Genomic DNA, 144,179 nt, shown 5'->3' with positions numbered 1-144,179 from the left:
GTATTAGGATTCTCCAGAGAAACAGGAGATGGACTGATGAGGGGGGGAATTTGTTACAAAGGTTGAGACCCACTATGTGCTGTCTGCAGGTTGGTGAACCAGGGAAGCTGCTAGCACATGCCTTAGTCCAAGTCCTAAAGATGAAGAACCAGGGCCATGGGAGAACTTCTCAGTCTAAGACTCTTTAAGACCTAAGAATCTAGCGTTGTAATGTCCAAGGGCAGGAGAAGATGGGCATTACAGCTACAGGAGAAAGAGAGCAAGTATGTACTTGCATGCCAGCTCCCAAGCACGTATTCACCTTTGCTTTTTTGTTAAGCCATTTGAACGTTGCCTGCTCTATTGTATGAGGGGGCATCTGTTTTACTCAACTCACTGATCAAGATGCCAGTCTTCCAGAAACACCCATCATAGACATACTCAGAATTAATGGTTTGTCAGTTGTCTGTGTGTTCCTGAATCTAGTCTGACTGACACCTAAAACTAACCATCATATCCTCAGATTTGAGTGACATTTACTATTGGTATCATGACTGCTGCAGTGGTAGGTACCAGAGATGGACCTAGGAAACTGCTCCTCAAAATTGTACTTGGAAGAGGACAAGGCTAAAAAGTCGTTTTTGAAATCAGGGCAATGGGATAGTAGTACATTCTGGTATATGGTGTCACCACAACTATAACTGTTACTGTGTATTAGCATGGAGTGAAGTGCAGTTGGAGTGCAAGACGTTGGTGGCCCAAATGGCTATGGCACATCATCATTGCGGGGTTGTTTGCAGAAACCTCACAATAGTTCTGGAGAATGGTATGTAGGGAATGGGAACCAACCAACCAACCAACCAACCAAACAAGCAAACAAACAAACAAAAACCTATGAACATAGAAGTAGGAGATGCAGTGCTGGAGAGCCTCCAAGGCATCTTTGAACTGGTCTTTTATCTGTGGTCATAGGGAAGTTCTGGGACAAGCTCAGGTTTGGTTGTAAGGGTTGGTTATAGTGTCACAGCACCAGTTAATGTTCAGTCCCCAAGACACCAGGTCTCTTGAATTAAAATAAGGGCAATGGTTGGGAAAGGAGACCAGGGATATCTGGGCTGGGAAATTTAAACCTCAGGATTTTCGTATATCCTTATTGTTTGCAGAGGCAGGCCCCTATAACCAGAATTAAATCTCAGCAATTCCCTGTTAGAGTTATGGGTTCTTTCTTCTCCAAGAGGATTGCCTATTCTGAAGGAATTTTAATACCTCTCCAGTCTATATTTGAAGAACCTTGAGGGTTTGTGGGAGTAGCTCCTAGATCAGGGGAGGTCCTAAATGGCCTTATATTTAGTGACCAGTTAAAGGTTGTTTGCTTCCCATTATGCTGACCTTGGACTTAATTTCCCCTCATATTCTATTTTGAAAAATTTTCATATCTGTGGGAAAGTCAAATGAATAATACAAGGCACACTCATATCCTTCACTTTTTATTTTGCAGTATTCTTTTTTACTGAACTGAAAGTAAATGTAGATATATACATATGTATGTGTACACATATACTGAGCTGTTTTTACTTACAACACTCTGACAAAACATCATTTCTTTCCAACACCGTTTCTCCAACTCTCTTGACACCATCTGGGTGTCCTATAATTAAATTCTTACACTGTCTTTTTGGAGTTACTGTCAGATCCCACAAGTTAATGGCTCATTTCCACCAGACTGCCCCCATTTCAGATTTCAGTTGTAAGTCCTAGGTTGTCACTGATACTTCTGACCAACTTCTGACCAAAATTCAGGGGGTTCTCATAACTACTTGGGTTTGTTATTTCACTGAAGTGATTCAGAACTCAGAAAAGTGCTAAATTTACTATTACTGGTTTATTATAAAAGATATAATTGGTAACAGCCAAATGGAAGAGATATGGAGTATCCTTCTGTGGGAGTGCCATCCTCCCAACACTAATGTATTCACCAATTTAGGTCTCTGAAACCCTGTTGTGTAGGGCATTTCTGTAGAGGTTTTATTACGTGCGTATGATTGGTTAAGTCAGTGACCATTGGTGATTAATGCAATCCCCAGTCCCTCTCCTATCTCAAGAGGTTGAGTGATGAAGTTGAAAGTTCCAAGCTTCTAATCAAGGTTTTTGTAGGAACCAGCTCCCATTCTGAAGCTATCTGGGGTACCTGCCTTATCAAATGAAAGATGTTTCTACGACTGAGGAAATAGGGAGTTAAGAGCTGTGTGCCAGGAACCAAGAACGAAGACCAAATATCTTTCTATTATACCACACATCTTTACACACACAAATACATATACACAGTCATGCACTGTATAACAGTGTTTTGTTCAATGATGGACTAGATGTGTGATGGTGATCCCACAGGTTATGTTGCTTACTGATATTATAGCTTAGTTTAAGCATACTATGTTGTTTGCACAGTCAAAATAGTCTAATGACAGATTTCTCAGACCATATCCCTGTCCAGTGGTACATAGTTGTACATACATGTATTCAGTTTTTTGGATGAACCATTTAAAAATAAACTGCACACATTAGTTCATTCTAAGTACTTAAGTACTTGTACACGTCTTAGTAATAAATCTGTTGACATTCTGTGATGGAAAATATTTTCCAAAAAAAAAAAAAAAAAAACATTAAAAGAGTGATACTATTATTTTACATTTTGCCACTTTCTTCAGTAGAACAACTGTATGATACATTGTTTGGGCTGAAATACGTGAAGAAAACCTGGATTCGCAGAGATATGTAGTTGAAAAAAAGGACTTAACCTCAGGTAATTGTGAATACCAGTCTCAAAACTTGACAAAAGAGTTTCTTAAAATTTGTTGCAATATGCAATATTCACTTGGAAGCTTGAATTTCACCATTGGCAACAAATGCTGTCACTTTTTTTCCTTGAAGTGACATGCTTAGTTGGTCCATTTTTGAGACATGTCTTCCATATCTTCAAGTCTGAATAACTACAGCTTGTCAATCATTCTTGCAATTAAGAGCGATGTTTCATGGAAAAAGCAACTAGTTCATTTTGCAATTCAACTGATTGTACCAGTGCTTTTCTTTGAGATAGCTAATGGACTTCAGTGTGCATTTCCCAAGAGTAAAATCATCTGTCTTGCCTAACTTCAATATTATCTTAACCCAGAAAAATTAATTCAAATATTTTTCTAATATTCAATGTATATTTGTTTTACCAGTTACCAAAAATATTTTTTTTCCAGATACAGTGTCAGATCAATGTTCATGCATTTCAACTGGTGATTGGTCTCTTCTCAAACTACTATAATTCTGTTATAGTTTGCATATGATTTGAGAGTAGGCCCCAAAGGTTCATGTGCTGGAAGCCTGGTTCCAGTGTGGCAGTATTGGAAGGTAGTGGAACTTTTATGCAATAGGGCCTACTGGGAGATAATTAGATGACTGTGGATTCACCCTTGGAAGAGACTAATGTAGTTTTTGTAGTACCTCAGATAGTTCTCAGGGGAGTGAGTTGTTACAAAGTGAGGCTACCCCTTAAAATCACCCCCTTTTCTGTAAGAAACTGTTTCCCTTTTATTTTACTCTGCCATTTTGTGATACAGTTAAGTGGTCCTTCACCAGAGGCCCCACAAATGGGGCTGCCCTGGGCTAAATGAACCTCTTTTTTCCTTTTAATGTACCCAGCCTCAGGTTGGTTGTTATAGCAGGAACCATACTAAGACAAATTCCCTACAATTTTTGTTTGCCATGACTTTGCTTAGAGTTAGTTTTCTTGTAGTATATCTTATTTTCTGAATTTGTTCCTTATATCTCAATTCAGGTTAAAAGTCTTACAAGAATACTACACAGGTGAGGTACTGGACTTCCTATTGCATCACACTGAAAGTTAGGTTGCTTCACTATTGGTCATGTGACATTTGATCACTGGGTAAGTTAAGGTAGCAGTTGCTCTCTGCGTTTTAAAGATGTCTTCCCTTTCCTCTCTTTTGTATTTAATTCTTTGAAAAGCATGTATGTTTTGGGGGCCAAATGTAGAAGGGGAGGCATGGTTCCATTGCCTTGGCAGTGGAGATTACCTTTGATCACCTAGGGTTTCTCATGCCAGTGAACCTCCAGGTGAAGAAGGAGGTTGTTATACCATCAGAGTTGGTTGATCTTTATCGTCTGAAGGAAATTGGACTGTTGTTACATGGTGGTGGCAAGGAAAATGATGGAACAAAGCATTTATTGGGTACCTCTTTTACTCCTTTAACCAGTTATCTTGAATAAAAAACTACAACAACCCATAAATAGAAGACCTCCAAAGATTCAGCTACTGTGAAATGAAATGCTAGACTCCTCTGCTGGTCTGGCTGAGGTGCTAGGAGAGGTTAAGGCATACATGGGTGGATGGGTGGTGGGCAAAGACAGCTATGATGTCATACAAACCACAGACGTTGGGACATCATAAAAGTGTTTTATGTCATCTAGTTGTTTCTTTTGTCTCCCTGCATTTTCTTGGAAATAAGTTATGTGGATAACAGGTGTTGTTTTAGGTTTCGGGTAGGAATGTTTAAATTGGTATTATCTTGTAATGGAATGATAGCTGGGGGAACTTTGTTCCTACCCTGTGTCCAGGACTCAATCTTCCTACCAGGTGAATGGCAGAGAGAGAATGCTGAAGGCAAAAAGGCTTGAATGGTGCCATATATATGCTTGTGTGTATATACGTATTCCATACATCCTCTAGCCCAGATCCACTCTTACCCTGTTCTCTGCCTCGGAGGCTGACGTGCATGGATGACATCATGGAGCCGTGCTGTCTAGTTTCTGTTGGATTTGTTGCATGGTGAATGGAGGGCTTGGTGGTCTACTGTGCTTCAAGATGACTTCCCGTATGTCACTTTTGTTTTCATTTCTGTAACTGCTGAGGGATGGTAATAGTTCCTTTGTATTGGCTCAGTGTTACCCTTTGGCTCTCTTAAACCTTCACCCACATCTTTGTAAATAAGCTGCCTTAATAAATGTTACTTGTTGAATTGGCCAAATTTGAGTGTGCCTTTTCAAACTGGGAACTTGACAAACTGGACAAATAAGATTGACAGATTATGCAACAGGAGTAAAACTCTTACCTGATCCTCTAGATTGAAGTCAAAGGAAGACAGGTGAGTGTACCTTCAAACCTATTTATATTTGGCCTTGCAAAGGATTTCGCTTAGTTATTTTGATGCTTTTGATTCTCCTTGCCTTACAAAGCAACTAAGAGCAGTGAGTAGTGACTAGGAAAACTGATAAAATCACCTCAGCCTCCTAATTCACTGGGATTACAGGTGTGAGCCACTGTGCCCAGCCAGCTGATAACATTAACTAGCAAATTAACCCAAGAAGAGTTCTTGAAAGATTTATCCACCAATTCAGTAGGCAAACTCTTCTCTATTCCAAGTCTACAAAATCTCTTTGTATTATCTTAGTACTGAAGAGAATCAAGGCCTTCAGGAGGAACGTGATGTTATTGGCAATAACTACAGCAACTGCTTCTTCCTATGTATTGGTGAACACCAGTGGCTGCCGTTCTACTGTGTTCTTTACAGGGCAGACATTCCTAGCACATTCAGCCTGCAAATGTGGTTGCCAGTTGACCCAAGCAAAACAAGGTGAAAGTTAGGGAGAAGTGAGTTTCTGAGTGCTTGGATTTTAACAAGCTTGAGGAATGCCCAGAATAGACATAGACGAGTAGGAAATCAGATTCCCAATAATGAGTGGCAGGCCTGAAAACAGTATTTTTCACATGAAATGATGTCAACCTTGACCAGAGACAGGTTTCATTCTTGTCTGCCTCACTGATGCAAAAGCCTTCACAGGGTAAGAATGTGTTGAAAACTCTCGGCAGTTTTTAAAAGTATTGGTGACAAGGAGATCTTTGATTTTACTCTTGAACAAGGAGACTGGAGCAGTGGATTTCTCTGGTGAACATTCATGTAGTGAGCAGCAATGGCAGGGCTCCCCAGCATTGAATTCTTATACCTATGAATGGAAAGCTTTGACATCTTTCATTTGTTTTTTTAAATAAAAGAGTATCCTATGAGTGGCTTCTGAGGAACAGTAGGAAGGATCTTGGACTATCTATCAGTATTGTGGGAGAGAGTTTTTCTGATGGCTGTGGATCTCATATTCATGAGACCTACATGCAAGACTTCTGACCTCTTGAAGTTTGGTTTATCAAAAGATTTCAGCAAGTTACTTTTCAGAATTCTTTCTGCCATTCCCACCCTCCTGATTCTGGGAGATGTGGGCAATGAAAAAATTTATAAACTTCTTTAATAACTTGGCCTGTATGTAATTGACTATTGTCACTACTATTGAACAAGAGGATCTCACATAGTTTTGATGACAATAGTTGTAACATCTTCAGTGTATGGGCATACTTCATTTGGAAAGCTTCTTAACAATTGGCAAAATATCAATACATGAAAACAATTTATGAAAATACTTATCTTCATTTGTATAAGTTAACTTCAGTATTTACAAAGCTTCCTTTTAAGACAATTTGCCTTCTCTGTGGACTTGATAGGGGGTCTGTAATTCTGCCAGTCTACACTGGAAAAGTTTGTGGCATCTGGAGTGTGGTACTACTTAAATGGAATATGCCATTCCAAGGATGATGCAAAAAGCTGGGGAGATCTTTGGGCACCACCTAGTGGCTATTTAGGGAATGTAAGGGCCACTACTTCTGTTCAGATTATCTGAGGTGAAATAATTATTTCCAATCAGTTATGGACCAGTACTTTGTTGTGAAATACAACAAAAATTGTTAGAAAAATTATATAGAAACAAATACACACAAAATGCAAGTTTAATTTTAATATTAGATTCAGTAAAGAATAATTTAGTTAATAAAACAGGAATAAGAAAAACATAAGTAATAAGATAGCTATGCACTATTCATTGTAAGTATAAATAAAACTAAACAAAGTTAGATTATAATGACTACTTTCCCATATTAAATGCCTAAATGTAATTTTGAACACAAATGTTAATGTTTAGTTTTTAATGTCATACATGAACTTGGTTCTTGTTTATAAGGATTTATCTAATGTCAGTCAAATTGACAGTGTTGCTCACAGGGGATAATGTGTAACTAAACTTTCTACTTTTTAAGAATAACATATATAATTGAGGAAATTGGCAAGATAGTTAATAGAAGGAGAAAATACTTTAAATCCATCTCAGAAAACTCAGGATATTAATTTTTCTTTTATGCAGAATAAAGCAAGTGAGGCTACATATTCCAAAATTTATCTTCAATCTTCATAAGTAGCCAATTCAAACAATTTGTTGTTATAGTTAAATTCTCTTTTGATGAAAGAAATTAATTCCAGATTCATTATCATCTTTTGATGAAAAATAACATTACAACATTCTACCTAGTTTCTTGGGTGCTGGCGATTATTGCTAAATTATGTTAAAAGTTATTTCAGTCTGTATAAATTCGTCTTTCCGAATTATAGCTTTTGTTTTTGTCCTTAGATCTTATTTTCCATTTCCATGTTTTTACATGTTACATAAAGGTATCAAAATATTGAAAACACTGAAGCTATCAGAAAGCTGTAAATATGGTTGTTCAATTCACATCCTTAAAAAGTAAAAAATGACTTTTTGAACTTCATTCAGACATTTGCAACAGAACTTTCTTCGGTAACCATAGCATCTCAGTAGGCAATAGCAGTTTATGATCAGATTCTACATTATTACATAATAGAGTATTATCTTCAAAGATTAGTTTTTATGTCACTCAGTTTTTCCAATATCAGTAAATATACTATTAAGATCATCTTAAAAAAAAGATTATCTGACTTTGTTTTGGTGCTGAGGATTGAACCCAGGGCCTTGTGCTTGCAAGGCAAGCACTCTGCCAACTGAGCTATATTCCCAGCAAAACCCCCCCCCCCCTTTTTTAATAGACTTTCTCAACGATGGAAGCATTGCATTGCATTGGTTTATCAGGTGAAATTCAAAAGGTAAAGGGTAGGTCTGGGGTTGTGGCTCAGTGGTAGAGTGCTTGTCTGGCACGTGTGAGGCACTGGAATCGATTCTCAACACCACATAGAAAGAATAAAATAAAGATCTATCAATATCTAAAAAAATAAAAAATGAGAAAAAGCTAAAGGGTAAAAAGCATAGAGGGCTAAAGGCTTAGAAATATGTGTGTGTGTGTGTGTGTGTATGTATATATAATGATAAAGCAAAGTGATAAAATGTTAAAAGTTGGTGAATCTGAGGAAAGGGTATGTGGAAATTCCTGGTATTCTTGCAATTCCTCTTTTAATTGAAGTAATTTCAAACTTAAAAAATAGTAAAATACCTGATTTTTATTAATAAGATAAAAATAAATGAAAATACATAATACGAATGACTTAACTAATTTAATTGTAGTGTAGAACCATAAATTTAAAAAAATCAATTTGAATAACAAGATTATTCTAAAAATAACTAGTTATAAAAAGAAATGCTTGGGCTGGGTTGTGGGTCAGTGGTAGAGCACTCGCCCCACATGAGTGAGGCACTGGGTTTGATCTTCAGCACCACATAAATAAATAAAGGCACTGTGTCCATCTACAACTAAAAATTTTAAAAAAGAAATGCCTATATTTTCTAAGATTTATATATGCTTTTAGGTTATAGTTGACAAAAACGTACACAATGCTACACATTGTAACTGCTGATCCTAACTAGTACGCAGTCCACCAGGTGAGGGTGACAACGCCTGAACTGGCAGGTACCTTTGGAAGAGATCCCATACTTGGATAGTGTGTCAGTGTCAAATAACTAAGTGCTTCTCAGCACCCTCTCTCAGTTTCAGTACTTGATTCACTTTGGGTCAATAACCACATTCATCTACACTGGTGTGAGTGACAGCCTGTCATTTTCCAAGAGTCTTTTCTGAATTGGGGACTTGATATTGGAGCACAGCAGTGTCAGAGTTAAGAAAAACTGGTTAATGCGTGAGACTAGAGACGAAAGTGTTGCCTGAATGTTTTAGAATTTTTTATTTTACAAATCCAGTTGACAATTTTTTTTCTGTTTTCATCATGATAATAACTACAACATCAAAAGCAGGAAATTAACATTGATAAAATTATTTTTGTTTTTAAGATTTCACAGTTGTCCCATGAAGGTCCCCTTTTTTGTCCAGGATCCAGTTCGGAATCACACTTTGCATTTTTTTTTTTTTTTTTTTTTTTCATTTCTTTTCTCCTCTGAATTGAAGCACTTAACTAAATCTTTCTCGACCTTGACATTTTTGGAACATGCCAAGTACTTATTTTGTAGACTGTCTCTCAATTTAGGTTGTCTGATGTATGCTGACAATTAAATTCAGGTTATGTATATTTGGCAAGAATATCTGAGAAGCTTCTTAGTACACCTTATAAAGAGGTACATGATATATATTTTTTTGTCCTATTATTGGTAGCAACTGTGAGGATTTGATTAAGGTGGTTTTCTGTTAGATTTTTCCAGTAAATTTTCAAGAAGAAAGGAGGAAATATGATGTGTGACAGGGAGCATACTTTGGAAGGATCAAGGAGACCCTCACCCTGCCTTTTGCATGAGGACAAAAACCCCCAGAGTCTCCAGCAGCTCAGGAGTCTGAGGTAGGAGGATCACAAGTTCAAAGCCAGCCTCAGCAGCTCAGCAGGCCCTAAGCAACTTAGAGAGACCCTGTCTCAAAGTAAAAAATAAAAGGGATCTGGGGATGTGGCTCAGTGGTTAAGTGCCCCTGGGATCAATCCCTGGCACAAGACACAAAAAGGAAACCCCAGCATCAATAAAGAAGGCTGCAGGATCAGGGTAATCCAGGGAACGCCAAGTCATTAAAGCAGGAAAATGGAGGTAAGTAAAAAATACCAGGAAATTGCTTCTGACAGAATCTGATTAAAGAGGGCACAATGGAAGATTAGGTGAGATTAGGGGGTGTCTAAAGTAGCATTGGGGGTGGTGATAAGAAGACCGGGATTATTATAGATGTCCTGGAGGCTTGACACTGGTGACTGAGGTGGAAAGGATTATAAGGTTTGATGAGATTAGGCTGATGGTCTCTTGGCTTTACTCCTTAGAGTGTGGTGTGGGAAGCAGCATGTATCTTACCTGAGAGCTCATTAGGATTGAGAATTGAGGCCCCACCTCAGATTTTCTGAAGCAGACTACAATTTTAACAAGATTTTCAGGTAGCAAGCATCTTAAAGTTTGAAAAGCATTGGACTTAGAGAACTAAGCAAGCAGTTTAAGACACAGCTGTGCCACTGGCACATCACAAATGTCAACAGCTCACGCTTCAGTCTTGTAAGCATAGCCCTAGTGAGTCAAGGCCAACAGAAGTGGTGGCTTTCTGGTTCTGTGTCCGATGCTGAGAGAGGTAGTGGTTCCCTATGTAGTTCTATTGTATAGTATGGTTTGACTTTCATTCCTGGAAGCTCAGTCTAGAATCTTCCATTAACCTTCATAATGATTCCACAAGCTCTCTAGAGGGTCTATAGACCCACTAACAGATCTCTACTGAACCAATGGGCTAGATTCTATTGTCTGCAACTAAGAACTTTGACCATATATTCCTCTCTTGGAGTGGGTAAGTCACAGCAGTACTCGTGGATTAAAGTGCCAGTGACCTAGGATGTGCCTTGGGTCACTGATGCTCTCCTAACAGGACCACAGATAGTGATTTAGAGAGATGGCATCTAGCAAATTCATGGACTCTACTGCTGAACTGACCTCACTACTACAGCTGTCCCCAACATGACTTTCTGAAGAATCGATACTGTTTATTCTGCATGGTAAGGTCTTTTATAGCAAGTGAATTGTGGACAAAATGATTCATTATTATTTCCAATAGGTAAAGAATTCATTACAGAATCAATATATGTATATGCCAAGAATTTTAAAAAATTATGGAAATTCTAATAAGAAGATCATTAAAAACTTGGATGAAATTGGTTAGGAATTGGGAGAGGTCTATTGTGCTATTCGCTAGAAATGGACACCCCCTGCTCCCATCTACTGCCCGCAGAAAAATCAGTATTCACACTGGTAACTGCATAGTTTTTGCCTGTTTTTTTTTTTTTTTTTTTAAGGATTTGTAAATAGAATAATACGACATGCATTCTCTTGCTTTGTACTTTGTAATTTCACATAGCATTTTCTGTGTGAGATTCATCCATGAAGTTGTATTTAATTATAGTTTGCTTATTTTTATTGCTTTATTATTCTCTGGTGCCATTTCTCTGTATATTGCTTATGTTTAATTTAGCAAACAATTCTTTCCAAACCTATTTCCTCCTATATAGTGTGGGTAAATTCTCCTTGACATTTTTACCACTTTGTTTAGGATCCATTTGTCTCACTCACTTTGAATGACAGTTTGATGACTGCGTATTGCTTTACCTTCATTTTTCTGTACACCAGCAATATATGTTCTTTGTGGAGAAGAGGGTATGATATGCAGGGGTCATTTCTTGTGGGACCATGTACAGCCATTGGTGAGGGACTTGAGCTTTTATTATTTTCCAAGCTATCAAAATGTCCTGCTAGGACTCACTCCACCTAGTCATTGGTGTGTCTCATCCTGATGAGCTTATGCCTGTTTCTCCAACTTTACCCAGTGCCCTGGAGGAACCTGGTTAACAGTTCTGCCCTGGTCAGACTGGAATTGGGGAGTGTGCTGTTGAGAGATTTTGCTTAAACATTTTCCATCTGAGTTTCTGTTCTTTTATTACCACTACTGAATATTGGATATTAAAAACAATTAAACTGGATGCAGTGGTGCACACCTGTAATCCCAGCACCTGGGAGGCCAGTGCAGGAGGACCACAATCTCAGGGCCAGCCTCAACAAGTTAGCCATAAGCAACTTAGTGAGATCCTGGCTCAAAATTTAAAAAGAGCTGCAGGTGTAGCTCAATGGTAAAGTGTCCCTGGGTTCAATCCCCAGTACAAAACCAAACCAAACCAAACCAAAACAAACCCAAAACACAAAGTTTTATTTCTGAGGTATTAGAGAAAGGATATTCTGTGGTCTTGCTTTCCCCTGTTATCTTGCATTTAACAGCTTTTGTTTTTAGCTGCTATAGATGCAAGTGAAATGAGTTCATAGCATAAACAAAATTGTGGAAACTTATTTTAATCCAAGATCTAAGATACTCATTATTTTGCCAGAAGGTGGAAGCAAAGACTTTGGGTAAAAAGAACAAGTATCCTCACTCAGTGAAAACCAAACCAAACCAATTGAAAACCAGAAGATAAGAACAAACTGGGAAAACAATGAAATGCTACCTATTTATTTAATATGTGACTTTTATCCATAAGATTTATAAAGTCCTGATTTTTAACTCATTATTTTAAAATCACTGTAAAATAAATGCAACTCTGATCTCTTAAGTATGATAAAATGTTTACTAAAAAATTCCTTGAGTCAAGGGCTATTTATCAAATTAAATTTCTAACAAATTATCCCTAGTACCCTCAAGAGGTCAGAAATTGATGGTAAATTGAAAAATTCAGTATTCTATAAATTTTCTCAGTGATATGCATTCAACACAGGAAAGTGCTGAGAAAGGATAAGATCTAAGAGTTGAGAAGTTCTCCACTGGGACTACCATGATTAATTTAAGAAATATTGGAGTAAAGCGAGGAGGAGGAGAACCTAAGCAAATGTTTTATTTTCTTGGTCCTCTTTTCTGTCCTGTTCAGATCATCAGCATCCCTTCACCTCCTCTTCTGCCGTTGCCCACCTAATGCACCCTCCTGTTTAATCATTCATTCTTTACTCTTTTTTGAGCCTACTGTATGCCAGGCACTGTTCTAGATGCTGGGAAAGCAGTGTCCAAGACAAAGAAGGACGCTGCTTCGATGAAGCTTACGTTCTAGTGCAGTGCTGCCCAAAAGAACTTTCTGAGATGATAGGAGTAAATTTCCATCCAGTAGAACTTTCTGAGATGATGATGATTGTACTGTGCTGTCCAGTACAGTAGTCATCAGCCACATGTGGCTACTGAACACTTGAAATGTGGCAAGTGGCCTTTGCATTGGACAGATCAATTCTAGTGGGTGAGAGATGCCACAAGCTAGTAAACAAATGCACGGGGGAATTTTGGAAAATGATATGTGGTAACAAAAAATTGAACTGGATAATGTGATAGTAACATGGGGAGGAGGGCAGTATTAGTTCCAGTGTCAAGGAGGGGCTTCATCCAAAGAACAGAGATGACACCAAACGACGGAGACCAGTCATGGGATGCAGTGGGGAGAACAGCATCGTAGGCAGGGAGGACAGCTGGGCAAAGGACTGGATGTGAGAATAAGCTTGTTTTTGAGGGACAGAAAGAAAGGCAGTGTGATTAGAATATGATAAGGAGAATTGAGAGTGTGAGTGCCTTATAGGCTATGATGAGAAACTGGAATAAGATGTGAAGTATTATGAAGGCTCTAAACTTGACGTATTCCTGTTCCATAAAATTACCCTTCGAAAGTGAACAATCCCAGTGGTTTTCAATAGATGTTCATGCAACCATCTCCTCTCTCTAATCTGCTCCCTTCCTCACCTCGACAATTCATGCTCCTGTCCACGCCACTTAATTCCTTCAAGCACAGCCAAGACCAAGAGTGATTCCCTGCTGCTGTTCCTAAGTTTTTGGCAAATTGCAATGATTTATAACCAAGTCTTGTGCTTGCTCTTTCAAGTCCACAGGCCCATTCTCTGCTCATAGGAGGCCAAGGAAAAAGGAAGGCTCAAATATTCATACCAAACCCATTTCTTTTTCAAATTCTGCCTGCTTCCACCCACTTGAGGAGGGTGTCTGAGGCATCCGTGGTTGATCAATCAAAGGAACAGGCCTTTGCTGAGTGTGGCCACACTTTCGTCTTCAGGCCTAGGGATTGTGACGAGAGGTGGATGGAGGTGTGGGGGCGAAGAGCAGACAAGGGATGTGTCCTCACACCTTCCCACTCCACTCTTCTTAGTCACTTTGTCCTGTACATCTTTTCCTGATGCAGCAAGAACAAGCTGAAATCTACTTAGAAAACCTATTACAGCCTACTTGTTTTCAAAAGGAAAATAATAAAATGAAAAGATGAGAATCAAATAAATAAAAATGTTGATGTATTGTCCTCCTCCACATGTCTTGGGGAGTGAAAGATACAGGATGGGAGGAAGTGTGTTCATAGATACAGTATTTCCCAATAAAGACTGAAATTCAGCCCTGCTCTTGTTGGACTGGAGGCTTCTTTTAGCATTAAAATTCCACAATTCTATTTCCACAGAACAAAATTCCACAAACTCTGGCAACAGAGCTTCAGTTTCCAGTGTAGAGTCAGGACATTCATGGAAATCCTCAGAAAACAAGCTGTAATTTATGGCACACATTTGAGCGTGTTTGAAGGCCAGCTTCCTTCCTGATGCAGGGATGTGTGCTGTAAGGAGAACCAAGTATTAAAGGGTGCTTCTCTGTGCCCTTGAACTCATTAAATGTGAGTTCTTTCTCTCTTTCTCTTGTGCTGGGGATGGAACCCAGGACACCAGGAATGTGAACCCTCAGGCCAGCACTTGGGATGTCCTGAGGGAAGGATGAAAACTGCTGAAGACGAAGCTCGAGGCTGCACATTCTTGGCTCACAGTTGCAGGAACTCCTTGAATTCTGGAGGTGGAGATGTGGCTCTCAGGTCACAGTGTGGATTGCCCACTGGCCGGCACAGAAGCTGAATTTCAACTCAGCGCGTCACATGGACAGTTCTGTCTTTCAGAACACTGACACTACGTAGAATGCCTTGAATTCAATCAGATGACCTCAGTGTATGTCCCTTGTATTCACATTCAGAAATGTTCCACGTTTTCACGAGAGGATAACTTACTTTCCTTGGGTAGTGTTGCCTTCTTCATAAGACTGTGTGAAGTCTTATGAAGACTGTGACCTAAGTATAGGATTTGGAGTCAATAGTGGATTTGAGTCTTGAGTCTGACGCTTATTAGTAGTGGGACCTTTGTCAAGTTGCTTGACTTTTCAGAACCTCAGTTTTCACATCTGTAGATTGGATGAGATTAGTGATAATATTATTGGGAGGATAAGTAAAATGAATGTTTTATCATCTATGAGCATATGTAGTAGATGCCATATAAGGGATTATTCTTGCTCTTCTTCAGTGAGCCTAAGACAATACAGATGTTGCTTGATTTATAGTGGAGTTGCATCCTAATAAACCCATTATAAGTTGAAAATAGAAGTCAGCTGAAAATTCATTTAATACACCTAACCTACCTTAGCCTAGCTGACCTTAAACATACTTGGAACACTATCACTAGCCTACTCTAATTATCTAATTATCTAATACAGATTATCTAATACAAAGACTGTTTTGTAATAAAATGTGAACTTTGTCATGTATCTTACCAAAACTGTACTGAAAATGAAAACCAAAATGGTCGTATGGGTACTTGAATAATTTTTTTCTACTAAATGCATATCACCTTTGCACTGTTATAAGGATGAAAAATCGTAAGTTGAACAATTGCAAGGTGGGGATCATACTATAAGACAAGCAAATAATCCAACTAACTCGTGTGATGTAACCATCCATATTCTTGTGTTCATAGGCTTATCCTCCAAGGCCTCATTGGTTGTAATTTGTTTTATAATCACCCAGAAGAATTTGAGAGAAGAGGTTTTGAACTTATTTTGGGAGCAGAAGGGGAAGAGCTTTTATTCCAAGCATTTTGATAGAAGCACAAGCACTACCCATTTGAGTTGGGCTGTAAATCAATCTGCCTTCAATCCTTTCTTCTCTCTAGGCAACTGCTCTTTGCCTTTGGGTCTGTGCTGTCCGCTGCTAATGCTCCTGGAGGGCCACTGCCTTCCACTGAAGTTCTAATTAGACCCTGGGTTCTCTCAGGAAATTCCCAAGATCAAGTCATCCTCACTTCATACAGAGGTCTTTGTCTCTTTTTCTTAAAGGCCTCCTCTGCTTTCTACTCTTGTCCATAGAATACATATTGTACCGTTCAGCTGACAAGCAAAGAGGGGCCAGTACATTGTCTCCCAGGATCCTCTGCTTTCCACCAGGTGTTCTCCATAGTCTCAGGTGATTCGAGCGCAAGATGGCACACATGTAGAGAAGAAAGTCTCTGAAGATCGTCACTTTTGTTTCCTCTTAAATGTCAGCGTATAAATGACTTCCTAGTAATTTTCTGTGTACTGGTCATTGTAGGTAAAACAGAGGACTTTGAATTGTTTGTTCTGATGGACTTCTCTGCTCAGTAAGAGAAGGAACTCATAGTGCAGAGAAGCTCACCAAAGAGCACCTAAAATCAAGAAACCTGTTCTGATTGAGGAAAATAATAGTAGACCAGCATTTGCGTGTAGTTAACAAAATCTTTCAATCTTACATTCTCTTTTAGTAGAGACCCAGAACTGTCCAACTTTATGCTGTTGTTTCACATTTAAATTTTAAAATTTGATAATTAAGTAAATGATTGAGAATTCTGTTTTGTCGTTGCTCTAGCCATGTTTCAGGTGCTCAATAGCCACCTGCCACTAGTGGCTATGGTATCAGACAGTGCAACCCTGTAATTTGGGATGGGCATTATTATACTCATTTGGTGAACTAATCCAAGTATTGATGTAGGTAAGAGGTCACAGATTCAGGGGTTCAGTAGGCAAAGAGAATGAGTGGTGTGGGGTGGGGCTATGAGTGGTATGTTTAGTCTGGTCAGATTGAAGAGGTTATGCCTTGTCTTAACAAGGAGCTGTTCCTTGGCTATCACCAATTGTTGCCATTTGGAATGGAGGCCCAAAGGTGCCATATCTTCCCTTTTCTTAAAATTTTTTACTTTAATAATGAATTTTTAAAATATCAATATTATGTAAATAAAAAAACAATAACCAAAAAACAAAAAACACCTAACTACATTGGAGGCCTGGTGTAGCCCATGATTCACTGAATTTTGCAGATGGATCAAATCATTGCATCTAAAACAACCTCTTTGGAACCAGCTTTCATGGACAAAGGGAATTATAGGAACGTCTGCTATAGGAGGCCCAAACCTGGATCTGAATTTCCAGAAATCAGCAAACTAAGTAAAAGAGATTGTGATAAGGGAAAAAAATAAAACAATAGAATGAAACAAAACAAAAATTTTGTTTTAAAGAAGTCAAGAAGTTTCCAATCTATGCACAGGATGTAAGAGGCACTCAAATATGAAAGAGCTCTAATTAGTGGCAATAATTTCCCACAAAGACCTTACCTCTTACCATGTCAGTTTTCATAATTGTGCTGTACCTCATCCACAGGTTAGGAAGAGGAAAAATCATTTCTCTACTCCAGGGCACAGTTGTGAGTTGATCCCCAAATTTTCATTGCAAGATCTCAAAAATCATAGCACAGGAAAATATCTTGAAACAACACATACATTTCAATGAAGGAGTAAACCAGGGGAAAATGACTTGGTTACAAGAGATATTAGTTATCTTAATGAACATTCATTCCACTGTTAAGTGATGGAAGTTATTATACATCCAATTCAGTTCATTGTTCTGCCTGATGAGTTAGAAACTGCTTTCAAATGATCAGAGTAAGAGCATTGTACAGAAAATATGTTTTACTAATTTGACACTGCAAAAATTGCTATTTTGTAAAGTTCAAGTCACACAATACTCCTGTGTTATATTGTATACATGTGTTTTTGGTTTGGACACTTCACGAAGAAATGGTCTATTGCATTTGTATTTCAGATTCCTGAATTAGGTCTTAGTTAGGACTCAGATATTCTGCTGATTGTCTTAAAATTGCTGTTTTATAATTTTTTTGACATGATGCCAGGAATGTTGGGGGAAAAAAAAGAACCCAGATTGAGAAACTTGAGGCAAACTGAGGCAAATATGAGCAAACTTCATCCACATGAGAAAGGAACTTGGAGTTTTCACCAGATATTTCAACATTGTGGGTTTCTGTTGTGTTAAATTTCATTGCCTAAGCCAACATTTATTGAGTGACCATTGCATACCCTCTATTAATTACCCGTGGGGTTATAGAGATAAATCCAATACTCTCATTCTTAACCCTAGCAAATTTGAAATTCAGAAATATAGCCATTAGTGTTTTCTTCTAAAGTGAAATACAATTTGACAAATAATGCCTGAAGACCCAGTGTGTTCCATTTAACATGCTAAATATTTGAGCGTCACCATAGGCTTCAAACTGGAATATGTAGCTTATTGAGTAATACTGTAAAATACCACCAAGGTGTTTACAGACACAAGAATTAAATTTTTTCTCAGAATGCTGATGTTTCTTGGAAAAGGAAATTCTGTTAAACCACAAAGATGCTATCATCTTTCTGTCATGGAGTCCGCGCGCCTGGAGCCTTGGAGCATGCATTTTACTTTGTTCAAACCATCACCTAGCTGGTAGCGATGAAGAACTTGATGAAGAATTCAGTAGCCCTTGAATACATTAAGTTTTAATGGGCGCCTCGGTACAGGGCAAGATTGCCCCAGAAGCCAGAACATTTGCTTACTATTATTTCACATATTTGATCATTTTATTTAGGAAACAGTATGTGTTGTAAGTAATTATTTCCCATCCCCAATTTTATAAAAAACAATAACCAGATCCTTTGAGGTTAATGCTAGAAAGGGTTTCCTGAGGGTGGGGTGGGGAAGGAGCAGCTGGACCTGTAGACCTAACATCTGTCCCACGACGACGTTTGCTTCCTGTGCTCCAGTACACAGTTGTTAATCTCTCTCACTCACATGTATCCCCACCACCACCTCCACCCTGAGCGGAGGCAGGGGTGGGAGTGGGGAATCCCTCTTCCCTTTTAGCAAAGCTGGCCAAAGAGGGAAGCAGGGGGCCCTTCTACGCATGCCCTACGACATGGCTGAGACAAGGTTATGTCAGGAGCTTTTCTGAAAGGTACCAAATGACAAAGGACAAAGAATTACTGATTGCAACAGGGAGAACAGTAAGTCTTTCCTGCTTATAGTCACTGGAGGGAGCAGCCCCACTCCCTAGCTTTTGCACTGTTAAAGACACCTAAAACTTTCAAGGTCTAATCCAAGAGGGAATGCCTAAACTCCTTTGGTTATATCCTATATTCTCCCTAACTCGGTACATCCCTTTTCAGAGGACTTGGCCAAGGAAGCAGAATTCCATTGTGATAACAATGTCAGAATGCCCCCAACATTTAGTGACAGGGTGGCCCTTTTCCTGGGAGTTGTCACCCCACGGTTCCCATGGCTGTGGCTAAAGAGTAAGCCACCTTTTGTCTCCCTAGTGCTCAGGATTTGGCACCATGATGTGCTTGGCATCCTTTGTGGAATGCATTGTTCACATGTCACCCATTCCATCTGGGCCCTGGATAATCATCCCTTAAACTTTGGTCTGTTTACTTTTTTTTTATTTTTTAATTATTATTATTTAGCTTTTAATTTTTTACAGACTGCATTTTGATTCATTGTACACAAATGGGGTCCATCATTTCGTTTCTATGGTTGTGCACAATGTAGATTCATACCATTTGTGCAATCATACACGTACATAGGGCAGTGATGTCTGTCTCATTCCACCATTTTTCATACCCCCCCTCCCTCTCATTTTCTTCTACATATTCTAAAGTTCCCCCATTATTCTCTCATTCCCCACCCCCATCCCCATTATATATCATCCTCCACTTATCGGGGAAAACATTCGGCCTTTGGTTTTTTTGGGCTTGGAATACAGTAGTCTTTCCTCCAAATGAAGGATAGCAAATGCCCCCAATAGAGACAAAGAAATGAGACCAAATAATTATATCAGACCTTGCTTTGCTAGTCTGTTTTTCATAATTACTAAACAATCTCAGACAACACAAAGATCCATCCTAAATCCATATAGGCTCACCCTAGTTATAAGCAATAATCAGAGCACTATAATTTTACATTTATGCTTAAATACTTATGAATGTCCAATTTTTGTGACATTTAAAAATACTGTTTCTTCACATGCATTTTTATTTACCAAATAAAAGGGAAATCATGGCAGTAAACATCAAGATTTTATTTTCCTAAATCAGTTGAAGCTATAATTCTTAGTATCTTACTATCACTCTTGAAAGCAGATCCCTAGTCTCAGATCTGCAGAGCTGATGCGTGTCCAACCCAGCTCCTGACTCTCAGTGCACAGGATCCTCTTTGGACATACCCTTGAAGAACTGAGGTCCACTTCCTAAGAGAGAAAAGTATAGAAACTGAGAATACTGTGATTTCATCATTTCCAGATGCAGAAAAGCCAGAAGACAGGCTGAGTTCTCAGGTGGTCTCTGAAAGTGTTCGGCATCCATGGCTATAATCTTGGGTGTTTGGGCATGATGACTATTATGAGAAAACCCTCAATCTCTTGATGTCCTAGAATTAAAAAAAGCTGCTCCATCGTTCATTTATACCCTGGGATTTGAAAGCCACCCGTTTGTATAACAGCATACCAGATGGGTCCTAAGGGATGGAAAAGAGGCACCTGATGCTCCCCTTGCTTTCCAAGGGTTTACAGTCAGGACCTGCACTGGGCTGGGGAGCCTGCAGCAGGTGGTTTAGCTCAGTGGCCTGGGGAGAAGGGTGGCTGTGTAATTTAGAGCAGTTTGGAATAAGGTGTGGTTGTATGTCCTAGGATGTGAGCCAATAGGCAATTTATAGATGTATGAAGTAGGATGTGAAGGGAAAAAAATGCTGTGCAGACCTCTAAGCTCAGCAGATTATCAGAAGGAAAATTGCTGTATTGAGATTACTCAGTAAAAAGAAGAATCAGGAACCCAGGCTTCTTGATCAAATGGCTTGTTTGCAGAGGTTAGGTAGGGGAGAAGAAGGTGGGAAGAAAAGCATGGCTATGCTCTCCGTGAAAATGCAGAATAGTCTAGAAGACAGTTGGAAATGACTGGAAAGGGAAAAACCTCAAGGTGAATGCCATCAGAATGAGCTGACAAATATAGGAAGACTAATAGGGGGCCCAGTGAAGCTAGATCCTCTGCCGAAAGCCTAAGACTGTGCCATTAGGAAATTAATTTTTATTGCCTAGAACACAGTATAATGCTTACAGATCTCTGCCATCTCCCTTCTGCTATTAATTTATTCCATCTCTCTTGACCACCCATGGAAAATGTCCTCCCTTAACATTCCTTTGAGTCTTAAAGGCTTAGCTACTTTTTGTTTTATTTGGAAGGTGGCAGTGTCCAATGCAGTCAGTAGATGTCACTGTCTAATAGTCAAGGTGTCCACTCAACAAGCCTTTGGGGTCAGACGCTTCAGGTTGCCTTTGATGGATTAACTCCCTATTTGGTTGGCTCTGTAAGGCCTGAAATGTGTGCATAGTATTTACTTAAGACAGTACGTAGCCTTCTCTCCATTTCAGATGTGACGTTAGAGAGGTGGTTTGCCCATCGTCTATGATCGCTGGCTTCCACCGATCTCCAGCTGCAGCACATTGCCTCATGCACTGAGAAGTCGCAGTTGCCCTTCAAGGCTGATTCAATGGCATTCAATGGTATCTAACCCTGGCCCATTGCCCTCTGGACTTGGATCTTTAAGTTATGGCCAAAATCTTCGTTCCGAAGATGGAGACGGGATCAGGTACCACATGGTCCCGAGTGCAGGAGCCAGTCTGAATGTGTCCTGTCACTTGATAGCAGACAGACACTCCTCATCAGCTACTCAGGACTCCAGGCGCCAGGAAGTAAGTTGAGGTCAGGGAGTTTGTTTTATCTACTGATTTGGAAAAATATTTAGCCTCCCTGGAACAGGGATGCGCATTCCGTGAGCCTGAAGCCATGAAATTTGGCAAGTCCCATATCAGATGCCTAAAACTGTTATACAACTCAGTCTAATTTAGATTGTAAGGCTGCCAGAGGGAACTCAGTCTCTTCCTTGTTCCAAAAGTCCCTTCTGTCTGACAGTTCTTGGGGGGCCCAGCAATCAATATTGATCAATAATGATCATCATAATAATGATATCCATTGCCCAGATTTGATCCATAGCTCAAGATGCATCACTCTGGATAATTGGAAGTTAGAATTTGGCCCAGAGAGATATGTGAGTGACTTGTGCAATAATTTGGCTGTCCTACAAATTAAAGACAAAGGTACCTGACACCGGGAAAGGGAAAACATCTCCCATGTGAATGTTTCTTGCACAGTTGGCTCTGGTTACCAGAAAATGAAAACCACTTTTTTAATAATTTTTCTCCAAACAGGTCATTGCCTAGTTCAGATGATTTTATTCAAATTTGTTTTAAAAAGCTCCAATTTTGCCTTTTATGTTTATATGCTATATGTGAATATTTAAAGCACTTGAAACTCTCTTTTTTGGGAAAATAACAAAATGGAAAAGCACATTGAAAATCCGTGTGTCTAGCACTTACTTTCACACGGTCAACGATAATCACGTGCATGCATATGTGTGCAGTGCTGTTGAAAGAGCATGTATCTTAGACCTGAGGATATGACTCAGTGGCAAAGCACTTGCCTGGCATGCATGAAGCCCTGGGTTCAATCCCCAGTATCACAAAAAAGAAAAAGAAACAATGAAAGAGCATCCATCTTAGATTCAAACAGGTCTGGACTCAACTTGTGACCCAGAAAATTCTTCAGTTTTCTTATCCAGGTGTTCCATTTGTCACACCAAAGTGAATTCTAAGGAACACGACTTTTGCAGAATAGAAAAAAAATGTCACGGGAACAAAAGGGAACCGCAGTGCTAAGTTGAATGGAATTCAACTGGCTTTGTAATTGTAGGATCACTTAGAGCCTTTAATATCTTAAAACAATGTGCCTCTCAAAGAGGAGCAATACATCAATGAATAGCTAAGTGCTATCGAAATTTACCCAGCTATGGAAGCTTTTTTCATAAAGCATCTCATGGAATTTAGGAATATAGGGAAACAATGACTACGTTCCTCAGAACTCTTGAAATTGAAAGTAATAGAGATCAAACACTAGATTAGGCAAGGAGTGGAAGCCATGTGCTCTAGCAACCAAATCAAAAGCAGGACAAAGGTGGAGATAGCTTCATGGACAACTGGAGTAGCTTATAATCATTAATATTTATTGTGAGATGACCACATGCCAGGCACTGTTCAACATGCTTCACATGCACTAATTTGTTCAGTCCCCACAACAGTTCCATGACCTAAGTACTATTATTATCGTCTCTTTACAAAAGAGGAAAATCAGGTTCAGAGACGTTTGCCAGAGTTGCCAAGGCAGTGACTCTGCACCCACATTCGGAACTACTTGTTTTTCCAGGGACTTACATGCTGTCAAAGTTCATTTTCTCTGTGTGACTCTTGTGTCCTTGGGTCTATTTCGTTCTCTTCATTCAGCTTTCCCCAGGAGATCGAGAGATCTGCCTTCCACCTCTCAGCTTGCCTCCTTTTCTCCTTCCCAGCATTCCTCCTCCAATTTCTATTAAAAATGTTCTGGAGAAGGGCTGTTATTAGCCCCTAACTTGAGCTCCTGTGCCCAATTTTGGGTCAATCACTAGGGTGGAGGGGCGGATGAGTATTCTAACCAGCTCAGCTCACATACCTATCACTCTTGTGGCGGGGAGAGTAGAGAACCATGATTAGCAACATTCACCATTTCGAAGATCATAGAGGGTGATAGGGAGGAGTTCTCTGAAAGAAAGGTGTGTTTTACAGAAGAAGAAGCCCAAGGCGCTGATATTCCAAACTGGCTTACCTTTGGATCTTAGAATCCAATGGGATATGTATGCAGAGCTGCCAGCATGGTTCTGGTCACTGGGGTAGGGTTACTCTTCTATTTAGGTTGAGTAGAGAAAGACCTTCCTTTTAATGTAGGGATGCTAAACTGTGCAGGCAGAAGAACTAGCTAGGAAGGTTGCTTTGTACATAACAAGTCTGAAAGCTACAATAAGGCCTGACTGACTGATAGGTCAAGGTCTAGGTCTAAAAGGTCAGGCCAAGCTGGAAGATAGACAAAAGTTCAGGGAAAGAGGCAGCAAAATCGAAATTTATCATAGAGCACAGACATGTTCATGAAACAGGCCAGAGGTCAACATCCAGAGGTCCAGTCTGGGTGAGAGGGCCTTGGCAGGCAGGTCAACCCAGAGCAAGGTCCACCCAGGCTGGAGGGCAGGATCCCAGCCAGGTGGAGGTCAGGGAACAGCTCTCAGAAGTAGAACAGGAAGACAGAACAATGCTTCAGTTTCCAAAATAAGGAGGCAAGTGTGTATAAAGTGGGACCCAGTTGACTATTGAGACAAGCAATGCCAAGAGTATTTCCTCCAATCCCTGGCAGGGAAAAGAACCCAAACACTTCAACTAACCATACGCGTTATCTAAAGGTCCTGTTGACTACTTGCAGGAATAGGTTGCCATGTCACAAGTTCAGTGAACAACTGTGATGCTGATGACTTTAGTTTTGATGGGCAGTCTGTGTCAGATCTGTCATTCCCTGGCACTTCCTGTTAGCCAGCTCTGTTCTCTGGATAAGTTCAGTGGTGCTCCTCTTCTGTGATAATCCAGGAGGCAAATCCTGGTTGGTGTTAATATCTATTGTTGTTATAACCACTACAAACTCAGTGGTTGAAAACAGCACCACTTTATTATCTCAGTTTTAAAAGTCAGAAGTTAAAAATGGGTCTCACTGGACTGACATGAAGGCTGTGTTTCTTTTGGATGCCCTTTTCTCTTCCTCTCCAGCTTCTAGAGGTGTCTAGAAGGGACTTGTGACCCCTTTCTCTATCTTTAAAGATAGCTGCGTAGCATTTTTCAATTTCTCTCTGACTGACCTTTTGCCTCCATCTTATAGGGTTTCTTATGATTGTGTTGGACCCCTCACCCCTCATAATCCAGAATAATTGCCTCATCTCAAGACCTTTAATCGTCCCCATGAAATCTCTTCAGCTGTGTGAAATATTTATGGGTTTCAAGAATTAACATATGGGACTGGGGATATAGCTCAGTTGGTAGAGTGCTTGCCTCACAAGCGCTTGGCCCTGGGTTCAATCCCCAGCACTGCCCCAAAAAAACCAAAAAACAAAAAAAGGAATTAGCATATGGAAATCTGTGTGTGTGGGCTTATTAATCAACCTGTCACAGTTGTCACGTTTGACTTTGAGCCTCCAAACAACTTTGGTGTTTGACATATGCACACAAAATTTCTATAATGCTTGCATTGGTCTGTTCCAGATCTTATAAGCACCTGCCTAGGTACTGCCAGGATGGGAGCTACGTGCCTGAGATTGTTGGCTCTCCCTTTGGAGGAGGATGAGGCTGAAGGTGTGTGCTGTCTCTCAAGTGAGGTGGGCTTTGTAAGAGTGCTGCAAATGGTAGAGGCCTAGTTACCCAGAGACCTTCTCAACCAGTGCTTTTTTCTTCATGAAGACAAGAATTTCCTAGCCAGCTCTGGGCACTAGGAATAGCTGTCTAAATCTGTTATACTTAGGCAGACTTTATGGAAAAAAATGGACTGATAGGTCTTGCTGGAAAAACTCTCTTACCTGTGCTCTGGGAAGAATGCATCAAAGGATTCCTCACAATCTTGTTTGTAATGGTGAAAAACCACAATTAAACTTCCTGTTAGTAGGACAGACAAAAAACTATTGATATATCCCACAATAATTACCATAAATGAATTATGAGTGCATATGTTGACATAGAAAATATTAAAAATATAATGTTTAGTGAAAAAAATCCAAGTTATAAATCTATATCATTTGTGGATATGTATGCAGAAAAAATGTATAAAAATGTGCCTGGGATAGAAATATTCCAGTTGCAAAATGGTGGGTTCCCCTGGACAGGAGGGACAGAATGGGATTAGAGAAGCCATACAAAGGACAGCAGCCCCATTGGTAAATCTAGTTCTAGTTCTTTAACAAAAAAAAAACTGAAATGGATATAGTAACATATATAATATATATTTGTTATAGGTAAGTGGTGGACACCACACGTTTATTTTATCATTCCCTATACTCTTTTTTTAAAATATATATATTTAGTTGTTGATGGACTTTTATTTTACTTATTTATATGCGGTGCCAAGAACTGAACCCAGTGCCCCAGCCCTATCATTCCCTATATTCTTGTGAATAGTTTGAAATATTTAAAAATAAATCCCTAAGTTAACTAAAATGTCTGAACATAAGACTCACTATAATTATTTTAGCTACTTTTAAAAACAACCTTTTTTTTTTTTTAATATATGCTATATGGTTTGAATTGGGAATGTTTCCTAAAGGTCCATGTGTTAAAGCCTTGCTTCTTGGCTTGACACTATTGTAAGGTGTTGGAAACTTTTAAGAGGTGGTACCTAGGGGGAGGTCTTAGGTTATTGGGGGTGTGCTTTTGAAAGGGACTGTGGGCCTCTGGCCCTTCCTCTTTGTCTTTTTGCTCCCCGGCCGCCATGAGGTGAGGGCTTTCTCTGCCATGAGCTTCTGGCATGATGTACTTTTTTTGCCACGGGCCCCAAAGCAATAGGACAACCAACCATGCACTAAAACCTCTGAAACTATTAGCCAAAATAAACCTTTTCTCTCTCTAATCTGATTATCTCAAGTATTTATTACAGCAGTAGAAAGCTAACACTTTAATAATATAATGTTAAAAAGATTGCATACTAAGCCAATTAATGATTTATAATTTTTCAACACTGTCCCCTGTCTTAAAAACTGATCTAACATCTAAACTTCAGGCCCTTCAATTATTATATAATTAGTAGGTTAATAATTTTCCTACTTTACTTCTTAAAATAGCATGCTCATTGAGATTGTATTTTCTTATTTTCCTTTTGTGCAAAATTCTACTTGATAAGGTAATGGGGATTTTATACCAATACTAATTCTCACTAAAAATCTCTGTAGCATGACAATTACAGCATGAAACTTGCTTTATTAGGGTAAAGTCAGTGTTTCAGAATCTGACTCCCCCCAACAGGACTTATGAAATAGACATTAATTTTCTCTGTGGAACTGAATAGAAAGATATGCTAGTGAAAAACCTTTTAATACATACAGAATTATCTCTGCTATGATAATATTGAATAGTGAATAGGACTTTATCCAAAAATAAGAGAATTCAAATTCACCATTTCAACTGTTCTGCCTTATATAAAATGTTACAGGAAAATTTAAAGTAACTGCCATTTAGAAATTTAATCCAACCTTCCTTCCTTTTCTAGCCCACCAGTACTCTGTACACTCACTCTACAAGTATCATGTTGTGTTATTTCTCTAGTTTTCCAAAATTGCAAGGATGAGGTTCTGAACATCTTGCAGGGTAGGAGAATTTATAGTTGAAAAACAAGACTTTATGGAACCAAGAGAGTAGAGTCAGAAGTGAACATATGAAAGTCTCATACAATTGTTTTCACTACATTAGAACAATAAAGATAATACATTTGGGGCTGCTATTGGGTCATAGATGTATGCTGTGTGCAAAATTTGAAAGTGACCTCTTTATCTGGATGGACACAGCCCCCTTTGGACAGGCACCCTAATGCAGGTCATAACTTGCTCTGCCATACATGCCTTCAAGAGGGTTATCTGTAGTGTTGAAAACATTTTAATTCACATATAATAATTGTACATATTTATGGGATGCAGTGTGATATTTTGATACATGTATACAATATGTAATGAATCAAATCAAGGTAATTAGTATAGCCATCACTTAAAATACTTATATTGCTTGTGCTGGAAATGTTCAAAGTTCTTCAAGTTATTTTGAAATGTACCATAAATTATTGTTAACTACACTCACCTCACTGTATTATAAAATACTGAAATTACCCTTTCTGTGATTTTGTATTGATAACCAATTTCTTTCTATAGTTCTTTCCCCATTCCCAGTCTCCAGTAGCCATTATTCTACTCTCTACTTCTATGACATTAACTTATTCAGCATCCACAAATGAGTAAGAATGTGTGGTATTTGTCTTTCTTTGCCTGGCTTATTTCACTTAACATAATGTCCCCCAGGCTTATCTATGTGGTTGCAAATGACAGAATTTCATTCTTTTTCATGGCAGAATAACATCCCATTGTATATATATCTCCCACATTTTTAAAATTCATCCATTGATGGATACCTATGTTGCTTTTATACCTTGGCTATTGTGAATAAACATGGAAGTAGAGATATCTCTATAAATTATGTACTGATGTCCTTTCCTTTGTATATATACCTAGTAATAGGATTGCTGGATCATATGGTGGTTCTATTTTTAGGTTTTTGAGGAACCTCCATACTGTTTTCCATAATGGCTGTACTAATTTACATTCCCACCAACAATGTGTAAAAGTTACCCCCTTTCAGCATCTTTGCCAATGCTTGTTATTTTTTGTCTTTTTGGTAGTAGTGCTTCTGACTGTTCCATAGAATTTTACACATCTTAAAGTAGTAGTGCAGGCACAATACAATTTAAATGTGCAACCCCTTGCTTGATAGACACTTCTTGGACTTTCCTCTGCACTCATGAAAAAATGTGTGCAAATTTGTTTGGTTTTGATAAGGAAGCATGTCTAGTAAGAGACATTTTTCTTTCTCTGTGTCTGTGTGCCCAGCCAAATGGTCTGTGAGTCAGGAATGCTGACAGTCATTTCTCACACTCACCTGTGGTTCCAAATACGATGCCCTTGACAGAGTGGGGGAGGGGTGGTGGAAGCAGGCATCTGCTCAGAGCAGTAATCCAGAGAGTGCTCCAACTGCAAAAGAATACAGGTGTCAATGTAAGTTTGTTCTGTAGATGACATTCTTAAGTAGAGATCAAATAACCTGAATGCTGAGTTATGTCTCCCAAAGATTTTTGCAAGTCTTTTGTTAAATCTTTGTCTTACCCATCAAAAGTCCCAGGTAGCTGGGATTCTGAAACCAAGTGAAGAATGGCATAAGAAACTTTCTTGGAAATAACTTATTTTATTATTTAATAAGCCTGCTGGTAATTGACAAGGATTAGCAAATACTGAAAGAAAAGACATATTAGAAGAACTGGAAATGTTTTGTTTAATTTTTCTCAAATCATTGATTCTTTACAACCAGCAGAATTGAACTAGTGCTTTGAGGTGAAATACATACATAATTGCAAACAGAAAGCTTCAAGGACGGTACAAGAAATGCCCCCCAACCAGGTTCCTCTTTCTTCCTTTGTATTTATAAGTCTACATGTATGCTTTGTGGGGAATGACTTCGAAATTACGTAAATATCCTTACTTCATTAAACTTGTAATTCATTGACTGTTTTACCAATGTGAGTAGGACCCGTGTCTTTGGGTTGTAATCTAATGCTACAATTACTTATTTCCATAGTCAAATTGTCCCCATTTAGGTTGGTTTCTGCATCCATTTGACGTGTCACCTCATTCTTTGAGAATTTCTTGCTTTCTGGCATAAGAGGCTCCCAGCTCATTTTTTTACTTTCCCTAGCCTAGTCCTGGAATCAGCTATTTTTTAAGGAACCATGATTCCTCCTTTTTTTTTTTTTTTAAATTAAACTTTTGGAGATAATTGTAGATTTGCCTTCAGTTGTAAGAAATAATAGATCCTGAATTACCAGTTGCCCCTAATAATAACATTTTGCAAAATTACAGTACAACATCACAACCAGAATATTGATGCTGCCACAGTCAAGGTCCAGAACATTCATCACCACAAGATGCTTTTTGTTGTCCTTTTATAATTATGCCATCCTTGTCTCCCTCCCTCATCTTCACCCGAGCCTGGTTCCTTTGGTGGAGAATGGTATTTAGAATTCAAAATCTGGATATTAGGTGTGTTCATTGCTATTGAGTGTGGCTTTTCTCAATATATATGTGTATGTATGCATATGTGTACAAATACACATTTCCATTTATATGTATCTCCATAGGTACCTGCTGAAAACTGACTTTACACCAATCTCTCCAATTCCATCAGGTTCATTCATTCCTTTCCACTGTACCTCTTCTGCATGATAAAACTGATTCCTATTTTCTCTTTCTGTTTGTTTTTGGTAACAGGGATTGAACCCAGGGGTGCATAAGCACTGAGCCACATCCCACCCCTTTTATTTTTTATTTTGAGACAGGGTCTCACTAGGTTGCTTAAAGCCTTGCTAAGTTGTTGAGGCTGGCTTTGAACTTGCAATCCTCCTGCCTCAGCCTCCCGAGTCACTGGAATTACAGGTGTGCACCACCCTGCCTGGCTTCCTAGTATCTCTATTTAGTCCCGTGATCAACCCCTCTGCATGTAACTGGTTTGCCATCCCTTCCTCTGCACAGATGCCCTCCTTACTCCCAGAGTGCTGACACCTTGCTGGACTGTCCCTCCACAAAGACATCCTTCCCCTCTTGCCCCAACACCCCACAGAGCACCTCCTCTTGGAGGACACCCTCCTGTTTATGCTAGGCATCTGCCCCATGTGTGAGCGCTGTGTTCCTGTTGAGTCCTGACATGCTACTCTGGTCCATCACAGCTCTGTTCCCATCTGGTGCAGACACCTCCCTTGTTCCTTTTCATCTGGTAGCTTTAGGACTAAATAGGTCAAGAAGGAAAGAAAAAGGAAAGGGAAGAAGAAAAGTTATACATTTTTTTTTACAGACTGCATTTTGTATATATACTTTTTGATAACAATAACAACAGCAAAACCCTATCCCTCATAAATTAGTGTAGCGCAATTAAAAAAGAAAAGATTGAAGACATGCTAATGTGTTGGCCTACCAGGGCATCTTGGTGTCACTGCTCAGCTCTGGCTGTCAGACCGTGTTATGTATAACCTAGTTCCTTCCTTCTGTATAATCTTGGAGTGCATTTCTAAGGAAGTAGGCTTCTCTCAGCTTCCTTTAGTTTCTTAGGCTTCATTGCAGAAATGCCCAATAATTTACCTTCGTTTTCTATTTTTAACTCTCACGCCCCCTTCCCCCTGCTTCCCGTCTTCCTTTTCTAAATATGCCTATGAGGAATGACTTAGGTTTACTGGCACTGAAATTCTCAGGCTTGCCAAAGAGATGTATAGCAGTAAAGTTTTGCTGCTAGAATTTGTTTATCAGGAACTTGTGACAGACTTTCTCTATGTGTTTATTCCTGAGTCCAGAGTTTTTTCCCCCGTAATCATTTTTGTTTTTTCAGACTTGTCACTGTACCTGGCTTGTAATTAGCAATCCATGAATGCTGTAACAAGTGACCTTGACCCATATTGTTCCACATAATGACTGAACACTCAGGGAGCTGAAACTGGATAGCAAGATGTATTTTCCAGGCTCCTGACTTTTAGTTTATAGACTGCCCCTTTGTGCTGGGGAACTAGCCATCATAGGTCTTTAGTGATGAAATGTGGAACAAAGACCCTCTGGAATGGAGAGGTGTGAGCTTGGTGACTTAACCGTTCTGTACACGGGGGGCCATTACTGAGGGCAGAACTGCCTTGTACCAGGTTTTCATAGGTCCAGATCCAGGCCAGTCTGTTCTGTATGTCATTGCCCTGGACACTAGAGCCATGGATATCCTTGCTCCCAGATCAGGAGCAAGGAGCCTGAGAGTGTGGAAACACATGCAGGGCACAATCTTTTCCTTTCTTATGCTGGAGGAGAGACTGTGCCAAAGAACTTTCCTCAAAGCGAAGGAATCTGGATGAGATTATGGTAGATCCCACGTGGAGTTATTAAAGATTGAATAACCCATTTAGCAAACATACTGATAGAGAATTGTGTTCTGATATCTTTTGGGGCTAAGAAGGATACAGCAGTTCTGAGGATGGAGGGCGGAGTTTCCCCTGTAAGGAGCACACAGTCCATCCACCAGCCATCCTGGAAAGAGGGCTGCACTGAGGAGGTTGGGGCACACCAGGTGAATCTAGGGGCAGAGCTTCCTCCTGAACCTGGGACCTCAGGTCGCTCAAGTTTGGATGCTGACAAATGGAAATGTTCAGGAAATGGTGCTGGTGGTAGTAGGTACACGAGGTCATGTGACCTAAAGGCAGATGGGAAGGGACCCAGGTAAGGGACAGTGTTTTAATGTGCTCTCTGCTGTACTTCTTTTCCATGATTCCAGAAACAAACATACAACTTAAGTTTTCTTCTGGTCACCTACATTGGGGAAAAAAAAAATCCCCTGGAGCTTTGGGTAGATGACATCATCTGTGACATGGGAAAGATAGGACAGATGAGCCAGGGTTGCTGTGAATTGAGCAGGATAGTCCAGCTCAAGGCACCTGTGACTGTGCTTGTTGAATGTGTTTACTTTTCCTGGTAAGCTATTTGTTGGAACTGTGTCTAAGGAAGCGTCTAAGTCACTCCTAGACTTGTCTTAAGCATTCCATTCCAATCGAACAAAGCCAACTCTTTACTCCATGATTTTTTATTTTGATTCACTCATGCATGTGCCTTCTTGCTGGTTGACAGCATTGAATGACCTGGTTCATGCAAAATATTTGTCAAGAAGCAATGACATAAAATAAATCATGAACCATCAAAGTGGAAAGAACTTCAGAGGTGATCTAATTTGGTTTCTGTAGGGTTATGTTTTTCCACGAGGAAATTCTTTGTTGAATGGGACTGTTTTCTCCAATCGCAGGGTATTTCTGATTTCCTTAGTTTTTGTGATGCCCACATATTTCCAGATACTCCTAGGATGGGAGAAAATATTACTCTTGTTAAGAACCACTGACACCTTCCTTGTCACCTTAAGACAGGTAGGCCTAAGAAGTAGTGTTAGTTAGCTTTGCATCACCGTGACCAAAATACCTGACAAGAACAACTTTTGTCAGGGAGGTAACTGGGGATTGAATTCAGGGACGCTTGACCCTATTTGGTATTTTATTCAGAGACACTGTCTCACTGAGTAGCTTAGTGCCTTGCTTTGACTGAGGCTGGCTTTGAACTTGGTTCAGCCTCCTAAACTGCTGGAATTCCAGGGGTGCACCTCTGCACCCAGCCTGAGAAGAATAACTCTGAGGGGGACGAGCTTATTTTAGATTACAGTTTCAGAGGTCTCAGTCCTGGGATGACTGATTTCGTTGTTCTGGGCCTGAGGTGAGGCAGACATTATGGAGGAAGGGCATAGTGGAGTAAAGCTACTCAGCTCATGGCACCTAGGAAACAGGAAGAGCGAGGAAGGAGGGGCTGAGGAGAAGATAAACCCCTCTGGGGCACACCTCCAGTGACCTGCTTCCTCCAGCTAGGTCCCACCTCGCTATGGTTCATTCGACTATCAGTAGATTGATCCCCTGATGATGTCATAGCCCTCATGATATGATCATTGTCTGAAAGGCCACCTCTGAACCTTGCTCCACTGGGGACAATGCTTTCAACATGTGAGCTTTGTGGGGGAGGACATTCTAGATCCAAACCACAACAGAGGTCATATGACTTGACAAAATTACAGAACAAATTAGAGAGCTCGAAAACAAACTGAGGCTTGCAACTCCTACAGGTAAATCTTATTCTATTTGCCTGGGTTTGGAAGCTGACTTTCAGAGTGATTAAGGGGGCTGTGTTTAGGATCACAGAGTGAATAAATGGCAAAGCCTATATTCAGCCCTAGACCTGGCTGGCTTCAAAGCCCACCCATTCTACTCCGTCACATGGTGCTCATAAACTAGATCATATCCACTTAGGAAATGAAGACCATAAGATGCTTGACACTTGCTGCAGATGCTTCTTCCATATGCAACTTAACACTAACGGAGAATTTATCTATAGGTTTTTCTACTGCTTTAAAAAATTTTTTTTCATATAAGAGACTGTAAAAGGTGCCATTTAAAAGTGATAGACGATGCAGAAAGTTAAAAATTTTTTTTGCTATAATCCAACTATTAACTCATTTCAAATTATGCAAACAATTAAACATGCCCAACCCTACATTCTTTCAGTATGACCAACTTCATCGTGGGAGTTTTCACACAGAGATATAAAATGTTGACAGAACATTTTACTCTAACTATATGACTATGAAAGGCAAATTCTTTGAATTTCTGACTGTAAAGTTAAGGCTTATATTTTGTTTCAAATGAAATTACGCATTAGGAAGAGTTTTCTGTGAGGCCACTCCTCATAACCCAAGTATCTTAACTAGTTCTGTTAATCCACCTAATCAGAATCACTTTGGCATTTGGAACCAGTGCATGTAAGACTGCTTTTTCTTTTTCTTTTTTGGTACTGGGGGTTGAACTCAGGAGTCCTCTACCACTGAGCTTCATCCCCAGGGCTTTAATTTTTTTTTTTTTTTTATTTGAGATAGGCTTTCACTAAGTTGCCCAGGCTGGTCTCAAACTTATAATCCTCCTGCCTCAACCTCCCAAGTCACAGGGATTACAGGCATGTGTCACCATGCCTAGCCAAGACTGCTTTTCCTTAAATGAATAATGTGAGTGCTCTTTGTTCATGTTTCCAAGACACTTGAAAATAAAGCATAATTATCAATTAAAAAGACTGATTTTATAAGTGGAATATTTCTCATTGTTGTAGTAAAAATGGGCATGCGGATAGTCTATAACATGCTGATGTGAAAATTTTGAGGTTATTTTATAAAAGTAAATGCAAAATTTAAGCATTTTAATAGAATTCTAATCTATATTTTACACATTGTGTTAGTCAACTTTTTGTTGTTTTGACCAAAGTACTTGACAAGAACAACTAGAGAAGAAAGATTTATTTTGGCTCATGGTTTCAGAGGTCTCAGTCCATGGTTGGCCAGCTCCATTGCATGAACCTTATGGTGGCCAAGCATCAGGGAGGCAAGCTGCTCAGCTCATGGAAGCTGGGAAGCAGAGAGGCAGGAAAAGGCCAGGAACAGATATAGTCCCAAAGCCATGTCCCCAGTGACCTGCTTCCTCCAGCCACAGCAGCCTACCTACAGGTACCCTCCAGTAGTACTTTTAAATTATTAATCCACCAAATGGATTAATCCTCTGATGAGGTAAGAGCTCTCATAATCCAACCTGTTCTCCTCTGAACATTGCTGTACTGCCTGGCACATGAGATTTTGGGGGCACATTCCAGATCTAAACCATAACACATACGAAAGCATTTCTTTTCAACTGTCAGTTCTGTGTCCTTTTTTCTGTAATTCTTAATGTAACTCTGATATGTAGTTTATAATAATTTTTAGAATTCATTTAGGAGGTCAGCGCATGTAAAATTTGCTCATGTTGAGTTCATCTGTTTAAATAAAACAAAACATTGCTTAGCCTTACTGGAACAGAAATATTTCAAATCAAGAACAATTCTCAGAAGAATAACTAGATAATTATTACCTGCCAATTTTATTGTTTATATGTATGTATTGCTTAACATAGCCAGAGGGACAGTCTGAATCTCAACCTGTACCCATGAACACTATTCATACTTTTTGAAAAAATATCATTTGACAGTGAAGCAACATCCATTCATGTGCATAGATATTGGTGTGAAAAAAACCATATATGAATGTACTCATAGAAATGGGAAGTTTCACCTACTTACTAGAGATGATCAAAAAGTTGTCAGGTGTTTTTCCTCTTTAGATGACGGTATGCAGAAAACCAAGGCATAAGAACGGTTGGAATGCCTATGGAAAATTTACACCAAATACATATCTAAGAATTTGCAGCAGTGAATGATTCTGATAGCCTTCAAAGTGTTCCTCAGAGGGGGCCACACATCTATTCTATGGATAACACTATTGCTCTAAACCACGGTCTCCAACTGAGGGTCACCATCCCTGGGGCTCCAGGGATATATTATTGGATAATCATGAGTCCGCCTTAAGAAGATTTGAATTTTGCATTTGTTTCTAAAATAGTCTCAAAACTTTTAACATCAGCATTTTATGGATCACCTAATAATTCAAAACTGAGACCTGCCAAGAATTTTATGTCCTTGTTTGCACTTATATTTCCAATTCAACTTGAAATAACACAGCTCTAACTGTCATGGGCTAATAAGAAAAAAGCAGAGATATTTTCACATAGAGTAAAGGCCAAGTAATGACCTGACCCTGCTGTCCCAAGGTTCCCAGTGGATTGAAGGGATAAAGTGGTGGGACAATTGAGTCATCACAACGCATGAAACAGCATAGTGGTGCTGAACTCCAGAGTACTTGTAACATAGCAGGCATACTATATTCACATCGGGAGCAGCAGATCAGTTTCAGGAAAATATCATCTGTCAAGTTAAACTTATGTAAGTAATTTGGACTTATATTGTTTTTGTCATTTTGTTTGAATTGCATTTTAAAATTTATTGTGGCTTTAAATTTTATAAGTGCTATAAATCCAAGATTTTTATTCCTAATTTTATGCTTGTACATACTTAAGTAACATCACAGTCAAAAATAATTTAAGACAACACTAGATGGTTTGTGAGAGCTTTTCTTTTAACAAAATTTATTTAGTTTTAAATTCAAAATGATCCTTTTGTAAAATAGTGCTCTCAAAATTTTGGACCTTCTCTCTAGGAATTATCTCTATAGTATATTCCTTTGAATATTTTCAATAGTATAAATCTTGCTCCTCTGATGGTGGATGTGTTAAAGGCACTGCAGCAGAAGTCTTGTATTTGCCCTACCTGAGTCCGTGAAACCTTCTCTAGGTTATCTGCCCCTTCATTTTCCTTTCTGGAATTCGGTCTCGGTGGAACTGTCAATCACAGTGTCCCATCCCCCTCACCCCCTATTCCCTGGCCAAGGGCTGGACAGTGGATCCAAACGATGGCAGCCAGACTCTCCCTGGAAATAGAGGCTCTAAGCAGAGTGACACAAGAACTGAACATAGTTGAAACTGATTCATCCCAATGGTGGAGGCTGAAAGAACGTGTCCATTAGTGTTTACTGCTGCATTCTCTGATTTTGCCTGAATTCTGTCATTTTCAAGACTTGCTGATCAGCTACTGCTTTAGTTCCATGGCTGCCCTTTATCTTTCAACAAATCCTTAATTTATCCAGAGGTTGTTTCTGTTACATGCCACCTTAATGGCGTCATTAATAGGAGAGGTTTGGCAAACGGGTTAATTGATGATACTTGGAATTTATTTGGGTCAACAAAATAATGTGGGAATAAAGCCATAAGAATTAAAAAATACATGGAGCCCTCATTGAAACTCATTATCTAGCTAAATTCTATAAACACTGTTGAAAGAAACTATGGAGGCTATGGCTTTAGAATCAAATAGAGTTAATTCTCTTATTTATCAACTGAGTATATCCTTGAGTGTGTGTTACTTCAATCCTTTAAGCCTCATCTTCCTCATAATTTCCTCATAACACTGAGGAATATAGCTATAGTCAGCTGCCATATTGGTGGGTTCCATGTCTTTGGATTCAACAACCTCAAATAAAAGATGTTTGGAAAAAAGACTGCATCTCTACTAAACATGTACAGACTTTTTTTCTTGTCATCATTCTCTAATCAATACAATTACTTTATAGCATTTACATTGTAATGAGTAGTCTAGAAATGCTTTAAAATATATAGGCAGATAGTGAAGTATGTTAGTCAGTTTTCTACCACTATAAAAAATACCTGAGATAATCAACTTATAAAGAGAGAAGGTTTATTTTAGCTCACAGTTTTGGAGGTTTTAGTTTATAATCAGCTGGCCCCTTTGCTTTGGGGCCTTTGAAGAGTCAGTCACTCATTGCAGGGTTGTGTGGCAGGGCAAAACTGCTTGCCTCCTGAATGGGAAATGAAAGAGGAAAAGAGGAAGAGACCAGGGCTCCAGAATCCTCTTCATGGGCATGCCTCCGTGACCCAGAGACCTCCTGGCTAGGCCCACCTCTTACAGTTTCCATCATCTTCCAATAGCTCTCAGCTGGACAATAACCTTTAATGCATTGGATCTGGGGGGACAGTCAAGATCCAGACCACAACTGTGGGTTATATATAAATACTATGTCGCTTTATGTAAGAGAATGAACATCTGTGGATTTTGGAATCCTAGGGAGGTCCTAGAACCAATTTTCCAAGGATCCTGAGGGACAACTGTTAAATTCCACATGGTATTGTTAAAAAGATTAAACGAGATACAGTATATAAGACATATAACAAACATTCAAAAATATAAAGTATCATTGTTATTATAATTTTATGTGGCAGTCATTGAACTGTATGCTGGGGATACAAAAGTAATGAGCAAAGAAAAATTTTTTTTTTTTAAACTGGGGATTGAAGCCAGAAGCTCTTCACCACTGAGCTACATTCTCTTCTCTTTTTTACTTTCTGTCTTAAGACAGGGTCTCACTAAGTTGTCCAGGCTGGCCTTGAACTTGCAATACTTGTGCCTTTGCCTCCCAAATCACTGGGTGGGGGGAAACATTGATTTTTGGGGGGGGGGGGCGCGGGGGAGAAGTACATTGACATTCTGCTTCAGATGGAAAGCAAGACTCATAAGGAAGTAGGAAGAAAAGAGACATTCCTGGTAGCAAAGCAGGGAGAAGGAGAGTATTTGGAAGCCAAGGGTTGAGATTTTAAAGTGACAAGTTATGTAATGTGATCCTTTTAATTGACTTCACCATATGGTATTCAGTAAAGACTACCAAAAAATTTAACAAGTAATTATTAAAATTGGATTTAAAAAATGAAAATCAATAGAGACTGAGTTTCTGCATCCTGGTTTCCACGGGGCTGAAAATTCACCCTGTGTAAAATGAAAGGAACAGTTATCATCTGTGGTATAATTATGGTGTTCTCTACAAGATTACAGAACTGAGGGTTGTCACACAGTTATCATTGATATTAGTTCACGATAGCTCAGAAAACGGCCTCCTGAAGCAGGATCTTGGGATTGGGTTGTATGTATGTTTGTGAAGTACAGAGATTGCTCCCCTGGCCATAGGGGAGAATGCCATGTGGGTAATTCATGGCATGCGGTGGCATCACACTTACTCAAATAATCACTGGGAGGTTTAAGATGTGAAATGCAGGTGGTGGGCAAGATGTTGGGAGATCAAGTGGCTGTGGGACTTAGTCACTATAGCGATAGTAGTGTTTGTAAAGGTTGTGGAGTCATCTGGCTTTTGCTGATGACCCTAAATGGTGCAAGAGAAGGGTAAAGCTATGAATGCAGAAGGACAATACACATGGGCAACCAGAAAGCCTTCGGGACAGCTTTGGCACCAAAGGAGTTTGCCATCTCCATTGTTTGTCATTGCAGGATTGGTACAGCTGAGGGGTCAAGAATGAAGCATTACAGCACCAAGTAAATGCTTAAACCTGCTAGAATACTTATCCTAGGGCAAGGGAACTGGGCAGTGGGGCTTAAGTGAGTCATCTGTCAGACATAAAGAAGGCTGAGAACCTGGGCTGTAAATTCCCAGTAGCTCTCTTGCCAGCAGAGGAGCAAACCCTCTTCTGCTAGAAACCTTTTAAATAAGATTACCTGGCAATTGCCTCCCTCCTGATGGTACCACTCATCACCTCTATGCCAATATCAAGAGTAAAGACCCACAGAACCCAGATGAAGAGGTACAAAGCCTGGTCTGAAGAGAGATCTTACACACAGTTAGAAGATGTCACTGAGCAGCATTGGGACAAGTCTGGAGAGCATACGTGAGAGTGATCTCTCAAGGTAGTAGACCAAAAAGGACTTTTAGAGTTTTTGGGCTCCGGATTTCTTAACATAGGAGCACTCACACAGGATTCTGGATTTAATGTGTTGACTTTAGTTCCCAGGAGTTGAATTAGGAGTGTGCTAGATTGGCCAATCAAAACCTGTACTCAGTCATAATTTGCCAAATTGTATTTTCCGAGGTGTTTGTAATATATATCTCATCCCACTGCTTCACCCAGGGCTAAATCAGTTCTCCTACTCCATCATAATATAGTTTGGATATTGGATATTTGAAATTCTGATCATTGTGATATTCTGTAGTTGATGAAATTATGTGCCTTAGCTAGAACATGGGTGCTCATGGAAAAAAAAAAAAAAAAAAAAAAAAAAAAGAAACACCAAGAGAGTTTAGGGGTTTGTCATCTTGAGTAGCTAGAGTCTGGTGCTCTGAATATTTGGGATTGTGAGAGAAATGGGGTCGTAACTTTCCTGGTTTATAATGAGGCATAAAACTTGGTGAGTCTGTTTGGATTTTGAAGAAGAAACTATCTTCGGGCAAAGGAACTCCAATACAATGAAAATAAACAATATTTTTGCTTTCTCATTTTAATAAAATAATGCATGCTTATTAGAGAAACATTGTGTGCCATTAATTAGATGTTATTTAATTTTATTGTATTTTCCCCGATTTCCATCTGAAACCCCATTCTCATTATGCACCTAACACCACTCATCTGTTGACTGTTTTGAGGGATTTTGAATTCCTTGTATTCTCTTTTGATATAGCAATCTCATTTTGTATCCCCAAACACTCTAATGTTATGTTGGGACCTTCACCACTGTTTGTAACATTTTTATACTTCTTTGAATTTTGTACAATATTTGGATTGATATTAACCGACATTATTTTATTTCTCTACCAAGACATGCTAATGAAATAACAGCAGAACTTATAAATTATCTGCCACTCTCTCTCAGACACACAAATAGTTGGCATATTTGTAGGAATTATTAAAGAGCTGAATTCAAAATAATGTTAAAAGTCAATAAACGTATGTGAAAGGTTAAAAAAATAATACAAATAAGGAGGAAGAAGAAAATAAATTATTTATGAGCCTGTATAATTATGGAATCTATCTTGTTTTTCTTTTTTTAAGCAATCAAAGTTCTTTGTTGAAAATATCTTCTCTCCCTTTTTAAAAAAGTATTTTATTGTGGTAAAAACATTTAATATGACATCTGTACTCTTAAAATTTTAAGGGTATAGTACTATCTTCTCTTTCTTTCTTAAAAAATATTTTATTGTGGTAAAAATACTTGGATCTACTCTCTAAAAACTTTAAGAGTATAATACATTATTGTAGAGGACACAATGTTGTACAGCAGATCTCTGGCACTTACTTATCTTAACTGAAAATTTTATGCCTATTGACTAGCAACTCACAATTTCCCCCTTTTCCCTTCATTTATTTATTTATGGTACCAGGATGTGGAGAAAGGTGACTTGGACCATAGTCTCTCACTGTTGAGATGGTCAACTTCTCAGAGGAGTGGACCTGTGTCAAAAAGGTGAGTGTGCATCAGTGGGGAGGGGAGTAGAATACCCACCTGTCCTTACAATGATGTAAAACTTCCTAAACTTGATTAGTTATATTCCTATGACTTAGGTGATTTGTCCAGTAACACATCCACCAGTGTCTAGCAATGTCCAGGGAAGAACTACATGCAAAATCTACAGATTGTACAAATTTCCTCTTTGGGTTTTTCACGAGTTGATGAACATCAAGTAGTAATCGTACTATGAAATTTTCTTTTTTGCTAACCCTGCCTTAAAAGAACTTATATGATACTTGTATTAATGGCGCCTTCTATTTTTGTACTTTATGGTTCTTTGACATTTTGAGGAGCTTGTTGCCTGGGGCGAGGCAGCTCCTTCTTGGGCTAGCTAATTGCAGGGGACAGCAAATGAGTCCCCTGTGGGTACACCTTTCATACAGACCAATCTAAAACCTGTATTCCCAACTTCCTTTATCTAATTCTGTCTTAAATCACCCCAAGGTCAGAGAGTAGGCAAGGAGAGACCACCCCTACAGCCCAGGCCAATGTGAAATTATTCCAACTGCTCAGTTCTAAGCTTAAACTTGCTTATCCTGCCATGCCCATTCCTTCCCAATGGAATCACCATAAAATTTTGGGCCAGGCTTTCTGTTGTGCTGTTTTTGCTGGTCTTGGTGCTTCCCCAAGGTGACCTTGCATGGTGTGGTGTGTCTCCTTCTCTTGGGAAATGTAAGAAAATGCCTTTTTTCAAATGCATTTATTTTTGAATTTATCACCATACCATTACCTGAGTGAAGCATATCCTGGGGACACCCTTCTTCTTTCCCTAACCATAAAAGTTCAAAAGCTGCCTGGGGTACCATTTCTAAGCCAGTTTGCATCAAGCTCTTCCAGTGCATAGCAACACCCATGCAGGGCTCATGTGCATGTGAGGTTTAGAACAGCCCCAGCCCCGTGGTTCTGGTACTGTGTGGACAAAGGTTTCCTCCATAATATAGAATGCCATTTGGTTATCACAGTCTATTTTTATTTTTCTTAGTTTTTAACTGACTCTGCATAATTTTTCCTTGTTCAAAAGAAGAAAGCAATGTGTTGTTTTGCTTTATCATCTTCGAATATCTGCATGAATTAAGAGGCTTTCTGAATTTTATATGGTGAAAATATGTCTGTAGTCACCCAAATGTAAAACTTTGCACAATGTGAGTCTTTCCCCAAGCTCAGTAACTGGATGCATAAAAGATGTGTCAACTAAAGCCTCCATTTGATCTCCATAGCTCTGGCAGCTTAAAAATAACTCCTACAGGGAAAGAGAAGAGCATCTGCTCACAGTGAGACTGCAAATCATAGGAACTTCTAAGAAAACCAGTGATTCACCAGGGAAGGATAAATCAAACAGAAATAGAACCCAAGTGACTAAGTATTAAAAAATATTTTCCTAAAAAACATTTTTAGTAGGTTAAAAAAAATGACCTGCTTGGTAAAATGCTGAATTTAGTAGATTCAGTCAACACTATCATAGAGTTATATCTCTACATACTTCAAAAACTTCTGAAAGTTCTTAATAACATAATATTATTTATTTATTTGGTACTGGGGATTGAACAGGAGAGCTTAACCACTGAGTCACATCCCAAATCCTTTTAAAATATATTGTTAGAGACAAGGTCTTGCTGAATTGATAAGTACCTCACTAAGTGGCTGAGACGGGCTTTGAACTTAAGATCCTCCTGCCTCAGTCTCCCAAGCTGCTGGGATTACAGATGTACACACTGCACCTGGCAATAACATAATGTTTGATTAAACAGTAAGATGCATTATAAACAGGAATGATAGATTCATGATTCCTTGGACTTAGCTCATTTTGATTTCATCTGAAATGAAAGGATTGAACAGACTGAATTTTTTTAACTCTAAACTATTAACAATGTATTTGGGATTCTTTCTGTAAGTATTTTCAGGCCCAATTTTAGGTTTTCAAATGGAAAATCCCATTGATTGAGATTCCTCCTCCTCTTCCTCCTTTTTTACAGTACTGGGTAATCAAATTCAGGGCCTTGTGCATACTAGGCAAGTGTTTGATCACTGAACTGTCCCCCCATCCCTGAGACCTTTCTTCTTAATTTATTATCAGTACTTAACAGTTTTAATATAGGTTGAAATGGAGCACCAGGCACTTCATTTTATAATAGAAAATGAAAAATATAAATGGCTAAAATGGAGAAGCTCCTTGGCCATGATTTTTTAAAACAAAGAGGGTAGGTGGTATTTGCACAGTAATGGAGTAGGGTGTCCATCATTTTGGTAGATGGATAAAGGCTTAGTTTCTCTCCAGTATGGAAGTTACAGTTGATGTGGGTAAGTTCAGCTCTACGTCTGGCTGAACCCAAATCCTTTGTTCTGTCTGTAGAATATTTCTTAGGAATATGCACTTAGAGATGAATAACTGGGTTAAAAATCCCAGCTCTGCCACATACTAATGTGTGATCACAGACAAATTACTCAGTTTTTTTGTGATATTCAGGTTTGAACCCAGGGTCTCACACATACTCAAGGGCTTTACCACTGAGCTACATCCCCAGCTTTTTCAATGCTGAATTGCCCAGGCTGGCCTTGAACTAGTGATCCTCCTGCCTCAGCCTCTTGAGTAGCTGGGATTACAGGTGTGTAACCACCATGCCTGGAACATTATTCAATTTAATGAAGGCTCAGTTTCATCATCTCTAAATTGGAGCTGATCATAATTTTTATTTAGAGAGTTATTGTGAAGATTAAATGAGATAAGGCATACAGAGTATTCAACAGGGTCTTGTACTTAGTAAGCAAGTGCCTAAGAGGTAGTAGAGGACTTGGGAGGAGGGTATAGCTCTTGCCTAGCATGTGTGAGGTCCTTGGTTAGATCCCAAGCATGAGAAGCAGTAGGTGCTCTTATTATACTAATTGCTTTCTTGGATCCCAGTTCTGTGCCCTGGTGATCTTGTAGGATTAGGAAAATTAAAGAAAAAATAAGATATGATTAATAAATAATATAAAGCTATTTGGATGAAAAACAGAGTAGCCAGTATAAGAGAAATATAAAACATTTGGCAGATATAGAAAGAAGGACACAGTGGAGTTTATAAAGGTAGAGAAACTAACTGAAGAAATGACAGATTAGAAAGATGAAAATAAACAAGTCAATATCAAATTGGGAAATAATATAATGTTTTACTTGCTTGAACCTTTAATACCACAAACATTTTCTTAAGCACAGGGCCAAGACAGAGATTGTCATTTTGATGGTACGAGCAGATGACAGTCAATTATCCTTTTCATGATGACAATGATTCTTTGCTTGGGCAAACTTTAGTCAGGCTCCTGAAGTGTCTCCCAGGTGCCCATCTGTGCACTTCCTTGTAAAATCCAATTTTAGCAGATCCCAGCTAAGTCAGTAACTCCTCTTGATATCTGGTCAACCTCATCTGATTTAGTTCCTTATCCTCCACACCCAGGTGATGTCTGATCACCGTGGCCTGTTTTCAGCAAGAATCCTGTTAGGTCAGTTTAACCAGAGTCTCCCATGATGTTTCTTCTTAAGTAATTTTCCATTCAATGACACACATTCTGTTTTTAGGCCATACATTCCCACTTGCCCATGCTGTATTCAGAGTTGAGCCCAATTTCTCTCACTCTGCAAAATACCATAGCAGAGGTCCCTGTACCTACTGCAATGATCTTGAAAGGAGTTTACCTTTCTGGGCTGATACCAGTATTACTGAATAGTATTCTTTGACAGTGACCCTGGAGAAAATAATTAAGTGGATGCAAAACCATTAATTAGTTTTTTGAAGCAGACATTTGTCTTTGTGTGTGTGTGTGTGTGTGTGTGTGTGTGTGTGCTATTTTTCATAATAGCACCCCAGCTTATGTGGCAAGTACCCCCACAGTGCAGTCTTGATGGGAGATAGCACCCACTTCCCATCTTAGAAGATGAATGGGATATTTTTCTCTCCTTCAACCTGCACCTGCAGCCTTAGACAGGCTACAACTTGGACTCTGACAACTAGACACATCTCTCAGACTTCGCTTTTCTGCAAGGGATACAGTAACATGACAAGGTGGGACTTTGTCAAGCCTGCCTTTCTGAGTGATTTGGGGAAGTCTATTTCTCAGGCCTGACTGTGAACGCTTATTCCCCCCAATTTTTCTTTCTGTTTTTTTTTTTGGAGGAACTAGTTTAGTCCCCTTGTCCCTAAAACAGACCCAGAGAAATAATTTGAATGTAAGTAGTTTATATGGGAGGCTAGGAGGCTGAAGAACTGAGATAGGGAAGAGAAGGTCGTTAATGAAGTGTGTAAACACAGCTCTCACTGGGGGCTACTGAAATTAATCCTGAAGAAAGAAACTGTGGGGACATAGGTCTTGGAGTTATTTCACCCATGGAGGGCAGGCACTGGGGTGTTTATGTACTGACCGTTGTCAGTATTAGACTGAAGGCTGTTTCTGGGGTGGCCCATCATCTGGTCCTTCTGGCTGCCATTAGCACAGACAGAGCAGCTTTCTCCTGCTTTGAAGAACCCCCCCAGGCAGAGAAGCAGGTGCTGGCACTTGACCCTGGGCTGGAGCATACAGAGGTGCATGGCTCATGCCTCAGGACCTGTTGGGCCTGAACTTGTGTATACCTCTTCCACTGGATCCAGGCTTTTGCTGGGCGTATTTGACTTTATGTTAAGGGGTTAGATAAAACTCAATGATGGACAGACAGTTCATGGTCCATGACCATGTCTGGTTCATGATCAGAAGGACTCCATCTGGGTCCAGCAGCAAGCCAACGGTGATGTTTCTCACAAGGGGCGTATTTACTTGCTTTGCCATCTGTTGTGATTATTCTGATAAAGACTTTCATAGGCTGTAAATAGTATCCCTATCTTCCAAAGATATCTCAAGAGTCTCTTGAGTCAGAATGACAAGTAACCAACTGTTTACACTTCAGCGTGGACTTGTTGGAGAGCTTGCTTTGACCTTGGTGCCCAATCAGAGCTAGCAATCTTGCAGTTCACCTCCTCAGTGTAGCAAACCCAAAGGTGGTGTACCATGCCCTCACAATTCAGCGTCTCAGTGAGTGGAATGTCTCTTTCTTAGGGATACGGAGTGCAAGAAGCATAAATTTGTCCTTTAGAGTAGATATGTGTATACACATACATATGTATTAGCGAATGTGTACATATATATTGAGAGAGACGTTTATGTATTTGTGTATATATGTATATATATGTGTGTTTATGTATGTGTGTGTGTGTGTTTATGGACTCTGTCTGTCAATTTCACCTAAACATATTTAAAATGGATGAACGATATTGGGCATTTTACGTTTCCAGGTATCCTTAGCATGTCATAAAGTACTTGTTTGGTTTGATGACTTAGACCATTTGTAGGACTTGGTATTTTTTCATTCCAATCAGGTAGGGCTATAGCAACTCAGCTTTTACATTTTATGCTATGAACCAAATCACCCATAAAAAACGCATCCAAGTTTCATGTGGGTCAGACCACTATGATCACGAAGATGATTCTCGTCCATGGTGGCAGCCATGCAAGGAAGGGAAGGCAAGAGGGTGCCTGGCATATAAAATGCAAGGAGGCCCTCACCACCAGGGAAAAGTGCCAAGCCAGTCTCTCGCACAACCCAGGGAGGGACCATCTCCTTGCACTTGTGTCCTGGGTTCCTTGCTTGCCTCACCCTGGTCCTGGTCCCGTACAATAGTATCAAGCGTTTCTAATTCACCCCTGAGTGTTAATTCCTGCGTCTTGGCCTCCAACATTTCTTGGATTATTCAAGCTGCTGCATTGCAATCAGAGAGATTGTTCCAATATCAGCCTGTGCTGCCCAAATCCTCCCTGCAGGACACAGGCATTTATTCTGCTATTTGTTAGAAGTGTTGGTGGCTGAGTTGCTCTCCAAGAATTGCACTTAGCTCAAGATAGCCACCTCACCAAAATCACGCCCCTCCCTGGGAAGCTATAAGGGTCTACACACCTTGCTTTAGAGTTGGACATTCTGGATCCAGAGCTTCTGGTGGGAATTACACTGCAGGTCGACCCTTCCCTCTGCCTAATCTTTCTCCCTTTGCTCCTTGACAGGTGTTGATCACTAGAACATTCAGCAATAAACTTTCTCTATACAAGTCTCCTCTCAAAATTTTTTTTTTGCCTTAGAACACTATTTATTTATTTTTTATTGTAAACAAATGGGATACATGTTGTTTCTCTATTTGTACATGGAGTCAAAGCATACCATTTGTGTAATCATAAATTTACATAGGGTAATGTTGTTTGATTCCTCTCAAATTTTGTTTCCTGGTTATCAAATCTGAGCCTACTGATGCCAGCTGCGGTATGAGGAAGCAGAGTATATGAGATTTTGGAGAATGGTACCTGTCTGCTCACTGACATTATGGACAGCATCCTTTCCTCTGCCTATTTATTGAGTGGGTTATTTATTTTTCTGGTGTTAAGTTTTTTGAGTTCTTTGTATATCCTGAAAATTGATGCCTTATCCGAGGTATTGGTGGTGAAGATTTTCTCCCATTCTGTAGACTCTCTTCACATTCTTGATTGTTTCCTTTGCTGTGAAGAAGCTTTCCAGTTTGATACATTCCATTTTTTGATTCTTGATTTTCCTTCTTGTGTTTCAGGAGTCTTCTAGAGGAATTCACTTCCCAAGGAACTGAAGAAACACTTCAAAAAAGAAGAAATATGAATGGTCAAAAAATATATGAAAAAATGTTCAACATCTCTAGCAATTAGAGAAATGCAAATTAAAACTACACTGAGATTCCATTTCACTCCAGTCATAATGGCAGTTATAAAGAATACAAGTAACAATAAATGTTGGCAAGGATGTGGGGAGAAAGATACCCTCATTTGTTGCTGGTGGGACTGCAAATTGGTTCGACCACTATGGAAAGAATTATGGAGATTCCTTAGAAAACTTGGAATGGAACCATTTTGACCTAGTTATCCCACTCCTCGGTCTATACCCAAAGGACTTAAAAATAGACTACTACAGTGATGCAGTTACATCCATGTTTATAGCAGCTCAACTCACAATAGCCAAGCTATGGAATCAAACTAGGTGTCCTTCAATGGATGAATGGATGAAGAAAATGTGATAAACACACACACACACACACACACACGCACACACACACACACACTGAAATTATGGCATTGTTGGTAAATGGGTGGAACTGGAGAATATAATGTTAAGTGAAATAAGCCAAACCTCAAAAACCAAAGGCCAAATATTTTCTCAGATTTGGGGATGCTAATCCAAAACAAGGGAGGTTGATGAAGGGAATAATATAAATCCATTGGACTAGACAAAAGGGAACCAAAGGGAAGGTAGTGGGGAGGGGAATAGCAAAGACACTAGAGTTAGTTGGTCATAACTTTCCTAACCTGTATTTGTATACATGACCAGGGTAACTTCACTTCATGTACAACCACAAGAGTGGAAATTTAAATAGAATAAGTTATACTCTATGTATGTATATTCTGCCAAAATACATTCTATTGTCATGTGTAACTAAAAATAAAAATTAAAAAAAGAATAACAGAATGATAATTTTAAAAAAGGACAGCATCCCTGATGGCAGGTGGAACACTGAGAGCCCCTGCCATGCAGGCGTGGTACCTTCCACCCAGCTTTCTCTGCTGGTGTGTGGAAGGGAATGCAGAGGTGGGGCAATACAACAGGTAGGGGAGAAAGGTGGTGGAAGTAGTAATTATGAGAACTGCGGAATTAAATGGCTATTATGGGGGTAATTAATGCAATGGAGTAAGACAATGACAAGTCAGAAGGTATTAATCACTAATTAAAGGCTAAGTGAGAGAGAGAGAGAGGGCCACTTTGACAGCATATAAAGAAACTTCTGAAGCTTAAGGGCAAAAAAAAAACCTGAGGATCAAGCCTAGCTCCTCCTCCTCCTCCTCCTCCTCCTCATCATCATCATCATCATCATAGAAGTAGCTCCAGGGGTGGTTGAATGCTCAACATTAGAAAATCTGTGACACCAAGGTCAAGGCCCTGATTGGGAAAGATTGTCATACTCTAATATGGGATGGTGACATCTGGCTCAGTGCATTAGAAAATCTTGACTCCCCAGGTCTCTCTGAACCTTTTGAGTCTGCAGAAAAGGCACAATACTTCCTGTCAAAGGACTGTGCTGCCCTCTTCCTTGAAAATAATACAGAAGCCTCTGTCATGCAGGACAATGTGAAACCCCTCAGGATTTAAACCCATCTAATATTCTGGCTACAGGACCAATAACTAGAGTTAAATCACAATACAACTCATCTGTGGAGATGCTGGACCTGCTAACGAAAGATAGGAGGAACTGCAAGATCTCACCAACATGGACTAGCAGCATCTGGTAGAACATATACATAAATAGGTCATGGGATACTGAGTGAAGGGAAGTTATAATGAAGGAAAGAATATCAACATGGACTCCCATTTCTCCATGATACAGGACTTAACTCCTTTGGCAATCACTCTGGGAAACCATGACTTGGAAATTTGAAGAAAGTGAAGGTTTACACAAGTAAAGTTGAAATTCAAGGACTGATATGCAAACAGTGGGAAAATGAATCAAAAGGCTCAAAGCAGAGTGAGCTAGAATACACATACAACCCAAGGTCAGAAGACCCACCAGCTGACTGTGTTCTAAGGAAGGGTCTTGAGGACAGTCCATTTATCAATGTGGTAAAGAACACTCTGGTGAAAGGGCACCAATTCAATGAAATTCTCATTGCTGGCTGTCCCTGTAGACTAGACCTGATGATAGGAGATGGTAATAGAGAGCTGGACTTGCTGATAACACAGAGATGTGAGGATTGCAAAATAATAAAGAACAGTGGTGGTACGTAACCATCAGAAAACAATGAAACTATAAAATCAGAGTGTTGTGGGGGCAGGGTGACATGGGTCTGAACTGTTGAGAAAGCTAAAAAATTGGTTAATAGAAGATGTACTACTTAAGAACAAGATAGATGGGCAGGCAATAAGGGTTTTGTTTAATTTATGCAATTCAGAGAAATAAAGGATAGATGATAAAACCAGAATGCAGTCAGCCCAATAAAAAGCCATGATCTCTTGGTAGGTTTCCAGGTCAGATTCAAGACACAGATCCAATGAATTAAGGAGAAACCATGTGTCCAGGAGGAAGGACCTGCAACACCATGGAAAGTGTTCATGGCCACACTTCTCCTAACCCTTCCCCAGAGAGACGTATGGCTATTTAGTCAGTTAAGTAGTCACTGGGGAAAAGGGAATACCCAAACATTTGAAGGACCACTGGACAAGTTGGCATTGGAATCTTGGAACCCAGTGCATTTTTGTGGATCATTGTTATCGAGGGGACAAAAGGGAGGTCAGGTAATAAACGGAGTCACAGTGGGTTTTCCGGGTCCATAGATCCACCAGTGGTAATTTCCCTGGCCCTTGTGTTGGTATATAGCAGAATCTCCACATTGACTCCTTGACCTGAAGGATAAGAAAGCACAGTGGGAAAGTCTGGAAATTTATCTCCTGCCCACTGCAACATCAAAACTGTATTATATCCTCATAGAAAATAGTACAGATTAACATTCTAAAGGATGTAGGTGTAGTGGTCCCCACAATGGTCCCATTTAAGTCACAAATTTGGCCACTTTAAAAACCCGAAGGATTACAGACGACCAAAACTTAATCTGGCCATATCTCAAAATGCTGTTGCTATGCCAAATGTGGAAATCTTTGCTAGTGCAGATGAACAAGACCTTAAGTGCATTAACTGTAGTCAATGACCGGATGAATGTGTCTTTTCAATTCCTACCAAGATGGAGAATCAGAAACAGTTTCTATTTACCAAAGATGGACAACATTATATTCTTACCTTGAGCCACTTCTCTTTCCACATAAAGTGCATGACCTGGTTATGGTCCAAAGTTCTGCTCATTGTGAATATTCTCTTTACTGTTGTGTTTTAGGATCATCCCCAAACAGACCACAGCAGAGCAGGGTCCATTTCCAATTTTATGTACCTCTCCATTAGCTGGTTATAAGAGGCTTTATCACATATAGCTGTAGGTCCTGGATAAAGGAGAGGGAATGGTAAATTCACTTAGAATGTGTTCTTCTGCATTGTACCAATTGATTTTTGCCACCTCAACTCGGTTTAATCTTGGTACCATAGTTTAAAAGTGGAGCAAACTATTAGAACAACTCAGAACTTCTTGAGTTATCACATTGAATCCAGACACCCGGGGAAGGTGAGGATACATCTGTCAGTCAGAGTTCAACTAGAGAAACAGAATGAGAAGAAGTTATATATGAAGAGATTTATTGTGTGCAATTGGCTTACATGGTTGGGGAGGTTGGCAAAGTAAGTCCAGAATTCATAGGACCAGTCATCAGAAATGGCAGACTGGAATTCTTGGGTAGGAACCTTAGTTGCTAAACAAGTAGAATTTCTTCTTCCTCAGTAAAGCCTCAGTTCTTTAAAACCTTTTGACTGACAAACCTATCCATATAATTTAGCATTATATAATCTAGGATAATCTCCCTTCCTTAAAGAAAATACTTAAAGTAAGGGAGATTTGATTATGGATTTTAATCACATCAGAAAATACCTGCACAGCAGCACTTAGATAGGTGTTTGATTGAATAACTGGGGAATTATGGCACAGAGAAGTTGACACATAAAGCTGACCATTACAAGGAAATGTGGTATGTATACCCAGTGAAATACTATTCAACCATAAAAAGGATGAAATCCTGTCATTTGTGGCAATATGGATAGAATTGGAGGATATTATGTTAAGTGAAATAAGTAGGAACAGAAAGACAGATACTGTAATGTTCTCACTCAGATGCAGAACTTCAAAAAACTTGATCTCCTCAAGTGGAGAGTAGAGTAGTGATCAGCAGAGGGGAGTGGACAGAGAGAAGTTGGATAAGAGGTAGGAGGAATAGGTTCTAGTGTTCTGTAGCACAATAGGTTGACTAGAGTGTACAATGGTCATTTTAAACCTTAAAATATCTAACAAAAGAGGAGTTTGAAGCTTCCCAACACAAAGAAATGCTAATTACCCATATGTAGTCATTATATGTTGTATATGTGTGTGAAATTATTGCACCATGCCCCACAATATGTACAATTATTACATCAGTTTAAAATTTGACCATCACTTTACCCATAACATTAAATTCAACCCTACTTAAAAATGAAATTTAGATATTTTACTTGATCAAAAATTCTCAGAATGTAGTCTCATACATTTCTGCTAATGTGAATTACTAAAATATTCTAATTCTTTTGTATTTAAGTCATCTTCTTCAAAACTTGGCTTTTTCATTGAGCCTTTGGGAAACAGGATTAGACTCCAAATGTGGGGAGAAGGGCTCGATCAAGGAAGCTTGGTGGTGTGGAGGGCTTGCAGAGACCAAGTACTCTCACATGTTCTGCTTCCTACTCTCAGAATGCCACTCCCTACTCGTCTGTTCCTCAACTTTCATGTAAGAGACCTAAAAAAGCATTACATTCGACTGAGGTTGCCAGTCAGGAAATGGCAGGACCAAACTGTGTTTGCTTTCAGCCTGACTTTGCCCTGTAACTGGAAGAATTGAGTCCCTAGGTTTCAGTTTGTCTTGAGTTAAGCAGACAAGTGTTTGAGCTTGTTTTGCTGCTTCCAAAACAGAATATAAAACAGTTGAGAAATTCAGAGACGTAGGAGTGGGGTAACAGCATTGGGTATCTCTTTAAAAACAGAATGACAGGAGGACGCAAGTGGAAGCTAAGCTTGGTCAAGTGACCTTTCTAAAATAGGGTGCTTCACATCTAAAAAAGGGGCAGATGTCTACCTAGGGAGGAAAGGGTTAAGTTCAAGGATAGTGTGATGGTGGAAGATGAAATGAGACTCGGAAGAGGTGAGGGACAGGAGTTGGGTGATGCTCAGGGAACAGGTAGCTGATTAGGAGTGGAATGAAGTTGTGGTCAAGGATGAGGTGAGGGTCAGGAATGGGGTGAGATCAAGGTTAGGAAAAGGGTTAGAAAGGGGATAGAAATTGTGTAATGGTGATGAATAAAGTTACGGTCAGGGAAGAGGCTCATTATTATATCAATGGCATCCTATCTTTCTATATGCCAAAGTTTCAAGGCATCTAAATATTTTTTGTTAAGTTATGAAACATTCTGACTTGGAGGGTAGGTTAGATATAAAATGTTGATGTTTGTCACCTGTTTCACCCCCTTCTGTGTTCTGCATTTATCACAGTGCGTGAGAAACTCCCAGACTCCCTCGCTGCTCGAATACGGGAGGCATCTCTTGACAGAGTGGCGAACAGAAGTGAGGAACACCATTGCCCCATGGCAGATGGTGGGCTCTGGCAGGCAGGAATCTTCCAAGGAGCCACACTCATGTTCTATAGTTCAGTCACCCTCTGTTATGGTTTAGATATGAGGTGTCCCCCAAAAGCTCATGTGTGAGACAAAGCAAGAACGTTTAGAGGTGAAATGATTGGGTTATGAGAACTTTAACCTAATCAGTACATTAATCCTCTGATAGGGGTTAACTGGGTGGTACTCATAGGCAGATAGGTAGGGTGTGGCTGGAGTCAGTGGGTAATGGGGGAGTGTCTTTTGGGTACATATTTTGTGAGGTGAGCTCTGTCTGTGCTTTCTGGTGGCATGTCCTGAACTGCTTTCCTTCACCACACTCTTCAGCCATGATGTTCTGTCACATCTTGAACCCAGAGCAGTGGAGCTGGTCATCTGTGAACTGAGACCTCTGAAACCATTAGCTTCAAAATAAACTTTCCTCCTCTAAAATTGTTCTTGTCAGGTCTTTTAGTCACAGCAGCAAAAAAAAAAAAAAAAAAAAAAAAAAAAAAAAAAACAAACAAGCAAACAAGCAAACAAACAAAAAAACCTGAAACACCATCTTTGGAGCAAAGGGCAGTGGAGTCAGAAGTTGTGGCAACAGTTTCTAGCCTTGACATTGCACTAAGGTGGTATATCTTTCTGGAAAAACCTAACCGAGATCTCCAGTTCTGCTCGTCCGGACTCCAATAATTTTTTTTCTTAGTTGGAGAGTAGTTTAAAATAGTACAATCACCCTATAACTTACATTTATTTTCTTAAAATGATGTATACCTACAATTATAATTAGGTAAATTTAGTGCAGATCAAGAAATATAACTAACATCAAATCTATTCTCCAGGGTTGGTATAATACCATCTTTAGAAATTTGACTTTCCTGTCCACCTGTTATAATTTTCTGGACCAGAAACATATTCCAACTCCTGGCACAGTGCCTGGTGCAAAACAGGGCTCCATATAGAGCACTGAACAAAAAATTATTGGTGGAAGTAACAGGCAGAAGTTTTATACCAAGAGAACCTGTTAAAGTGAACTTTAAGAAAAATAAAAGTTGTTTTAAAAAGTTTGGGAGGTATGTAGAGGGACTTAAATACACGAATACAAAGCAACTTCCAGTAGTTTTTTAAGCATCTAAATCTCTGTGTTAAGGCCCTCTCTGTTTCAAATACCTATGGTGTTTCCATTTCCTTCAGTAATACCTGACTGATATGGAGGAAAGTTAATCGGAAGGAAGGAAAAGTAGAAAGGAAGACATTAAGTTTGATGACTTCCAATTTGCAAAGTGTGATTATACCCTAAGAGGACTAATTCTGGATATTGCAACAACAGGAGCTTGCTGATGGGAGAACTCTGATATCTGCTTGGGTGGAATGTGGGAAATTCCACAAATATTATTTTCCATTTAGGATAGGGCTGATGAGAAAGTTGACTTTGGAAACTGTAGAACTTTAGGCTCGATTTTCACATTGGGATGGGGGTTGGGAACTTGGAAAAGAATTAGAGATCAATTTGTAAATTCTTTCATGGAAACTGGATAAACATGGCCTGACTCTATAACAGAGCAATCATGTCAGGATGCTGTAAGGACCGACAGGGAGGAAAGTTAATGTCGAGTTCATGCTACCGTCCTTATTCCAGAAGAATATTTTATCTTGTTTCTTTTTGTTCTTTCTTGATAGTTTACTTCTAATTGACCCTAAGCCTAAAGACTCCATAGGAAGAGGCAATGGGATGATTTAAACTTGATTTGCAGGACTAGAGTCTATATTTGTTTTTCATGTGTTGTAATTATATGGTTAAAATTACCAGTTCTCAGCTATATCCTTTCCACACTTGGTCCCCTTCCCCAAGAAAACTTCATCGTCTTCTTTTTTTTTTTTTTTTTTTGGACTGGGGATTGAAACCAGGAGTACTTAACCACTGAGCGACATCCCCAGAGGTTTTTTTTTTTTTTTTAATTTTTGACTTTTATTTTGAGACAGAGTCTTGCTGAGTTGCATAGGGCCTCACTAAGTTGCTAAAGCTGACTTCAAACTTGGCAGTCTTCCTGCCCCAACCTCCTACTTGCACCACCATACCTGGCTCCCAGGAAAACTTCTTCTAACTTGTTCAGTTCTTCATAATTTAGAATTAGGTGAATGATCATCGGAAGGCATCCTCAGGTGAACATTAGAAGCTATCAGCTTTCCTATCTGTGGGGGCTTTGCCAGTGTTTATCTTCAGTTTGTCTGATGGTTGATGTCAGGAGAAATCTACGTTGTCTAATATTCTGCTAACAGAATATCATTCAACCTTCCTTTGAGAGCAATGGGCACAAAATCAGGCAAAGGGAAACATATTCATATTCTCTTTTGAATTTAGTTCAGGTGGAAGTTTGCTAAGTTAAAGTAGCATAGTTGTTTCTAAATTCTGTGACACATTAGTTTTATTATATTGTATCCTTGCTCAAAAGTCCTCAGGCTCTCTCAAGGTTTCAGGAGAAACACTCAAGCCCTAAAATGTCACTAAATGCTTTCTCTATTCTCCTCTCATCCTACCTCTCCAAAAAAACTTCCTTCAACTCTCCGTCATCAACCCTGGCTCCCAGTGAGTTCCATTCCTCTGGGTCTGCCCAGCATGCTACACTCTGATGGAAAGCTCATGCTATGCCAAACCCATATATGAAATATATATTCCTTGTCATTTCATTTCTCTCCAAGTGTTTTCCATCTTTTAAAGAATGGCTCAAGGTCTATCTATCTGATGGCTCTCCAGGGTCTGTAAAGAGAATGTACTTTTCTTAGTGGATCAGAAAGTCTAATGTTCGTCTAACAATGTGTTCAAGTGGAAAAGGGAAACTCCTTTGTGTTCCTAATTATGTTCCCTTGAGTGTCTTCTCATTTTGTTATTATCACCACCAGCACCACCACCATGTTGACCCCCTGGGTGAGCCATACTCAATCTGTGTATAGGCAAAATCCTCTCTCCTTGTATTTGCTGGGCACAATGAAGCAATGACAGACCTTCAAAAGACTTTTCTTTATAACAGAAGAGCACAGAAGAAAAATAAATACCAGGTTTCAAGAAGCCACAAATAGCTCAATTTACCTAATACAATAAATCAATCTATCTTGATGTATTAGGATTAGGTTCAGATGCATTGGGCCAACATTCAAAGAATAGCATAAAATATATGAGTTTACTCACTCTTGTAAAAGAAGCCTGCAGGTCCATTATCAGGCATTCAGACCCTGATTTTTCTACGCCAGTACCCTTAGTATGAGGGCTCCATTCTCAGGGCCACTTCAGAACCTAATAGGAATGCTAGCGTTCCAGCCATCATGTACACATTCCAGGCAGGGAGAAGAGAAAGGGCCAAAGGCCTCCCATGTGCTCTCCTTTAAAGAGCCTTCTTGGGCTGAGTGTGATGGTGCACTCTTGCCTATAATCCTAGCAACTTGGGAGGCTGAAGCAGGAGGATCACAAGTTCAAAGCATTCTCAGCAAGTTAGCAAGGCCCGAAGAGACTTAGAGAGAACCTGTTTCAAAATCAAAAATGAAAAGGACTGGGATGCTGCTCAGTGGTTAAGCACCCCTGGGTTTAATTCCAGTGCCAAAAAGAAAAAAGTCTTCTCAGAACTTTCCCCAACATCTCCTTTTTCCATTTGATTAGCCATACTTTCAGTTTCAAGGGAGGCTAGGTAGTATAATTTTTAAGCAGGGAAGATTGTTGCCTTGAATAAAATAGGGTTCCATTAGTGCAGACAAAGGTGAGAGTGGACAATGGATGGGCAGCTAACCATCCCTGCCACAGATCAATTACATGGCTCAGGAGCCCTGTTCAGTAGATGTCTCAGCTCCACAAACCTGGCTCAAGCACAAAGCCCATCACTGCATTTTGCCTGTGTGCTGAGCATCGCTCCAGTCTTCATGTGGAGGTGTCATCTTAAGGGCCCATTACCTTGGTGCTTGCTCCTTATGTTATGGTTGGCTTAAGCTAGAACAGCCAGGTGTTTTCTGGGCTGGTCATACTTGATATCGGTTCTTGGCTTAGTAGTCATACCTCTTCTTAGGTGATTTTTAGTGAAACTCTCAATTTCAGGGTAAGAAGCTCTGGAATGGTCGTCTAGCATGTTGTTTCATGGTCTCCGGTGAATCACATTCTTGATTCTCAGCCCCTTTGCAGCACCTTCCTACAATGATGCCATGTGGTATGCTGTGGTCAGTGGGACATCAGCAAGTGTTATGTCAGAGGCCTGAGAAGTACTTATGCATTGGGACTTGCCTTCCTGGAATGCTGCCACCACTCTGTGAAAACCCAGTTATCCTGCTGGAAAAGATGCAAGGCCAAGAACAGATGTTCTGATTGATGTCCCTTGCTAACCTCCAGACATGTGACTGAGGCTCTCTCTCTCTTCTTTTCTTCTTTTTTTTGTGATGCTGGGGATTGAACCCAGGCACTTGGGCTTGCAAAGGCAAGCACTCTACCAACTGAGCTATATCCCAAGTCCCATGACTGAGACTATCTTGGATCAACTTGCCCCAAATAAACTGCTTATGGCTGTAGCCACATAAGCAATCTCAGGCATAATACCGGAAGAACCACCCAGTTGAACTTAGCTACAGAATCACAGGTAAATAAATGGTTGCTGTTTTAAGACATTAAGTTTTGGGGTGGCTTGTTATGCAGAAGTAGAAAACTGAGGCATCTTGCTCAGAGAAGTTGTGACTTGGGTTAGGTTGTGCGTTGATTGTACTCCTAACTACAAGGTGGTAGTTTTAAGCATACACAGGTGGCCTTCTGTGCCTCCCTCCTGTGGGTTCCACATTTGTGGATTCAACCAACTACTGATCAAAAGCCTTCAGGAAAAAATTGCATCTGTACTGAACATGTACAGATATTTTTCCTGTCATTATTTCCTAAACAATACATAATAAGGGCTATTTACATGTCACTTATATTTTTGTGTATTATAAGTTATCTAGAGATGATTCAAAATATATGGATATGTGTAAGTGATATGCAAATCCATCAGTTTATATGAAAGATGTGAACATCCATGGATTTTGATATCCATAAGGAGTCCTGGAACCATTTCTCCATGGATACCAAAGGATGACTTATTTTCCAATTAGCTCTGTTTTTGGTCATTCATCATCCATTTCTCCCTGTTTTGGCAACAACAATGGGATTTTACTTAGGGCAATCAATTATTAAGTAATCACATGCAATTCTTTCGTCCACAGTGTTTGAACAGAAAGAAGTAAATGACCTGGTTAAGATCAATTAGAGGTCAATTTCAGGCCTTGTGTTCAAACTCTTTTCATCGAGAAAAACAGAGTCTGAAGCTAGGAAGGATCTCAGGAAACCGATTCAACTCTTCTCTTTGGTAATATAGACACACTCCAACAGGCATTAGAAACGTATTGATATAAAGTAACTCTATTCTTCTGTAGCTGCCACCACCCCCATGGTGAATTAGCATCTGTATATCAGACAAAACATTCGCCTTTGGTTAAAAACAAAACAAAACAAAACAAAACAAAACATTAAATCTGCACTAAAGAAAACCCTCCTATAGAGCTGGTGGAAGTGCAGGCTGATGCTGCCATTCTGCAGAGTAATCTGAGCATACTAAGTAAAATAAAAATGCATATATCATTGAACCAGAAACTTGAACCTCAGGGAAATGCTCATGTGAGTCCATAAGGGAACACAGATGAAGATCTTCATGAAGGCAGTTTCCGGTAACAGAGAATTAACACAGGGTTCAAAATCTTGGAGAATGGATAAGTAAAATATAGTAGAATATTAGGCAACATGCAGAAGTCATGAGATAAATATTACACTTAGTATGTGTGCAGACCTATCCACGTTTCTCTGAGAAAATAAAAAAAAAATACAGAACAATTTCTCCATTGGAATAACACATGCATGCACAAAGAACACTTTTTCAAGAATGTGAATTTATCTGTGGCTTATATTAATCACATTAAAAAAGATCCTAAGTAAAAGGCATGTGAAGAGAGAAAAGAAAGGGAGAAATCAAATAAGACAAGAACCTATGGGGTGATGATGAATGTGCTTAGGATTAAGGATATGGTTAATTTAAAAAATTGTACCTCAGGTTCAAAAAGAACCCAAAGGGATTCACTAGAACACTGAATGATTTGCAATTTGAGATAATTTATACATTTATATACACTTGAATATGAGAACTCATTCACGTAGGAGGTTGTTTCCAGGTCAGACCTAAAGGCAATCAAGTCTGCAAAGCAGCAGGGTTCAGGTTCAAATAGTCCTCACTATTTCTCCAGGCAGATGGCGAAGGGAAAAAGAACAAAAGGGCTGAAAGGAGAATATATTTTTAGGTCAGATAAAAAGCAAAGAAGAACATGAAATGTTAAGGAGTTACCAAAAATCAAACCAGAACAATGTCAACTTGATGAGACAATTTTCTCCCTTAATATGAGGGTGAAAGTTGATGTCTCAACATGATTACCAAAAATATGAGAGGGCAAATGACAAGAATTTTCCTGATGTTTTCCTCATGGCATTCTATTCTATTTTAGTCTCATGCATCAGCTATCCAAGATTTAATGCCAAGTGGAATGTACTTGCTGGAAAGAAATAAAAAACTGTATCTCACAACTTTGCACATGGTGGTAACAGAAAATTTCCTTCTCACCTTTAATTCCTGTTCAAAGGATATAAAAGATAATGCACTGATGTTTTTTAGAATGTGTGTACTGCATTTTTATCATTAGCAAGAAAATAAGAATTAAATGTGAATGATGAGGCACTGGTAAAAAAAAAAAATCAATGTGCTAAGATCACTTAAAATTGGTATTTAGGCAGGGCACAGTGGTGCACACCTGTAATCCCAGTGATTTGGGAGGCCAAGGCAGGAGGATCACAAGTTCGAAGCCAGCCTCCCCAACTTAGCAAAACCCTATGCAAAATAAAAAATTTTAAAAAGGGGCTGGGGATATGGCTTAGTGGTTAAAGATGGGATGTAATTCAGTGGTTCAGTGCCTTTGGATTCAATCCCTGGTATCTCTCTCTCTCTCTCTCTCTCTCTCTCTCTCTCTCTCACACACACACACACACACACAAAGGCAGCAATAACAAAAAATCCATAAAAAAATGAGTATTTGACCTCTTACATTGTTTACATAATCAGAAATCCAATGATCATATCTGAATGTTCTGGAAATTTTGATTTTAAAACTTCATATACATGAATTTATATATAAGAGCTAATTTCTCTGAATTATCCTTTTTCCTTTTATTGCTTCATTATTTCTCTTCTAAATTGTGTTTCATAATAATCTTTGTATTCTGTGGATACATCATTGGTAAAATAAAAATCTAAGCATCTACATATTGTTCTTGAAGGAGGGAATACAGGACTAAAGAAAAAAAAGTTCAGTCTTTATGGAGTCTATATTTTAATGATTTAATGGTGATTTAATTTAGAGTGTAAAATGTTCAATATTATGATATAAGACCAGACAAATAATTTTATGAGATGTTTTTGAAATTTGGCATATTATTGTCTTGATAATGTTGCTCTTGAACTTAGCACATTTGACATTATAACTTGTCTGGCTATTACACAGGTTTAAATATAACATATCTTCACACAAAAGAATAAATGTCTGATATAATAGGGTAAAGCTATAGAACACCGTAGGCCTCAACACATTGTAGGTGTTTAAAAAAGTTTGAATTGAACAAGAGCATTAAGGTCTGGGTCAAACATTTTTAAATTAATTTTTTTATTTGTTCTAATTGGTTGTACATGGCAGTAGAATGCATTTATACATTTTGATAAATCATACATAAATGGAGTGTAATCTCTCATTTTTCTGACTATACATATTGCAGGATCACATCGGTCACGCAGTCATACATGTACATGATATAATGATGTCTGTTTCACTGTACTAGTATTCCTACCCCACACCCCGTCCCCTCCCTTCACTCCCCTCTACCTAATGTAAAGCAACTCTATTCTTTCCTGTTCCCCCCACGTATCAGAGAAAACATTTGGCCTTTGGTTTTTGGGGTTTGGCTTATGTCACTTAGCATGTATTCTCTAGCTCCATCCATTTACCAACAAATGCCATAATTTCATTCTTTGAAGCTGAGTTGTATAGCCTGTGTATTTAGTACATTATGATACATTCTGTTGCTCCCTCATTTATGATTACATCCATGATTTGGAAATTAGATCCATTCTTCCTAATTTAATCCTCTTTGTGCTTCCTGATCCCTCCCCATCCTCAAAGTCCTGTGCCTTGCATGGCCTCTCCTGTTACCCATTTCATTTTCATTATTCCCTAATTGACCCTTGTCTCTCCTTATTCTCTTCAGTCCTCTCAGCCTGAATTTCTAGAGGAGCCTAATCACTTTTATGGGGAGGTTCAGGGTGGCAAGCATCAACTCCTGCTCTCTTTGCCCAGATATAGAGAAGAAAGAATATCGAGCAGACTCTTGCCACAAGCTTACCAGGAAATAGCTGAGACTGGGAATCCAGGGCCAATACCAAAGTGATTGCCAGAAGGGTTTCCCCAGGGAGGCCACTGTTAGCAAACAAATGTTATAAAATAAGGTCTGTTGTAATCAAGTTACACATAAACCATATTTTTTAGAGTTTTGAATTCATTTACTTATTTTTATTTTTATATATTTATTTTTGGTACCAGGTCTTGAATCCAGCGGTGCTTAACCACTGAGCCACATCCTCAACCTTTTTAATATTTTATTTAGAGACGGGGTCTCTCTAAGTTGCTTAGGCCTTGCTAAGTTGCTGAGGCTGACTTTGAACTTACGATCCTTCTGCCTCAGCCTCTGGAGCTGCTGGGATTATAGGCATGGATCACTGCACCTGGCCCTTGAATTCATTCATTTATTCATTCATTCCATAAACACTAATCGCTAATTACTTGGTGTAATATATATTTTTTTAAATGAGCATTGAAGGGAATGTTATTACAAGGGCTGCTGTTTATTAATTTCCTACTGTATACTAAGCATTTAGCTCCTGTTTTTTCTCTACCCTTCTTCTATTACACAAGGACAATACCTCCATTTAAAAAGTGTGTGAATAGAGGAAACTGAAAGTCAAATAGGTCAGACGATAATCTAGGAACTTATTTGTGAGGCTTCTGAATATATGCTTTTTCCATACTGCAAAACCCGGGAGACTATTTCAACCCAGAGAGACCTCCTTGTTAAATGGAAACACAATTCAGTGTGATCATGAACCAGGAATGTTATGGAAACTCAGATGGGAGAGCAGAACATTTCTGAGGCTTGGGTCCACTACTAAAGGCTTAGGAGGAAAGTAAATTCTAAGAGAGTAGGACCCAATAACTGTTCTTGTTGCCCTAAGTGAAGTTTTTCCAAATTCCATTTTATATATTTATGTGCCTTCTAAAATGCCTTTTGGAAGAACACCGTGTATAACTAAAGAAACCAATTTAATGTAGTCAATATTGCTACCCATGAAGTTCAAGTACAGACACTTTGGAGGTAATGTAATGTTTTGTTTTGTAATATAATAATCTACACAAAATAAATTTTCTATAAGTTAGTGATACCAGGTAGCTTGCATTTCTTATGCCAATACTGAGGTCAAATCACAGGTGAGCAAAACATTTTTCACAAATCTTCCTAGTTCCACTTTGTCTCAGAACATCTTCAAGTAAATGGAAAAAAAGATTGCAGTTGATGGACTAAATGGATAGTAATACAGAAAGTGGGTTTTCAAAAGAAGCCTTCTTAAGTCCACATTTAACTGCAGTTTCGGATGAAATCGAATCATAAATTTAAGTAGAAAAAACAATTGTTATTCTTTTAGTGATGGCAAAAAAGACTAGATTTGTATAATACAAGAAAAGGAGTCAATTAACAGAGTTCCTACGAGGAAAGCTGAAACTCAGAGGCAGTTTTGATTTGATTTTTTCAAGTCTGTTGAGTTTTCTCCCACTTCTTAAACAGATAGTTTCCTCTGAAACATCAACTCTATGTTAAAAATGAAGATCTCGACAGTCATTAAATTACAGAAATGCTCTTATGTGTCATGTTCTTTCATCTTTTCTGCCTCTAGGGGGAAGTGTGTTTTCAACAATTCTGTCCCCAGAAGGTATTTTCTTGTAGGCTGCCTATAGGCTTTAGGAGTGCTCTTGAGTGTGACTTCAGAGCTGGCTGGACAAAGGAAGAGTCCCCTTGAAAATCTGAACAGGCCATTTTAAAGGTTGCAGCCAGGATTTTGAGGGAGCAGGGTTATAGAGATTGTTACAAATGGTAGAGAAAACTTCATTACAGTAGCATTTCTACTACATTAAGTAGAATCCAGCTAGGTTCCCTATAGAGGTACTGTCTTTCTGGAGAGTAGCGGAATAATATATGGACACGAATTTCAATTCATAGAGCTGGAAATTAAACAGTTGAATACTTTATAGAACTCTTACCTCCTTATTTTAGTGGCTTAAAGTAAAAAAAAAAACATGTTTTTTGGATATTGATGAAAACATATCTAAAAAGTCTTAATTTTTATAATATCACATTTAGGACTATCATTGTCTTTAGACTTTCAATAGGCTAATTTTGAGCCCAAGGGATGAGTTATTTCTATTTTTTCACCCCTTCTTTCTTGTTTTACTTTAGTTTTATGATAGTATTACAAATTCTTATAAAATGGTATTATTTTCAGTTTTACAGGGCCCTATAGCTTGAAAATAGCAATCTATAAGATTAAAAAAATTGATACAAATTAATGTTATTAAAGTGGGAGTTAGCTTTGTCTCTAACCCTCTTTTGTACATGGTATAATAGGATTATTTCTAATCCAATCTCATTGAAAGATGTTCTCAAGGGACAAAGAGGTATTTATATGCATGATTTATACACTTTCAACTAGGGAACTGGAGATGTCAGGCTGAGTGACTTCTTGCAGAACTCCATGATATATACACAAACTCTCAGCTGGCTGCTAAAAAAATCTTTTTGATGGGGGAAAAAAACCCCCAAGTCTATACCATTAAAATTCATGTGCGTATATTACTTGGTGAGGTTTTCAATAATCGTGTGCCTGTTTGTATTTGAAGAACTTTTTTTGAAATCCAAATTTCTGTTCATTGGAATTTTTAAGGGGTGTTTGGAATATGTGCAAAAGCAGGACCACCAGCTTTTTTGGTTGGACCGTCTAGTTTGTGGGAGTTCTTCCCTTCCAAAACTTCCATCTGTGGGAAAGGTTGAGCTACAAGCTGGCGGTTGAGAGCGCCTATCTAAAGGCCGCGGGAAGGCTAAGGTGCTCACACTAACGTAATCGCACTGCCCTGCGGCTGACCTTCGGGCCAGGCTGGCCAGCGCCTGGGATAAGAGAGGCGTTCATGCCGGTCGCCACTGAAACCCCAGACTCTCTGAGTAAGCCCACATCACACATTGCAGAATCATATCGCCCTTGGCCGGTGTCCCCCAGACACTGGGCATACCGGGGAGTAATCAGAAACCTCGGTCCTTTACGTCTCCTGGCAACCAGTTGAAATCCATTAAGACCCTTGGAATTCTGGATTTAGCTGTTGTCCTGTTGTCTTTCTTTTTTGAAATAACTACGATCCTATAAGTAAACGTCGGTCAGGAAGGATTTAATTGCTGTGAAGCGCTAAATCTGTTTCCAGTGTGAGTGGATTAGCCTGTTCGTGGAATTAAATTGTACGTAGATGCCTCTTTTGCTACTGGTTAGCAGCTCTAACTAAATTAGTTCTCGCAGGAGTTAGACGCTCCTACTTTGGGATTTAGGCATCAGGGTGCATAATCTGAAATCTAAATGACTGAGAGGCTGAAACGTTACCCATAATTACATTTATGATGCCAGAAAGAGCGATAAGGAATGTCGTTAACGGTGAAGAGAACTGATGCCAAAACTTGCCACATCTCCGGAAACCTCAATTTGCCTTTTCACGGTCACAAATGAGAGCAAGGGCCTCAATGTTTAGGGAAAAAAAAAAAAAAAAAGCAAAAGCAGCGCCTGGGACCTGGCACCGGGGTTAAGATGCAAGTTTCTGCCGAAAGAGGGCGTACGTTTAAAAGACTAATAGAATTTGTGGACAGGGACGCCCAGTCAAATGAAAGGACATTTTAAAACATTTTCAATTTATTTTAATTTGCGGGACTTCAGAGTTAGAATTCTCTCGTGCAATGGAGCGCACGAGTTCACAGTGCAAATGATTTCGGTGTGTTACAGCGTACAGAGGGTCCTTTCTGACCTGCCTGGCTGCGCGGCGAACTCCCTCCTGCGCTCCTCTGGCGATGGACTTCTACACAGTTGTTTCCACCGCGTCTCTACTACTGTTGTACTGTACTGAATAGACTGGGTCTGAGAAGCAGGACCCTCTTGGCATCGCCAATCTGGAGCACAGCGCCCGGCGCGCCCGGGAGGAGAAGCGGATGGATCTCTGGGAGTTCGGTCTGGTGGGGCGCGTTCGTCCGAACTCGGGATCTTCCAGGAAGCCGTTCGGGGAGACGGTCCCTTTATTTAGTTACCTGGTTTAGCAGAGTCTGGAGGACGTCTTGGCGATGCATTTCAAGCTTTGTGCCACTTCCAGGAGCCGAACCGTTCTCTCGCTTTCGCGAGCAACAAGTTTCACTTTCCTGCTCTCAGTGCGTCGGCGGAGGGTCTTTGTGAGGGTACACGGTGACCCTGGCACCGCTACGACTCCCAGGGTGAACCCGCGCGGCTCTGAGGGAGGGGGCCGGCGGAGTCCGGGAAGGAAAGGTGAGGGTAATGCCCGGGTCAGCTGGGTATATTGGCTTCAATGAGCCTTTTGCCCTGGGATCTTGCTTCTTGTTCCCTGACCTTTCGCCGGGGAACCAGGAAGATCAGGTGCCTACCCGAGTAGGTTCACCGGGAAAGAATGTGCCCTGATCATTAAAGAGGTGAGAGCAAACGGGACCTACGGATTTTTGCACGAGACTATCAATTTCGAGAACCACTCCCTTTCCCCAATCCTGTTTTTTTTTTTTTTTTTTGCACTGTGTGTGTATGTGTGTGTGTGTGTGTGTGTGTGTGTGTGCGCGCGCGCGCGCGCATTTCTTTACTTTCAAACACATTTCCTTTTTTAAAGCCTGGAGCTGGAGAGAGCGTGGCCAGGGAGAGGCGGGGATCGTAGAGGCGCGCGGATCCGTAGGGGCTCCCGCCGGTGCAGACGTGGGCGGTTGCGGCTTTAAAGAACAGGCAGGCATAGGGCCGGCCGGGACTGAGGGCTAGGGGAAGGGGAGCGGCGGGCGGGGAGGGGGCGCGGGGAGGAGCCCTGATGTAAGAATGTTAATGAGAGGCTCCCCCCAGCCCAGCCCCCACCTTTCCCCACCCCCACTCACTCCACCCGCTGGAAATACAAGTCCGGCCTCGACACGCCATGTGTGGTAACACGCTCCGCCGCTGCCACGCTATTTAAACGCGGGCTATGGATCCAGGAACCGGCGCGAATCAATGAGATCAAACGCGAAGGAGATGCACCGTCAATTACAAGCACTTGGACAAGTCTAACTTTTTTTTTCTTTTACAAATACGCTTTCAAAAGCAACCTTAGCAACGCCCAAATAAGAAGCCACCTCTAAGCAAATAGCATATGTATAAAGGGAGGGCGAATATATATATTTATAATAAGTATATATGTATATTACAGACGCACAGGTTTACACTCGGTGAACTTTTTTCTTTCTTCCTTTTTTTTTTTTTTTTTAAACTAGTGACATTGCAGAGAAGGACTGTTCCTATCTTTTGGCGCGTTAGCGAAGGGGGTATTCTGTTTTCTTAGATCGCCCAAGGGGGCGCAGGGACCTCGGAAAGAAGAGTGGGGAAGAAAGAGGAAGGGTGGGTGGGGGGCAGAAGGCGAGTCGGCGGCGAAGGCGACCGCTTTCTTGCGGCACGATGCCGTCTTTGCTGGTGCTCACTTTCTCCGCGTGCATCCTGCTCGGCTGGGCGTTGCTGGCTGGCGGCACGGGTGGCGGCGGGGGCACGGGCCCAGGCAGCGGGCGCCGGGAAAGAGAGGCGCTGCCGCCTCAGAAGATCGAGGTGCTGGTGCTGTTGCCCCATGACGACTCGTACTTGTTCTCACTGGCTCGGGTGCGGCCAGCCATCGAGTATGCCCTGCGCAGCGTGGAGGGCAACGGGACCGGGAGACGGCTTCTGCCGCCCGGCACTAGCTTCCAGGTGGCCTACGAGGACTCGGACTGCGGTAACCGTGCACTCTTCAGTTTGGTGGACCGCGTGGCGGCTGCACGAGGCGCCAAGCCCGACCTCATCCTGGGGCCTGTGTGCGAGTACGCTGCAGCGCCGGTGGCTCGACTTGCGTCGCACTGGGATCTGCCCATGTTGTCGGCCGGAGCACTGGCCGCGGGCTTCCAACACAAGGAAACTGAGTACTCGCACCTCACGCGTGTGGCGCCTGCCTACTCCAAGATGGGCGAGATGATGCTAGCCTTGTTCCGCCACCACCACTGGAGCCGCGCTGCGCTGGTCTACAGCGACGACAAACTGGAACGGAACTGTTACTTTACCCTCGAGGGGGTTCACGAGGTTTTCCAGGAGGAGGGTTTGCATACGTCCGCCTACAATTTCGACGAGACCAAAGATTTGGACCTGGACGACATCGTGCGCTACATCCAGGCCAGTGAGCGAGGTGAGCAGGAGCGCGTCCCGGACCCCTGGTCCTAACCCATCCTCTCTCCTCGGCTCTCCTTACACACCGGTCCTGTCCTCTGCAGATCTCACTGTTCCCTGCGGCGTTGAGGATCCCGGGAGGGTGCGTGCGGGGATTCTTCAGGTGTGAGCTGTCTGACAGCGACCTTTGAGGGTCGCCCATCGCTGTGTACCTAGAGGGTCCTGGGGAGTTGGAGGGGTCTGGGCAAGAAAAAGCCATCTTCTGCGGGTCCAGGTTTAACAGGTGCTGTCAAATCACCTGGGGGTTTTTCTTGCCCGCTCCCTCTTTGCTAGCGCAGGGTTGGCGATTAGAGTCGCACAACCAGTGCCCTGCTCCAGGGCTTGAAGCATGCCAAGACCGAAAGAAGTTGTTACCCTGTCCATTGCTGTTGTGCGCTCCCACTTAGTGGCAGCGTCTTAGGACTCTGTGCAGCTGCGCGCCCCCACTTGGCTCACGCCCGGGCCTCTCGGTTTCCCTAGCTGCTCTTACCCAGACCCCAGGCTTCTTTTAAAGGCTCATTGTATCGCTCTCTCATTCCTTCCATGACCCCTCTAGTTCCTTATAAACAAGCTTCTGTGGTTTCCACCCAAAATGCCTCGTAGTGTTTGGACTCGGGCGACACTCATATTCCCTGGCGCGTTCGGCATCACAGTGTAAAGCGCCCAGAACTAGACTTTGCGGGAGCTCTGGAAAAATGGCCATCGAATCTTCTTTTCACCTGACCCGCCCCGGGCCAAATTTTCTCCTCGGGTCTCTGTGGGGTTTGGAATAATACCCAAACAGGACAAAGAGCTCAAGACTGGGAATGGTGGCTATGGCTGCAGGGAGTAGGTGGTCGAGGAAAGGTAATCGCGGAAGCCCCCCTTGTCGCTCATTTTACTGCAGGTAGACTGCGCGGAGGCGGGGTGAGATCCCAGCACAGCGCAGTTTCCTCCTCGGTAGTGTAGGGTTGGTGTGAACTGCACTCCGGGAATCCCGCCTCTGATTTCCTTCAGTGCGCACGCGCTTGGAGTGCCAGTGGTGAAACCCCAGCAAAACTCTCCGCAACCTCTGTGCCACGGGGTGAGACTCAAAGTTGGGCTATGCGCGGGGTTTGACTACAGCTTGGTACGGACGGGAACCTGGGCTTTGGCCGTTGGGGCCAGCACAACCTGAGGCTGGGAACCTCAGGAGCAGGTGAGAGTGGGCAGAGAGGCTATTGAGGTGGCGCTGTAACCACCCCGCTTCCCAAGTTGGCCTCGGACTCGAGTGACACAACCTTTAGAACGAAGGGGCAGGAGGTGTTGACAGTAGGCTGCCTGGCATGTTTTGAGCATTCGAACTCCAGGCCGTCTGCGCCGAATCCCTGCCAGCTAAGCAGGCGGGGTGCCGGCTCTGCTGATTATGAAAAAGGGCATTTGTGCTCAACGGCTGTGAACTCGCCACGCTTGGCCTGGGATTTCACATGTTTCTCTCGCCCTTGTAGTCCCCGGGTTACTGCAGTCTCCTTGCAGACCTCGAGCTACTCTAGACCTCGGAACCTGCTTCTTCAGCTCTCAGCTTTCCAGGGCCAGGAGCTAGAAGTTGGAGACTTAGGGCTGGTTGGGCTTGGGAGGTGTGTCCCTCTATGGGCGAGATCCGCGGTTTGCAAGCACGTGTGTGCTGCCTTTGCTGCTTTGGTTCCAGTGGGCAGTCAGACTTCAGCGCACGTGGCCTCGGGTACCAGGGAGAGGGGATCTGTTTGCTCAAGGGAGGGCAGATCTCAGCCAAGGGGCCTCTCAGTCTCGCAATGGTTGCTGAGGCCATGGCACAGGGAGGGCAGTAGTCTCCTGGTGGGCCTGGGATGTTGGTGGCCTCAGGCTTCAGAGGATTTGGGCTGCATTCTGCTGCTACTGCTATATAGATATCTCTGTGTGATTTATATATATATCTATATATATATACACACACACATATACATATATACATTACATGTAATTACATATATAATTTGTGTATGTAATATTTATGTATGTAATATATATACATATATTTATATATTTCAAAGTCTCATAGATATTACCAAGTCTCTGTGCTGTTTTTTCTTCCCGATTTTAATTAGTGATGAAAGTTGACTGGGCTCACGTTTATATTTCACAGGTGATAAAGTTAGGATTTTATGATTCTTACTTTAAAACGTATTTCCAACAGGAACATGAAAAATATTCAGAAGTATGAAATAAAAGTTTCTTTTCTAAACCATTTTCTCTACCTTCCAAATTCCTTACTCTCAGGAGAGAAAGTTGCTTGATAACAAAGCTCTCCCAGGGGATCTTCCACAAACACATCAGTTATTACTTCACCATCAACAGTTAATATGTTAAATAGGGGTTCGATATATGGTTTCAGTGGAGTCTGTAGCTCAGCCACTCACTGGCTGGTGAACTCTACTATCGAACTGCTATTGAACTCTGTACCTTGGGCCCTTCAGGTAAAGTTGGGGTAGAGGGAGTGCCCCCATCTTTGGGAAGATGGAGGAACTAACCCATGAAATATGCTGAAACAGTGCCAGACCCATAGTCAGGGTTCAACATATGTGTGGTTTTTATTATAATGGTATTACTTTATATATATGATGATAAGCACCCTTACTGAGAAGGGGTGGTCATGCCTTGGGAAAGAACCCTGGGCTGAGAATCTGGTGTCTTAACTTACCAGCTTGGGGATCTGTGCAAAATACAGAACTTTTTTGTGCCTGAGCATCCTCCCCTGTGGTACAGAGACTCTGGTGAGAATCAGTCCTCTTCAAATTGATGATCAGTGGTTCTGATTTGTGCATAAGCTATTTTAAAAAATAATGATCTTTATTTAAAATGGAATTCACTTGTGCGCATGACCACTACCCTGCTATTCCACACTTAATGATAAATTTATTTTTAAAAGACAGACTGAGGATTGACTAGTTTTTTCAAGCAATGAAAGCCAGTCATTTTTTTTTTTTTTTTATATACCTTAGAAGTGTACAAATGTAACTGACAGTATTTCCGCCTTTGGAAATTCCTTATTAAGCATTATAAAGTAGAGTGTGCTTTAGAGAGTTCCTTTTCTCTCTTTTGCAGAGAATGTTTTTAGCACTTGTTTTTGTACTATATTGAGTTTATATTTAAAACCAAATTATGAATATTTGAATCTCTTAAATGGCAAAAACCGACAATGGTAATATCCCAAATAATAATACGACTAAATTTTTATTTGGCTATGGGCTGAACTGTAGAAAAACTAAAATACTTCAGATATTCTTTCATCTTAGGGATTTACTACATGTAAGTCAATAATTTTAAACAATTTTTCCTTTCATGTCTTCAGTTCATGCCACCAACATACACGTACCTGAGCATATTTAAAAAAAAATAATGATCTTTATTTAAAATGGACTCACTTATGCATATGACCATTGCCCTTAATAGTCCACACTTAATGATAGATTTATCTTTAAAAAGACAGAATTAAATAATTTTTCAGTCAATAAAAGCCAGTAATTGTTTTGTTTATACCCCTTATAAAATGCAGAACTAGAAGTATTGTACATATGAGATTTTTAAAAAATTTTAGTTACTAGTATGTCATCAAACTGGGCCTACATAATAACTATAGAGATAATAGTAATTAATCAGTACAGGAATTATTTATTTTTAGTAGTCCGGGGTAAATGATTGAGCAGTAAATGATTAAGTGGTTGATCAGCAGAATTTTTAAATAACACACTATGAGTGTAAAACAACTGACACAAAATAACATGGGAAAAAAGAAGCACTGTAGCCTGCAATGTAGAAATTCCAGACCTTTGGAGCAGATAGAGCTTTGTGAACAACAAAAAAGAAACTGTAATCTCAGTTTTGCAAATGATATCCATTAAGTGTAGGAAATAGCCAGAGAAACCTTTGTTGAAAAAAAAAACTTTAATTTACCAAAATTAAATGTATAGTTATATAATTTAAAGTCAGAAAATTACACAAATCTTATTAGGAAAACTTTTATTGTCTTGTACTCCCCATTTCTAACTTTCCAGAGGCAACCATTTTTAGCTCTTTTAACTGCTCTGTAGATATTTGTCTTTATATCTCTAAATAACATGTTACTTCTGATTTTTTCAGTTTTCGGCCTTATCTCTTGGTATCCCCATGGAGATGAACATTGAGATCTCTTTGACTGTCTGTTAACCACATACACACTTTCTTTCTAACATGGACCTGTCAAAATTTTGTTTAGCTCAGTATTCAGTATCAATATTATTATTCTCTTTTAAATACTAGGATGCAGTCTACTAGGATGACATTTCCTTTCTTGCCCCACTTTCTGGCTTAGGGTAAAAATTAACAAAACAAAACAAAACCCTTTTTAGTTTGTTTTTTAAAGTTTCCTACGGCCTTAAAACTAAATCATCTTATAATTCTGTTTTAGCGAGGTTGTGGTTGAAGTATACTGCACAGTCCTCATTCTGGGTTGTTCCTTTAATATCTTCCTTGGTCTCTGGTCACTACCGTCTCTGAGCTAGGTCCTTGTGTGTGCTCCTCCTTTTGCTTTAGCCCTTGTTTTGGGGACGTATGTCCTCCAGGAGCTTTCTGAGAAAGAATGAATGAGAACTGAATTTTGAGAACTTTCATGAATGGAAATTTCTTCATCCTGCCCTTAAACATAATTATAGAATTCTAGGTTGGAAATCATTTTCTCCCAACATTTGACAGCATCATCCCATTGTCTTCTAAGCCCTGATGTTACTGTTAGGAAGTTTGAACTGATTCAGATTCTGAATTTTTCCCCCTACTGAAAAGTTTTACAATCTTCTCTTTGCTCCCAGTGTTTTAACATTTCATTATAATGTGCATTAGTGCCAGAATTTTGCCTATTACCCTTGGGTCACTTCTTTCCAGAAACTCAGGTCTTTTAATTCTTGGAAAATTTCTTAAAGTATTTCTTTTATGAGTGTTTATTTGTGTTTGTGTGTGTGTGTGTGTGTATTGTGTTGTGTGTGTGTGTATTATGTATATACTGAGCCATATCCCCCGTCCTCCTTTGATGATTTTTATCCCACTGCTTTTCTCTTTCTAGATTTTTTTCCCCCCTTATTTGGATTGACCTTTATTTTTCTGATTTTTTTCCTATTTACCACCTGGTTTATTTTTTAATTTTTTATTTCTCATGCTTGGAGGGTTTTTAATTTTTATTTTTGCATTTCTTCCAAAATTACCGTTGAGTTTTGGTTTTTCATTTGTGCTTTTACATTTTCAGCTCACAGGATGTGGTACACTTTGTTTTGCCTCCATGCAGCGACATCTCTCTTTCCATTCTAAATTTAGACTGAAAAGGAACATAGGTGCAGAAGTCAGATGGAGAATATGAAAATACCTTGTTCAGTATTGCTGAAATGGATCGGAGAACACCGATTTAGATCTGATGCCAAAAGGGCCTGCTTACTATCACTTCCTCCCCAAATTAGGCAGAGATATCCACCAAATCACAGTGCCTTGCAGCTTCAAGTCCCTCTCCAGGAGCAGGCCTCTTAACCCTGTGACAGAAGTAGCCCATAAAGTGTGCTCTCTGTAAGTAGACACATCTCAAAGGGGACGAAAGAGGACAGAGCCTGGAATGCTCAGTGTCTTCTTTCAGACTCACCAAGCAGACAGTCTCTCCTTTTCCTCTTGCTGGGAAACGTTACTGTTGCGGGTAGGTAGTATATATATCTGGAGTACTCCAGACACTTCTCATACTTCCCTGCATACTTTCCAAGTCTGTTTATGTCTCTTGTTATTATGCTGCTTATTATTTAATTTAATTAGTTATTGTATAAACTGATGAAACATGAATAGGAAAACTATTTCAATGAAAACTTTAAAACCTTTTGATAGACTGTATAAAGACAAGTTGCTAAAAATACTTGCTGTTCACTTAGGCATGACTAAGACAACTGAAAGAAGATTGGAGGACATCCTAAAAATTTGGGATTCTGCACTCTGAACTGCTTTGGTAGTGTCATTAAGTACGTGCTTCAGCTTGCACTGAACTCGATGATAATGTGCATGCTGGGTTTAGTTTATTCAAGACCGTGCCCTGCCCGTGAACTTGGGAATTAGGGGTTCCTTTTGAGAGTAAATCACATAGTTAAACACAAAATGGTAAGATTGAAAGTAAAGTCTGCATAGTTAGAAAAATGCTGTGCTATAACTCTTTTGCTCAGACTAAGTGGGTACTAGCATTTGAAGAAAGAATGTACCCTGCAGATGGCTTGGAGTGCCCATGACCTGGGGAAGCCTGTGCTCTTGCCCTGAGGTATAACCTCTTCAGTCATAGTGGTGTTGTCAGTGGCTGGTGCCTTTGGATGCCTGAATCCTTCAAAGGACCTCCTTGATTCTGATTCCATCCTCACTAGCATCCTGTTGCTCGTTATTTGGCTGCCCAGTTGGCATGCTCAGGGCATGTTGATACACATGTATTCATGACCAGTCTGGTCTCCATGAAACTTAAATAATCTGCAGCTTAGATGATCTATAAATATCTGATGTAGGTTATTGGAAATCTGCCCCTAAGCAATGACTTTACTCTTTATGTACTGGCAAAATCAGGTTTTGCACATAGGAACTGAGAAATAGACCCTAGACTACAAGCAGTTGATTAACGAATGGTCAGGGCTGCCTGGTAGGCAGGCAGGCAGACAGAGCTTTCTGGTTCCTTTTTGGAGGCGCTTACTCCTAGAATCCACATTCTTCAAACTCGTCCTTACCCCCTAGCTAACTATTTTGTGGAATATCTTGACTGTTTTTTTACTTTTTTAATTGAAGGGGCAAGATTTGAATGAGAGCTAAAACAAAGGTCTGTTATAATGAATGATTAAGAGTTTCTTTGGGAGCTTCTTCACTGAGATCTCATGATATCTGTTTATCCCAAATGTAAATAACTATATTTTCAAGCACAAGGAATACCTGCTCCCATAGTTATAGGTCTTTAGCAGTTTTGCACTGTTTTAAAAATTTGTTCTCTAAAGCTTTCATCCTGTTCATGGAGCCCCTTTGTAATGCGAAATGTCAGAGCCAAGACCTAGCACTCTTGAGTTAATTTGTGCAGTAAACGAAATATCAGCAAGATCCCAACCCTCCATGCAGGTTGCCAAAGCTGCTCAGGCACAGCCTGCACTTTAAACCTTTCAGCACCCACGCTTTTACAAAGAACATACACACCCTGGAGATCTGGCATGCATCATGATAATGCGGTTTACAGCCCCCAGGTCTCTGTGGGTCTCTCCTCCACACAGGGTGTATTCAGCAAATACATGGTCATGGAGTTTGGGGGCCATCAGTAGTGACCAGACTGGACAACAGCCAAGTCCTCACTTTACTTCTGCTGGTGAAACTCTTAGGTGTGAGGCAACAATCATCTGGAGCTGCTTAAAGACTCTCAAATCCCATAGTGTGGATATAAACTGAGAAGACACGGAAAGGGAACGTGGGATCTTGGTAACTATTTCCTCTGTGTGTTGAGACGTCCTGAGAATAATGTTTTAAAATGCAGACAGCAGCATGCCTCTCTTCTGATCTGAGTTTGCAGGGAAAATGCATTGAGTTTTTAAGGAAAATGCATTTACCATGGTCTTGAGTATGAAGAGCAGTTGGTACCCTTTCTTATCATATAATGGGAACATCTAGTGATTAATGTATTATTTAGGCAAAAAAACCCTTTCATTTGGAGATATTAGAATGGAACCCAGGGCCTTTCACACACTTGGCAAGCATCTGCCATTGAGCTACTTCCCCAACCTGATGATTTTTTCTTTCCTTCTAAACATTTCAGGGTGTGTTTCCTAAGAACAAAGATGTTTGCTTAAATAACCACAGTAGAGTCGTGAAAAGTGATAATGCAGCTGTATTATCTAGATTACAGACATTAGTCATATTTCACCTTCTGTTTTAACAATGCCCTTTACAGCAACACACACACACACACACACACACACACACACACACACACACACACGGTCCAGTATCCTGTATTGCATTCAGTTTTCTAAGTCTCTTTCAATCTAGAATGTATCCTCAGCCTATATTTGTTTTTCATGAAATTGACCATTTTAAAGAGCCCAGGCCAGTTATTCTACAGACTGACCCCACCTGGATTTGTGGCTGCTTCCTCCTGACTAGGTGTAGGTTGCCCACTGGACTTGTTCTGTCAGGGGGCTGGTGAGCCTTCTTTCCCTCAGTTGAGGAGGTTGGCTCACTTGTTTATGGTGGTATCTGCTAGGTCCCCCTTAATAGTTACTATGTTTTAAATTTTTAAATACAACTTTATTTTATAGGAAGACTAGACAACATTAAAGATTATTTCCAAATCTTTGATTTAGAAAAATTTTCACTTATTCATTAATAAAAGTTTCTCAAGTATTTTTTATAGAAGCTGGCCATGCATAAATTAATAAATTTAATATTATATTAAATATTATAATGAATTTTTCTTTACAGTGTTAGCATCAAAGAGATAAATATTAAGTGAAATAGTTTAAATGATTTATTGTTCTTCGAATTTGCAGGTACAAGTAATAAGAAAATATTAAAGAACTATTCCTCCTCATATTTTCTTTCAGTGATTTTGTTAATTTCCATAAAGTTACTATTTTCCCCTTTGTAATTATAGTAGTCTCCCCCTTATCTGTCGTTTTGTGGTCTGAAGTTTCAGTTACCTGCTTTGAATTGTGGTCTGAAAGTATTAAATGAAAAATTCCAAAAATAAATGATTCATGTATTTTAAACACCTTTGTTATAGCATATTGTTATAATTGTTCTATTTCATTATTAATTATTGTTGTTAGTCTCTTACTCTGCCTACTTTACAAATTAAGCTCTATCATGGGTCCTTGTTTATAGGAAGAAACATGGTATGTATAGGGTTTGGGATTATCTACAGTTTCAGGCATCCAGTGGGTCCTTGGAACATTTCTCCCGCAGAGAAGAGGGACTACTGTAGAAAGTAATTTACATGAGGAGATACTTCAGGACTATTTAACTGCTGTGTCCCATGCCCAGTATCCCAAGTTGGTTTTGGTGTGCTTACTGTCTGCTGTGTTGGGTGTCTCACGAGTGTTGTTTGTTCTTCTCCCCAGTGGTGATCATGTGTGCAAGCGGCGACACCATCCGGAGTATCATGCTGGCGGCACACAGACATGGCATGACCAGTGGAGACTATGCCTTCTTCAACATTGAACTCTTCAACAGTTCTTCCTACGGTAACTCTCCTTCCAGCTTCCCCCGCCCACTGATGCCAAGGTGTCAAAGAGGGTTTGGAAGGAGAAATCAAAAATTTGAGTTATGTCCATAGATGTGATTTCTGTAAAATGAGATTTTAAACACTTCTATAGCATATCATGATTTCTCAAGCTTTTCTTCTTCAAGAACTCAACAAGAGCAAAAATACACTATGTACCTGTGGTGCCAAGGCACTTGTCTGGGGGTCAGCATAGCTCACTCTCAAACTCCAAATGATTATAAATGCAGGCCCCAAAGATCCCTTGCTCAGTACTTTTCCAATTGCAGGTTGCTGTCATAATCAATGATAGACTATCAGAATAATTTTAGTGAAATCTGGGTAGAAATTTAAACTTATTGAATGCACTGGAACATAACGTAATAGAATAGAACAAGGTGTATCACACAGCATATGTATTGCTTCCCCAAAATTTTTATTTTAAGAAAGTAAGTGCATGTGTTTATATTTATTCACAGTGCACATATGCTTATATAGGTCACAATGGGAAATAAAATAACAATTACTGTACATTGAGGTAAAAATGTGAAAGCCACTGCTCCAAGACCGTCTTCCTTCCAAGTTTCTACACCTTAATGTAGAATTTTGGGAGCCATTAGCATAGAGAATTGAAAACATTTAACTCCTTACAATGGGTCTGGGCAGTTCCCAGGGTCCCTGTGATGAAGGCTGTTTAGGAAGATCACCATGATCACGGATGAATTTACCTGAGATATGGTTAGGGCTCTCTCTTAGATATGAGGGCTGTAGAGTATTTTCTCAAGCCCTAACACTGGCTGCTCAAAGCTGAGACGTTCTAGGGGAACAATAAGTGTGCAGACCACACATGGCATGTCTACACTGAGCGTCACTTCTGGATTCTTGCTGATGATATGCAGTTAGACAGGATCTAAATCTTAAAACATATTCGTTGTTTTCTGCCTTGGTATCTGTCCTGGCTTACTTAAGCAGTAGATCGTTGTGTATACTTAGAGACTATAACACATTTCTCATGGGGATAAAGAAAAGGCGACAAAACAAAAGTAGACACTGTTTTCAGTCACAGATAAAACAGGAGATTTGAGGCTTGCAGGATCAATATGCTATGTTGCCCTCATGGCTGCCAGAATGATCTTTTTCTTTCTCCTTTACACAAATGGAGTGTTGCTTTCACTTCTTGGCCTAACATTAGAATGTCATTACATTATTGTTTGCAGCTTTGATACAGTGGTTGAAACTGGTGAAAATGAAAATCGTTTATTCTAAGTTTTGCAAGGTGGAAACTGCAAATATAGAATTTAGAGGCAATGCATATTAATGCATATGGGTGCACATTATAAATGAGCAAGTGCATTTATAACGCACATTCACATTCATTGTGCATTTAGTACTTAAGGCAAACTTTGTGCTGGAGTTCCTTCCAACCACAGATACGACTGTATTGTTTTCCCCTGCTAAGTAATACATAAATATTGTTGAAAATTTGGAAAATGTAGAAAAAACACAGGGAAAAAGACAAGTTATAATTATCCCACCCTGATGAAAGTCCATTGTAATTTTTAGAAGTAAGTACACCCTACTTTATAAACACACACACATAAACATGTACATTTATTTTACAAAATATTTTTCAATACAATGATCATATCATTTACAGTAAGGCTACATAGTATTTTATAATATTGACAAGATTTATTTAATGTCTCTTATTTTTCAATATTTATGTTGTTTCCAGCTTTTTGCTGTTAAGAATGGTGCCACATTAAGTAACTTTGTGTGCACACATGCATTCATTCACAAATTTATACACTATATTTTCTGTAAGATAAATTTCTAGAAGAAGAATTGCTGACTCAAAGGTTATGTGCATTTAAGTTTTAACAAGTATTGCTCAGTTGCCCTATGAAGAGGTTTACCAAGTTACACTTTTGCATAAGGAAGTATGAGATTATCTGTTTTTCTATATGCTTGACAACTTTGTATAATCTTTCAAATTATTTTATTTATTTGAATTTCCTTCTATATTCTTAAGCAAAGTTATGCAGTTTTATTTTTTAATGTAAAAAAATTAATTTTAATTTTTTGAGGGGCACTCAACCACTGACCACATCCCCAGCCCTATTTTGTATTTCATATAGAGACGGGATCTCACTGAGTTGCTTAGCGCCTCACTTTTGCTGAGGCTGACTTTGAACTCCGAGCTTCTCCTGCCTCAGTCTCTGGAGCCACTGGGAATATAGGTGTGTGCCATTGTGCTCAGCTTAAATTTTAATAATATAAAATCAGTCACTTTAATGTGAACAGTTTTGTGACTCTTACTACATTGACAATGTGGTTAACCACTACCTTTTAAATTTATATTTTAAAAAATATGCAAATCATAATTGTCATATGTTTATGGAGTACAGTGCAATGTTTTGATTATGTGTACAATGTGGAGTCACTAAATCAAATGAATTAAATATTTTTCACCGTCATTTATGGTATTTTTATGGTGATAATTTCAAAACTTACTCAGTTATTTTGGAACATGTTTCCCTTCTGTAACACTTTTGTTGAGTTTATTCTCAGGTATCATATGGTTTTGGTTATTATCATCATGATCTTTTCGATTATATTTTGTACTGTAGTTATATAGAAAAGCCTATGAAAAAAGTCTTTTGATTGGAGATTTGAGACCATTTGCATACTATGTTATTATAGAGAGATGTTTATTTCCCTGTCATTTTGATTTTTTTCTTTTGGTCCTGTTTCTCATTTGCTTACTTTTCAAGTAAGATTTGTTTATTTGTGAGCTCTGGGGTTTGTTTTCTTTTGTGTGTAGTGTTTCTTTAAGTATTTTCTGTAGTGGCATCTTAGTAGTCATGAATTCTTCTAATTTCTGCTTAACGTAGAAGCTTTTGATTTCTCCTTTGGTTATGAAGGTAGCATTAAATATTGTGATCTTCATTACAATTATTTTCTTTCAGGCTTTGGAACACATCACTTCAAGCCTTCCTGGATTTCAGAGTTTGTGCTTAGAAATTGGAAGTAATTCTTTGATTAGCTTTGCCTCTAAATGTGACCTAATGGTTTTTCTCTTGAGTTTTTAAAAATTCTATCTTTGTTCTATATATTAGACATTTTAATTATATAATGTGTCATGGAGAGTTTCTTTTCTGATATTGTCTATTTGGAGTTCTGAATTTCTCATGTATCTGGAAGTACATCTCATTCTCAAAGTCTGGAAAATTTTCTGTTATTATTTCTCTGAAGAGGATTGTTCTTGCCATTAGTCTTTATCTCACAGAACTCTTCAATTCCAGTGATTCTTCAATTTTGTCTCATTGTTGTCCCAGAGTTCTTGCATATTCTGGTCATGGTTACTATTATGATTCAGATATTAGGTGTCCCCCAAAAGCTCATGTGTGAGATGATGCAAGAACATTCAGAAGAGAAATGATTGGATCATGAGAGCTTGACTCAATCAGTGAGTTTATCCCCCAGTGGGGACTAACTGAGTGATAACTGAAGGTGGGGTGTGGCTGAGCTGGCAGGTTGTTGGGGGTGTGCCATTGGGGTATATATTTTGTATCTAAGCAGGTGGAGTCTCTCTTCTTCCTGATGGTCGTGTGTTGAGCCACTTTCCTGCACCACACCCTTCTGCTGTGATGGTCAGCTTCATCTTGAGCCCCAAGGAATGGAGCCAGCTGTCCATGAACTGAGACCTCTGAAACCATGAGCCCCCAAATAAACTTTTCCTCTTCTTTGTTGTTCTTGTCAGTTTTTTTTTTTTTTTTTTTGTCACAGCAGTAAAAAGAGCTGACTAAAACAGTAGTTTTTCTTTTCTTTGATACTGTTTGGATATTCAAGGTTCGCCACTTTGTCTTCCAGCTCTGAAATTTCTGTCTGCAGCATGGTCTGCTCTATTAGAGAGATTTTTGACTGGACATTTTATTTGATTTGTTGTGTTTTTCATTTCCAAGATTTCTCTTTGATTCTTTTTCAATATGTCTGTCTCCTTATTGAATTTCTCATTCATTCCTTAACTCATTCTTTTTCTGTGTTCTCTTGGAATTCATTTTTATAATGAATTGTTTTTATAATGATTCTTTTGAATTCTTATTTCATCCACTTCAATATCTTTGGAGTCATTTGCTAGTGAATTATGAACTTTAGGAGGACTTACCTTGTTTTTTCATATTTCTTGCATTCCTGTGTTTGGTTTTGCGCATCTCTTGGATGTATTTCTCTTCCATTCTTATGTGTTGACCTTTTTAAGGTACAGCCTTCTCTTGCCAAATGTCTTAGAGTGGTCTAAAATGAGACCCCTTTTAGTCATGGTATCCACAGCCTTTGTGTTAATTCTATTTTTGCTGTAGGAGTTGATGTCAGTTAGTGTGATCTGTGGGTGTCTCCTGGCCTTTCCCACTTGGGACATGGTCATTAGTTGGGGTTTCTGTCTCTTCTATTCTATTCTTGTTATTAAAAGTATTGCTGAAGTTTGAGTGTGGTTAATCTGTGTGTGGAGCAAGGTACACTATCTGTTGGCTGGATTTAGCTCAGCAGCAAAATCTCTTCCCTGGGAATTTGTGGTGTCCTAGTAGATTCCCAGAACCTCACAGAAAAAGGGAGAACAAACAATAGTAATAATAAAGCAAGTAGTATACAGTACTAAAATAAATACCTGGTGCCTACTATGACACCTAAACACATTAACATAAAAGTAGGGGTGGTGGGGTCAGCAATGGCCAACAGCATAAACAAGAAACAATAGTTGTGAATTAGATCTTGAATTAAAGTAAACAGCAGTTATCAACTATGCAATCCACAGTATAATGACTGCAACAACTTGAACGGTGGGAGTGGGAGTTATATAAGCCAAATAATTATAAAAAGATGGTAAAATATAGTTCTTTAAGAGAAAGAAAACAGGAAGGTAAAAGAAAGTTCAGAATGTTCAAAATGCAAGCAGAGAGAAAGCAGAAAAGATTTATCAAGAAGGAGAAGAAAAATAAATTAAAAAAATAACAAAGTAAAAGGAGAGAGAAAAGGACAAGAGAATTTGGCTGTTAGAGGGAGAAGTAAGGAAAGAAAGAGAAACAAGAGAAATGATCAAAACCAAAAGAAAACCAAAATAGGCAAGTAGAAAACCCTAACCCTTGAAAGATAAAAATAGTAATCATAAAAAATGCTAAAAATGAGAAAAAAGAAAGACATATATGTATTTGCATCCATGAACCAGTCAGCACATCAAGAAAACACATACACACACACGCACACACACACACTCACAGAAAGGGAAAAAAAGATTCTTAATGAAAAATGAAAGAATTATCTCTACTGAGGTGGTCAAAGCTATTGATAAGGATGGGTGGTTACTACTTATGAACAGAGAATATGAACATGCAAATGTGCATGCACACAGGGGCTGAGGGTTATGAACCCCTTCCTCTTTTTGTGATGCTCACTGAGCTGCCAGGTGGAATGGCCTAAAACTGAAGCTGGTTGAAGTAGATTTCAACGTCCTTTCTTACAGTACAAGGTTGGGAAAGAATTCTGGGGAATCTGTCAGTAGGAGCTTTGTCTGGACACATCAGGTCTGTGTACTCCATGGGTGAGGCTGCTGTAAGAGGGGAGTCTCATGACTGGGACCTAGCTCTCATCAGGCCGTAGGGACTTTGTTGGGTGGTATGTTAGATAAACAAGCCCCTAGGGCTGGGAAGATACGGATCTCTGCTGGGGTCTGGATCTCAGGAACCTCTCAAAAATCATACTCCTGAATCAGGGTAGCCAGACCTCCTATGCGTGTCTCATGTACTCTGCTGCCCATGGATACTGCCTTCCCAGCCTACCTGCCTAAGTGTAAAATGCCTATCTATTCAATGTCCTGACTTGCTGGGACAGCTGACAATATTTGTTATAATCTCCTGTTGTGGGAACCACACCAAGCGTCAGTGTGGACTTTTCAAGATGGCGCCCTGATTCTGCTCTCCACTTGCCAGTTGCAAAACAGCTGGTTTGCTGTGAGGACTCTGGATCAATTAAATTCAACTGCTCTTCTGTTCTAAAAGTTTTCCTGTGCCATATTTTATCTATTGTGTTTCTCCATATTATCCCCCTCCTCTGTGGTTAACTGGCACTACTGTGCTGCTGCTGCAGTCCGCTTGGCTCCCGCGTACTCTTTCTTTGTTCAATGCACCCAAGTTTCTGAGATGCTAAGATACTTGGCCTGTCCAACTTTGAATTTTGGTGAATTCCCTCTTCCACTCACATTGTTCAGAAGCAGTACTCCTACTGCTTGGATCCCAAACCACAGAGCAATGAAAAATGCAACTTTCCTCTAATCTGCCATCTTGAATCACCTCTTGATTGTAGGAATTTTAAAATTTCCCCCATAATTTCTTCAGTGATCCACTGTTCATTTGATGGTATGTTGTTCATTCTCCATGAGTTTGTATAACTTCTGTAGTTCTTCTTGCTGTTGGTTTCTAGTTTCAATCCACTGTGATCTGATAAGATGCAAAAATTATTTCAGTTTTTTGAATTTGTTATGATTTACATTGTGGCCTAATTTTTGATCTATTTTGAAAAAAGTTCCATGTGCTGATAAAAAGGACATGTATTCTGCAGCTGTCATATGGAATATTCTGTAGATGTCTATTGAATTCATTTGATATATAGTGTAATTCAACTCTAATATTTCTTTGTTGATTTTTTGGCTTGGATGATTAATCTACTAGTGAGAGGGTATTGAAGTCACCTACTATTATTATATTGTGACCTATCTCTCTATCTCTAGCAGTGTCTGTTTTATACAATTTGTGTTCTGATCTTTAGTGCATATATATTTATAATCATTATATTTTCTTATTGAATCATGCCCTTAATTAATATGTAATTACTTGCTTTGTCTCTTCCAATTGATTTTGGCTTAAAGTCTGTTTTGAGTATTGCTACTTCTGCTTGCTTTTGAGTTCCATTTGCTTGGAATGCCATTTTTTTATACACTTTTTAAAAAATACACTTTCAGTCCGCTTATGCCTTTGCAGGACGGGTGAGTTTCTTGCAGGTAGCATATTTTTGTGTCTTGTTTTTTTTTTTAATCCATTTACCCAAACTATATCTTTTAATTGAAGAATTAAGATGGTTTACATTCAGGGTTATTCATGAAAGGTTTGTAGTTGTTCTTTTTTAAATTAATTTTTAAGTTTATTCTGATTTGTAAATGACAGTAGAATGCATTTATACATTTTGATAAATCATACATAAATGGAGTGTAATCTCTCATTTTTCTGATTATACATATTCACATCAGTCATGCAGTCATATACGTACATGAGGTAATAGTGTCTGTTTCACTCTACTATCATTCCTACTCCCATACCCCTTCCCTTCCCTTCACTCCCCTCTATCTAATATAAAGTAACTCTGTTCTTCCCTATTCTCCCACCCCTTATGGTGAATTAGCATCCAAATAGCAGAGAAAACATTCGGCTTTTGGTTTTTTGGGTTTGGCTTATTTTTCTAAGCATGATATTCTCTAACTCCATGCATTTACCAACAAATACCATAATTTCATTCTTTAAAGCTGAGTAATATTCCGTATATGTTGATTTTAAGTCCTTTGGGTATAAACCAAGGAGTGGGATAACTGGGTCTAATGGTGGTTCCATTCCAAGTTTTCTGAGGAATCTCCGTACTGTTTTCTATAATGATTGCACATTTTGCAGTCCCACCAGCAATGTATGAGTGTTCCTTTTCCCCCACATCCTCACCAACATTTATTGTTGCTTGTACTCTTGATAATTGCCATTCTGATTGAAGTAAGATGAAATCTTAGAGTAGTTTTGATTTGCATTTCTCTAATTTCTAGAGAAGATGAATATTTTTTTCATATATTTGCTTATTGATTGTATATCTTCTTCTGTGAAGTGTCTGTTCAGTTCCATAGCCCATTTATCAATTGGGTTATTTGTTTTTTGGTATTAAGTTTTTTGAGTTCTTTATATATTCTACAGATTAATGCTTTATGTGAGGTGCATGTGGTGAAGATTTTCTACCAATCTGTAGACTCTTCACGTTATTGATTGTTTCTTTTGCTGAGAGGAAGCTTTTTAGTTTGAGTTGATCCCATTTATTGATTCTTGTTTAACTTCTTGCGCTTTAGTCGTCTTGTTAAGGAAGTCAGATCCTAGCTCCACATGGTGAAGAATTAGACCTACTTTTTTGTCTAGTCGTTGCCGGATCTCTGTTCTAGTGCCTAAGTTTTTGATCCACTGTGAGTTGAGTTTCATGCAGGGTAAGAGATAAAAGGTTTAGTTTCATTTTGTTATATGTGGCTTTCCATTTTTCCCAGCACCATTTGTTGAATAGGTTATCTTTTCTCTGTGAATGTTTTTGGCACCTTTGTCTAGAATGAGATATCTGTGTTTATGTGGGTTTGTCCATGTCTTCTATTCAGTACCATTGGTCTACATGTCTATTTTTGTGCCAGTACCATGCTGGTTTTGTTACTATAGCTCTGTAGTATAATTTGAGGTCTCATATTGTGATGCCTCCTGCTTCACTTTTCTTGCTAAGAATTGCTTTGGCATTCTGATCTTTTATTTTTCCAAATGCATTTCATGATTGCTTTTTCTAGTTCTATGAAGAATGTCATTGGGATTTTAATAGAAATTGCATTAAATTTGTATAATGCTTTTGGAAGTATAGCCATTTTGACAATATTAATTCTTCTTATCCAGGAGCATGGGAGGTCTTTCCATCGTCTAAGGTCTTCCTCAATTTCTTTTTTTAGTGTTCTATAGTTTTAATTGTAGAGGTCTTTCACCTCTTTTGTTAGATTGATTCCCAAGTGTTTTTTTTTTTTTTTTGAGGCAATTGTGAATGGAGTAGTGTTCTTTATTTATCTTTCAGTGAATTCATTACTGATGTATAGGAATGCATTTGATTTATGGGTATTGATTTTATATCCTGCTACTTTGCTGAATTCATTTATTAGTTCTAGAATTTTTGGGGGGGAAATTTTTTGAATTACTTAAATATAGAACCATATCATCAGCAAATTGTGATAGTTTGAGTTCTTCTTACCTATTTGTTTATGTTAATTTCTTTCTTTTGCCTAATTGCTCTAGCTAGAGTTTCAAGGATAGTGTTGAATAAAAGTGGTGAAAGAAGGCATCCTTGTCTTGTTCTAGTTTTAGAGGGAATTCTTTCGATTTTTTCTCCATTTAGAATTATGTTGGCCTTGGGGTTTAGCGTATATGGCTTTTATGATGTTGAGGTATGTTCCTAGTATCCCTAGTTTTTCTAGTGTATTGAACATGAAGGGGTGCTGTATTTTGTCAAGTGCTTTTTCTGCATCTATTGAGATGATCATGTGATTCTTATTTTTAAGTCTATTGATATGATAAATTACATTTATTGATTTCTGTATGTTGAACCAACCCTGCATCCCTGGGATGAATCCCACTTGATCGTGGTTGCACTGTCTTTTTAAATATGTTTTTGCACGTGATTTGCCAGAATTTATTGAGAATTTTTGCAAGTATGTTCATCAGGGATATTGGTCTGAAGTTTTCTTTCCTTGATGTGTCTTTGTCTAGTTTTGATATCAAGATGATATTAGCTTCATTAGAATGAGTTGGAAGGGTTCCCTCCTTTCTCATTTCATGAAATTAATTTTGGGAGTATTGGTGTTAATTTTTCTTTGAAGGTGTAGTTGTTCTTGTCATTTTGTTGAATTTCTTTGGATTATTTTGAATATTCTATGTTCATTTCTTATTTTTTCACCCTTAGACTTTTGATGGTTTACTATATTGATAATATTTGATTCTTTTCATTTTTCATTTTCATGTCTGCACATCTAGTGAGATTCATTCTTTTCCATGCTCTCCTGATTGTTCATCTTTTCCCCTCTTCTGGATGTAGGATTCCCTTCAGTTTCTTCTATAATACTGGTCTAGTGGTCATTAATTCATAAGTTTATGAATATCTTGTAAGGTCTGTACTTCTACTTCCATAGGAAGTTTAGCCTTGATAGGCACAGTTATTTTGATTGACATTTATTTTCTTTCAGGACCTGAAATGCATCATTCTATGCCCTTCTGACCTTTAGAGTTTCTACTGAGAAATCTGCTGAAAGATTTGACTTTAAATGTGACTTGGCATGTCTCGGTTGCAACTTTTATTCTTTCTTTGTTCCGTATTTTTGACAATTTATCTATAATATGTAGTAGAGAAGTTCTCTGCTGGTCATGTCTATTTGGGGTTCTAAATGCATCTCGTACCTGAGTGTTCATGTCTTTCCTAAAATGTGGGAACTTTTCTGCTGTCATTTCAGTGAATAGGTTTTCAGTGCCCTTAGCACATAACTCTTTTCTCTTCAGTATGACAGTTATTCAGATGTTTGAACTTTTAATGGTATTTCAGAGTTATTGTATGTTATCTTCATTCTTGTCTTTTTTCCTTTGTATTTGGTAACGATTTTGGCAGAGTTGCTTTCAGACTCTGATGTTCTTTCTTTTGCTTTTGTTCTAGTTTGCTGTTAGACTTCCAACTGAGATTATTATCTGATTTATTGTGCTTTTCATTTCTAAGACTTCTACTTGGTTCTTTTTCAAAATTTTTATCTCTTTATTGAAGTGCTCATCCACTATCTCTTCACTGACATGCTCATTCATGTCTTTCTTAATACACTCAGCTCTTTATTTGTACTCTCTTGGATTTCACTGAGCTTCTAAAAAATAATTCTTTTGAACTATTTGTCCAGCATTTCATCCACTTTGATATCTTTGACATCCATTATTAGAGTTATGAACTTTAGGAGTGTCTTATTGCCTTGCTTTTTCTTATTTCTAGTGATTCTGTGTTGAGATTTGCACGTCTTTTAGGGTGAATATTTCTTTCAGTTTTATGTTAGAGTCTTTTTAGTAAGCAGCCTTATCTTCATGATGTGTCCTGGGATGTTGGTTTGCAATGTAGTGTTGAGTTTAATTCTTCAGAATACACTTTGGACTTCAGAATACACTTTTCCTCTGGTTGCTTTGACTGTGGTTAGTGGATTTTGACACAATTCATACCATGTTGGAACTGGAGGGAGCTGCTTTTTATGTAGGTCTTGCAAGAGTGGGGTTCCTTTAGTTCAGACAGGTGTGTGTAGATAGCAGAGTATGTGGTTACTCCTACTTTAGGAATGGAAGCCTCTATCAGATGTTAGGGATTCCCTTGGTATCTGTTGATATTGATGCTGTTACTTGAAAACTATTATGTTACTGGCTGTTATAATTGTGGTGATAGACTTGAGAGCTTTTATCTTCTGTGTGGACACTAGTTCAGCTCCAGTTGTTTCATGGGGAGGGTCAAAGGCTGGGGTCACAACTCTCCCTTGATGGCATTCACTTCCAGTCTTGTCAGCAATGTGTGATCTGATAGGATATGGGAACCATTGATGCAGAGGTCCCTTGTAAATGTGGTGTTCACAATAGCCATATTGTCTCTCTCTGCTGTTGCTGTGTGGTGAATGTCTGGGGAGTAGGGATCCCCCTTGCCATACCTACTTGGGGACTTTTATCCTTCCTTTTATTTAATATATACATACATATATATATATATATATATAATTGTTGACGGACCTTTATTTTATTTTTTCATATATGGTACTGAGACTAGAACCCAGTGCCTCACACATGCCAGGCAAGTGCTCTACCACTGAGCCACAACCCCAGCCCTCCTCTTGTTCTTTATGTTGAAGTATCCACCAAGACTTGAGCAAGACTGGATCATGGTTTGAGTAAGTTGCAATTCCTCTCAGCTGGACTGAGAATGTAGCTCAGTGGCCAAGCACCCACTCAACAAGTTCAATGTGCCAGACTCAGTTTTTATCACCACAAAGAAAGAAGAGTGAAAAAAAGATGAATAAAGTTAAAAAAAAAGAGATGAAAAAGCAACAATAGTAATACCATCATAACAAAAAAAAAGGGGGGGGAATATAGAATAAAATAAAGTTAAAAAAATAATAAAAATCAGAGAGAAAAAGTAGCAGGTAAAAAGTAAAAAAGCGAGATAAGGGAGAAAGAGATGGAAAGAAAAAAATTTAATATTAAAAAGAAGAGGAGGAGGTAAGAAACAAACATGAAGCAGCAACAACAGAAAGTATTAATAAAAATTTTCTTTGTTAAAATGTGCTCGTAGAATCTCCCATCCTATGCTGATCAGATCTCTTCTCCATGTCTTCTTAGGCTGTGCACCCTTTGATCAGAGCAAAACCTGGGGATTATTCACCCCCTCTTCTTTCCTTGTGGTGCTCCTCAGGTGATCTGCCAGAGTGATCAGTGGCTGTCATCAGTTGTAGGGCAGAACACAGAGCTCCCTAGAAACACATTCTCTTCAGAGCAGTTTGGGTTATGCACTCTGAGAAGAGGAATGAAGCTGGTGCTGTTGCTTCTCGGGGAGCTAGTGCAGAATGCAGATCTCCCCCAAAGTGCTCTGAAACTATGCCCTCAGAGGAAAGGGAGAACACCAGTCCTGTAGCATGCCCCCCCGACCCTAGGTCCCTCAGGGCATAACCTCTCTCTGCCCTTAGCGACACAGAGGCAGGGGTATGCTGCAGAGTTAGGTTATGGGGTTTCAAAGATTTGCGCTGTGCAGGGGATGTCGGCAGGTTCTGAGTGATCCACCACCCACGGTTCTGGTGTTTGCAGACCTGACTCCCATGTACCATAACACATGACTGCTTGCTTCTCCAGGCTTCCATAGCTGGCCTGGCAAACCACTGATTTCAAAAGGAAGCGCCTTCTGTTCCTCCATGTGCTGATTCCTAAAGCAGTAATCTCAGACAACAGGGCCTTTCTCAAATGGCTCCCGGTTATGGTACCATGAGAAAGGTCAGAGAACTTCTCCAGAGCCGGTTCACCATGCATATCTTAGGACTCTTGTTTATTTAGCGTGTATTTCTGCAGGATGCTGGGTCCTGGGCCAGTGGTGCTCACAGGGACTCTCCCTCTCTCTTCTACTCTTGCGGGGGTCCTTTGCCTCCTTCTCTCCTGCTTCTCTGCCATTGGTGCTGAGGTTTTCTTTTACTCTTTGTTCCCTAACCCATGTCTCTGGGTTTCTCCATGTCCTGGCTGTCCACTGTTGTACTTTGGTGTTCTCCCATGGTCACCCAACTCAAGGAGCAGCTAATTCTAGTTATTTTAATTCTGTCAAGTGGAGACACAGGTGAGCATTCTAATTGGCCATCTTGGGAAGCTGGACAACTTTTAAAAACTTGTTTTCCTATAAGTTGAGTTTTCTCCATCTTGAAAATTTAATTGCACAGAATTATGCAACTTACAAAAATACTTGAAGTTGCTGATTAAATCCCCTTCATTTTACTTCTTACACTGGTTGGTCAGACTATGGGGCAGTGGGTCAGTCTATCTGAGAGATTGAGTCACATATTAACTCAATTTATTTTTTTTTGGTACTGGGGATTGAACCTGGGGGTGTAAGCTAGAAAGGGTTTTTCTAGGACACTGAGGACTTGCTAAGTTGCAGAGGCTGGCCTTTGATTTGTGATATCCTTCCTCAACCTCCCAAGTCACTGGGATTATAGGAGGGCACCAGCACACCTGACACTGACTCTTAATTCTAAGAGCTAAAGGTTAATATCTACCCTCAACCCTGGCAAAGTGACTTAACCCTGTCCTCTTTGGTGAGCCTTAGTTTCTTCTGATAGTAACGGCACTTGCCTAATGGCATCAGACTGAGTAATGAATGAGGGGTGTATATAAAATACCTAGCAACCCTTTTGGAACACAACTTAAACAAATGTTAGTTTTATTTATTATAGTCTTATATGTTATAGTTCTCTTTGGCCATTATACATGGTGCTTAAAATTATAGTTCAGTTTGCACATTTTTCTCTAGTAGGAGTTTTGTAGATAGATTTAGGGCCATACATTCTGTTATCAAACTAATAAACTTGTATCTACTATAACCTAAGGACCTGGGTTGGCATTGGGAATTACATCTGCATGCATAAAACCAAGACTCTCAATACAGTGATTTAAACAAAGGTAGAGGTTTATTCTCTCACTTGAAAGAATTCCTTAGGTGAAAAGTCCAAGGCAAAGATGAGAATCTATAATGTCATCAGGGATACCAGCTTCTTCTGTTTTCCTGTTCCCTCAGTCTTAGTGCATGGTATCCATTTTCAAGATCAAAGATAGTGACCAGGGCTCCAGAGATCATGTCTTCTAGGCAAGAATAGGGGAAAGGCATCAGGTGAAAGGAGATCCTTCCAGTTGATCTTTCTCTTTCAGGGTTCTCCTGGAAGCCCCACGCATTAACTTTTGGTTACATAAGATTGGCTATCCCTGATTGCAAGGGAGGTCAGGAATTGTGTGATTTTCTTTGGACTCACTGACACCCTCAATCCATTGGACAATCTCTCAGTAAGGAAGAAAGGTGAACGTTTGTAGCGAGGCAACTGTCCATCTTTGTTCTTTTAGAAGAAACCGCAGAATCATATGATGTGCATATTCATCTAGACCAAAGTTCTGTTGTACCTCATTAATAAAGGGCCTTCCTAGAGATTTTATGTTTTAAAATATATTTATGAAAAGTTCTTCAATACCCACTCTCCCTATGCCTCCTCACACCAAATACTTATACTTGCTCAAGAGAAAACCATCTGTTTTAATCAATACTTGCTTGATAATGAATTTTTAGAATATTTGTTGGTAGTATGTTCATTTTTACCTAATTACTAGATTGATCTTGGTTAGCACTCAAAAAATTCAGATTTGTCCAAATTATGTGGTTATAATTCAGTGAATAATATATTATGTGGGAATTCAAATGGTTTAAAACCAGATTTAAAAGATAGATTTTAAAAATTGAGAGAAAATAATAGATACATTGCTCTATAAAGTTTTTAATAGTATCTATTGGCATTTTTTGTCCACTGGCATTACCTTAGAATGTAAGTAAGGTGGAAAGTTATTTGGGAAATCCTATCTGGGATAGTTGAAATTGTTATTATTAAAATGATTACAGAGCTTTCTTGCCTTCCAAGAACTCAGAAGGTATTAATCAAGGTGCTTCCATGCTTCTGAAATAGTCCTGTCTAGTGGAACTTTCTGTGTGATGTCTAGCTCCATTCTGTGCTACTCAATATGGTAGCCACTAGCCATGTGTGGCTATTGAACATTTGAAATGTGGCTAGTATGACTGATGAATTTTTAATTTTAATGAATTAAACAGTCACACATGTGTCTGGTGGCTACTATGTTAGCATGACACTAGAGCATCCAGTATTGTTTGCATCCACCTCTCCTGGAAATCCTATGCTCCCAGCTTTGATGACACTGCATTCTTCTGGTTCTATTAGCTACTCTCTGTCTCTTCTTACTCCTCCTGCCCTCTAAAAATAGCCTCCCCAAAGTGGTGCCTGTGCTTAACCCTTCCCCCTTTTCTTCCTGTACCCTTTTATCCAGGGCAAGTAGGCCCTGGGCTCTAACAGCAAGCTCTGTGGAAATGACGTCCAACTCTTGTTATTCCTCACTCCCCTTTCTGACTTCAACCACTGTTCCCACCTCCAGCCTGCCAGCCTGGTGGTGTTACTTGGACATTCTGCAGTGGATTTATTGTGACCCTAACTGAAGCCATCATTTCCATGTCTGTGCCACACCTCTCTCCCCATGACCCCGCCATTTCTTCTAATGATCACCTGATTTCCTGTTCTCCTTGGCATCCTCCCTCTCTGTCATCCCTTCCCCTCTAACTGTTGGAGAGTTTTGAAATTCTTCTTACACAGTCCTCTACTTTCATTCTCAAGCATGCTAGTTCTTTTTATGATTATAAAAAGTAGTAAATGTTTATTGTTGAAAACTTAATACACAGAGAAAAATGCAAAAAAAAATAGGAAAAGAGTGGAAGTCTGTCATAAGCCTAAGCGCCCAGAGTACCAGTTTAATTTTTGGGTTGTGACTTCCCCCATGTGACCTCTCTTAACCTCTGGCCTGCATTACTGTGACTGTGAATGCTCAGCGTCTCCCCACTCTAATCCACTGCTATTTCCCAAGGCATGATTCTCATCATGTCACTCTTCTGTTCCGCCCATAAATCTCCAGAGGCACCCAGTTGTCTACTGAATTAAATTTCTCTCCACTGATGGGGTGTCACGCCAAGCCGACCTTTGCTTTCCTGGTGTTCAACAGCGTTGATATGGGAGCTGTTACTGACACATCACAGCAAGAAATGCCCACAAAAGCAGGCTGTGCTGGTTGTGAACGGTTACTTATTTCACTTGGCTTCACTTCATGAAGCCCTGTTGTTTCCTTCTTTCTTCAAGAAAACAAAACTCCAAAATTATTACCTGTTAAGACTGGGGTAGACAGATTTATTGGACTAGATTTCACTTCTTTCCCCCCCAAAATATATTTTTTCCATTTCTGTAACTGAGATAGTTGCTGTTTCTATATTTTCTAATTACATAGTATAAAGTCCTACCGGGTTAAGTATTTTCCTTCATGTGCCCCTGGAGAGAATTCTTTCCCTGAACTGAGAAACTCTGACTCTCCTTGCCTTAGAAATTTCACTTCTGTGGAGTCTCGAGACCTCAAGTCAATTAAAAATGAATCAATAAGTGTTTATTGCAGGTCTGTAAGAAATGGGCTCCTTCATGGGATGAAAATTTCCTAGGCATTCTTGAATTTGGGGTCTTTCTGGCCAATGAATTTCAACCTTAACAAACACCACCACATTGTGTTTTGGGGCTTGGGCACCCTGCTGGGTTTACCCTGCCTGGTGATGGTGAAGTTGGACTCACTGGCTCCGTGAGCACAGGCATGGCTTTGCTCAGGCTATAGCCTCTTCTGGGTTTGGGAGGATTCTCAGCAGAGGAGGAGGACTTTGTCAAGTTCGGTTTGGTGGCTTGAAATTTAATCTACTGCTCATTGAGCATGAATCTACTCCTTAATGAATTATGTCCTCAGCTCTGTCTTATTTATCTTTTAACAGCTCCCTGGCACACAGTAAGCAATTAATAAATGGTTGCTATTATTAGGATTATGATTCTACTGATGCCTCCACAAACACATTCTTTGTCTCTGCTTTTTCTCATGCTCCAGACTGAGGTTTCCAGCTGCCCACTGGATGTCATACGCATTTGCACCTTTGCCCATGTTGTGGACTCTGCCAGGCATGCCTTTCCACCCTCCTCTCCTCCTATTAAAATTCTATTCACCCATTTAGGACCAGGCTAATGCCTCCTTCTTGCATGAAACCTTCCCCCTGGTTAGAGCTCATTGCCTCTTCATCTATATTCTGCTCTGCTTCCTTGTCCCTTCTCCCCGACCTCTCCTTCCCTCCCTGGCATAGTCAGCTGTTATTTCTACCCTGTAATAACTTTAGTCGTTTACATGCCTGATGTTAAATCTCTCTTGAATTTGATGGAGACTGTTCAGGACGTTTATGATGCCCACCACGGCTCTCACAGAACCCTGCATAGAACATGCACACAGTTAAAATATCTTTGATTCAAGCCACGATAGAAATTCCAGAGCCTCCAGATCTTTATTGGAATTCTGGAAGAGTCCAGTGAGTGCCACAGACCTGGCCACTTGTCTCAGAGACATCCTTGCTGCTTGGCTATTGGGCTTCAGGCATCTGCTGTGTGCTGGGGGCTTGAGGTGCACAAATGACTTGAGTTGGACTCCAACAGGTTTGTTCCTTATTGTATTTTCAGAGATCTCCAGGAATTAGAATAATTCAGAGGAAAAAATTATCAAAAGCTGCATGTTGCTACTGTCTTTTAGTACCCTGCAAGCCTCAGGTTTCTCAAAAATGAAATAAGTAGAAGAATAATGATTCTTATCCTTATAACTTGCCTTTGCTTTGGTGAAAGGCAGAGCTGTGAAGCAGCCAGCTATCCAGTGCCTTGGTTTCCTCATCTGTAAAATAGAAAAGATAATAGTACTCCTATTATAGCATCTCATGAGCGTACACAAAGGGCTCAATAAGTAAAGCCTTTATTATTATTACATACATACTGAATCCATTTATTACCATCAGTGTATTGATGGAAATCATTCAGTAAATGAGATACAAATGCTCAAGTTTACCTCAGTTACTTTTCACCCTGCAGAGAGGCAAACTCTGTCAAATTTTAATATCATGCATATCCATTGCTGTACATAGCTATAACCTGCCATTCCATGCCTACATGACATCAAGTTTATTATATCATGCAAACAATTTGGTTCACCTCCTTGGTTGACTGTAGGTATTAAAAAATAAGTGTGAATGGAAAGGAACAAAGACTTACTTCTGGGAAGGAACAAAGACTTACTTCTTGCTCTTGGAGTTCTGCAATTCTGAGGGGCTGAAAATTGCAGTTACATGGTTCGTACAAAGCAATGACATCAACAGAACTTTTCTTTCTCTCTCACCTTTCAAAGGAACATGTGTCCCAAGAGCCTTCTGCTCCTTTAAAGATCTTGACATTGTCACATTATACCCAAGTGCAAAACTATAACAATGCCTTTTGCCCTGGCCGCCTAAAGTAACATGCAGGACACATTGCGGTTGCAAAGAGAGAATGGCCTCTTTATGGTGACTGGCCTGGAATTATAAATATTTTTATTTCTCCCGTAGGAGATGGCTCATGGAAGAGAGGAGACAAACACGACTTTGAAGCTAAGCAAGCGTACTCATCCCTCCAAACAGTCACTCTACTGAGGACCGTGAAACCTGAGTTTGAGAAGTTTTCCATGGAGGTGAAAAGTTCTGTTGAGAAACAAGGACTCAATGAGGAGGATTACGTAAGTGCTTGATTATGAGCCCAGCCCTTCAGCATCCTGAAAACAGTCTTATAATTAAGTCAGAGGTGACAAAGTGTCCTGTTCTGAACCATTCAGAAATTCCGAGTTCAGGTCTGAATGTCACTGTTGCCCTCTGTGTTTTTTTTTTTTTCCTGCCCAGTTTTCCTCCCTCCTTCCCTGACCACAGCTCCATCATCCCTGCCCTTCACCTACACTTTTTCAGGAAGGAAAATTGCCCTTTTTGTGGGGATCTGTAATGCTGAGCAGAATGTCTGCAGATGTCCCTCACCTATTCATCTAGAAGGGCATCAGGACAAGATGACTGAAGGAGACCCCAGCTTCTGCATGCCTCATTTCTCCACAGCATGGCGGCAGAAGTTATTTTTGGATTTGGAAGTCCCCGTTGGCAATCTGTCTCAGCTTTGTGGCTCGTCCTCTTCTCCTTCTTGCAGAGGGTGCCGTGCCCCCTTCTGCTGCAAGCTGCTGCTTTTTGAGTGTTCCGAGCTTCCACTCCTGTAGTGCTGTTGTCACTCTTGCATTTTCTAAGAAGGAACTAAAGTCAGGAGCTTAGCCTGGGCTAAGGATGAAGCAGGGGAACTTGACTCAGAACTGCCAAAGGCAGTCGACCCCACTTTCCTGGGTGTCAGTGTTTCACCACGGGTCTGAGGTGTCCACGATGTCACCGTGGTGGAGTTCTTTGTCAAAGCAGGATGAATGGTGGGCCCTTGACCTAACTGAGTAGGTGTATTGATGCTCAAAACTCCTTACCCTATACTGTCCAAAACAGTCAGTTGGTCTGGGGGTCCTGGCGGCAGGGAGCAGTCAGTTGATGTGAGGGCCCCAGAGGCAGGGAGTGATCGGTTGGGCTGAGGGATCCTGGAGACAGGACTCAGTCAGTCCGGCCAGGGGTCCTACAGGGCCTGGCTGTTGTCTCAAAATGGCAGCAGCCACGTGTAATCAAACCTGCAGGTACTGTAACAGTGAACTTCCAGGCAGTAGCAGGCAGCTGGTGCTCCACTGGCGGTCTGCGGTCAATCTGCTGGCAGCTGTCGGAAGATCGGGAGGTGAACTTCGAGGGTTGGGTGATGGATGGGGTAAGGCAGGCGATGGACAGGCGAGAGGCAGGCAAATGGCGGATGATAAACGCCTGACAGTGAGCAATCTGCTCTCAAAAAAGGCGTCGATATGCTGGTAGATTGCAGGTGATCACAGCAGACAAATGGGGTAAAGAGCAGGGGATCCATAAGCAACAAAAACTGCCTCACCGAGAAACAGATATCCTCTGCTTGAATCCGGCGTTGCGGAGCAACAAGGAACGCAGCCTCCCTCTAGACTGCCATCTTGGATCCCCTATTGTCCAAAACAGAAAAGAAGCCTCCTTAATGATAGGTGTATGGCTTGGGTAGTCCCTGCTCAAGTTGGATCATGACCAACTTTACAAGAGGTGGTCACTTCCAAAGAGGTCCTGTCCCAGGGTCTTTGTTGAAGTGTGACAGTGTGCTGTACTGGTCCCAGACAGAACTGCACTCAGAGCCTGTAGCTAGCACTTCTGCACGCTGTGCAACCTTGGACAGATTCCTCAGTCTCCTAGATCCAAATGACACTTCGCTGCTGGGAAGATGCAGATAATTTGTCTGATGCTTTTAGCACTCTCCCTGTCAAAAGGTTGGAACTAAATAAATAGGACCTCTGTTGTAAATAGTGTTATAAGATTATATATTTCTTTATAAGAATTTGCTTAACAAACATCATATATCTTATAAACACATTTATCCATATTTTCAATGTTTTATATGTACATATAGTATAAACACATCATTTAAAATACCTTTGATTTGTTTAATCGGTGCTGTCAATTAAGTGCAAGCCACAAATGTGAACCACATATGTAATTTAAATTTTCTTTTTTTAAAATTATTTTTCACTTTTACAGACTGCATTTTGATTCATTGCACACCAATGGGGTATATCTTTTCGTTTGTATGCTTGTGCACAATGTAGATTCATACCATTTGTGTAGTCATACATGTACATAGGTTAATGATGTCTGTCTCATTCCATCATCTTTCATACCCCTGCCCCCTCCTCCCTCTTATTTCCCTCTGTGTAATCTAAAGTTCCTTCATTTTCTAATAGACATTTTAAAAAATGAAAAGAAAAAAAAAAACCCAGGTGAAATTAACTTTAAAAATACATTTTAGTTAAAGTAAAAATGTCATTTCAACATGTAATCAAGGTAAGGATTACTAATAAGATCTGATGTTCTTTTTATTATACAAAGTCTTTGAAATCCTTGGTGTATTTGACACAGCATGTTAAACCCTTGTTCAAGTGATTAATATCCACATGCAACTAGGTGCTATCATATTTGAATTAAGAAATCATGTTCTGAATTAAGAGAAAAATAGGATTTCTGTCTCAGAGCCCAGGTGTTAAGGAAATCTGTAATTGTATTGCCATGGTCTGTACCAGTTGCCTCTGGACTGTACAGAGCACAGAGGGTACTGAACTTCCTTCTGAAACTCTGCTGAAGGTGAACTGTACCAAAGTTGAAAATATCAAAATCTTTTACATATGCCTCTGTATCTTTCTTTGCTTTCTAAGTCCATATTTTGTGATTTAAAAACTCAACAATTGTGTCAGTCTGTCTGACTTCTTCCTTGAGATTATTCAAGTTCTATTATTCAGCATATGTTATCAAGCTAACAATACGCATTGGGCAAAAGACAGCATCCCAATATACTTCCCGGTAATTCTTTGTGATCATAATTCTGTGTTCAGAATATCACATCTTATTTTAAGGGCGATCTAAGCAAAATCTTATTGGCAAGGTATACCTACTATAAAGATCCATAATACATTCCAAATCGAATACTAGTCCTTTAGAAATGATTCACCACTGTGGATTATAATACTGATTTCTCCATGCTGGTGGGACCTTTAGAACTGACTTTATAAATAAATAAATATGTAGCATTATCATTTTAAGTGGAAGCTAGAGCTCATTATAGTAATTTGTCCCAGTTCTGAAGACATGTGCATCTTTTGCGTGTGTTTTAGTTAGTTGGACTCTCTTGAGTGCTGGTGGTAGCTGCTTGTCAGGCTGATTTGGACAGGTGACTGTGGTGGTGTCATGGGAGAGAGCAATGGCAGCCGCAGAGCCAGGAACCACATGACTTCCAAGCCGGGAGCCTAGGCTCCTTTGATTCTGCACCTTGGTCTAGTGCAGCAGAAGATGCTTCTCAGGGGTTGGTGGGCTTTGCTTGAAGCTCAGTTCTTTTCTAGGCCTTTTGCTTCTCTTATTTGTCTCATCTGCTGACTTAGAACTTCAGGTCACAGCGCCCTTCATGGACTCTTCAGCCTTTGCCCACCATCTCATGTCTCATAACTCTGGTGAATGCTTAGGAGTTCTAAAATGTACCCTTATTTTCCAAAGAATCAATGGCCTGTGAATAGTGACTGTTTTGTTTCTGATTCTTGTACTTTTAAGTATGCTTAATTAAATGTGCACTAGGTTTAATTTATTTATTAAATATATTGGATTAAAATGAAATATAATTAATTAAGTTAAAAATTTTAATGGCACTGGCTAGGATCCCAATATGATATTGAATATGAGTAGTGGTGGTAGTGATCTTAGCTTTAAAATGAAGAGCATATAATAGATTTCATATCTTTTACATCACTACTTAAGCATGATTTTGCTGTGGGGTTTTTGAGAGTCTTTACTAGATTGAAAATTCCCTCCTATTTTTTGGCGAAGTTTATTAGGATAAATGAAAAAAAAATATCACACAGAAAGCATTGAGGATTGTATAATGCAGGCTAAGGAAAGGTTCTTTGGACCTTGTTTTTTTGTTTTAGGCATTATAAATTGTATGTCGCTCCTGATTGTATTTCATATGTGTTAGAATCACGTTCATATTAGTATGTGGTCTGCATCCTTGGAAAGGTCATGAACTTCTCAAAGTGCAAAAAAATTTTGAAACTTAAATTTTTTTTTATAGGCTATTCTGCAGTACTGGAAAGATGAAGTGGCAAAGTTTTTTTTAAAAAGTGAGATTAATTTTCTATATTTTGTTAGCTAAATTTTGGTGGATTAGTGCAATTTTGTTTCTGTTAAATTGATCTGTCCTCTCTTGCCCTCTTTAAAAAAAAATGACCTTGCAACTGAGATAATTGAAGATCTACATGCAGTTTTAATGTACAGAGAAATGCCTTGGGTACATTGCCCAGTTTTACCCAATAGTAACATTTTGGAATTTGGAAAATTATTTATAAGCTCACAAGAGGATATTGACACAGATACAATGCACTGATCATCCTCAGATTTCTCCCCTTCCTTCCTTCCTTCCCTCCCTTTCTCCTCCCTCCCTCCCTCCCTCCTTCCTTCCTCCCTCCCCCTTTCCTTCCTTCCTTCTTTCCTTCCTTCCTCCCTTCCTTCCTTCCTCCCTTCCTCCCTTCCTCCCTTCCTCCCTTCCTTCCTCCCTTCCTCCCTTTCTCCCTTCCTCCCTTCCTTCCTGGAATTGAAGCCAAGGATGTCCTACCACTGAGCTACATCCTCAACACAGGGTCTCCCTGAGTTGCTGAGGCTGGGCTTGAATTTATAATTCTCCTGCCTTAGCCTCCAAGTTGATGGGATTACAGGCATATGCCTCTGTGCCCAGCTCTCAGATTTCTTGCGAGTGTGTGTGTGTGTGTGTGTGTGTGTGTGTGTGTATTGAATTCTATGCAATTTTATCACTGTATGTATTTGGAGCTTTGAATTTTATCAAGTGCCTTTTGTACATCTATTGAGATAATTGTTAGATTTTATTTTTTATTTGTTCTTTTTAGATCTTCATGACAGTAGAGCATACTTAGACGTATTATACATATGTGAAGTATAATTTATTCTAATTAGGATCCCATTCTTGTGGTTGTACATGGTGTGGAGTTACCCTGGTCGTGTATTCATATGTAAGGATAGGAAAGTTATGTCTGATTCATCCTACTGTCTTTCCTGTTCCCATCTCCCTCCCTTCCCTTCATTCCCCTTTGTCCAATCCCATGAACTTCTATTCTTCCTCTCCCTCCCCTCCCCTGTTGTGGGTTAGCATCCACATATCAGAGAGAATATTAGCCTTTGGTTTTTGGGAACTGTTATTTTTCACTTTGCATGTTAGTCTCCGGTTCCATCCATTTACCAGCAAATTTCATAATTTCATTCTTCTTTAAGGCTGAGTAATATTCCATTGTGTATATATACCACATTTTCTTTACCATTCATCTGTTGTAAGGCACCTAGGTTGATTCCATAGCTTAGCTATTGTGAATTGAGCTGCTGTAAACCTTGGCTGTGTCACTGTAGTATGCTGATATTAAGCCCTTTGGGTATAAACAAAGGAGTTTATTCTGTTATAAAATTATAATGCAGTGAATTGCATTACTAGATTTTTCATAATTTTCTCCATCTCTGTATTCTTTCTGCCTCAAGACCTTGAGCTTCTCTCTCTCAGTTCATATTTTGGTCAGTATAATTTTTAAAAACATATCTTTTGTTTTTTAGTTTTTCATGGACATTTATTTATTTATTTATATGTAGTATTGAGAATCAAACTCAGTGCCTCACACATGTGTGACAAGCATTCTATCACTGAGCCACAACCCCAGCCCTGGGACATGTAATTATGGCCAGTCCTTTACCTGCTTGTTTGGATGGAGCTCTTCAGGCTGGGCCATCCTAACAGCTATGGCAGCCTGTGAATTGATTTCTCTGGGTCAACTATGTCCACTCCTGCTTTTCTGAACTTTGGTGGTTGGTTGGGCGGTATGCATGTGTGGTGTGATAGCAGCTGGGGATGCTTAGGGCTGGCTCCCGTCAGGACTGAGTGTTACATCTGCTGCAACCACCTAGTTACGGGTGCCTGTATGTTACAGTGGTGTCTCCACCATGTATATTCCTTTGGACAACATTTTATAAGTACATTTTCTCTGGCTTGTGAACCTGGTAGAAGTCTATCCATTCTGACGAACAAGCTTTAGGAGGGCCAGTGGCCACCCTTGGGGGAACCGTGCCCAGTGGTTGAACACGCAGCCTTGACGTTTTCACAGACCTGGCTTTGCCTCTTACCAAGTAGTTGTTTTCTTGATCACATTTCTGAAACTGCTTTAGTTTACTCACTATTAAATGAGGACAATAATTTTATTTTTTAAAATTTGTTTTTTTTTAGTTATATATGAGAGCAGAATCCATTTTGATATAATTATACAAGCATAGAATTTCTTATTCTAGTTAGGATTCCATTCTTATGAATGTACATGATGATGGGATTCACTATGTTGTTTTATATCATACATAGGAAAATTATGTTAGATTCATTCCACTCTCTTTCCCATTCCTATCCCACTTCCATTCCCCATTGTCTAGTCTACTGAATTTCTATTCTTCTGCCTACCCCCACCTTATTGTGGGTTAGCTTCCATGTATCAGAGAAAATAATTGACCTTTGGCTTTTTGGGATTGGCTTATTTCACTTAGCCTGATATTCTCCAGCTCCATCCACTTACCTGCAAATGCCATAATTTCATTCTTCTTTAAGGCTGAGTAATATTCCATTGTTATATATACCACATTTTCTTTACCTGTCCATCTGTTGAAGGGCATCTGGGTTGGTTCCTGTGATACACTAGCGACATTTGGAAAGACCACCCCACTTCCCTGAGTCTCAGTTTCCACCACCGGACAAGTAGAGGGTTGGATCTGAGATCCTTCTGATTCAATGATGTCAAAAATACTGAGCAACATAATACAGGTTGAATATCCTTTATCTGAAATGCCTGGGACCGGAAGTATTTCAGATTTTTTGTTTTTTGTTTTTGGCATATACGTGATGAGATATCTAGGCGATGGGACTCAAGTCTAAACAAGAAATTGACTTGTGTTTCACACACACCTTATACACCTAGTCTGAAGGTGAGACGGTACCACATCTTTAGTGTACCTGTATTTCAACTGTGAATACAGGCAGGTGAGAACAGGGACAGGTGGGCAGTCTCCCTCTTGCGATGCTCTGTCGGTGCTGAGGAAGCTTCAGACTTGGAGCATCTGGGTTTTGGATTTTCAGCTCCTGCTGTTACAATGGTTCTTTCATTAGCTTCATCAGCCTGTCCCTGGGGAAGGGTCCTGTGCTTAGACCGTCTCAGGTACACAAAGCCAGGTGTTCAGCTGCTCGGGTACTGTGGGAGATGGTGTTGGGGAGCAGTAAAAGGGCTACACGTGGGGGTTCTGGAGATACTGTGGGGCTCGTCAGAGAGGAAAGAAAAGCCGCGCTGGAGAGGCCCTCAAGCACCAAGGGCTCCAGGCGTGGCTGCGACGAGGTTTTGCCCAGTGCCTGCCTGGCCTTCTCTAGCAGTTTTTATTGGGTCGCCTACATGTGCGGTGGCTCTCGCTCAAGGGCATCTTAATGGAGCTGCTTGGCCTCTGCCACACGAGACGTTCCAATTCCAGAGCCCTGGCATTTGGCTTTAGAAAGCGCTGTGTGGTGGCCAAGCCAAGATTAGTTGCATCCCCTAACTCCTGGGCCAGTGACTTTCTTTTTCCACTACATCAGTCTGACCCTTCAAACAACAAGGTGCCCAATAAGGAGGCAAACCCATGACCCGGAGATTAAGTGTCTCAGGCCCTGGGTGAGCCTGGCCGGGACCCCAGGCTGTAGCATTTCCTTCCTTTCCTTGCACGACCTGCTCAAATACACTCTTCTAAGATATCAGTTTCATTTTACTCTTCTGCACCCTCAACGGAGTCTGGCTAAGACTCTGTGTTCATCTAGAGTGACCCGTTATCCTTATTTTTTTCTGAAGTGTAAACTTTTCTTTCCTTGATCATTAGATGCTGTTTGTGGAGCGCTCCAGGGAGCGTGATTGGCAGCTTGCTTCTGGATAGTGAGTGGGACCATCAGGGGCAAGATCCTCACCCCTACAGATCCTAAGTAGGCATAGAAATAAATACCTGTGTCCATCAGCTCCAGGGGCTCATAAGAGCTGCATCCCCTTGCTAGCACACACAGAAAACATCATTCACCATGGTGTGACACATTGAAACACTGGCACACACAAGTGTGGGCACCAATTTTGGAGCATCGTGTGAAAATCTCCATTTTCCTCGGTAGATGAGATCAACCTTAGGAGGAAGCTACTTTTCACGTCCATCCAAGTTTCTATGAGTTCTTTAAGTGGACAAGGTTTCTTGACTTAAGTTGCTTTACCTTGTCATAATTATGTACAAAACTTGGGTATAAGTGCACATGTGTGTACTTTTGGAGAGAGGAGTCGGTACTCCTCATCTGATCCTCAGTGGGATCAGTGTAGCACAAAGCAGAGAATCACTGAAGGAGACCATGACTGGTTAGCATACCATTTGCTCAGTTATTGTCCTGACCCTGTTTATTCACATGGGTAGAGTATGGTAACATTGTGCAAACAGGGTTGCATTGAAAAAATCACCTTCTGGAAGAGAATGAAAAAACACATAAATGCTCAACTACTACCTAGTTTTATTTTAAAAAGTCACTTAGTTTTATTTCTGAGATGAATGAGGTATTCATCCATCCATCCATCCATCCATCCATCCATCCATCCATTCATTCATTCATTCCAGAATAGAGGATCACTCCAGTCTTTCCAATTCTGTTCTTGTGTTATGTCTTTAAAAGGTAGACTTAAATTTGTCCCTGCTACTCTTTCTCAGGTTAGACTGAGCCAACGTTGGAGACACTTTTTCCGCTCTGGCAGCCTCTCTGGCTTCTCCTCCCTGTAAATCCTGCTCTTGGCCTTAACCCGTTCTCCCTATTGTGTTTGGCATTTTTGAGACCCATTCACTGGCTGGCCCTTTAACAGCTGGCTGTGCCTTTCCATGAAGCTCACCTTCTTTCCTTGATGTTGTTGTTTAAATCAGGACAATACATGACTTTCCAGATTGGGAGGGCCCAACACAATGAGTGCAAATAACTTCCAATTAGAAATAACTCCAAGGGGCTGGGGATGTAGCTCAGTTGGTAGAACTGCTTGCCTCACATGCACAAGGCCCTGGGTTCAATCCCCAGCACCACACTTAAATGAATAAGTAAATGAAAATAACTTCATAGTACCATGGGAGTTATAGACAAACATGAATTCTTTCTTGTTCTACTCTTCTCTATTTCTGATTTTCAGTTCTTTGGGGCAATAATCCTTCATGTTTCTATCTGATTTTATTTCTAAAATATTAGAAATATTATAAAATATTTCTATTGCTATTTTCTTTTTTTTGAGTTTTATAATTTGTTCTTTTTAGATATACATGACAGTGGAGTGTATTTTGACATATTATATATACATGGAGTAAAATTTATTCTAATTAGGATCCCATTCTCTATTGCTGTTTTTGATATTTTAATATTGTCTTTTAATTTCCTAAAATGGGAAAATATTTACCTTTTTTTTTTTTTTACATAGTCTTCCTTTGCCAATATTGCCTTTTCCTCCCACTATTTTATAACACAGTTTTGGGTTAAAGAGATATTCACAAAATAAAATTTGAAGAAATGCTAAAAAAAAATCACATTCAGAACTTTTGTTATTATGTCTATATAAATGTCCCTTTTGTATTCTCTGGAGTTATAAATTGTCTTGATTTCTTATTTGCTTCCTTGTAGTCCTAATCAGAAAAATAGAACCTAGGCCAGATAATTCAACAGGAGGATTTTTTTTTTTTTTTTTTTTTTTTTTTTTTGATACTGCTGGATAAAACCCAGGGGCACTTAACCACTAAGCTACACCCCCAGCCCTTTAAATTTATTTTTTAAATATTTTGAGATAGGGTCTCACTAAGTTGCTTAGGGTCTTGCCAATTGCTGAGGCTGGCTTTGAACTAGTGGTCCTCCTGCCTGAGCCACTGGGATTACAGGTGTGCACAACGGTGCTCGGCCTGAAGGAATTTAATAGGAGGAACTTACTTTACAGCGTAGGAAGAGCTGAGATGCAAAAGGGAAGAGTAAGACAAGTCAGAGATAAGCCATGGCAATAAGATATTAGCACCCCAGGACTGGAAGGCCCAAGGACAAGAGAAACTATTATCAGAACTCAAAAATTAGGACTGTCCATGGGAGCTAGAAGCTTGGAGTAATACAGTCTCTGCTGGAGATGGTATCCAAGGCCGCAGGGATGAGGAGAAATAAATCTCCTGGCTTTCCCTCCCTTCTGCCTCTATGTTCCCATCCGTTCTTGTTGGAGCTGTCATAGAGCTTTCTAGAAGCTCTGGGTATGGGTGAAGCTTGTCTTGTGGTACACTTTACAGTAGGGTAATGTGTCTTTTCAAATGGTTAAACCAAATATAACTGTCGAGAAGTTGTTTCCCTTAGGCTGGTCAGTTTCACTAGAGAATTCTCCTCTGAGCCCTTTTCGAGGGTCATAAGGCTGCACTGCATCCTGGGAGCCAGGGAAGGGGAGTGTCTCTTGCCTTCAGGATTGCACACTTAGCACTTATAGCTCGTTTTCAGTTTCATGTCTCAGCCAGTCTCCACGCTTGCCAGGCAGCCTCCTGTTGGGATCTCTCTGTTTTTCTTCAGCTCCAAATCACTCACCATTCCATGGCATATAACTGAACATGCACACCCCACTGTTGTCCCACAGATTAAATAATGGTAGTGCTCTCTCTGCAGTGTGCATCTGCAAAGATACAACTGCTGGTGTAGTTTTGCAAGCACAGAATTAGATGCTACTTTTATAGAGTGAATCAGAACTTCTCTGATTTATATCAGAGATAGCTTTTGGGGGGTTTTGTTTAAGTTGTTTTAGTTATAAAATGTGTAGAGTTCATTTTTTTAATGAAATAATGCTGCATCCTTAGTATTTTGGCTTCCAAATTCAGTTTCATACTTCTTAATGCGACCTCTGTTCTTGACTTGGGGTAGAATTTGGTAAATACTGTTTTTATTTCTAACCAGGTATTCTGAGCAGGGGGTGATTTTATAACTTTGGATATTTGCTCGTTTGAGGTTAGCAGGCCACCCATAGCTTGTTTTTTCTCCTTATTTAAAAGTTGAAAATTTAACTAATTAAACAAATATTCAGCAGTGTCCAATGCACAGAAATATTGTCAGGTAGGTGAGATGTGTATTTGGGCATTCCCTCTGTCCCAGGTCTCCCTCTGACACTCCAAAATGAAATGTGAGGCTGAGGAGTTTATCTAGCCAGCGTATTCGAGCAGAGACAGGGTTTAATAAATAATTGTTTAAAGAGGCCAGACATTACATTTTGGGAAAGTCCAAGACGTTGAAAAACAATGTTCTAATTTCCCTAAAGGAGGAGGAGGCCAACCACAATGCTGTCAAAACCAGCTTGTATTTTGACACTGGTTTTGCACAGAAGCTGTGTGGGAGGTGACATTATTGAAAAGTTATCAGATCATCCATAAAATCTTGGCCGGACATTTCATCCCCTCTTGTCTTACATAATATCATTTAATTGGGACTGTATACTCTTACTGAAAAAGTTAAAAGGTAGTTATTCAGTCAAGTCAATGAAAGAAAAAGAAGAGGCCCTGCAAGCTGTATTTGCCTCACTTGTGGCGACACTGTGCACAGACAAGCTTTCTGCAAGAGCTGCTTCAGAATGTGAGGAGGCTGCCCTCTCCCCTGCTTGCCCTCACCCTTTCTTTAAAGCCAGCCAGGGAATAATTTGTCCAAATGAAAAGGCCCTTTCAGACACTGGAGGGCTTTGCTAATTGTATTTGAGAGAATAAAAGCAAACCACAAGCTGGCTTTTAACAATAGCAAAATCATGAGTTCACATGCCAGCATATTAATAAGATTAGCTTTATTGGGAAAATGTAATCAGATGGACAGAGGCACTGCAAGAGGTTTTTTCTAGGCAAAGAAATATTTGTCAGCTTTCAAAACACATTTAAATAAAGATGTATTGAAATGAAAAAACCATCACTTTAATTTTCTTGAATTTGTCCCTGTAATGTTTAAATAGCTTTAATTGTGCTGCATTAGAGTATTTGAAGAAATTGGAAATGTCCTAATTGAAGTGTTGTTTTTTTTTTTGTCTGATTATAAGAAAATATCCATTTACTTGTGCTTGTCACATGGTGGTAGGTGTGTGTTTATTAATTTCAAGAAATACTATTGAACTGGTATTTCTCAAAGTGCCCAGTGAAGAACCACAGTGCTCATGAAAAAAGACCTTCCCAAGCAATAAGCTTCATTTTGTCCTTTTGAAAGACAATCACTAATTTGTTGTTGTTGTTATGTGTTGTGATATAATTAATTTGAGTTAGAAAGATATTTTGCAGTGGTGACGAAATACTCCAGTATGCATAACTAAAATAGCAATGCAGTTTGAAAGTATGTTTCATGATCGAGAGGCAGTAAAGTATTTTCTTTCCTTTTATTTCTTTTATTGTCACTTTTATGTCTTTTATTGTGTACTGTTAGAGTAGAAAAGCATTTCAATCCACTTGGCCAACTTTTTCACAATTGAATTACAACTTAATTTGTTTCCGGAATGGGCAGATCACTTCAAATATGGACCATAGAGATGTGACCAGTTTAGCTGGTGCAAGAACACGCACCAGCCTTAATAATTATAGCCATGATTATACGTGAAGGGGACCAGCAAAATGGTGGAGGATGAAAACTCAGATTCCTTGCTTCTACTTTTCTCCCCCTTCCAACTCCCGTGCACCTCAGGGTCTCAGCATCCTTGTTCCTTTAGTTGGTGAAGAACTCATTTATGCAAAGATATTAGGGGTGCGGAAGATTAACTTTACCAGGATGCTGCATTGAAAGGAGGAACCTGGAAAAAGTAGCCTGAAAGTAAGTGAATCTAAAGGTGGTATTTTGCTGTCAGGTAGAGGAGATGAGAGAGTGTCCCTCAAATGCCAAGATTTCCTCCTTCTGCAGGAGAGCTCGGCTCATAAAAGGTGTTTTTCATCATATCACCCGATGGCTAGGGCAGTGGGGTACTTTTCAAAACTTGAACTCTCTTCCATGAAAGGTTGCATGTAACTGACAGAACAGCAGCAAAATAACTGCATGTCAAACCCTTTGACAGGAACCAGAAGGGAACTCCCAGGTGTTGAGCCTTCCAGCTTGGAAGTAAGCTGGCACTGCCAGCTGCCTTGGCCGCTGTACTAACAGAGGACTCTGGTGTTTGATGCTGACAGCAGCCACAGAGTTTTAAAGTCTCAGGGCAGAGTTCTGGTTCATAAGGCCTAGCCATTGATGCTGCCGTCCATGTGGGTAGATGTGGTGAAGGAGCCCAACGCAGTGGTTCAATAAATATTAATTGATGGGCATTAAAACAATCAATGACCCCTGGACATCCCGTCCTGTGTGCCAGAGACTTCAATCTGTTAAATGGAGAAAACCACACCGAGTTGCTCTTGGAAGTTATGAAAAATGATTGTAAAGGAGTTTTAAAAGCTTAAGTGCGTTGAGTGACAGTGTCCAAAGAAAATAGCCCCGTCTGCTTCGAGAACATCCCTGTGGCCCTGCAAGGAGTGTGTAGTAGCAGTTTTAAATGACATCCTTCCTTCGGTCCAGCCAATGGTTAAAAGAGAGGAACTAGAATAATATATTCCTGGATTCAAGCCTCTTACTGGTTATGAAATCTCAAAGTAGCTTGTGTTTTAGGAAATTATTTTGGATTAATCTTTATATTCTGACATTTTCCCCCTGCAGTGAACTTGCTTCATTTCATAAAGATGTAAAAATCTCACCCCTGCAGGCTGATTGGAGGCGGGGAGTATTTTTTTTTTTTTTATAGCAAACAATTTCATTTTTGGCTCTAATTTGGGGATCTTTATTATTTCTTCTATTCAACTATCTCTGTGTGGGATAAGTAGTAAATCTGAAGTCTGACAGTTGTATCTCTACCCTATCCTAGAAATATTAAAGGGATTTAATTTCTTTATTAATTAGCAGTCTTATATGAGATTGGCATACTAATTCACCCATTTTTATCATATGGATTATATTCATTTAAATTTTAGGCCATTTTTCTTTTCTATACTTATGGTGACATGTGTTTGTGGTCCCCATATATCCAAAGATTCCTTGAGTTGAACGGATTTTGGATTTGGTTCATTTATTTGTGTCCTCTAGGAACAAATATAGTTTGCTGACCTCTTGACCCCTGTATCACCAGGCATGTGCAGTTAGGCCTGAAGATGGTTGTTGTTTGAGTCTCCGCGCACACTATCAAGCTTGCTGTGCTCCTCCTTTGGGTAAAATATTGTGAGGGTGAGGACAACTCAGTGCCTTTGTAGTGGCTTTTGGTGGATCAAAACAGATGGGAACAGATGAGCCTCTTAAATGAGACAAATACAAAGGAATCCAAGCTTAGAAACAGGAATGTGTTAGACGCACTGAAGGCATAGTGCAACAACTCGGCTTGAATGGAGGGATTCCTTAGGAAAATAAATTGGAAAGATTTCTCTCTTTTTTGAGGTTTGCTCCTCTGCTTGCCGCTCACACACTGTGGTCTCCCAAGTTCTCTATTTACATTGCTGTGTGCTGCTGCTGCTTCTTAGATGACTCCTCCTCTCTCCTTGCAACACAAATGCTGGTGTGTCCCAAGGTTCTTCCTTGTCTCTCTTCCCTCTAAACACTATTTCTGGGCAGTGCATGCGCCTGTGCAGGTTGATCACCTCTATGTGGATAACACCTACATTTATGTCTTTGACTCCAACCTCTCTCCTAAGTAGCAGTACCTCACTCATAATTTCCCATTGGCACCTCTACCTGAATGACTCTGTGCCTACCTTCCTCATCTCCTTACTGGGGTCTGCTCCATTCAGAGCTCTGAGACCAAGCAAAGAGCAGAAGTCGAGGAGGATGGAATTCTGAGTCCAAAGAGCTGGTTCTGCACACAGAAGAGTCTAGGAAGGATAGGGGATCTCCAAATCCATGACTTCAAGAATTTGGAGAGTAGAGCAGTTCCAGGTGATGATAAGGTTGAGGGTCTTGCTTCTTAAATGGTGGTCCATGGAACAGCAGTAGTAGCATCATATGGGAGATGGTGGAACTGATGAAGCTTAATCTTCCTTCCTGACACCTGCTGACTCAGAATCTGCCTCTGAACAAGATCCCAGGTGACCTGTATGCACATTGAAACCTGAGACGCATCGATTGAGAGTGTGCCTGAGTGTGAGTTGATGATACGTGTTATAGAACAGCTGTCAGGAAACCAAGAGGCTGTGGTGTTGAGTGAATGGATGGTGGACCAGAACGTTGGGGTGGCCCACTGTGGTTGTGGTAATGTGGGTGCAGAGGAAGAATGTGAGCCACCACTAGCCTTCTTGATGCATTCCTCCTGCCCTGATTGAGGGAAGGCCCTGGCACCAGATCATGGAGATGTTTGACATAGACTTTTGGATGTGTCTGTTTTTTGAGATGTGTTTTCTGGTTAATATGTTTTATCTTTTAAGTTTTGTGTCTCTGCTCTTTTTAAAACTGTTTACATTAGTGCATGATAGTTATACATAATATTGGGCTCATTGTGACATAATCGTACATGGATGCGATATAATTTGCTCCACTCCAGTCCCCAGGGCTTCCTCTTTTCTTGCCTCTCCCTACCTCATTCCCTTTGCTTTACTGGTTTTCCTTCTATTTGTTTATAGTTTTTTTTTTTTTTAGATTGGTGCTTTATAGATATACATAGAGGTGCAGTTCACTGTGATATATTCGTATGTACATAGCATAATTTGGTCAATTTCATTCTGTTCTTCCTCCCTCTTTTCATCCCTCCTCCTTCCCACTCTGTCCCCTTCCTCTATTCCACTGATCTCCCTTCTATCTTTCTATTTTCACATGTCTCAACTCTTAAAAAATTATAGCCGTTCCTTAAATAATGAGCATTGACTTTATCATCAGTGAATTTAATGAGACTAAGCCTTTTTTCCCTGAATTCATGTCAATTTACTATTTTTTTCAGCAACTTAAAGCTGACTTTAACAATCCAATATCCAATATTACCACCTCCTCCATTTTTCCTGTTTTCCTGGCAGTTAAAATTTTGCTAGGGAAAAACGTCCTCATTCCCCTCCTTCCCGAAATGCAGATAACATCTTGGCAGTCTTTATGCATAATCGAGAAGTCAAATTAAGTTTTCTAAAGAAGAGGCTGGTATCTTTGGCTCTCTGGGTATGAGTTAGGTGTTTACGGAGGAGCTTTGCTTGATCCAGTCATTAGCTGATGCTGAAGGAGCTTGTTTGGAGTCAGGCAGCGACGGTCCTAATCGCGCTCTCCCCTTCTCTCTGCATGACATTGGGCCAATTAGGCACTGCCGTGGGTTCGGTTTTTCATATACACAGTAGAGTGGACTCTATGAGCTCCCAGTTCCTTTCCAGTTTAACAGCTTTGTGATTCTGTAGTTCTTTTAGACTGCTAAGAATGCCTATAAGGTTAAGATAATGCATCTCTATAAGACATATGTACTCAGGAGTCTTATTTTATAGCCAATGTATTTATTAAGCTCAGGTCATTCTACCTTTCAAAATTTTGGGAATAGCTTCACGATTCAAAACCATCACACATCTGCACCCAGAATACCCTGCCGAGTTTGGGTCGCTTTCTTCAGGGAAATGAGTTTCTGCACATTAGTAGAGCTTGTCAGCCCTAAACGTTTTAAAAAATAATTAGAATATCTTTTAATGGAATAAGAGAGTGAAAAAAGTTTGAAATAGGCTAATGAGATCCATCTCTTCAAAATATGTAATAAGATATAGCATGATCCAACCTTGTGAAGATAATGGGACATTATCTTGAGTCCATTTGAGACTTAAATGATGTCTCAAACTGTAAACTTGAAGCAATACTTTAAGGATAGTTACACAGAACTGTTATTTTTTCCTAATAATTAGTAATTATATGGAATTCATTATTGTGTTGTTTCTAAAGACTATTTTAAAATGGGTTGCAGAATGATTTAGATCAGTTCATTGTGATGGGTCCCAAATGGGAGTGAGGGATCATTTGGAATGCTGCCCTATTTCTTTTAGGTTGATATTTGAGATCTGTAGATGTCTTTTTTTAAAAAAAATTATTTTGGTTCAGTGATAATGAAACAGTATTGAACTGAACAAAACATACATGTTGACTTTATTTTTGTATATTTTCATGTGTTCTAAATGCACTCACCAACTGCAGGAGAGCTTCTGTGATTTTCCATGTTTTAGTTGTTCATGTGGGGAACTGATTAATATAAATACTGTAAAAAATAGCACATTTCCAATACGCTCACAAGTAGAGAGCCATGCCCCCACCACTCGCCTCCTGCAGTTATCAGCTCTAACTTCATCTATGATGTTTTCCCACCCTCACTTTGGATACTTCCAAAACAAATCGAAGGCGTCATTCCATCTGTAACTATTTTAGTATGTGTCTGAAAGATAGGCTCTTTATTATCTTGTCAAAATGGAATTCATACATAGTTAGCACATAGATTTTAGTTGTAGAATTTGATTAGCTTTAGTAAATGTGTAAGTCCTTAAAAAGCACCACTTCATTCAAGATCTAGGACATTGCACAGCTACTTGCTTTTCCTTTGTGTTTCTTTCCAATCAATTCTCATCTGCTAAGCAACCATTTATCTTATTTATATTACCAGACTTTAATTTTGCCAGTTCTTGAATTCATAGAGCACATACCTTATAAATGGGATCACATATTAAATATTTTTGGGTCTGGCTTCTTTTACTCCATATGCTGTTTTTGAGATTTTGCCTACTGTTGCAGATTATTGTAGTATCGTCGTCTTCTTTTTAAAAATAATATTCCATTGTGTAACTATACCACAGTTTGTTTTTTCTTCTGTTGGTACATAATATATATATATATATATATTATATTATATACATTTGTATGTGTGTAAAACAAACTATGATATAGTTATACAATGGAATAATATAATATAATATAATAAAATAATATTTATATTATTCCCCATAATTTGGGATTATCATGACTAATGCTGCAATGAACATTCTTGTATAAGTCTTTTTGTGTATGTGCTTTCATTTTTTTTTTTGAGTAAATATTTAGGAATGAAATTGCTGGTTGTAGCATAGAGGCATGCTTAATTTTATAAGAAACTGCCAAAGTAGAACCATTTGACGTTCTACCAGCCAGGAATAAATGAGAGTTTTATAACCCTTCTACACATGCTGTTGCCTGCATTTTAATGTTAGCTATTGTGATGGATTACAGGGTCATCTTGTTGTGGTTTTAAATTGTACTCTGCTGATGACTAGTAATTTACAGCCTCTTTTCATGTGCTTGCTGGGTACTTCACTTTGTGACCTGTCTTCTGCTGTGTTTTTGCCCATTTAAGTTGGGTTATTTGACTTTTTGTTATTAACTTAAGTTTTTTTCAAATATTCTGGATATAAGTCAGATATATGTGGAATGAATATTTTCTTTCAGTCTTTCTCTTGTTCTTTAATAGTTTAATGGTGCTTTTTGATGAACAGTTTTCTATTTAGATGAAATTTTTAAATGTATTATTTTGGTATTGTCTTTAATAAAAACTTGTCAGCACCAGTGTCACAGTGATATTCTCTTGTGTTCTTTCAGAGCTTTATAAAAGTTTTAACTTGTATGTTTAGGTCTGTGATCTATTGCAAATGCATTTTCAGATCTGCTGGAGTGAAGAATCAAGTTTTATTTTTTATCTTTTTTGTTCTACCACCATTTGCTGAAGACTTTATTTTTTCCATTGAATTGCTCAGGCAGCATAGTCAAAACTGAAATGACTGTGTCTGTGTGATTTTTAGACTCTACTCTGTTCCATTGATCTATCTGTTTTTATACCAATCCACCCTTAAATACTATAGATTTATAGTAAATATTGAAATCTGGTATTGTGAGTCCTCTAATTTGTTTCTCTCTTTCAAGTAAGTTTTGCCTATTTTAAGATATTTCCTTTTTATGTATAAATATTAGAATCAACTTTTCAATTTCTTTAAAAAAAACTTCCTGTGATTTTTGGTTTGGATTGTTTCGATCTATAGAACAATTTTGGAGAAAATTGACATCTTAAATATACCGATTCTTCTAATCCTTGAACATAAGTACTTCTCCATTTATTTGGGCCTTCTTTAATTTCTATTAGCAATGCTTGCAGTTTTCTCTGTGGAAGTCCTGTACCTTTTGATCAATTTTTTTTTTGCTAATAACTTTATCTTTTGATGTTGCAAACAGAATAAAATAATCCCCTTTCATTCTTCATTGCTAGTATGCAGAAATTTAACTTGTATTTTTTTTTTTTTTGTATACTGGCATTGTATTATTTGTTTGTTAGATTGGAGTATTTACTACTGATACATCTACACAGGCTCTTTTGCTTTCACCAGTCTGGATAGGTTTTTAAGCCCACTTAGTGATTCTTTTATTTTTCAATATTGTATTTTTCAATTCTGGAATTTTCATTTGTTCTTTTTTACAGCTTCCATTTCCCTGCTGAAATCCCCCATCTGGTCATTCTTTTTGGCTATCTTTTTCTTTAAGTTTTTAAGCATATTGATAATAGCAGCTTTAAAGAACTTATCTGATAGTTCCAGCCTTGGGATCATCTCAGGGTCACTTTCTAGGCATTCTTTCCTTGACTACAGGCCACCTCCGTGCCCTGCATGTCTAGTAGTTTAAAATTTTATACTGAATGTTATGATTATATGTTATAGAGAGTGTATTCAGTTATGTTTTTCTGAGAGTTAATTTTTATTCCAGCAGGCACTTAAATTGCTTCTTCGAATGCCTGGAGACTTGGTTTGGCTACTTTTTAAGGGGTCAATGTTTTGGTTTTACTTTTATTCTTAGGATCTTAGTTTTCAGATATAGCCTTTACTCCTAGGGTGCCCACGGTTCCCAAGCATCTCTATCTTGATTGCAGAAAACCACAGTGCAGACATTCCATTGCTCTTCCAACCTTTCATTGAACTTACTGTTGTTTCCTCCATGCCTGGTGCAGGTTAGGGATCAACCACAGACAGTCAAACTTTATAGATAAATATGGGTGTTTCCTTTTTTGGGTGCTTTCTTTTTCCTAGGATTTATTCCCTCAACTTATGTCCTCAGTGTTGGCTCTCAATTACATCCTAAACTCAGAAGCCACAGATCCTGTCACGTTCTGCTTGAGTCCCACCTGCTCCTTGCTTCTTGGACCAGGGAGAAAATTCATGTGAATTTGGTTCCATGCAGCGTGGTTCTGTCTTTCAGGGGCCACATCTTCTGCAGCTACATCTGCTTTTGGTCCCTTTCTAGAACTTTCAAGTAGCTTTTTAAAAAGATTTGTCCCAAGCGTGTAATTGTTATTTTGTAGAGTTAAATGGGTACAGACTATTTTGCTACTACAAAAGCTCTCTTTAAAAACACTATTATCACACCCCAAAGTTGACAGTAATTCCTGTACTTCATTCATAAATAGTGTCCAAAATGTAGGAAATTAAGTTTCTTATGAGGGAGATGATAGTTGAACTTGATAGCAAACTTGATGGAAAAGATTTCTGAAGTCGAAAGGAGCTTTCTCATCCACAGATTGTTAGTTTCAGGATGTGCTTCTCCATATTGGCCTGGAAATCTTCCTCTGGGCAGTAATTCCTGAACCAATTTTATGGCAGTCTGACCTGGTAAAGAGCAAAGAAGACCTTTGAGCAGCTAGATTAAATAGGAAGTTATACTCTATGTATGTATGATGTGTTGAAATACATTGTACTATTATGCAAAACTAAAAAGAACAAATAAAAATTTAAAAATGTGATTTATTAATTTTATCATGGGAGAGTCTCTTAAATCCTCATTTGGAACTGATTTACACTTTTTGCTTTGTTTTGATTTAATACAGTTTCTTGCTATGTTGCCCAGGCCAGCCTTGAACTCCTGGACTCAAGTACTCCTTCTGTCTCAGCCTTCTGAGAAGTTGAGGCTACAGGTACATGCCACAGCACCTGGTTTATCCTTATTTTTGCTTTTTAACTTTTTTTTTTTTTTTTTTTTTTGTGGTGCTGGGGATTGAGCCCAGTGCTTCACCCTAGACAAGTGCTCTGCCACTGAGCTAAACCATCAGCCCTACTCTTATTTTAAGTATGACTGTAACAAGCCTTGCAATTTCTTTACAGACCATTAATATTAGCAAATGAGAGAGAAGATGGTATGCTAGAGGCAAGCACAGTCAGAGTAGCAGGAAGTGACAGGTGACAATGGAGTCACCTCAAGTGCAGTTTCTGTGTTAGGTTTGTGGGACTGGGTCAAATATACCTATGGTATTGTTTGTCATCAGGGAGCTTATACAGTGTCAGGGTGCCCAGGCATGCAAAAGCATTAAATTGGCTAGTAATCCCAGCTACTCAGGAGGCTGAGACAGGAAGGTCACAAATTTAAGGCTAGCTTGGGTAACTTAGTGAGAACCTGACTCAAAATAAAAAACCAGTAATAATAAAAAAGGTTTGGGAGATGTAACACAGAGATAGAGGCCTGGCCTAGGAAGCATCAGGTCTTGAGTTCAATCCTCAGGGGGTAAAGAGTGCAAAATCAATGAGTGCGATGACACAAGTGTGCACCAAGGGAATTTGCAGAAACAAGGAAGAACCTGGGTGGTTCGGAGTCTTCAAAAGAAACACGTTTAAGTGGCTCATAGAAGGTTGTGTGAGGTCCTGGGCACAAATAGAAGCCAGTCTTACAGAAAATGAAAGATGACCTATTAAAGGTACTATTAGCAGAGATATGTGTGGGATTAAAGAAAACCCATAAAGGATGGCAAAGAACTCCAAGGCTTGCAAAACTAGGAAGCTGTTACCACCCCAGACCGTGGGGGGCTTTTCTAGCTGAGCTTTGCTTGTGTCTGGATTCCACATGCCAATTCTGTGACTCCTGTGCTCAGCCTCCACTGCCATCCCAGTCACTATGGGAGATGAAAGGGGAGTCATAACTTAATGATCTCCCAAAGACAGATTTTCTTTAATAAGCTATTTTTTTTTTTTTTCTAGGTGATAAGAGAGAAGAAAAATCTGTCTGCAGGCAGCTCCCTCTAGGCTATAAGATCTGTTAATTTGCTAGTCCAGGGCATTGCTACATGGATGCAGCTGATCCCAGGATAGAGACAGATGTTTGGGAAACTTAGAGTAAACTCCCACCCCAAGTAAGTCATAACTTCAACTTGGGAAGAAAGAAATCTGTCAGACATGACAGTGAGCTTCAGCCAAGCGCAGAACTACAGGTGGGGATCTCAGCTCTCTCCCTGGTATGCTACCTAACTGCCCTTTGCATGCCCTCAAAGTTCAACCAAGATAAAGGAGCAGATGTTTAGCCGAACTTCCTGCAAAGCTAAAAAAGTCAGCAGGTGACCAAGTGTGGATTCCATGAAGATAAGTCCAGTACAGAAAAGCAGATGTTGGGATGTCTATCAGTAAGAGTGAGGCCCCCTCTGTTTGGTGTTAAGGAGTTGGGGATATCACTTGATACATGACAGTTTGCTGCTGTTACCCTAAATTGTAAACTTTTGATTTTGTGATTTAATAGGAAATTGAATGAAAACAGATACTTTATTTTTGAAGAAAAGAAGTTGCATGTAAAATGTCCATCAGATGTAGAATACTCTTTGACCTTTCAGCTACCCATACAGCATTCCTAGGCCACTTCTGCTGTCTTCCATCTCCATTGGTGCAGGAGAGCTGGACACCATTCATATTCAGGGTCGTCTTGTTAATTGGACAATGTAATGCTGTTATCCTTAGCTGTCAAGGGGGAAGGTCAGGTCATGGATTCGACTCATCTTTTACTTGCTATCCATCAAAATTTTGCTTTCTGCCCTCTGTCCTTCAGCTGGATGGGAGGTTAAAAGGCATGTCTTTTTCAAAGGACTCCTGAGAAATTCTGCCCAACACCCGCAGCTTCCCTGTTTTGCATTGGGAACCCCTGGTTTGTGGCAAGGAAGGTAGAACCACCGAGTGGCATGCGTGAGTTCACGGGCACACCACAATCAGCACCCTGGAACTGCCTCAGCACCCCGGAACTGCCTTGCCTTCCCTTGAACTCTGGTAGTGTTCTTCCAGGAGCCTCTATCTGAGAGTCACAGGCTTCCTCAGATTTGCAGGTGTCCCCAGGTGGCAGGTCACTCCCTTTTTACACAACATCCGAGGCATGCAGCAGCCTTTGCTTGTTTGTTTGGAAAATAAGCATTGAGAAATCCATCTAAACATGAATTTGCCACCCCTCCAGAGAAATGAAGGTGCTGTCCAGAGTCACTGATAGGAGCCAAGTTGTGAAGGCCAACTCTTTATGCTCAGTTAAAATAAACAAGCAAACAAACAAAAAAACAAACCAACTCTGTGATAGGGAATTCTTAAAAGCACTGAGAAGGAGAGGTGGCTGGCGGGCACTGTCAGGGATGAAGGTCCTCACGGTGGTGCACTTCTCTTCCATCTCTGTGTTTGTATGGAGCAGCTGTGCTCTGCAAACTGCACTGTTCTCTTATCCAGCTGTTCAGTGTCTAGCAGGGCAATGGCTGCCTTTAGGAATTTGACTAAGATTTATGACTAGTGATGGTAAGGGAAAACTTTCTGGCTAGAAAGGGTGCTAACTGTTAAAACAAATTGCTCAGGTGAGGGAATCCCATGTTCTATGATTGGAAATAATGGCATGATCTGTGTTCTTCAGAACTTTGAGGTTCAAGTAATGTTGGGTCTAGTGGCAGGGAGACAGACCAAATGACCTGGTTCCTTTCAGCCTGGCGGTCCAGTGGAAGGCGTTCTTAAGACAACTTAATACTCTGGGGTTTTTTTTTTTTTTTCTTCCTCAGTTTTCCCCCCTTAATTTGCACTTCCAATTTTCAGTGTCTGTAATGTGCTAACGGGCTTTCCTCCCACTGAGAAGCACGTGTGGATGTGAGAATGTTCTCCTGGAGAAAAGACGGTCCCTAGGGTTTTGCTTCTGGCTTGAGGTCTTATGAGGTAGGTGTTATGAAACCTCCTCCGCAGCAGGCTAGGGTGCCAGCAAACCTGGGCGGGTCAGCAGCTCACCTGCTAATTTTGGCAGGAGAGGGAGACACTCAGCCACTTTGAGAGGAAAGAAGGTAAATGTCGCGAGGCACTTGTAAATCACGATAGGAGTTTTCAGACCTGGGCATGTGTTCAGAACTTACCTGTCCTCTTCTTTCACGGAACCTGTTAGGACAAATAATCCAAGTTTTTATCCTTCTCAGGCGGATAATTGTTTTTCCCATCCTGGATTGTACAGGGCATGTCAAGAAGGAAGAGAAAGAAAGGCCAGACAGGGTGGTGCTGGGGCACACGCACAGAGCTTCAGGTGGCCGCCATCAGTGTGGGAGCCATGGGTAAGGATTTTGGGAGACAGGAGGAGGAGGAAGAGAAGTGGACAGGTGAGGCCACTTGTCCTTCCCGATTTAAGCAGGGATGTTCTGGGTACCCCAGGATCCAGGAGTTTACAGAGCACAACCTCACACACAGAACGCAGGAAGACTGAGGAGACCAGTGCTCTTTTGGTCTTCAAAGTAAGGAGGGGATTAAACCAGGGCTTTCCTGCATTTCTGTGATTCCATGACTTCCTCTGTAGCAAGGTGGTTTCTGTACCAATATCAAAGAGAAGGTAGACCTTCTGAAAAAGAAGTGTGGCTTTGGAATTAAATGACACAGCTAAAGTATATTTGTTAAAATTCATCTGCATGCGTGCTTTCTTAAGCCCTGATGACTTCATGGCTCCAGTGAAAATTTCATATTCCTTCGGGAAATTGAATTAGCACAGCCAAAGCAGCAGAAATTTATCTTTGGCTAGTGGATGTTATATCTGTATCCTTTTTTGTCTGAGAAAATAATGGCTCTGAGACATAAGCTTGACATCTAGGAGGAAGTGCCAGCACCTACCAGTGCTTTCACTGTCCCAGGAACTGTTTCAGGTTATGGGCCCTAGTTCATTGAATCCCCAGAAAAGCTCTGTGAGGTGAGTGGGTTCTATCCCCTACTTAGGGATGAGGAAGCTAAAGATTGGAAGGTGTAAGTCATGTCAGGGCTGGGCCTGGACTGTGGACCCCGCAGGCCAGCTCAGCCCTGCTGTGAACCAGCACTCTTTCTCACCTTCTATCTCTCCCTGAGGGTCAGTGGGATTGACCAACTTGGGCTGGACCCATTGTACTGGGCAGAATCAAGGTCATGGCCATGTGGGATCTGCCTGGGGCACCAGGAAATGAATGAGGAGCTATAATTTCTATTTAGTATAAAATGGGTCAATGAGATAGTCATGGTGGTAAGTCAGCACTTGCTTCTTGAATGCTGCTCTTGGGACCTAGAAGCTAAGCAGGATCCCTCCATTTGTGATTCTCCATCTCTAGGCAGCCACAACAACAAAAGCCAATGGCAGGTGCTGATTCTGTCAGGTGCTATTCGAAGTCTTACATTTGCTAATTCTTTTCACCCTAATAGTCACCCATGTGCTGTAAGTACTGTTATTTCCCTCGTATTCTAGATGAAGAATCTGAGGCTGGGAATGGTGCCAAAACACAGTGAGGCAGTGATAAGGCTGCAAAGGGGACCCGGGCTCCTGAACCGTTATTTTAAGCTACTTTTCATCCCCGGGACTTGGCAGATCTGAAACAGGACTCAGCGTCCTTAGGGAGGGGGCGAGGCCTGGAGGATCAGGGCATTAAGCCTAGGACCCTTCTGTAAAGAGTGCGTGCTTGATCTGAGGACACACAGGGCCAGCTGGGCTTCTCTTCCGCTGGGGCAAGTAGTGCCTCACACAAGAGCTTCCTTGTAGCCCCCCGAGGGTCGCCCCGTGCATCCTGCTGCCTTGGCATTCCATCATGGCACTTCCTCCCAACATAAGAAGGCTTGGGTTTTTGAGCTTTCTGTACAGTTTGTGAATTAGTGTTTACACCCACTGTTTCAAGGTCGCATTTGCTCATTTCATGTCCAGTGAGTGTTATAATGGGTTTAAATGTGGTATTGGGACTTGTCAAAAGGTGCTTTGAATCTAGCTAAGGAGGGAATAAAATAGACGACGGTGACCACAGGCCTGCTGAAGACAGCCCAAGTTCCTTAGCATGGCCTCCTGAGTCTCAGAGATCTGAGTCGCCTTCTGTCTGCCTGTGTCCCTGTCTCAGTGGGGCCCTGCTCCTCCCATGCCCAGCCTAGCAGAACACTTTCAGTACTCAGTACACCAGGGGGTCAAGATATGTGGGCCTTGCCCACATCACTCTGTCTGCCATACTTCCCTCAACCTCCTACTCTGCAGAATACCTTTTCACTTTCAAAAAGTTCAACTTTTGCCACCCGTGAGGCCTCTCTTACTTGGTTTCCCCGATCCATAATATTGACTTCTCTTTCTCTTGCAATCATACTGTACCCTGAACAGACCTCTAACACAGCACTGAGAACACTTCAGAGTCCAGAAAATAGTCACAGTAGTACTGTCATATTCAGTGACTGCTTGATGTGTGCCTGCATCATGACATTAAGCATTTTAGGCTGCTTATGCCAAGTGATTCTTGCAGCCACCTCTTGAAGCAGGTGCTAGTCTCAAGGTCAATATATAGAAGAAAGAAACAAAGCTCAGCATGATTAAGTTGACAGCCCCAAGTTCACATAGCCAGTGTTTCCTCTTATGAAACTGTAAGTTTCTGGAGGGCAGGGCTACCTTAACTTGAGACAACTCTACTAGGAAGCACCAACAGCCCAAGCTTGTGATCCATTTCTTTCCTGGGAACTTGGCAGGGGTGGAAAGAGAACTGAGCTGTCATGGCTAATAGTGGTGGGACGCCAACCCTAGCCCCTCAGGCAGGCAGAAATCAGAGTGTACATTCTTCTCTGCATCTTTAGCACTAGCTTGTTAGTGGGCACTGGGTAATAGTTGAGTCTGGATGCCGGGGTCTCTGCTGGTCTTGTAGCGTATTCCACATTCAGAGCCTGGAGACATCATGGAGGCTGTTGAAATGAAGAAGATCTTGGCGGGTGGGGGGTGGACTCACATTGGCTTGAAGTAGAGATTAGACATGTGGAAGGAGAACACCTGTGAGAGGCAACTACTGGCAAAGACCGAACTGCCTGGAATACTTCACCTGGCCAACGGGTATGGTTTTCCTGGCTTCTGGAACGTCATCTGCTCTCTGAACACCCACACTGGGGAAGAGTTTTCCTCACTAAGCCAGTGCCAGGAAAACTATGGCACAACTCTTATTAATTCCCCTCTGTCCGCCCCTACCATTGCTCACAGACCCCCGACGACTTGTTAGCCATTGTGATTGCTTATATTATATGGTCAGTGTGAGTCAGTTGGTGCTTGGGCTCACCCAACAGGGATTCCTTTACAGGTTAACATGTTCGTCGAAGGATTCCACGATGCCATTCTCCTCTACGTCCTGGCTTTACATGAAGTACTCAGAGCTGGTTACAGCAAGAAGGATGGAGGGAAGATTATCCAGCAGACCTGGAACAGAACCTTTGAAGGTAGGGATTTGATCTGTGTGGCGACAGCATTGCGACACACTGGGCAGCTGCTCTGGTGGGTCTGTTTCTTTCTGTTGCCACTGTGGGAACTTTCCAGCATCTTGTTTTTCCTAGCTTTAAAGTGTGGGTAAAAATCAAGATCAATCCAACTCATAGGCCTGTGAAAAATTAAATGAAATTAGGCATGAGGACCTGCTTCACGAAGGCCCCACTAAAATAGGAAATGTCTTGCTCTTTTCTGATTATTTAGGTAATAATTTTTATGCTTTTTCAATTTTTATTGAACACAGACTTCATTCCAAGCAGAACAGTTGGTTTGTGAAGAGCCCTGTGATCAGTTTAAGTGTGAATCCCAGATAGACATCCCTTGTTCAGACTGTTGGTGTTTGTGAGCTCAGAAGACACTGCTGCCATGGTTCAGCCTGGTGATTGAAGATGGTGTGCAGGTCTACCTGGGCCCTCTGCTTTTTTTTTTTTTTTTTTTCTTTTAAAATGGCTAATATTCCTCTCTCTCGCTCTGTCTCTGTACTGGGGATTGAACCCAGGAGCACTTACTACTGAGTGGTATCCCCATTTTATCTTTTTATTTTGAGACAGGTTCTTGCTAAGTTGCTGGGGCTGGCCTTGAACTTGCAATCCTTCTTCCTCAGCCTCCTGAGTTGCTGTGGTGTTGCTTTCTTAAAAACAGAGAAGTATAAGGATGACAACAGCAATGGAAGGCCTGTAATCTCAACACTCAAGCAACCTCTGTTGACATTTACAAATTTTATAAGCATAAGACTATTCCTTGGCTAACAAATTTAAGCAGTGTAAAAATGTACAAAATGAAAAGTGAACGCTTTCCTTTCCACGCTAGTGCTATTTCCCCAGTGTGAGCAGTATCAACGTTTTCCTATATGCTCCTGTCTAAAAGTATTTTATGCCTTCTGCCAGCATGTGTGCATTTTTGTATCTTATCTGAAGCTTTTACACAAGAAGGATCGTACTATGAATATCATTTTTCATCTGACATTTTTTCTACTTATATGTCAGATAGAAGAATTTTCTGTATAAGCAACTTATAGATCCAGCATGTAATGACAGTTTATATTCTACCTTATGGCTATGCAAGAATTTCTTTAACCAACCTTTAGGTGTTTACAATTTTTCTATTGTATAGTTTGCTGTCCCAGACTTCTTGCACATTTTGGTGAATTTTTATGACTATTTCCAATAGGGAACTTGCTTAGTTGTGAGATTTCTGGGTCTCAAAGTACATTGGTGCTTTATAAATTGCATTAGATATTGCCAAATTGTCTTTCAGAAAGATGTTCTAATCTATATTTCTGCCAACAATGTACAGAAGAGTACGGTTTCCCTCTAATCTCAAAACTAACAAAAGAATCTGATATGGGAATATTCATTCATTAACTCATTCAACAAATATTCATTTTGAGTACCTACTATGTACCAGGCACTGTTCAAGGTACTGAGAATTTGCCAGTGAACTGAAAATGTTCCCTGTCATCAGTTGAGCTTACACCAAGTGGAAGGAACAGACAGTTAACAAAAAAAAAAAAAAAAAAAGGCATTCTATTTCAGGGGTTCAGAGGTTATAAAGTGAAACAGGACAGGGAGTTAGAAGCTGCTGGTTCAGTCACCAGGGAAGGTCTCCCTGAGAGTGGCAGTTGATAGAGACTGGAGAAGGGGGAGAAGTTATGTAGCTGTTTAGAAGTAGCAGCAATTGCAGAGAGCCTCAGTGCCTCTGGTTGCAAAGTGCAGTGTCCCTTGAGGGGCAGGGAGGTCTGTATGACTGACTCCCCATGGGGGCAGTGTGATGGGAGTCAAAACTGGAGAGCTTGTGGACCCAGATGCCTTACTGAGTAATTGGGCTCCATTTGGGTGACATGGAAAGCCACCCCTGGGTTTTGGGTGATAAGGTCTGTCTTATGTCCACTCTGTGGAAAATAAGCTGTGGTATGTTGAGGGGCATCTTCTGAGAACCATCAATGTAAGTGCAGATGGCAGGACCAGGGTTCAGGGACCCTCATCCCAGCCACTGACTAATAACCTTGGTCCTCTGCACTTCTCTTTCTTCACCTGCTTGGTCACGAGGTTGGACTAGCTGACGACTGACAAGGGCCCTTTCAGTTCTATGTCATGCTAACTCTTCCTTTGACTCTTTTATGGATTGGGGTATGCAAATGTATGTCTTTGTAATCACACTAATGAAAAATTTCATCAAGAACAAGTACTGCCACGCCCAGGTTTTGGGACTTTTTATTTTTTTTTTAATGAGGGCCTCCTATTTATTCTACTGTCTCACCTTGTTCTCAGTCAATACAAAAGTCAGGACAAAAGCAAGGGGTCAAGCTCCAGTTAGTGTTGTCTGGGTAGCAGCCATGGTGGATTTCATTTCTCCATGGTGGTTTCAGTGGATGCTGTGTCTTACTTGAAACCAGAGTGACATCTCCCTAACTCTAGGCTGATAGTTGGATGTGGGTGAGGAAGTTTCCAGAATGCTTTTACCTCTCACTGCCTCAGCTGAGGAGCTGGGATGAAACAGGGTAATTCAAGGGGCATATTAGGACAAGGTCGAATTTCCCAGAAGCTGTGCACAATACGCTGAGAAACTGGTGTGTGGGGACACAACCTTGGTCGGCCACATCCCATTCGTAGCTATTACTCACTACTTGGTGTGGTCATTTGTTCTTGGTCTTTTGACAGAGGGACAGGAGCCAGAGTTGGGGGATGCTGGAGGGCACCAGTGAGGGAGGTCGTTAAGGGAAGGGCAGGTGCCCACAATGGTTCGAATATAGTTTTATTTAGAGCCCAGGCAGGGACTGGATTTTCCCATGGGCCATCTTGATATTTCCATTCCAGGGTGAAGTCTGCACAGCCCATATGAAATGTGTCCTGAAACAATCAATTGTATAGTTTGGTCTAAAATTATCATTCATATGTCCAAATGTAAAGCTAATTGAAGCCAGGATAAGTTTTGGGTTTGAATGGTTTGCAGAGCCCATTTTATTTGCCAAATGATGATCCATTTGAGGGTAGGCTCCAAAAGAACTCTTAAGATATCAGTATGAAGAAAAACCTTAACCTTCCTAAAATTAAAAACAATTTTAAATTTAGTGGTCCCCGTAAGTGATCATTAAGTTGTCAAGGTAAAAATACTCTGGATGTTATTTGACAAATTTGGATTTTATTGCCTTGAAACCTGTGATCAACTCTCAAGACTTTCAATAAATGGCTTGGGAAGAAGCTGAGTTTCCTCTGTGTGAGAGGTCAGAGTGACAAGGTAAATAGGACTGTGGCTCAGACCTTGAGCTCCATCCACTACAGGCAAATAAAAATGAGGGTGGAAATTCTCTGCTGTCAGCCTGACAATCTCGCCTTATGTTCGATACTCACAGGTGAGATCTCACTTTGCTAATTGGCCACCCTGAGGGTTCTCAGCCCCTTTCTTGGCAAAATTGTTGTAACTTAAAGGTGTAATGAGGTCTTGGATTACTAGGGCCACCTTGTCTTATAAAATACTCTGAAAAACACTTAGCAGGACACACCATCTCAAACACCTCTGCACAGTATGATAAATGGTTTTGGATAGCCAATATGACTGGAAAAAAAATGTGTAAATATATATACTTATAAATATATTATATATATTATTATTTATTATATATATTTATGTATGTGTATATATATAAATATGTTTTTAAACATATTTATTGCTTAAATGCTTTACAGCCTGCCAAGGATACACAAGTTGAAGATAGGTATATTCTTCGTAACCAGTCTATATTAAGAAGACAAAAAATCAGGATGAATGGTAACTCCATTCTGTTTCCAGCAAAGTAGACCAAAGTCTGGAAAATCAGTGGACCTTCAAACCACAGCCCAAAGGACAGTAAACCCAAATACTTGCCCTCTCCAAACCACACCAGAGGATGGAACTTTCCCTTGGGATGCTTTTCCCCAGACAACCATTTTACTGGAGCAGTCAGTACTTCCGGAGAGTCCCAGATCAATAGAAATGCCAATTAAGAATTATGCAGAACTCCTCCACAAAGAGAACAGATAGTTTAGAATGTGGCTGATGTATGTATTCTCCAGTTTAATGAATAAAAACGAGAATGTAAGATGTATTTAAATCAGCCCATGGTATGCGGCTGCTTTTATTGATTAGTTGCTCCCGGCTGCCATTGCTGGCCAAAGCAAGTGTGTATGCCAGTTTCTCCTCGCTCTGGCCACCTGTTCCAGTCTTGCGTCTTACTGTGCTCCTTCGTGCACATGGGCCTGCTTCTTGGAAACCTCATATTTCCTCTGGTTCTTTTTGGCCTCTGTGCCTTTGTAAATACAAACAGGCCAATCTTTCTGCCTGTATACTCACACTTCTCAGTTGCTGCTTGTCCGAGTGACAGACTTCCTCCCACGTACCTATAAAATCCCTACACTTTGCTGAATCTCCTCTCATTCTCCAAATCCATGTGCTAGTTCCTCCTCTAAGTGTTTGGGCACGGTTAAGTGTTTTCTACAGACCTCAAGAACAGTATCAATAAGAGTAATTATAAGATAAATGCACAATAAGCATCTTTAAAATATCTGAAATTCAGAGTGCTCCAAAATCTGAAACTTTTTGAGTGCTGAAATGACACCACAGGTGGAAAGTTCCTCACCATGAAAGTTGTTTTTCATGCACAAAGTTATTTAAAATATTATGTAAAATTAACCTTTGGGATATGTGCATCAGGTGTCTATGAAACATAAATGAAATTTCTGTTTAGATGCGGGTCCCATCCACAAAGATAGCTCACATTTTATATGCAAGTATTGCAAAATATGCAAAACCCCAAAACCCAAAACATTTCTAGTCCGAAACATTTTGGATAAAGAATCTCAATCTGTGGTATTAATAATAGCGATAGATATAACAACAGAAGGAGACAACTAACTTCTCTTAAATATGTGTCAGAAGTGCTATACCTGTTTTATCTCATGTGATCTTCTCTCCAGCCCCTTGGGAGGGAGGTATTGTGATGCCTGTTTTACAGTTGTGAGGACTGAGGCTCAGAGGGATAAGTACCATGCTCAAGGTCACAAAGGTAGTAAATATTAAAGCTGGAATTCAGGGCAGTCAGGCTCCCAGGAGAGCGAGCTAAATCCCCGTTCAGCCTGTCCCTCTTTTGAGCAGAGAGTGTGTCTGGTTCAAGTTAGCCTCAGCTGCCACACTAATTCAGCACCTAGTCATCTCCAGACATGTGCATACAGGATAAAAAAGAAAAGCACTTCAGCTATTGGTTCTGATGACCCATGAAGGGGCCCCTCTGCTTTCCCGTATAGGAAAGAAGCCTGTGTCAAGCATGCTCACTGAGTCCTAGGCCTGGACTGATTTTTCTTTGGGACCATTTGTCCAGTGATAATGGAACCTTTGACAAGGCTGTGAACATACCCCACCTCCACTGCCCACTCGGCCATTTTTTTAGAAAAACTGTTACAAAATTCTGGAATAAGCATGCTGCTTTCAGGATTAGCCTTAATCTTTTTTTTTTTTTTTTTTTTTTTTTAGCCATATTCTCCCAAGAAGATCATTTATTTCTCTTTCTTTTCATTTTTAAATGGAGAAATGTTAAGAATTTAGGAATGCAGACACAGATGAAATTGCAATGTCTTTCCAAATGCCAACAAAAATGCCGAAGTCTGATGAGATTCCCTGTGGCATGAATTTTTTTAAAGAAATCCTCTCAATTCATTTTCTGGTTTTTCTTGTCAGACAGAGGTATTTTAAGTAACCAACTTGGAGTTCCTCACCTCTTGTCCTGTAGGTATTGCCGGGCAGGTCTCCATAGATGCCAATGGCGACCGCTACGGGGACTTCTCTGTGATCGCCATGACGGACATTGAAGCAGGGACCCAGGAGGTGAGCAAACAAGACTTCTGCATCCATAGCTCCTTCTGCAAGTGGGGACTCTGAGAGCGGATTGTCCTGGTGTCCAAAGAGCTGTCCCCAGAGTAGCCTTCAGATAAAAATGAGTTGAAAACTTGGGAGTTTCCAAGTAGGTAGAGCTCACTGTTGGTTGAGGGTGTCAGGGAGGATGCCAGGAAATGGTTCCATGTTTATTCTCTCTGGAGAAATTCAACTTGGAAGAGATCAAGAATCACATGTAGTCCTGTGCAACAGGGACACTGGATGAAAGAGGTAAAGTGAAACTGTATTTGTCCCTTAGACTTTGGAATTTTTTTTTCCCCCTGTGGGAGGGTGGTTGGTATAAACTCTGCACGTGTTGATATTTCAAAAGATGGTCTAGTTTTGGGATAGCATCTGAAGCGAAAAGAGGGCCCAAAGATGAGTCTCTGATGCTCACTGGGGGTGTGCGTTCTCTACCTCAGTTTCTTTAGCTGTAACATAAAAATCATATCTTCTTGCTGATCTCACAAGACTGTTGTGAGGCCCCAATAAAATGAAACCTAGAAAAATACTATACACACTTGGTGGTAGATATGTGTATGAGAATCATACAACCTTGAGATGCTCCAGCGACTAATGCTATTTCCTCTGTGTCTCTTTGATGGCTTTTGTCAGGGTCATTGTTCTTGTTGCCCTTCATGGTCTTGGCATGTGAACCTGTCGCTCTTCCTCCTGTACACGTGTGCCTGGCCTTTGTGCAGGAGGCACAAGGCAGCAGGAGTCACTTCACTATTTACAGAATTATCTTTTTACGTTTTCGGTGGTTTGGGGCTCATCTGTAGTTCAGTGTCCTCCTCAGGAAAAGATGGGACGTAAAATATCCCATAATGGCCCTTGTGAGGCTGCAAATGTGGAAGTGTAGAAGGAACTTGGTAGGTAACACATCAGTGATTTCTCTTTTTGTAAGGATCTAGAACTCTCTTTACTATGACCCCACATAGGTGTGAGAGCCTGCTGGGCCCCAGTCAGGAGAGAGCTAGAGAGAGGGAGCGGGGAGGAGATGCCGCCTGGAAGTCATGTGCCCAGACAAAAGAAAGACGAATTCTGAGAACTCTGTGGAAGGGCACTCGCAGATCCTGGCTCAGGTAGCAGGTCTCTCGTCTTAACCAGAAACTGAGGAGTGACCCTGAAGCTGAACCAGGAAAGAGTAACAGTTTTTCAGGGGCCTCAGGAGGCAATTGAAAGAGTGCAACCTGGTAACGGGGATAGAAGAGGGGTGAATTTACTGAGAGGAGAGTGTGACCCCTGAAAGACTATCCTATCAAGCAAGTGAGATAAAACAGGAAGTTCTTCAAAGATACTATTTAATGCTTTAATTCTATACAAAACTAACTGAGGGGTGTGGAAAGTGCACCTGTCATGTGCTTAGCTTGGGTGTTCAGTGGCCCCTGGCTTTCCCTCACTCATCCTGTGAGCTGCGACTTACTTGGGTTTCAGGACTGGCTGACTGCGTGACTGCTCTGTGGCTGATGGGTGCAGTAATGCCCGCTCAGAGAGCAAGGAAAAAGCCATGGATTCCAAGATCAGGTTCTGTGGGGGACGGGGAGAACTCTTCCCTTTCCATTCAGTAGTAGTGACTGCGGAATACCAGGGCTAGCTCCTGCTGTCACTCCCTGAAGAGGGGACCGGATGGGGGCTGTCTGGCCTCCTGGGTACCTGGAGGCAGCCTGTTTAATTCAGCCTGTGCATCTTGGGGACTGGCAGTGTAAGCCCTACAAGAGCTTAGTGACTCTTTGGGAAACAGGTACCTTTGGCCTTTCCTTTTGTTAAAAATATTTTTTTTTTTTTTTGCCTTTTTTGTAGGTTATTGGTGATTACTTTGGAAAAGAAGGTCGTTTTGAAATGCGTCCTAATGTTAAATATCCTTGGGGCCCTTTGAAACTTCGAATAGACGAAACCAGAACTCTGGAGCATAGCAACGGCTCTCCTTGCAAATCGTGTAAGTTCAGAGACTTAATTTGCTGTGTCTTTCCTGCTTTCGAGTCTAGGATTGTGCCGGTCTCACGTGCAGACCTTCTCTGGGAGCTCCCAGTCTGAAAGCTTCCATTTCTTTTTCTGAGGTGATAAGACATGTGGGAACAGTTCACGAACTGGTGCCCACCTTTATCAGAGGCTTCTAGGTCTTTTTTCCCTTCCATCTGTCTCTTCCAAAATGGTAGAAGCCTTCTCCCAGGTTTTACACCCCTTACTATAACCTCTAAGTTATTTGAAGTTTCCACTTTAAAAATCAAAATATCAATTACTAAACTTCTGATTTTTGGTTCGTAATTAATCTGTCAAATCCTCAAAATCAAACAGATAATGCTTTTAAAACACCTGAAAATTTCACAAATTGGCAAATTGGCATGAAATGGTATTCATGAAAAGTCTCTGTACATAAACAGAGATACAAGTGAACATTCTTATAAGTCACATAGGAAGGAAAAGAGTTAAAAACCATTGTTTTAGACCCTTTATAAGCTGGAGATGCCGAATCAGATGAGGATCCATCTTTCAGGAAAGTTTCTCATTTTAGGTGAATATACCTATGCTCTTTATATTTTGCGACCATTTTTTCAAATTATGAAGTATGTGTATCAAGGCAGTAATTATGGGAAGGAATTGAGGAAGAACTGTACTAAGAACATAGTTTCTGGCGTTAGTAGACCTGACTCTGAATGCTTACCTTTATCATGCGCTGGCTTTGTGACTTAGGAGTATTCCTTTAACTCTTTTAAAGCCTCAGTTTCCCCATACGTAAATCAAAGAAATGTGCCCATCTCTTAAATCCTCTGTGTGAGGACTGAGATAACACACCTAAGGCCTTACATTAAACTCTTTATATATGAGCTAATTATTTATCATTTTCAGATAACTGGGACACTACCAAACATGATCATTTCAAATTATCATTCACATGTTCACAGAGTTATGTAGGACATTTCAACGTGGAGCCTTGGCCTTTGTGAGAGCATATCTAAAAACAGAATGCTGACCCAATGGCTTTTTCACCAAATCTTCTAGCACCTTGAAGTGTCACCATCCCTCTGTGAAAAACAGAAGTGCTGGGTCCAAGCTGGGGTCCGGCTGGTTGTCCTTGACTATCAGCTTCAAAGCCCATGGCTCTTCCTGAAGGCTTTGGTTTCCAGTTTTCCTGAGATCCTTCTCGAATCTGTTTCTGTTCCATTCTGCCCACTCTCTTGCAGCCGTATGTTTATCTAGTGTTTTCCCAAAACCTTTTCTTAAGCTTTACACTAAGTGAGGAAACAGATAAAGAAATTTTTTTCTTAAAAAGAAAGGAAACTTTGCTTCGAGAGGGAGATTGAGAGATGCTTTCCAGTGAATGAAACGCTCATTTCTACCCATTTCTCAAAATGGACCCTGATTATCTGTTTCTTTTTCAAGCAGGTGGCCTAGAAGAGTCAGCAGTGACGGGAATTGTTGTGGGGGCCCTACTTGGAGCTGGTTTGCTGATGGCCTTCTATTTTTTCAGGTGGGGATCATTTATAAAGTTAAAATTCACTCCCGCTACTGCCTGTACTAGTTATCCTTGCACAGTGCTCCTTGTGATTTGTCCATATCTTTCTTTCACCCAAGAAACTTGGAGGTTTAAAGATCCAAACCCTTCTTTTGGTGTGACCCTCAGGTTTGATGGTCAGTGGGTTAACAGAGTGGGTAATGGGGTCATGAATTTCTGTTGTAATGACCCCCAACCCTGGGGAACCAGAGAACTGCTGTGACCCTTTGATCACAGATATTCTGACAAGCATTCCTGCCACCCACCAAACCTATAAATAGAGAGGGAATCTGGACAGAGGGTGCACGGGACTTCCCCGGGGCTCCAGCGTTCTCCAATTCAGAAATAGGTGCCTCTTCAAGAGGAGGAGGAGCTCTGAGCATCCCATGCGCTCAGGCTGGTCTGGGCACTGTACCTGGAGGACTCACACCCTGGCTTGCCCTGTGGCTAAGCCCCAAGCCCTGTAAAACTGCGTCCTGTTCATGTGTCCAAGGTGCTAATGCCCCATTCTGCAAGGTGGTCCGTTCCTTTTAACCCCTGATGGTTGGGTTTGTGGCTTATTTTTAAGGCCTCAGACTCAAGATCTCTTTACTTTTGCGTGGAATTGTAACTCCCAGTGTGTGTGACCCTTTGTGGGAACAATTGTGCTCCTGTTCCTTTGGTCACAGTACACTTCATCTGACGTTATCTGAGCACATCCTGGGAGTCAGGCAGTGCCTCTGTGGCAGAATGGACAAGACTTCACCCACAAGGCACCCAGGGAAGAAGGGGAAGGCTTGTTCTACGGTATTTTGGAGAGCTTGCCAATTTTTGTGCTTGAATAGAGACATAACGCCTTGGGGCACTCTACTTTAATCTCTGACCAGGGTTTCATATTCTGTCACTTCTCATTTATCAAACCAAACCCAGATGTCCCTCGAGGGCATTCTTTGTAAGAGAAACCATAGTATTTTGTAGCCAGAGAGGTTTTATTACTACATTTACTTTCCCTTTACCCAGGAAGAAATACAGAATAACCATTGAGAGGCGAAACCAGCAAGAAGAAAGTAACATTGGAAAACATCGGGAGTTGCGGGAAGATTCCATCAGATCCCATTTTTCAGTGGCTTAAAAGCAGCCCTCTCCCCCATCCCTCTGCTTGAGATTCTTAAGAGATAGCTGGGACGAAAGACATCAGTGGAACAGAAGGGGCGTTCTTGAAGAATTCATTCTTTTAAGCAGTTAGTCATTTTTTCTTAAAATTTCTTTGGAAGCTCAGGAATGATTATTAATCACCATCAGCCTCCTTGCCTTTCATCTCACGACAAAGAAGTAGAAGGCGATAACGTCACTCTGTTAAATGTTCGTACTGCTGGGAGGGCATAGGATTTATGTTTTTAAAACCTGATGTCTCCATATCTGGACGGTTTCTGGGGGCATTTCACACAAGAATATAAAAAATGTGGTTTTCTTCAATGAAATGTTTTGCACCTAGAATAGAATCATTTTTACGAGTAGAATATTCTTGGAAAGAATTTAACACCCAATGAGAGGAAACCATAATGAAAAAATTCAAGGTTGGAAATAGAGAGTTCGTCTCTGGAGCTGGTGGACAGGCTGTGGTGGAGCAGGGCTCTGTCCAATGTCTACATTCAAGTCTGACTTCCTATCTCCAGAAAGGATCCTCCCTGTCTCTTGCAGTGTCTCATAAAAGCTACTCTGGAAAGTTGTAAATATTAGTGAGGTAGGAGGATTTTTACAAGAAAAGCAAGTCTAAATTGTTTCTTTTTTTTGATGTAAAAAAACCTCTATTTCGCACTAACATTTTATTTTTAAGTATTTTAATCTTATATTTTGGTATTAGAAAAATGTGTCTATTTTTTCATTTTGAAGATTAAATTTCACTTATATTTTAAAAGAATGGGTAAAGTGTACAACAAATCAATGATGCTGAAAGATACTTCTCTCCTTGTTTCCCTCTTCCTCTTGGCCAGACGCTAATTGCTGCTTTAATTACAGAAAGCTAGAAATGTATTCAGGTTATAAATGCTACAGGAATCATACATTTCCAAACCATTGTGCATTTTTAACTGTTTTAAGTGCAGACTATTTTAGGGTTATATCCCTTCCAGTTCTGGCTAGATTATGAGTTTCAAGATTAGGAATGAAAAGCTATTTAGAATTAAGCAGAGTTTTGTAAAGAGAGGTAGCTGTTTTTCCTTAAGAACAACTAAATAGAGAGTGAGAATTTGACAATAAGCATAGAAATGAAAAATTTGAAAAAACGCATACATGATATTTACCAAAATTCAAAGTGGTGATTTTGGCTGAGAGAATCTAAATATCCACCATATCCACTTTCAGTCAACTCCATAGAGCTTCATGGCTACCCACTAAAGACCCATGTTAACAGGTGGGTTAGGTGCAGACATAAGGAATTTGGAAGAGGGAGAATAAGCACTTACTGGATCTCTACCTTGCACCCTGGACTGTACACAGAGGTTTAAACTAAGATTGCCAAGTTCACTTATCATTTGTGGAGAAAATAGACAGTGGGGGAGGATAGGCAGCTGATTGGTGAGTTACCATCTTGTAAAATGCCACCAGGGCCTTTCCTGAGCCATATTTTGAGGATCTGAAACACAGTTTTAAGAATCATCTTCATATCATATAAGACCACAGACAGGTAGGAAGACGGAGTCTGAACAGCGTCTTGGTGGTGCACAGAAGGGCAGCAAGCTGGGTGCAGCAGGTCCTGGTCCGTGGTCTGCACTTGCTTCCCTGAGGGGACTGGTCGTTACTCCCACTTCACCCAAAGCGTACAGATTATTTCTGCGGGGGACAGTTTTCCCTCTGTTGTTTAGAAAATGGGATGCAGGTTGTGGGGAGGGCGGGGAAGACAAGTCAACTATAGTCAATGGAGACAATGACGTTGTAGGTCTCCACGCTGAATGTAAAGGAAAAAGTGCAGAATTCTAAATCCCATAGGAGAAAAAAGTAGTCAAGACAGGCAAACTCCTGAAATTCTGACGTAGGAAGATTGTTTGAGAAGTAAAACACAGGAGAAGAAGTGTTTGATCCTAAGGGCTCCCCAGAGCCAAAACAGGAGGGGTGGGGGCTTGGGGCTTGCATGCACCTTGGTTATGTGAACCAGAGAACTAATTTCTCTTTAACCCTTATTTTTCAATGATGTCTTTCGTATATTTTAGAGAAACTCATTTTCTGTTATCTTGTATTTGGTAAGAACGTTTACCTTTCAAGCCTAGGTGCTTAATACTCTACCTGTTTGTTCTCTTTGGTTATAAACATTTCTAATCTTTTAGATTTTACATAGTGGCCCATGAACATCAACAGTTTTAGAGTAAATTTCTTTTTTTTATACTTCAGATAGAAAAATAGTTCTAAATTTAATATTATATCCCTAGATAAAAATCTTAAAGGCAAGTGATAATTAAAAAAAAAAAAAAAAAAAAGGCAGATCACGAGGTTTCTGGTATGTGGATATCATTCTCTTCTAATTTTAAAGTATTTCTAGTGTTCTTAAGACTGGTGGCTTATTTACATCTCTAATTGTTTTTTTCTTCCTCGAAATCTTCACGTGAATTACCAAAACTCCATTAAGTTCTGAAAGTTCCATGATGGGAAACCTTCGCTAAAAGTATAGATAGGCCCAAGGTTGTCAGGCATTTAGACCTCTAGAGGTTGTATTTTGGTATTTAAATTTCTAATTGGTAAGCATTATCTTGACAACGAGTCCTTCATACTCTGCCAGTATCCACAAATTATATAATAAAATAAATAGGGCTTTAGTTCTTACAGTCATTCTATAATGTTCTACCCTGAAATCCACGGTGTTCAGATTTCAAAAGAGATGTTTTATCAGAATTCTTCATCTGGTCACACATAAGCTCCCATTGATACAGGTCAAAAAGACCCTGTACTCTTTGCTGTTGGGAATAAGTGTGGATTTTATGGCAGTATTGTTGTTAGATGTTGAGGGTGGGAGAGGAACTCAGAGGCAAGAACTTTCCCCACCTGACAACCTGTGTCTGGCAAGAACTTCCTGTATAGAGTCCATATTTCCGGGCAGCCTGACCACAGATTTCATGAGAAATCCCCTGGAAACATGGCATTTCTCTGAAGCGCCATCAACTTGTTTTTTCCTGAACCACAGCTATGACTCCGTAGGCCTTACAATAGCTCTTTACAGGTCAGAAGCCATATTTAATGGAGGGAGGGGAGAAATATATGGAAAGAGAACAAATGCCTCCCTTTCCCCTCCCTTAAGTTCAAAGACTTTTACTTTGTAGTGCCAGAGCACTTCCCCCTGTTCGCAGGCTTCGAGGACCATTAAGTGCCCCTACCTTACCACTTTTCTTCTGGTTGGGACTGATTTGGGGCCTAAGATACGCAGTGGGCAGTGAGAGTCAGGGCCAAGGTAGCCCTCACACTGACAGCGGTGTTTCCAGAAGCAGGTTCAGTAGCCCTGTCGCCTTCCTGGAAGTGAGCACATGCTGGCTATTTGTGGAAGTCTCTTCAGGAGACTGAATGGAAGACTATGCCACCAGTATTAGGAGTGTTCATAAACTGGAAGGAGCAAGTGCCTGTGTTTCTTGGGACACAAAGAACTCAGATGCTGAGTGGATGCAGTCATAAAGGCAAACACCACCCTAAATTAGACTCCTTGATCTCCGTGTCATGGGTTTTGTTTAGTTACACCCTGTGGTTCAGGGCTTCCTAAGGAAGCTGGTAATGAGCTGAATTTCTCGTTCAGTGGAAAAAACTGAAACTGTTTGAAAACACAGGATATGTTTAGGGACAGCGTGGAAGCAGAGGGAATTAGATGGTGACATTCAGAGGGATGAGTTTCTTTTTCAGTTGGTCTTTAGAATGGAAGAATATCTAACAACTTAGTCTCTCTCCAACAGCCAGACACAGCGGGAGCTTCAGCCACCAAACGAAATGGAAGAATGTAGTTTCGCAGGCTGTCACTGTCTTTATCACCCCGACCCCACCCTCCATCCATTTTGGCTCCAAAGACACGTCAGCATCTTGCCTGTGCACGTGAGAACCTGTGCACAGGCCTCCAAACTTCCTCAGAGGGAAATGGGCAAAATGGTGCTGGTTGTAAGAAGGTAGCTGGCTTTTCTTCAGAACCCTTATACTAACTTGACCACACATGCCCTTGGGACAGTCCAAGCCTATGATGTGCATCAATTCCAACAAGCCTGACTTTGGTTTTCAGCATGCAGATTTCGCAAATATCTTGCAGGCATACCCCACAGCTAGACTGCAGGATTAAGATAACTTTCAAAAGGTGCTGGGTTGGAGTTTGTTCAAATTTCTCATTAACCATTAATGTTAATTCATACCAAAGGCAAAGCATTCTACACCAGTTGATGCTGTTATGTTCATGTTATAAGCTACTTCAAACACCGTGAAAAGGTTTCAGTGGGAACTGAGTCTCAGAAGTAAAAATCTACATTATAATATATCTCTTTGATGTGTCAGGTGTGCGATAATTCCTAGTGGAGAGATTTGAACAAGTAGAATAAAATGTTGCATTGCTTTGATTCACATTTAAAGACTTAAATTTCTATGCACAAGGAAGAAAGAGTCCACTAACTACACAATGTGTAAATTGTGTAAGTCACAATACAGGCCACCAAATTATTTTTTATTTGTTATTAGAACAAAACTGTTCTAATGCATAATTAATATTGGTCAGAGAAGACCAGGAAAGGGGCAAATTTTGATTTTGCAATGGAGTGTCTCATTTATTATTCAATGCCAAGATCTGAAAATGTTCAGTGTGATTAAGACAGCAAGAAGTGCCCCTCACCAGCATGGAGATGATGTGAGTTTGCAGACTGATGTATCTGGGAATTGGAGCTTTGTTCCCTGTGCATTATTGAAAACAAGAAGACGTAGGATAGATGTAGTGGAGCATCAGTTCTGTGGTCTTTGTCTTCTGGGCCATATCATACATTGCTAGCGTAAATATAGGACTTCCAACCAATACAATCTACCATGAGTCTGGTAGAAAAGTAAAAGTAAAAGCTGCACAAGCTTCACACAGTTTATTATTCTAATGTAAGTAGAACTATCTGCATATAATGTGATTTAATTTATTGTTGTTTTGTGTAGAAAATGAGAATTAATGACTGTGGATATAACCTGTTTTTGTATAATATATTTTATTTCTGGTGCAAACTGGTCATTTAAAATATCTACTTCATTTTGTGTTTGGATATAAATGTGTATGTGTTCTTGTAAATGTTTCTGTTAAGCAAGAATACCACATACTCAGAGTATAATGATGTGTTCTCATTAAAAAATACAACCACGGAAGCCTTTCCCTGCGTATAATTCAACCAACATACATTGCACATGTCCACATGTGGACATTCTGCTTTCTACCCTCTGGGTGCTTTCTATTCTAGGATTAGTGTAAGTAGAAGATCAATCAGGGGGCCTGATGGATGTTTGGATGATACCCATGAAAGGACTCAAGAATTTCTGCTCAGCAAAGGGAAATTTAGAGAAGTAAGAATATATTATTTAAACAAGGGGCAGACCTTGAATTAGCAGGCAAAGGAAGAAATCTTCATGAATAATAACCACTCTCTTGCATCTCTACAGCTGGAGAACACTCATGGTTCCAGCTGACCTCATTGACTCATGTTACCATGTCCGTCTTCCACTTTAAAGAGATTCTAGTCCCTTCTGTCATTCTCAAGAGCTCCCCAGTTTCCAGGGTTAAGCAGAGTAACTGCCCTTCAGCACTTGCAGTTGCCTCTGGGTTGCTTCGCTCTCTGAGAAGTTACTTACGACTTCTTTAAACACATAGCAAGTCCTACAGTTGGAGCGATGTCCTGCTACTGCCATCACTGAGGCCCCCCTCAACCCCACAGCTGGCGCATTCACTGGTGTCCACATTTGAGATTCTGCAGCTTGCCTGACTATCCTAGTCTCAAAAGAGCTCGACTTTATTTGGGGACATTGGGCATCTCAGGGCATGGGGCAGAGGTCCTGCAGATGTGTTTTGTTGGACAGTGTTTAGAAAAAAAATGGAATTTGACTGCCTTTGGGCAAATGCTCTCCAATTTGTCCAAATCCCTGCCCTCCCAATATTCTTAGATCCAGGTTTCTTCCCTAATTTCTATGACAGCTTGAGGATTGTGAATCTGAGTGTGGCTAACTGGCAAGCGCTGGGCTCTGTGCCATCTCCTTCTTGCCACCTTATTCTTTTAGCATCACGGCTTTCAAGCTGCCCATCTCCAAAGAACTCCCTGACACTAGATTTATTTCTCTCCCTTTGGCTTCCTGGTCTAATGCTGATCCCAAAGGAAAATATTTCCTCCACAAAGGAGAACTCAAAAGACTCCATAGGGTTCTGCTGTGTTAATACTCCATAATGATTCTGCTTTGTGAAATCAGATCTTAAAACTGGGTCAAGATCTTCAATAGCGTCCCATAAGAGAAGCTGTAGAGCTTCCTTCCTGCTCTACATCTTCCTGCTCTTCCATCTGCCAGCTCTGAGATTTCCCCACGTCACAGGACCATTCGGAGACTCAGTTTTCTCCTTTGTACAATTAGAAGGATAGCAACTCCTCTGTGGGGTTTTTGGGCAGTACCTGATATGTCCCAAGACGGGGAGCCATGAAGATTTTCATGAGGTAAACCCTACAAGTGTCCCTCGACTTCCTGGCTCCTAGTGTCAAGACTGGCTCATCTCTAAGGCTCTGGGGCCTTCTTTGTGTGTGACCTCAGAGCAGATACCTTTTCTAATCCGTGTCCTCATCCCATAGCCAGGGACAATAGGCATACACAAGATGGTGTGGGCTCCTAGCTCAAGGTTTGGATGGCATGGATCTTCATGCATGCCATGCTGGCCTAAGCCCTGTGTCCCACACAATCATCACCGTAGTCCTGTGAGACCAGCACTGTGGTCACCTCTGAGACATGGAGTGGTTAGATAACTTACCCCCGTCACCTGCGCAGGAAGTGACAGAGTCAGAGTATGACAGTAGGGACTCCAGCCTGAGAGCCCAGGTGCCTGACTGATCTGAAATACATGCCTTCTCCCTTGTTTTGTATCCCAGTGACTTAGAGATTTCTGTTGGTATTTCCCTGCTTGGTGGTGTCCCAGCCCAGATTTCTAGTAGATATCTCTGTTCTTCTTTGAGAAATTTCTCACACTCTGACTATAGTCAAGTGACTAATAAGTCACCCTCAGACCTAAACCATTGGCAAAACAAATATCTCTTTCTTTGGAAGCTTTTCATAGCTTTTTCTCAAAATGTTGAGAGATGTTTTAACTAAATGTTTCTCAAAATATTTTAACTACAATTATAAGCAGCTTCTATGGTGAAACATTTTGACTTCTCAGCTTATTTTAATAATAGCAATAATGATAGTGATAGTGATATGCCAACTCTTCAGAGGTCTTTACTTGGTGGATCCTTATAAATTATTGTATGGACGCATTTTTTTTTTCTTACTGTGAGCCTTTTCTAAACTAAGCTGCTGTGACTTAAGAGGAAAAAAGAAAAGCCTCTGACTCCAAATCCTGCATATTGGCATGGCTTCTTTTTGCATTTTATTCTCATTTCTACTCAGCCATGATCCTGTATCTTCTCATTCAAGTAAGCTTTGGCTCAAAGACTATTTTTAGATCTTATTTAAAAATTGACTGGCATTCTCTCGTTCCTCTCTATCATATAAAAGAAATGAAGCCCCCAGTGGTGTGCTGGAGCTGGCCCACACCAACTTATCAGAACAAAGGATGAAGTTTTCAGGAATTTTGTGAGCTGGTTGTTCAACAAGCTTTTCTTAAAAAACAAAATTACAAAAACCTACAATTAAATTTGTGAAAAATCAAGGTAATAAAAACCCAAAACACATTACTTTTTTTTTTTTTTTTTAACCACGTTTTCCTATTACTGTGTGTGGAGTTAATTTACTCTACTTGTACTGTGGAAATACTTTATCTCAGTTGGCTGCTGTGCATCTCTTCCCAACTCTGTGTCCAGCGATGTCATCGTCATCTTGGAATGGCTATGGTGCAAGTATTTATGCCATGGAAACCAATACATGCTGCACGACAGGGCACAGTCCCCTCAGCCCTGGAGGTCAGGGATCGAGCAGAAAGCTGCTGTCCACCATTCTCTTCTTATTAGGTAGACACAACTCAACCCAGTAATGGCACTTGTATTTCACAGATAAAGATATGGATGTTCTGGGAAGTTAAGTGATCAGTTCAGTAAACCCAGGACGGGAACCCAGGCCTTCAAAACCCTACCTTCTGGTCCTTATGTTAGAGAATGAGAGATACCCTAAAAGAAGCCTTGGGTTTCAGGAGAAGCTTCCAGCTTCACGATGTCTCTGTTCAGAGGGTTCTGCCAAAAGAGCAAAGATTTCGATTCCTGTAGCAGACATCCTTAAAATAGCAAAGGACTCTTATGGCTTCAACTGAAAATTCCATATTGGTATCTCACCAGAAAACCTCAGTATTTTAGTGAGATGAGGGTGTTGCAAGTTTGGGGGGTGGCTGGGAAAGGGAGGGTGACATTAAAGGATGAGAACTATTAGGAATCGAACAATGGGAAGCTTTGCAGTGAATCTTGCAGGCCTCCTACCTCCTGAGTTTACATCGACATCCTGACACCACATATCCACCCACGGCACAAATGGAAAAGTTGGAAACCTGATAAAATATACAGAAAATCAAAATTCAATGCAAAGAAATTGAGATATAGTAGCTTTTAAAGTAAGATTGAGTCCAAACCTTTGTGACATATGAAATATGATATTTATAATATAATTAATCTAAGCACATTCATATCAGGCAGAGAAATTTTTAGACTTCCTTGAATAATGACTATAATTTCCTTAGAAAATTCAGATTTTGTCTCAGCTTCCATTTTGGAAACCATTTGTTTTAAGTATACAAATCCTCGGAGGCCAGTCACAGTCTTTAAAAAATGGTCTTATAGGACATTCAGCACTTAATATACTTAATTTTATTCCCATAAAATTTATAAAATGAATTGATAACTGATAATATCACTTGGCTCATATTTCTAGGATATCATCTGCCTACTCCAGGTATCACCTTCAAATTGACATTTTTCTCTCCTGCCTCCCTGGCCAGACATGCTTAGTCTCTCCACAAGCAACACATCTGTGCTTCCAGAATGATATTTCTACTCAAAATAGTGTTTCACACCCAACATCCCACAACTCAAACTTCATTTTCTAACTTAGAAACTCAAGTACATTGTAAATGTTTCCCTCAGCAACCATAATATAGTGCAAAAAATTTTGTGTCCAGTGGCTACATTATGCTAAATGAAGAGCAGAGAACATTCTCCATACCATGCTCTAGACTTGGGTAATCACATTGCAACACTTTCTTGACTTTATAAACTATGAATGATGCTTTCTTGGATACAAATGAAGGACTGGGAAAGGCAAGAAGTGGGAAGCAATTCCATGGAGGGCTCAATCCTCTTCTGGAAAGTTGGGGGCCATTTCATTGTTGGTGAGTTTCTCTTCATCACTATCATTACATCCAAATGGATATTGCGGAGTGAAGAGACATTATATTGCTGAATTTAGCATGGAACATGTAATAAAGAAAAAAGAAGATCTTTCCAGACAACCTAGGTAGATTTCCTACTACCTTGCTCATATGTCACGTAGAAGATACAGAGTCCAGGCACGTCCTAGCTCACTGAAAGCCACCTTCTAATCACTTCCCTACGATCGCTGAAGAGGGTTCCTGAAGAGAGCTGGGCTTCTCACCCCGTGCTTGGAAAGCCCATGGCAACTCAGCTGTATTGGTAGTTCCCCATAGGCTTCATTCCTTAAGTCCCTTTCAAACATCCATGGGAGACATTCCTGCAGCCTACTTAGAAAACTATTTCTTGAGGAACGGTCATCACATTTCTGAAAAATTATGGTGGCAGCTGATCCAAAATCTTGGCCTTGAACTTCAGCCAATGTTTTCTTGACTCCAAAGTGTCCTGCCAAAACAAAGTAATTGCACAGCTGACAGAACCTCTCTTGTTACCTCTTAGGAATGGCCATAATTCACAGCCGGCAATGCCG

The 144,179-nt window shown here is 40.2% G+C and overlaps 1 protein-coding gene across 7 annotated transcripts; it reads left to right on the top strand.

The window, feature by feature from the left end:
* Positions 1-65,802: 65,802 nt before the first annotated feature.
* On the top strand, positions 65,803-139,415 carry NPR3 (natriuretic peptide receptor 3). 7 transcript variants are annotated; one of them, XM_079144494.1, is made up of 9 exons: positions 65,803-66,364; positions 74,039-74,125; positions 77,234-77,356; positions 95,995-96,161; positions 123,504-123,639; positions 129,447-129,541; positions 131,393-131,528; positions 132,974-133,061; positions 134,085-139,415. In XM_079144494.1, coding segments are annotated over exons 2-9 (858 nt in total). In that variant the 5' UTR covers positions 65,803-66,364; positions 74,039-74,124; the 3' UTR covers positions 134,197-139,415. The 7 variants fall into 7 exon arrangements, with proteins under 7 accessions (XP_079000620.1, XP_079000621.1, XP_079000619.1 ...); XM_079144495.1 differs by lacking the exon at positions 74,039-74,125; XM_079144493.1 differs by lacking the exons at positions 65,803-66,364; positions 74,039-74,125 and adding an exon at positions 66,475-68,109 and having other exon boundaries at positions 132,977-133,061.
* Positions 139,416-144,179: the final 4,764 nt, after the last annotated feature.

Source organism: Sciurus vulgaris (genome assembly GCF_902686455.1).
Source record: "Sciurus vulgaris genome assembly, chromosome: 6".
In the NCBI taxonomy this organism is placed as follows: Eukaryota; Metazoa; Chordata; class Mammalia; order Rodentia; family Sciuridae; genus Sciurus; species Sciurus vulgaris.
This window is presented reverse-complemented; position numbering and strand designations above follow the sequence as displayed.

Bases quoted from the DNA above. Each gene is read 5' to 3' on its own strand.
- NPR3 (XM_079144492.1), top strand. From the start codon at position 67,359: ATGCCGTCTTTGCTGGTGCTCACTTTCTCCGCGTGCATCCTGCTCGGC. The intron at 131,529-132,973 runs GTAAGTTCAGAG...TTCTTTTTCAAG, and splicing joins CGGCTCTCCTTGCAAATCGT to CAGGTGGCCTAGAAGAGTCA. The intron at 133,062-134,084 runs GTGGGGATCATT...CCCTTTACCCAG, and splicing joins ATGGCCTTCTATTTTTTCAG to GAAGAAATACAGAATAACCA.